At 33.2% G+C, this 122,203-nt stretch overlaps 5 protein-coding genes across 6 annotated transcripts; 2 read left to right on the forward strand and 3 right to left on the reverse strand.

Moving 5' to 3' along the window:
• Nucleotides 1-10,838: 10,838 nt before the first annotated feature.
• On the forward strand, nt 10,839-19,116 carry LOC111702281 (UDP-galactose transporter senju). Its single transcript, XM_023473923.1, has 11 exons — nt 10,839-10,924; nt 12,079-12,611; nt 12,952-13,102; nt 13,527-13,635; nt 14,329-14,515; nt 15,243-15,303; nt 15,554-15,660; nt 17,293-17,341; nt 17,606-17,694; nt 18,303-18,498; nt 18,922-19,116. Exons 3-11 carry the CDS (start codon nt 12,994-12,996, stop codon nt 19,041-19,043), a joined length of 1,029 nt encoding a protein of 342 aa, XP_023329691.1. The 5' UTR covers nt 10,839-10,924; nt 12,079-12,611; nt 12,952-12,993; the 3' UTR covers nt 19,044-19,116.
• A 3,156-nt stretch (nt 19,117-22,272) lies between these two features.
• On the forward strand, nt 22,273-29,234 carry LOC111702283 (histone-lysine N-methyltransferase SETD7). Of its 2 annotated transcripts, none has more exons than XM_023473925.1 (8): nt 22,273-22,379; nt 23,562-24,359; nt 24,680-24,787; nt 25,569-25,737; nt 25,800-25,892; nt 26,913-27,047; nt 27,541-27,659; nt 28,022-29,234. In XM_023473925.1, exons 1-8 carry the CDS (start codon nt 22,288-22,290, stop codon nt 28,137-28,139), a joined length of 1,632 nt encoding a protein of 543 aa, XP_023329693.1. In that variant the 5' UTR covers nt 22,273-22,287; the 3' UTR covers nt 28,140-29,234. The 2 variants fall into 2 exon arrangements, with proteins under 2 accessions (XP_023329693.1, XP_023329694.1); XM_023473926.1 differs by having other exon boundaries at nt 23,565-24,359.
• Nucleotides 29,235-30,976: 1,742 nt separating this feature from the next.
• On the reverse strand, nt 30,977-33,104 carry LOC111702284 (transcription initiation factor TFIID subunit 12). Its single transcript, XM_023473927.1, has 2 exons — nt 32,622-33,104; nt 30,977-31,422 (listed from the first exon to the last, which is right to left on the reverse strand). The coding sequence occupies exons 1-2, from the start codon at nt 33,083-33,085 to the stop codon at nt 31,137-31,139; spliced, it is 750 nt and encodes a 249-aa protein (XP_023329695.1). The 5' UTR covers nt 33,086-33,104; the 3' UTR covers nt 30,977-31,136.
• On the reverse strand, nt 32,243-58,231 carry LOC111702271 (uncharacterized). The gene is made up of 23 exons (XM_023473907.1): nt 58,117-58,231; nt 56,887-56,958; nt 47,502-47,659; nt 46,744-46,832; nt 45,280-45,351; nt 44,693-44,746; nt 44,273-44,311; nt 43,496-43,672; nt 43,007-43,216; nt 42,683-42,784; nt 42,475-42,560; nt 41,327-41,457; nt 39,932-40,117; nt 39,805-39,860; nt 39,329-39,461; nt 37,404-38,661; nt 37,036-37,247; nt 36,774-36,911; nt 36,401-36,446; nt 35,920-36,035; nt 34,875-34,956; nt 33,998-34,157; nt 32,243-33,397 (listed from the first exon to the last, which is right to left on the reverse strand). The coding sequence occupies exons 1-23, from the start codon at nt 58,229-58,231 to the stop codon at nt 33,271-33,273; spliced, it is 3,819 nt and encodes a 1,272-aa protein (XP_023329675.1). The 3' UTR covers nt 32,243-33,270.
• Nucleotides 58,232-72,819: 14,588 nt separating this feature from the next.
• Nucleotides 72,820-101,022, reverse strand: LOC111702272 (lachesin). Its single transcript, XM_023473908.1, has 9 exons — nt 100,650-101,022; nt 99,634-99,883; nt 88,810-88,982; nt 88,299-88,435; nt 85,401-85,474; nt 82,091-82,218; nt 79,176-79,203; nt 78,533-78,595; nt 72,820-73,211 (listed from the first exon to the last, which is right to left on the reverse strand). The coding sequence occupies exons 2-9, from the start codon at nt 99,677-99,679 to the stop codon at nt 73,078-73,080; spliced, it is 783 nt and encodes a 260-aa protein (XP_023329676.1). The 5' UTR covers nt 99,680-99,883; nt 100,650-101,022; the 3' UTR covers nt 72,820-73,077.
• Nucleotides 101,023-122,203: the final 21,181 nt, after the last annotated feature.

Below are 122,203 nucleotides of genomic sequence, written 5' to 3' on the forward strand. Positions count from 1 at the left end.
GTCTAGCATCACCACCTCCTCACAGCCATCCTCCTGCTGAGGCCCGGAGACACTCTCTCCGAACCCACTCCTACCTCTGGATGAAACAGGAGAAGGCTGGGACGGAGAGAGGCCAACCGGCTCCTCAGCGTTAGACTCAGCCACACTCCCCTTTGAACTCCTCATCCTCAACCTCTTCAGCTTCCCCGGCCTAGGATTCTTCTTCCGCTTCACTCCTGACCTCACTTTGGGAGCGGGTAAAGCAGGAACCTCCCCTTTCCACTTGGTTCGCTCCTCGTATTCCCAATCTGCTGAGAGCCTGGTCTCTCCCCAAACCTGGGGAAACTGAGCAGGGATTAACATCCTCATCCTCTCCTTGGATTTTATGCTCCTCTCTGCTAACCATCTCTCCTTCACAGCCCTCCGGAAATCCTCCTTCGTCAGCAGTCTAGATAAATACATTTTCATCATTTTGATAACTTCTATCCAAATATCATCCATCATACCAGTGATTAAAATTATGTGTGCTCTGTTTATTAAGATACTAGCCCCCCCCTTCATGCAGCAAACCTTGGACATCAGTATAATTTTGCAACCGGAGCTATTGCTCCGAGTTTTGGTGACCTTTTGCACAATCATTAAATGATCTGGGGTATTGCTTAAAAATTCTCCTACTGCATAAACTATACTGACGTCCCTCACACTTCTTACCACTGTTTGCTCATTTCCCTTGGCCTTTAGCGAATACTTGAGAGTAACTTTAGAACCACTAACCCCCGTTACCCTCCCAAGTTTCCAATATACAGACTCCTTGGAGCAGCTAGAATCATTAAACACAAAGCACACAATATCATTAATCACTGGGGTTCGACCAGACTTCAACCATTTATCAGGCCTCAAACTCAAAAAATGAATATTATCAATAAAACCCTGGTACCATTGTTGGTAAATGGTCCGGTTTCTTTCAAGGATTTTTGTAAAATTTGAGCTCATTTTCAAATCAATCCCACTTCCCTCCAAAGACCTGTAATTATTCCGTTCTAATTTCAATCTATTGGGGGTAATAATCTCATAACCCAGAGCAGTTTCATTTGAACTATTTCCTAAAGCTAAGGGGAGGTTATCAACTGAGTTGGATATCCTAGAGAATAATGTATCCCACTGTAAACAGGTCATGGGATGAGAACTATTCACTCCCATCTTCTCCATGGTTTCTCGGAGAACCCTGATCCTTCTCTCAACTCTTCCCCTCTCAGAGTGCGCCTTAGCATTGGAAACAATGATCTTCATCCCTAGGTTGTCTTGTACCATCGCATCCAGGTCCCTCACGGAGAACTTCGCGTACTGCAGGGCCTTGAGCTGGGTTCCTTTGTCCACATATACAAAACCAGGCACTCCATACCGGTTTGAATGTCGTTCTAGAGCTGCACATACATCTTGAGTTTCAATCCCTTCCAAAGCCATTATGTTAGTAGCTCCAGTCAGCAGACATACTATCACTAACGCATAGATCTTGATAACTGCTTTGGACCTTTTGTAAGTTTGACCTTTAAATCCGTAACAAATATCCATCATATAAGAGTGAAAACATGGAGCTAGGACCGTCCTTGCTTCTGGATGACTAGCTAGCCTCAATTCCAGGGTTTTCTTCTCTATCAATCTGCACTTTACACAATCTGCAATTACTCTCCTGACCAGCCATCTCAAACCTTTCACCACTCTCATTTTCCTGCGTATCTCCTTAACTGTGGTTTCCAGAGAGGCATGAACACTGGTTTTCATGTGAACATACATCAGATAAGCATACAACACTGGAGAATCCGGAAGCACCACAGGAATTCTTCCCACTATAACATGCTTGTCTAAGAAATCTACTTGATCTAAATCTTAATTCCTGATCTGGTATTCGGGAGAGAGCCTTCTTTCATCATACACTCTACCTTCATCTACTATGAATTTCTGCATTTCTGTAGGTTTCAATGTCCTCTTCACCCTCTCAGATTCCCAGGAGAAGAAATACTGCTCTGCTTTCTCAGTCTCATTCCTAGGATCCCATTTTTGGTCTCCCAGCACACAAATCCTGCACTCTTTGTCTTGAATCAAATGTTTACTGTGGGAATAGCTAGTTTTCCATCCTTGCATATACCCCGTTATCCTTAGAGATTTCATCCAACCATGAAATACAGGATCCACAAGTAGCTCTGCTACACCCCTCCCCGCCCTGGCCACCAGGACAGCAAAATCAAGAGTTGGTTCATCTACATCCTGCAGTTCTTCCTGTACATGTGCCATATTTGCAGAGAATTCTTTCCAAAACGAGTCTGGGAAGCATTCTTGTTGAACATTATCCGATGTCTTCTTATCCAGCTTGACCATAAATCCTTTCTCCACCAGATCCTTGTGTACGTTCCTCACTCCATCCTTGACAATCTCTGATTTCTTACACTGAGTTTTGTAGACTTTCAACGCTTGACTGTAGTTACTCGGGTTGCTGTGGACTGCTGTCAGAAATTCAACCGGATTCTTCAAGAACGGATAATTTACTGTAACTCTCCTGTTGATCACATCTATCTTGACACTCTCCTCAATAAGTTGTTGCTCTCTCGCTTCTCTGAGAGAAATTGCAGTACGCTTACTAGAGGTCTTGCAGTTTAGACATTTTGAACATTCTGCACATCTAAAACCTCCACCGTCTTCAGAGTCTTCATCATCCATTGCATTCCTAAACTTTGCCATTGGAACCTTTGCCTTGAATACTCCGTAATTTTCCTCAGAACTGCTCTTATCCAGGGCTGTGTTGAGAACACGATCCGGAGAATTACACTCCACCGTGTTTACAACCACACTCCCTGGTTGCACATCTTGATCTACCCCATCCTCAACCAGGGCTGTATTGGACTCACGTACTGGAGAACTACACTCCCCCGCGGGTCCACTTACACTCCCTAGGTTTATCTGCTCCTTGATGACCTGCTGAAATGACTTTCAGGTTTCCTGCTCCATATGCACCCTGCACACCTTTCCTTGATGTTCAAGGATTGAGTTCAACCTCTGGTGATCATCTAGGCTGGATTCAAAGTCGTCTTCCACTTCTCCGCTACAATCAACAATATCTTCCTCATTTATAGGATGTGGATTAATTGTCAGACCCAATTTCTCATTTGTTGTTATGGCATAGCAACGCTGCTCTACTTCATCATTCATATCCTCAAGTATCCTCTCTCTTATCAGAAACACCGCATTTGACATCTCCGAATACTTCTCATCATTTCCTTTAGTAAAGGATCTATGTGGTCCTGCAAAAATTAATCTTGAACCGTAGATGTCTTTGAACGGGCTTAGTTATACTGCTACTCCAGATGGTAGTACCTTTACCAGCACAGGATCCAGGTTAGTGTTCTTTATTCCCAGTAGTAGATGAACTTTAGAACCGCCCACCTTCTCTGGAAGAGCTAAAACCTTCTCCTCGTCCTTGGCCTGGTCCAGATACTCTTGGCAAATCTCCGTTAGATCATAGGTTCCAAACCCTCCGGTGACGTCATCCATGCCTACACAGACTACTTCATGGTACTCTCCTCTTTCTCCAGGTCCTAAGTTGAATCTAAACGTACCATGGTTTGATCTAACCTTGCTCCCTCCTACCACAGTGAGATTGGTAGGATTACTTGAAACCTTCTGTAAACCTTCCTTCTCTGCCAGCGACCCATCGATGATATGGATGTTTGCTCCCCTGTCAAAGAACACTAGAGCCTCCGAGCTCCCAATCTTGATGGTTTGCATTAAGTAGCAGGAATGTTCAGGCACTTCATGAATAATTCTCTCCGGAGATATAGTATCCATCCGTCCCGTCTCCGAATCTATCGATGGAGCAGGTATATCTTCATACTTCTTCTGGTCCCATCCCAGTGCATTAGCTCCAGGTCCCATAGAAAACACTTGAAAGGTATAGTTAACCGCGAACTTGATTGATGCATCCACGATCATCGTACCCAGCTTCCCTAAGTACTGCTCCAGGTCCCTTTTCATCTCATTAAATGGAGCTCTCAACGTTGCATGCTCCTTCTTCCGGCAGAAAAATACAGATAAAGGAGCAAGATTTTTAGGCTGAGCCCAAACTGCACAGCCTTGGCATTTTAAAGATTCAGGAACCTTTGCTTCAAAACTGCATCTCCTATTTACACATACATCCTTAGGAGCCATACAAGAGTAGCAAATCCTTCCCTTCTCCATCTTGTTCCATCTGTCCCCTGGGCTCAGTGAAAAAAATTCTGCACACGTACTCATCTCATGTTGATGGTTTGACAGTGGGCATGGGAACTTTAAGTCGGCCCGGTACCATTTGGTAGGATTGAATTTCGTGGCAAAAGCACCTCTGTTCATCTCATCCTCAGACTTTCCATCCTCCGGCTCACTGACCTTGTGGGCTGACTTCGTCTTGATCTTAGGAGACCTGGGTGATCTTGGTCCTCTGAGAGATCTGGTTCCATGCGTACGCTCTGACTCTCTTGAACCTTCACTCTTATTCCTCTCTATGATACACAAGTTCTTGAAAACTCTATACGCAGCCTCTCCTACAGGGTTCTTGTAATCCAAACCAGCCCTGGTCATCTCTGTGATCCAATCAGCATATGCATCATGAGGTAAAACCAGGGAAAGACTGCTCAAAGTTGCNAGATGCATGAATACTGGTTTTCATGTGAACATACATCAGATAAGAGTACAATACTGGAGAAACCGGGAGCACCACAGGAATTCTTCCCACTATAACATGTTTATCCAAGAAACCCACTTGATCCAAGTCTTGATCCCTGATCTGGTACTCAGGAGAGAGTCTTCCTTCATCATACACTCTTCCTTCATCCATTATGAACTTCTGCATCTCTGTAGGTTTCAATGTCCTCTTCACCCTCTCCAATGCACCAGAAATACCAGCATGAAAGGAAAATCTCTGAGTATTATTATTCGGATTAGGCTTCGCTCTCCTGCTAAGATCATTCACAATATCGCTGATAATCCTCGATAATTTGCAATCAACCATCTCTTCATCTCAGGATAGGAGTCCGACATATTTATCAACTTGTTCCTTATCTCCTCCGATAAATGCTTGTTGTACATCCGGTTAGCCTTCTGCGTTGAGTTCCCCCAACCCAGATATGCAATTTCAGCAGCTTCCAGAAATTCATAAATAAGATCCCGACATCCGCTGTGTCACCCTTGGAAGTGTTGATACTATGCACCTCTGCTACATTATACATCTCCTCTACTTTCAGACACCAGTTCTCTGCATAATCCAGAAATTCATTAACCTCATCACAATACTCATAACTTACTCCTGGAAATTTCACATACTTCTGCAAGGACTTCTGTATGTTCCCTACTGCCGAATGTACCGCTGGAACATCAACAGTTTTGTACTTCTTCACCAGGGATATATCCACAGGGCTCATCCCTAGGTCTGCAACTACAATCTGTTGGAGTTGTTTCCTAGCTCGTCTATACTCTTCCTCACAAGATCTCTCTTTCTGGTGTGGGACTCAAAGGACCTGGAGTCCTTCACCTGCACTCGTGGTTCACACACCATATTTTGCATAGAGTTATTCACTATCTGATCGGACAAATCCACTACCAATCCTCTCAATCCCTCTGTCACATGCCTGCTGGAGTCCAACGAATCTCTGATCTCATCAAGCTCCTCTCTCATCCTGTTGACAGCTAGACCTGGAAAACTATCAGCAATCACTTCTTGGATGGAATTAACAAGCTCCGCAGGAACATCCGTGTGCACTTGAGCAGAGATATGTACAAGCCAATCCTGGATCATCTCCACCTTCTCGTCCAACTTAGTATCCAGTTTGTGTACACTAGCTTCTAGCCTGATAAACCTCTGATCCTCCAGATCCAGTCTCTCCCAAATCTTAGAATTACTGCTTTCCAGGATCCCAATCTTGTCTTGTAACTCCAAATACATAGCTTCTGCTCCATGAACTGCTGTAGATAACTTCCTCATCCCACTGACAAGGTTGCTAACCTTCTCCTCAACAATACTCTGGCGTTGCTTCATCAATTTTGCCCATTGATCCTTCTGATTATCAGCATTCAATCCTTCTGCAGACAATCTTGATATTACTTCTTCTAGAGATCCGTTCAGGTCCAAATCTAAAGCTCTCCGGATGGCTACTCCTTCAGGTTGCAAAACTCTGGGAGTGGTTAGGCTAGGCAGGGCAGAGTCTGATTGAACAAACCCTAAACCACCCATTCCTGTACTTCTAAAATGGACACCATCAGGTTGCAAATCAACATCTATCCTTGGGTTGGAGAGAACGATTCCTGGTTGACCGCGATTTGTAGATCCCTCACTCCGATTTGTAGAGTTGCACGACTGTAAATCCTGCGGGGTGTTTGGCCTAGTAGATCCGAGTCCTGATCCTACAGGTCTCGATCCTACCACTGCTCCACTACTCCTGGATTCACCCAGAGTTTCTCCTCCCCTGTAAATAGGTGCAGACACAACACTGTACGGTGATGACCTCTCTATTGGTTCCTTGTTATGGAACACGTAATCCAGATCACAACTTCACATCATTATCTCCTGCTCTCTTTCGCCACCAGACTCCTGAACTGGTGCACGTTCATCCTGCTGGGGATGTACTCCTGAGTAATCCCTGGATATCTGCCGGGCTCTCTTCCGGATTCCACTCAATCTATCCTTGAGATTCCCCAGTTCTCCCACCAACACTAAATCCCCTTTAGTTACTAAAACTTCTGAGATTTTCAGCTCAATATTCCCCAAAAATGTTCTATGATTAGCCTCAATAACATTCATCATCTGTGGAACAGAGCATGCCAATTCCCCCCACTTAATTATCTCATCTCTATGTTGGGACAAATCATCTCTCAGTTTTACATCAATAGCATTTGAAACAGTCCGCGATCTAGTGCGTACCCTTGATTCAAATCGCGTCCCCCTGCTGCTTTCAAGGTTGTCATCAATAAACCCCGTAACATTAATCTTAGGAGTGGACGCATATCTATTGGAATCAATAATCTCAAATCGATTAAATCTTGCGGCTTCAGGTAAATTTAAGGTACTGCTCAGTCTATCCCCCTCCCCCTCTGACATAGACCTACTCCTCCCTGTGCCCCGCATGGCAAACTAGGAAATGAGCTCAAACAAATTTCACCACACTTAAACACGTTCCCCCATAAATTTCCAATCTGGCATTTATAGAATATTAAGTAGGTTAAATTAAGCCCAAATCCAACAATTTATCCCCCTATCACATCAAATCACGAAGACATGTAGGGATTATCAAGTTAATCTCAAAGAATAGAGTTATCCCGCTCAGTCACTTGACATATTTTTCCGAACTGGCAAATAAATCAAGGATGAGAGATAGCTCAATAAATTAGACTCAATCAATTGTCATCCTTAACATGATCAACAACATTCAGGATTTATTAATTGATCTCAAGGCAGAGTTATTCTCCTCATTCACTCAATATATTTCTCCTATCTGGCAAATACACTAACGGTGAGGGAATATCTCAATAAATTAAATCTCTTGGTATAGTCCAGTGTTCGTCCCTTCAAGATATTGACCAAGAAGGTACTGACAGTGGATCATAAATCTCAGGTAAACTGCTTTCATCCAATCATCCAATCATCCAATCACGAACATTCCATTAATATTCAATTTCATAACTTAGACTTTGTTCACTCGGTCCTTCACTATATTTTTCCAATTTGGCCAATATACTGACAACGAGAAACAAATCCAGTTTATTAATTCAACTAGACGTCCCGCCTCAATTTACTAGATATAAATCTAATAAATGATAAGAGTTAGGACTGTTGAAGGATCTCAGTTTAATAAAGCTTCCTTGTAAGCTTGTTCCTACGTCAGTCCGTATATTTTCCAATTCAGGCAATATAGCGGCAACGAGAAACTTTTTGCTCAATCTCAATTAGTTAACCAGTACCCTACAAGGTTGCGATTGAATGTTTCGCTACTTAGCGATTTTTCCTAAATGCACCGTGCGGTATTTCTCGAGATAGGATTGTAAGCCTTCCTCTTCTGATTACTCTCCATAATAAAGGATAATAATATGGTTCCGAACGTTTATTTCTCCGAGACTTCAATCTAAACAAGTTTTTTATAAACCCACAGAAAAAGCATTGAGTGATAAAATCATACAAAATACAGCAATAAATCAACTCAGGCATTAAAAAACTGTGGAATGGAACCAATACATTACATTCATAAGATATCAAACCACAACCGAACATAAATAAACAATATTCATATATATATAAAGCATAATTACCGCAGTGATCCTAGAAATTTAACACGGTTTTAATAATAGACAAATCTTGCATGAAAAACAAATATATACTAAGGTAGAATCTGCCCGCTTCCACACACGAAACTTGCGCATGCGTAGTCGGTCTGTAAACAGCTTCTAAAACTAGTTTTTTACAATACGTTCTGTACAGATCCGTAGGGAGAACTCAGGAATTCACAGGGGCACCACATAGACTTATCAACGCAGCATGGCTCGCGTAACAGTTACAAACAAAGGACAAGGCAATCTATGGATCCCTGACATGTACCTGTATACACTATACATACAGGGTGTCCCACGAAACATGAATAGTTTTGAATGTCTTCTTCAACATAGTGCATTATTTTATAAAGACTTTTTTCAGTTTATTACTTTAAAAAAATGTGATATATATTTTACTGTGTAATCAATTTTACTACAATATAACTGTCATATGAAAAATGTTATTAGTCTCTTTTGTATCAAACAACTTATCAAATAATGGAAGAAGACATTTTAAACCGTACACCAACTGTCATGATTCGTGGGACACCGTGTACATGGTATTTAATGCTTTCTCTTTTGATCAGAAATATCTCCGAGGGTGTCCCACAGGTGTACGTTTCACAGGGTGTCCCACAGGTGTCCCACAGGTGTCCCACAGGGTGTCCCACAGGTGTACGTTCCACAGGGTGTCCCACAGGTGTCCCATAGGTGCTCCACAGGGTGTCCCACATCATATTTTAAGGAGTATTCAGAAATTTTAAAAAGAATGAATCATTTAAAAAAAATGTGTAAGGCTAATAAAAAAAATTTGAAGAAAAAACTAGGTTTTTCGAGTAATATATGTTCATATTTTGGCTTTAAAGGTTGGAGATAATCCAATATGATAGGGGACTCTCTGTATATATAATATGATAGGGGACTCTCTGTATGTAACTGTATATTCTCTGAAAATGTGATGCTGAAGTCAGAATCTCGGAATCAAGTATTGATCTCTGTCTTTTGCAGATCTCCGGATTATTTTAATCCCTCTTCGATGGCCCGTAATAACTACAGGGATAACTTGGATTAAGGGATCCATTTATAAGGACTTAAGTTGGATATCTAGATCAAGTGTTCAAGATTAAGGATATTTCACACAAAAATTCCTCCCTCATGGACATCAGTTACGATTTCTAAATCCTTGCTGCAGTATTTCTATTTAAAAGAAAATTGTGAAGCAGTCTACTGTTTGCTTATTATCACGCCATTTAATTGAAAATAAATATATTAAAAAAAAACACACACACAAAAGAATAGAAATGAATAACGTATTTATGTAGTTTTGTTAATTTTAATATACTATTAATTATGTAAAAATAAACTAATATCTTATAACTTAATATAATTTCCTTCTTTGAATCTTAATTATTTTTTTTTGAAATTCAAGAATTCAAATACTAAACTTAAAAAAGATTGATTAAATTCGTCGAAATATAATAAACTTTTTTTAATAATGCTAGATTTACCTAACACTGGTTCCGTATATGATGGCCAGCCCCACCTGGAGAATACCGGAGCAAACCACAAACCTAACCTGAGCACTAGACTGTACCATGATTGATCCTGGACTGATCTAAGGTCAGGGATCCATCAATAATCAAGGTTCCAGATCATGCGATGCTTCTATTCTGTGGTATTCTTCTCCATGCTTATACATAATACATGAAGGTTACAGGTTCAACTCCGGGAGGTATTAAAATTAAATGGAAGGATGGAAATAAATATTTCCGATATTGATCCAATCCTGGAAATTTAGAATATAGAATGTAAAAGTCATTTTTCCAAGGTTAAGGTACACGTGTTCTCTATTTCTTACCGCAAAGATTACAGAAATAAGATGAATTTTTTAGGTATAGGCGCAATTGTATTTATCTCAGGATTTACTATAGAGCTTGTATTTTTTAGGTATAGGCGCTTGTATTTCTCTCAGGATTTACTAAAGAGCTTGTATTTTTTAGGTATAGGCGCTTGCATTTCTCTCAGGATTTACTATTGAGCTTGTATTTTTTAGGTAAAGGCGCTTGCATTTCTCTCAGGATTTACTATAGAGCTTGTATTTTTTATGAATAGGCGCTTGCATTTCTCTCCAGATTTACTATAGAGCTTGTATTTTTTAGGTAAAGGCGCTTGTATTTCTCTCAGGATTTACTAAAGAGCTTGTATTTTTTAGGTATAGGCGCTTGCATTTCTCTCAGGATTTACTATAGAGCTTGTTTTTTTTTAAGTATAGGCGCTTGTATTTCTCTCAGGATTTACTATAGAGCTTGTATTTTTTAGGTATAGGCGCTTGCATTTCTCTCAGGATTTACTATAGAGTTTATATTTTTTAGGTAAAGGCGCTTGCATTTCTCTCAGGATTTACTATAGAGTTTGTATTTTTTAGGTAAAGGCGCTTGCATTTCTCTCAGGATTTAAAATGTATGTGTGTGTGTGGTATGAATCGTATTCATGTATAAAGTAAACTCTATAATCAATGTCTGACTAGTGGATTAGTTGGACTAGGACCATACAAAGATAAGAGTTTCAGCTTTCCACACTTTTATGTTTAACATTCAGTTCATATAGTAGTGACTGTTAGGTGATAATTGTAATTGTATAGAATACAGTATTTTAGTTGTTAAAGTGGTGTTTCTTAGTTATCATTGCTATTGTATAAATACAGTATTTACACTTCATATAGTGGTGTTTGCTAGTTATCATTGTTATTGTATAAAATACAATATTTACAGTTTATATAGTGGTGTTTGCTAGTTATTATTGTAATTGTATAAAATACAGTATTTACAGTTTATATAGTGGTGTTTGTTAGTTATCATTAGTGGTGTTTGTTAGTTATCATTGTAATTGTATAAAATACAGTATTTACAGTTTATATAGTAGTGTTTGTTAATTATCATTGTAATTGTATGAAATACGGTATTTACAGTTTATATAGTGGTGTTTGTTAGTTATCATTGTAATTGTATAAAATACAGTATTCACAGTTTATATAGTGGTGTTTCTTAGTTATCATTGTTATTGTATAAATACAGTATTTACACTTCATATAAGTGGTGTTTGCTAGTTATCATTGTAATTGTATAAAATACAGTATTCACAGTTTATATAGTGGTGTTTCTTAGTTATCATTGTTATTGTATAAATACAGTATTTACACTTCATATAGTGGTGTTTGCTAGTTATTATTGTAATTGTATAAAATACAGTATTCACAGTTTATATAGTGGTGTTTGTTAGTTATCATTGTTATTGTATAAAATACAGTTTTCACAGTTTATATAGTGGTGTTTGTTAGTTATCATTGTAATTGTATAAAATACAGTATTTACAGTTTATATAGTAGTGTTTGTTAGTGATCATTGTAATTGTATAAAATACAGTATTTACAGTTTAAATAGTGGTGTTTCTTAGTGATCATTGTAATTGTATGAAATACGGTATTAACAGTTTATATAATGGTGTTTGTTAGCTATCATTGTAATTGTATAAAATACAGTATTTACAGTTTAAATAAAGGTGTTTGTTAGTTATCATTGTAATTGTATAAAATACAGTATTTACAGTTTATATAGTGGTGTTTGTTAGTGATCATTGTAATTGTATAAAATACAGTATTTACATGTTTTATAGTGGTGCTAGTTAGTTATCATTGTTATTGTAAAAAATACAGTATTTAAAGTTCATTTTGATCTTTCATTTAAAATCCGTCAAAGATAGCATTTACTTTTTCAGATGAGTATTCCTTGAACCTGGAGAAGAGTATTCCTTTATTCCTTTAACCTGGAGAAGAGTATTCCTTTATTCCTTTAACCTGGAGAAGAGTATTCCTTGAACCTGGAGAAAAGTATTCCTTGAAGCTGGAGAAGAGTATTTATTCTTGAACCTGGAGAAAAGTATTCCTTGAAGCTGGAGAAGAGTATTTATTAAACCTGGAGAAACGTATTCCTTGAACCTGGAGAAGAGTATTCCTTGAACCTGGAGAAACGTATTCCTTGAACCTGGAGAAGAGTATTCCTTGAACCTGAAGAAGAGTATTCCTTGAACCTGAAGAAGAGTATTCCTTGAACCTGGAGAAGAGTTTTCTCTGAACCTGGAGAAGAGCATTCCTTGAATCTGGAGAAGAGTATTCCTTGAACCCGGAGAAGAGTATTCCTTGAACCTGAAAAATTGGATCGTAGTTAAACATTAATCTGAATATTCCACAAGAGACAAAAAGAACATTTAAATTTTGTGTCAGTGGATTTTCAATGAAGAGATCAGTTTAGGAACAGATTAAACAACGATTATGTCGTAATTTGAGTTGTTCAAATAACATTTTAACGTACTTGCTCCTAATTTTAATTCGTGATCTGATTAATTCCTCTTGAGTTTGTTCTCAGAGATTGCATGCTGCTTTAGAATCTTTAACTTGATATTCAGATAAAAGAAATCTTTTGAATAAATATGGATGAAAATTAAATAGAAAGAGAGTTTAAAAATTATTAAGATTAAACTCCTGAAGAGGGAAATAAACAGATTATTGCTTTAAGAAGGGATTAAACCATCAAAATGTCCTGCCTCTGTACTAATATAATTTCATTATCTATTTTCAATCTGTGAGTTTAGGATTAAGAAACTCTATCTGCTAGTTCCAAGATTAGTTGAAGAATGGGTTGGTTACTCAGTAAAGATGATATCAAAGGTTTCTTCCCTACTCCCTCCAGTGGGGTCGTCTTTCTTCTATACATGGCAATGTTCGTTTCACAGGGATTACTAGGTGATCAAATTTAACTTTAAAAATATTACACTTAGAAACCAAAAAAGAATTGTTCTGGTTTAGTTACGAGTTATTGTAAAGGATCAACTGAATATAGTTACAATGTTACAACTGTTTATGTTTTAGTTACGAGTTCTCGTAAAGAATCAACTGAATAAAGTTACAATTTTACAACGGTTTATATTTTAGTTACGAGTTCTCGTAAAGGATCAGCTGAATATAGTTACAATGTTACAACGGTTTATGTTTTAGTTACGAGTTCTCGTAAAGAATCAACTGAATAAAGTTACAATTTTACAACGGTTTATATTTTAGTTACGAGTTCTCGTAAAGGATCAGCTGAATATAGTTACAATGTTACAACGGTTTATGTTTTAGTTACGAGCTGAATATAGTTACAATGTTACAACGGTTTATGTTTTAGTTACGAGTTCTCGTAAAGGATCAACTGAATATAGTTACAATGTTACAACGGTGGTTCTACTCACAGAGATTCTGAAACTCATCCTTTCCGCTTCAGTATATATATCACAGTAAGAATTTTTAAAATAGTTTTTCAATATAAGTCTGAACTATAGCCAGGTACCGAATTTAATAAATTTAAGCTACGTCGCAGAACTACCTACTGTCGGTTCAAATTTAAACAACCGATTAAAAATTAAAGATTAAGGAAGAATTTAAATCTGTGCTTCAAATTTAACCGGCGCGGCGGCGCATGGCAGTTTAGAATTATTAAATTCAATCCTAGGGATATTAATTGATGGTCTTATACACTGTTTTCCCAAAATTCTACCGTTTTCAAATCTGATCTACTTCTTTAATATTTTCAAATCTGATCTACCTCTTTAATATTTTCAAATCTGATCTACCTATTTTCAAATCTGATCTACCTCTTTAATATTTTCTAATCTGATCTACCTCTTTAATATTTTCAAATCTGATCTACCTCTTTAATATTTTCAAATCTGATCTACCTCTTTAATATTTTTCATCGTTTTTTTGGAGCATTTTTTACGCGTATGAAAAATTCGAATAAAAATAAAATGTTGACTCAAGTTATGATTTTGCATAGTCCAACAAACATGAAACGCAGCTAGTGTATTTTAAACAGACCCATTTACTCGGAAGAACGATGGAATGTTTTGATTTATATAGAGAAAGTTTAGTTTTCAGGCAAAGCTGGGTTCCCAATCTAGTATACATATATTTAAGATTTGTATTTCTAGGAACAGTATACACTCCATGGTTCGGGTTATATCGGAGAACTTTTACATCCTCTTCCTTTATCTAGTTCCATCCTCTCTCTACTGTATCTACAACAACCTTGCGTTCTACTCCCTCTCCTACTTCAACCCGACCTCGTACTTCATGTTCATGCAGATCAGACTCATTCTCACAGGCTTCATATATCAGGTATAGAGTAGTACACACCGGACTAAGCAGAGTGAGCAGCATTCGAAATCATATTTGAAATCAAACGTGTTTTTGTTTTTAATTAAATAATCATTTACTTTACGGATTTGTTTATTTTATACATTTTCATTGAAAATGCATATGCCGACATAAAAGTATTTAAGAAAAAAGGCTAACAAATTATGTTTAATGGGTCAAATTGTAATCAAAAGTCACAGATTTCTTGAATATTGACAGAACTGTTATATCCACGTGAGTAGGTCGTCATTATAGTCTCATCCTTTGTGAGTACCCCTGTATACTTACAAGGATTATATACCAGGTATAGAGTATTAGGTCGTCATTATAGTCTCATCCTTTGTGAGTACCCCTGTATAATTACAAGGTTTATATACCAGGTATAGAGTTTTAGGTCGTCATTGAACTCTCATCCTTTGTGAGTACCCCTGTATACTTACAAGGTTTATATACCAGGTATAGAGTTTTAGGTCGTCATTGAACTCTCATCCTTTGTGAGTACCCCTGTATACTTACAAGGTTTATATACCAGGTATAGAGTATTAGGTCATCATTATAGTCTCATCCTTTGTGAGTACCCCTGTATACTTACAAGGTTAATTTACCAGGTATATTAAATGAGTTTTAGGTTTTAGAAGAAAAATCTCACAGGGCACAAACCTGGAAAAATGGGGTTTCTCAAAAAAAATTCTATTTATCTTGTTTTCAGGTTTTGTTCAAGAGAAAATTAAGTGGAATTCAATGGTTTTCTCTTGCTCTTCTTACTCTAGGTGGGATAAAATCACATCCATTATTAAATTATTATTATTATTATTATTATTATTATTATTATTATTATTATTATTATTATTATTATTATTATTATTATTATTATTATTATTATTATTATTATTATTATTATTATTATATTATTATTATTATTATTATTATTATTATTATTATTATTATTATTATTATTATTATTATTATTATTACTATCATTATTACTATTACTATTTTCATTAGATGACATGATATTAGGTTGTATGTTCCATGGTGCTGGTGGCGGAAACAGTGCTCTGGGTTTCGGTTCAGATAAAGATTCAATTTCAGCTCTAGGAGCTGGATTCTTCTTCATTTTTACTCAGGTATATTTAAAAAATGACTATAGGGCGCGTTGCATTATTCTTTTTGGAAACAATTGCTGATCTTTCTCCAAAAATTAACAGTAACCAAGAAATTGAGTCTTTGTCACTAATTCAAATTTTATTACCCCAATATATTTGATATTATTTGAAAATAGCTGAAGGGCCCGGCGTTGCCCGTGAAAAAAAATTTTTTTTTTAAATTTTTGAAAAAAAAATATTTTTAAAAAAATGTTTTGAAAAAAAAATCTTTTTTTTTGCCTGTAACACCCCCGGCCACCCGTAAGTGTCTACAAAAAATTTCAGCCCAATTGGTCCAGCTGTTTAGCCGGCCATAGGCAACATATACACATATACACGAATGTCTTTTTTTATTATATAGATAACAGAATTTATAGTTTAAAATATCTAAGGTCTACAAAATTTGGTTGCAAGGTTATTGTGATAGAAAATCAGAGTTTGTGGTAAAGTTTTAATGTCTTCGCAGATTTTCCTGTTTTCATTGACGGATTTCCACATTTTTTTTAAAGGATTAAAATGATTTTGTGTTTTTTTTTTGTATTCTGACCGGCTATACACCTTCTATGGGGTAATGTGAGTTACAAACAAAAAAAAGAATATTAATTACTTTGATAAGGATTATCTATTATCTTTGATGATGATTATCCATGACAAGACAACCAATAAAAGTAGTAAAGTCATCTCTATTTGTTTGTCTGTTTGCATGTTCAATCATAACTTAAGAACCCCTTGACCAATTTAGACTTGGTATAAAAGGTTTAAGTTGGTTATTAATTTTTCAATGAAAACGGGGGGCTTCAAGCTAGTTGCGAATATTTCAATGAAAACTGGGGTTTTCAAGCTTATTGCGAATATTTCAATGAAAACTGTGGTTTTCAATCTAGTTGCGAATATTTCAATGAAAACTGGGGTTTTCAAGCTAGTTGCGAATATTTCAATGAAAACTGTGGTTTTCAATCTAGTTGCGAATATTTCAATGAAAACTGGGGTTTTCAAGCTAATTGCGAATATTTCAATGAAAACTGTGGTTTTCAAGCTAGTTGCGAATATTTCAATGAAAACCGGGGTTTTCAATCTAGTTGCAAATATTTCAATGAAAACTGGGGTTTTCAAGCTAGTTGCGAAAATTTCAATGAAAACTGGTGTGTTTCAATCTTGTTGCGAATATTTCAATGTTAACTGGGGTTTTCAAGCTAGTTGCGAATATTTCAATGAAAACTGGGGTTTCCAAGCTAGTTACGAATTTTTTAATGAAAACTGGGGTTTTCAATCTAGTTGCGAATATTTCAATGAAAACTGGTGTGTTTCAATCTTGTTGCGAATATTTCAATGTTAACTGGGGTTTCCAAGCTAGTTGCGAATATTTCAATGAAAACTGGGGTTTTCAATCTAGTTGCGAATATTTCAATGAAAACTGGGGTTTTCAATCTAGTTGCGAATATTTCAATGAAAACTGGGGTTTTCAAGCTAGTTACGAATATTTCAATGAAAACTGGTGTGTTTCAATCTAGTTGCGAATATTTCAACGAAAACTGGGGTTTTTAAGCTAGTTGCGAATAGTTCATTGAAAACTGGGATATAAAGCTAGTTGCGAATATTATGCTTATTGTTTAGGTTATGTGCAGTGTGTTTGCTGGAGTCTACAACGAATATATAATAAAAGGTTAGAGTCCAGACATCTTAAATCTATTTATGTGTTATTAAATGATAATTATCTATTTCATAATATCTATTCAAATAATCTAAGTTTGAAATATCAAAGTTCACACCGTCAGGTTGCAAATATATAGGGATGCACAAATTCGAGTTTGTGGCAAAAACTTAATTACTTTATTAAATCAATATTAAATTAAAAAACTTTAATGATAACAAATATTAAAAACAATAGTTTTTTCCCTTCGTTTGCTAACAATAATTAATTTATCAGGAGAAGGTTCTGGAGTTGATATTATGATCCAGAACGTATTTATGTATCTAGATTCCATCCTCTGTAATCTTATCCTACTCGGAGCTAAGGTAAACAATTTATCCTACTCTGAGCTAAGGTCATGAACTTATTCTACGCAGAGCTAAGGTTAGGAACTTATCCCATCTGATAAAGAACCTTCCTACATGGACTTATCCCACCCAAGGAATATATAAGGAACTTATCCCACCTGGAGCGAAGGTACGGAAGTTATCCGAACTGAAGCTAAGGTAAGGAACTTATCCTACCTGGAGCTAAGGTACGGAAGTTATCCCAACTAAAGCTAAGGTAAGGAACTTATCCTACTTGGAGCTAAGGTTTAGAAGTAGTCCCAACTAAAGCAAATATAAGGAACTTATCCTACCTGGAGCTAAAGTTTAGAAGTAGTCCCAACTAAAGCAAATATAAGGAACTTATCCTACCTGGACAACTAAAGCAAATATAAGGAACTTATCCTACCTGGAGCTAAAGTTTAGAAGTAGTCCCAACTAAAGCAAATATAAGGAACTTATCCTACCTGGAACTAAGGTTTAGAAGTAGTCCCAACTAAAACAAATATAAGGAACTTATCCTACCTGGAGCTAAGGTTTAGAAGTAGTCCCAACTAAAGCTAAAGAAAGGATATACAACTAAACCATGATATAAGTATATATTCTAGGGTGAGATAATCTCTGCTTTATCTCCTGATTCTCTGGGTTCAGTACTCCAGGTTCTAGTTCTAGCTCTAGTGATAAACAACGCAGTTCTCGGTATCATCACCAGCTTGTTCCTCAAGAAATTAAACTCTATCGTGAAAGCGTTTGCGTCTGCTCTGGAACTTGTGTTGACCGCTCTACTCAGCGTTCCTATATTAGGTAATAATCTTGTTTTCTTGGTTATCAACATGGAATATTGATTATATATCATTTATTTATATGTATACCATCGAGAACAATGCTTTTAACAGATGATACCATTTTTAGTTGTTTAAGTGTTATCACATTTTAGAGCTCAAAATCACGTTGTCCTTCAAGGGAATATTAATCTTGAAGGATTCACAATAGTACCCATAAAAGCTTTGTCTGTACTACAATGATTTTGTTTTTGAAAACTATTAATTTTCATTGGTGGCTTCTTTGCATTTTTTACTTCAGAAACAATGAAGGAATTAAACATTTTTTAAGTTTGAGAAAAACAACGTTATCTTATCATTGATCGTAAATCATGCATTTTACTCTTTAAAATACGTAACGTGACGTTTAACCCCACATCCCCTGAATTAACGTGTTTTATTTCAGGAATTCCTCTGAGCTTAGAAACAGTTATCGCTATTTTGATAATATCTGCTGCAGTGATAACTTATGTAAAAAATCCTATAAAAGAGCAGACAGCTAAACCTGTAGATGAGAGTAAAGTGTGAATAAAGATATATTAAGAAAAAAAAAAAAATTTTGTTTGCAATTTATATTAATTAAAAATATAAATAAAAAATAAATGTAAAAATAAACACTTTTCATTTTCATCTCACAGTAGCTCTTGAAAAAACCTAATTTTAAAGGGATTGTAAGCGTAATTTCCAATCACCCTGGAAAGATGGCACCTTTGCCTGATCAAGTATGAATTATATCAATGTTTTTGTTTCTTTAAACTGTTTATTTTCATTGCGGTCTCTCGTCAATCAATCGTTAGTTTCTCATTTTATCTGATTTTTATTTACTTTACACATAATTTGTGAAAAATGTGGCAATTGTCAAAATTAAATTGATATTTAATAAAAATGCCTCAAATAAGTGCCCCAAACTTAGTGCCTTACAAGGTTATAATGCAAGAAAATTTATTTCAGAGGTGTACGCATCTTTTGTAGTGCAGTGTATTGTGACACCGCCTGACATGGGATCCATCTTTCACATAAAAAATCAATGAAATATTCTGGACATAGGAAACTATTCTGTGAATTATCAAAATTAAATTATTTTATCCTCCTCTGATACTGAACGAACACTGATGCATCTCTTCTTGTTTACAAATTCCGCCCAGAGAGAACTGGTTTCAATATGTAGGCAGAGTATACGCAACTGCAATAAACTTTCCTTAAATTATAACCTTGGTGAATTGTAAGATTTGCTTTATCCTGCACACTAAACAATTGAACAGTGGATTGTGAAGTATATATGTATTTAAAATAAAAAAATTCTCATTTGATTTTGTGCTTTGATCTCTTGAATGAATGGGGATGGGATGGGGACGCGGGGGGGGAATGTGAATTCTGGGACAACTAGCATAGAAAATCATGGAATTGAAATTACTCATAAAACCTCAATTAAAATTGAAAATTTTAAACCAATGCACATTTTGTAGGCCTTTTTTTTTTATAAAACTAGGTGACCAAGAAACCCACAAAAACGTTGTTTTTCTTAGGGTCACCCTGTAAATAAAATATAAATGTTTCTAGTACTGATGTGTATACTTGAAGATACATTACACATCCATCAAACTTCTCAATTTATCAGCGAACATCTTAATATGGATACTTTTCAATCAACACCAACAACTCATTCTAAATCAATTTAAAGGGACTGTAAACAAATCTGAATATCTAAATAAAGGGACTGTAAACAAATCTGAATATCTGAATAAAGGGACTGTAAACAAATCTGAATATGTAAATAAAGGGACTGTAAACAAATCTGAATATCCGAATAAAGGGACTGTAAACAAATCTGAATATCTGAATAAAGGGACTGTAAAAAAATCTGAATATCGAATAAAGGGACTGTAAACAAATCTGAATATCTGAATAAAGGGACTGTAAACAAATCTGAATATCGAATAAAGGGACTGTAAACAAATCTAAATATGTAAATAAAGGAACTGTAAACAAATCTGAATATCTGAATAAAGGGACTAAACAAATCTGAATATCGAATAAAGGGACTGTAAACAAATCTAAATATGTAAATAAAGGGACTGTGAACAAATCTGAATATCTGAATAAAGGGAATGTAAACAAATCTGAATATCGAATAAAGGGACTGTAAACAAATCTGAATATGTAAATAAAGGGACTGTAAACAAATCTGAATATCTGAATAAAGGGACTGTAAACAAATCTGAATATCAAATAAAGGGACTGTAAACAAATCTGAATATGTAAATAAAGGGACTGTAAACAAATCTGAATATCTGAATAAAGGGACTGTAAACAAATCTGAATATCAAATAAAGGGACTGTAAACAAATCTGAATATCAAATAAAGGGACTGTAAACAAATCTGAACATCAAATAAAGGGACTGTAAACAAATCCGAATATATAAATAAAGGGACTGTAAACAAATCTGAATATCAAAATAAAGGGACTGTAAACAAATCTGAATAAATAAATAAAGGGACTGTAAACAAATCTGAATATCTGAATAAAGGGACTGTAAACAAATCTCAATATCAAATAAAGGGACTGTAAACAAATCTGAATATCTAAATAAAGGGACTATGCATAAACTTCTATAATCGGATAAAGGTTGTGTCATAAGTTTATAAATATTAAATAAAAAAAATGTAAACAATAAAACGTTTGAATTATTTATCTATGCTTTACGGTCATTGAAAACCTTTCAAAGCAAATCGAAACATTTAAATATTTAGATGTTTGCAAAATTATAATATTCAAATATTTAGTTATTTGCAAAACTATAATATTCAAATATTTAGATGTTTGCAAAATTATAATATTCAATATTTAGATGTTTGCAAAATTAAAATATTCAAATATTTAGATGTTTGCAAAATTAAAATATTCAAATATTTAGATGTTTGCAAAATTAAAATATTCAAATATTTAGATATTTGGAAAATTAATTGTTAAGTTAATGTCTAAAGTCCAAGGAATCATCTCAAAAAACCGGATTTAGAATTAAAATATTATTTCAAAATTAATGTTATTACTTAAAGGGTTACCCACAAAGGATGAGATTAAAATGACGACCTTAAACAAGATTACAGCTACTGGAAGCCATTAATTTATAAAAGAAGGTTAAATAAATTCTGTACCGTCCTTTCTGAGAGATCTTTGTTATATCTTACATTTTTTTGTATTGTTTTTGTTTGTAACTGTTATGATTGACATTTCTCTGATTATATTCAGGGCTAATTTTTAGAGTTATAGCAGCTACAAATTAGAAACCCCTGAGCGACGTTACTATTGAACGAAGACGACTTTAGTTCCGTTTTATTTTGGTTATAACTGCAAAATGCGAGATTTGCTGACCCACTTAATTTTCCTAATGAGAAAGTAAACACATGATATCTTTTTTAAATTAAAATTTCATTAATCTCCATCACACGTCTAGTTTTAGTAAATTTATAATCTCAATTCTGATTGACGCACTTCTTTTAGAAAATTTCTTTAAAAATGTTAGATTCAGCGTTTTCTGCCGATCGCTCATTGAGGTCATACTGGGTTTCAGATTTTTAATCTGATTAATACTAAAGTGTACAAAACTCGATCACCTTATGCAAGACATTCATTTGCGTCAATTTATGAGATTCCAGCCTCCTGCGTATGGAAAAGAATCCTCCGAATGGGTCAGCCCGCTACGCCTAGACGCTCTTGCGTTGCAGAAAAAGTGTCTGCGTAGGACGAGGGCTCGGCAGTATTTAAGCAGAATGCCGCGGGATTGGTTCAACTGGGCATCTAAGGTTGACAACAGAACATTGTCTCAAATAGATTTCAACCAACTTGATAAAACCAACTGCAGGGATAAAAGATTACTTTTAGTTAGTATTTTTAACTTTTTTTAATGATATTAAACTCAAGAATATGAAAACAACGTAAACCCTATCTGGCCTAGGGGGGTCAGTTTGGCCCCCCCCCCCCATATTGTTTTTTTTGCGATAACTCAAAAAGTGTTTGAGCTGGGAAGCTCAAATTTTCTGGCTTTTCTAACTAACACATGCCCCCCCACTTAAGGCTAAAAGCTGCGCTTTTATATTTACTACCTAAGTCCTCAGGTATACTGGCTATATGCCTTAGTTTACCTATAGCAGACTATCTATATTTAGACCTACTTCCAGTCATGAGATTTCAGCATTTTATAGCTCTTTAAAGTGAATTTGCACATTTTCAGTTTTTGCATATTTAAATTCGCGGTGTCAAGGACTTTTCAAAAATGTATAATTTGTTGCAATTTGCAAAACTTTTTTGCACATTTTTTGCTTAATAACTAGATTTCGCAAGACATATTTGGATCTTTGCAAATTTGCCATTTTATTTGCAGATTATTGAGGTAGAGCCCAAGGGCTTTCTAAAAACTTAACAAATGTTATAGATTTGTATCACAATAAGAAAATAGATAAGGGGGGGGGGGCAGGCAGCAGGCAGCTAGTCAGTGAACCAGACGTCAGGCTAAATAGGTTTAAATCAATCTTATGTGTATTTGTTGTTGTTATAAACAGGATTGGTTTACACGTAGCTTGAAAACCAACCAGTGATTATTTCAAATTTAAATTTTAATTTCTTACAATACTTTAACCCTATTCTAGTTTAATTAATTAGACTGGATCAGGTTTTTTTGCCTCAAAATCTATTTGCTAGTTACACATCTTTAGTTTGATATAGCAAAGAACTGCAACATCAAACTGAAAAGATATGATGATTAGGTGATATGAGTATGAAGCGAGTAATCAGAATCTTTTCAAGGCAAAATAAAAAACAGTTTTTTTATGAGGGTAAATTTTACAGATAGTTTTCATACTAAAAATAAAAAAAATAAAATTTGTTGGAACTTTTTAGGGTAGAATTTTGGTATACAACAATATTTCAAAACAAAATTCATGATTGTATGGGTAAACTTTTTGACAGTCGTTTTTCTCCTTAACCGCGTTCTGAAAACATTAAATGTAAGAGAAATTTCTAAAACTTTATTTAATCTTTATCAAAGAAGCATCAATTTGGGAATACAGACAAACAACTCAAGAATTCTGAGTCAAGAACAAATATTAAATTCTTTAAAAGCACGAGAGGAATGCGGTAGTACCAGCCTAGATCTCACATTTCAAAAGATAATACGCCTGAACCCTCCCACCTCAGGTTTAGTAATGGGTGTAGATTCTGAAACTAAGGCCGAGGATGAATCTAGAAACGGTTTAAGCTCCTGGTATGACAGGCTACGCTGTGACCCTGCAAGTTTATCTTCCTCCGTCAGATCTTCATTCTCCGGAGCCAGTAGTAGCAGGACGGTTAGTGAGTGTGATCATGGTATTCCGGTAGAGATCCTTGCTGATATATTAGTAGACGAAGATGAGGAGGTGGAGGAGGAAACTGTAGAGGGGGAGGATGCAAGCAGGCTCCTGGAGAACTGGATAAATAACATCAAGGATATAACCCAAGATCCGTTCCAGGATCAACACGGACAGGATCCAAGTGCAGTTAATCCCAGAACTGCTGTTCGGATTGATCCCTACCATGGATTCAGCTGGAGAAATAAGGACGCATTCAACATAACCTGGAACGGTTCGGAGGATACTAGCAAGATGTTCCAGGGCCGAGGGGTTGTTGCATTCGAGGACGGAGGAGAAATCGGAGGCATCTGGAAGGATGGTGTTAGATACGGCAAGTGCAGCACTGTCTGCCCTGGTAAGGGAATCACCCAACTTATTGGAAACTATAAGAACAATAAGCTCTGCGGAGTTGGGAAGGTTTTCCTGGAGAATGGAGACATCATTGAAGCGGAGTTTAGGTACATTTTATCTTTCTCTAAGAGACTTTCGACGTAAGCGACCCCCCCCCCCCCAATTAAGGAGAGTGGCATATCCGACCCTTTAAACCTTTAAGCAAAAGATATCGTGTTTGTCTATCTTAAAAGCTTTGAATTCTGTATTCGCTGTTCCTTAGAAAACACAATTGTAGAAAAGTATCATTTTTTGGATAGAAAAACAAGAATATGCAACATTTCTGTACAAACAAAGGTATACAAGGTTCCCATCGAGGATGCCCATCTTTCCCTTTCATGTAAACTGGAGAGAGATAATGAATAAATGAAAAAATTATTGATTTTAGAGATGGATGTTTCAACGGTTTAGCGAGAATAATGAATGATTATAAGGAGGTTTCCTGGGTTGGACGGTATAAAGGAGGTAGAGAGACCGGACCCTGCTGGAGCTTCAGGTATAAAGGAGGTAGAGAGACAGGACCCTGCTGGAGCTTCAGGTATAAAGGAGGTAGAGAGACCGGACCCTGCTGGAGCTTCAGGTATAGAGGAAGTAGAGAGACAGGACCCTGCTGAAGCTTCAGGTATAAAGGAGGTAAAGAGACCGGACCCTGCTGGAGCTTCAGGTATAGAGGAAGTAGAGAGACCGGACCCTGCTGGAGCTTCAGGTAAAAAGGAGGTAGAGTGACCTGACCCTGCTGGAGCTTCAGGTATACAGGAGGTAGAGAGACAGGACCCTGCTGGAGCTTCAGGTATAAAGGAGGTAGAGAGACAGGACCCTGCTGAAGCTTCAGGTATAAAGAAGGAAGAGAGACAGGACCCTGCTGGAGCTTCAGGTATAAAGGAGGTAAAGAGACCGGACCCTGCTGGAGCTTCAGGTATAAAGGAGGTAGAGAGACAGGACACTGCTGGAACTTCAGGTATAATGGAGGGATCCTGCTGGAGCTTCAGGTATAAAGGAGGTAAAGAGACAGGACCCTGCTGGAGCTCCATGTATAATGGAGGTAGAGAGAAAGGATCCTGCTTCAGGTCTACAGGAGGTAGGAGAAGGTTTAAACTGTGATTTTTATAGATTGAGTTAGTATTTTTTACTTATCTTGTGAATGTAATGACTTGATCTTTAAAACAATTATTTCCATATTCAAGGCTTGCAATGAAAAGATGATGAAAAGATGATGAGTAAATTAGAGTTTCTTTGTCCTTGCTTTTTATACCTCCAATGCATATTGTTATGTCTAGGTTGGGCGGAGGATGTATAACAGGAGAGGTTGATGAGTTAGGCCGGTTAACTGGAGATAACCTAGTTTATATCTACCCAGACTTTAAAACCTGTCTCCAGGGTAGGTTCAAGGACGGACAGTTTATCTCCGGACACCAAACTTCATTGAAAACCGTCTCCATCAGAAAGGTAAAAAGGATTAATCAAAAATCTATTTTTATTATTTTATATGAAATATTTGTGTTGGTTAGGGGTTGGCTGAGATAACTGTAAACCCTAGCTGGGGTCCGGAGCTAGAGTTTTCTCCTTCAACCACTGAGATGATTTGTAAAAACCTTCTCCAGGTACAAAATATAGATCATTTAATGTAATTAACATCATTATTATTGTTAAATTATCGCTATCATGTCATTATTATTATTATTGTTTCGCTACTTAGCGATTTTCCTAAAGACCTAATGAAATCTTTATAAGTACCGAGTGGTAATTCTCTGGACAGGATTGTAAGAGGGGGGGGCAGGCAGCAGGCAGCTAGTCAGTGAACCAGACGTCAGGCTAAATAGGTTTAAATCAATCTTATGTGTATTTGTTGTTGTTATAAACAGGATTGGTTTACACGTAGCTTGAAAACCAACCAGTGATTATTTCAAATTTAAATTTTAATTTCTTACAATACTTTAACCCTATTCTAGTTTAATTAATTAGACTGGATCAGGTTTTTTTGCCTCAAAATCTATTTGCTAGTTACACATCTTTAGTTTGATATAGCAAAGAACTGCAACATCAAACTGAAAAGATATGATGATTAGGTGATATGAGTATGAAGCGAGTAATCAGAATCTTTTCAAGGCAAAATAAAAAACAGTTTTTTTATGAGGGTAAATTTTACAGATAGTTTTCATACTAAAAATAAAAAAAATAAAATTTGTTGGAACTTTTTAGGGTAGAATTTTGGTATACAACAATATTTCAAAACAAAATTCATGATTGTATGGGTAAACTTTTTGACAGTCGTTTTTCTCCTTAACCGCGTTCTGAAAACATTAAATGTAAGAGAAATTTCTAAAACTTTATTTAATCTTTATCAAAGAAGCATCAATTTGGGAATACAGACAAACAACTCAAGAATTCTGAGTCAAGAACAAATATTAAATTCTTTAAAAGCACGAGAGGAATGCGGTAGTACCAGCCTAGATCTCACATTTCAAAAGATAATACGCCTGAACCCTCCCACCTCAGGTTTAGTAATGGGTGTAGATTCTGAAACTAAGGCCGAGGATGNTTTATTATTATGATCTTTAAATTACCTTTATTTTCAGTATTATTATTATTATTTTTATTATTATTCCTATTTTGTTGTTAAGGCTGAACCGTATGAGTTGAACACAGTTGAGATCCGTCCTAGTTTAGCTGGAGCTGGAGATGGATTGTATGCTAGGAGAGACCTCAACCCTAAAACTGTGGTTGCATTCTATAACGGAGTTAGGATACCTAAAGAGGTTGGTTCAGATACCCCCCTCCTTAAAACATAAGTTGCATCCATATTACATAATAACCTTGATTCTTAATGAAGTTGGTTTTTGATTCAGGGTAACCCCCCACCCTCTCCCCGTAAGTTAAAAATTAAAATATATCAAACATAATAGAACTGAACAAAAACCTAATTAAATTGAATCAAACCGAATTAAAATGTTTGAAATATAATTATACTGATTAAAACTGGATAAAACCAGATCTAACAAAATCTAACTAGTTATACTTATAACAAGATCCAACTGGATCAAACTACATTAAACAATATCTAACTCTATCAAACTGAATCTAACTGATTAAAAATTAAGACTGGATAAAACCAGGTCTAACAAAATCTAACTAGATATAACAAGATCCAACTGGATCAAACCAGATTAAACAAGAGATAACCAGATCAAACTGAATCTAACTGATTAAAAATTTAAACTAAATTAAAGGATCTAACTATGATTTGTTTAGAAGACGGATGAGGATGAAACTTGGGAGGATTGTTCCTACAGGATATTCCTGAACCCCGAGGGAGAAGAGGATTCTTCGGAGAGGATGGATATACCTATTCCGTTCAGGGATATAAACAAGTAGGTTTCTCTCAGGGATATAAACCTGTATTTGACTCAAGGATATAATTAGATAGGATTCCTCTTAGAGATATAAAAAAGTATGATTCCTTTCAGGGGTATGAACAAGTAGGGTTCCTCTCAGGGATGTAAACAAGTAGGGTTCTTTTCAGGGATATTTAAACATGTAGGGATATATCAAGAAGGGTTCCCTCAGGAATATAAAAAAAGTAGGTTTCTCTCAGGGATATAAAAAGTAGATTGAGTTTCAGGGACATAAAGAAGTAGGTTTCCTCTCATGAATATAAACATGTAGGGTTTCTCTCATCGATATAAACAAGTAAGGGTTTCTGTCAGGGATTAAAACAATAATATTACTCCAGGTACTGTGCTACACTGGCGCACAAAGTAAACCATTCCTTCCAACCAAACTGTGAGTTTGGAATCTATCAGCATCCTCTCTACGGAACAGTTCCTTGTGTTACTACAAATCATAAGTGAAGGTGGAATGTAAATTACAAGGGGTGTAAATTATCAAAGAAGGTGGAGTGTAAATTACAAGGAGTGTAAATTATGAAAGAAGGTGGAGTGTAGATTACAAGGAGTGTAAATTATGAAAGAAGGTGGAGTGTAGATTACAAGGGGTGTAAATTATGAAAGAAGGTGGAGTGTAGATTACAAGGGGTGTAAATTATGAAAGAAGGTGGAGTGTAGATTACAAGGGGTGTAAATTATGAAAGAAGGTGGAGTGTAGATTACAAGGGGTGTAAATTATGAAAGAAGGTGGAGTGTAGATTACAAGGGGTGTAAATTATGAAAGAAGGTGGAGTGTAGATTACAAGGGGTGTAAATTATGAAAGAAGGTGGAGTGTAGATTACAAGGGGTGTAAATTATGAAAGAAGGTGGAGTGTAGATTACAAGGGGTGTAAATTATGAAAGAAGGTGGANGACAGATTCAGGACTGCAGCTAGAAGCAGTTCTAGGACAGATTCAGGACTGCAGCTAGAAGCAGTTCTAGGACAGATTCAGGACTGAAGCTAGAAGCAGTTCTAGGACAGATAAAGGGATGGCTAGGGGATTAATACTGTTCTAGGACATATAATGGGATGGGTTGCTTTAGGGGCTAAATACAGATCAGATTATGGGCCGGCTAGGGGCTGAAGAAGAACAGATTACGGACCGGCTAGGGGCTAAATAATGTGCAGATCAGATTAAGGGCTGGCTAGGGGCTAAAAACAGATCAGATTAAGGGCCGGCTAGGGGGTAAATACTGATGAGATTAAGGATTATTTTGTTCAGGTGTGTAAAGACGAGGAATTAACCTGTTACTACAAGTATGCTCTCTGTGACTGTCCAGAATGGTATGCGCAGCTTTGGGAGACTTACGGAAGTCTTACGAAAACCTAACCTTTGGGAGACAGACCCAACCAACTTTGAGATACAACAGAAGAAACTGATAATCCAGCTTTTAGAGACATACGGAGAACTTACAGAACCTAACCAGTTTTGAGTAGTACCTGCGGAGCAATTAATTAAACCTTACCAGCTTTTATAGACATACAGAGAACTTAATAAAACTTACCAACTTTGAGAAACAAACGGAGAACTTAATCAAATCTAACCAGCTCGACGGAAAACCTACAGTGAAACCCTTAATAACGAATACATCGAAAGAATTCATCAAATGTCGTATTCTTCACTTTCTGACAATTGGAATGTTGCAGATATTTAGTTTTTTAATTAAATTATTATATGGAGCATTTTAAAACTGTTCCCGCATATTCATGGCTATTTATTTATTTTCGCAAATACTGAAATTTACGTAATATAGTACAAAACTCATTGAAAAATTGTCAAGACGACATTTAATAAATTCTTCCGATGTATTCGTTATTAAGGGTTTCACTGTACGAAAACCTAACCAGCTTTGAAAGACATATGGATAACTTGATAAAACCTAACTGCAGCTGGGTGAGACCTACGGAGAGCATAATCAAACCTAACTGCAGCTGGGGGTGATCTACGGAGAACTCAATCAAACCTAACTGCAGTTTGGGGAGACCTACGGAGAACTAAATCAAACCTAACTGCAGTTTGGGGAGACCTTACGGAGAACTAAATCAAACCTAACTGCAGTAATGGGGAGACCTACGGAGAACTAAATAAAACCTAACTGCAGTTTGGAGAGCCTTTACGGAGAATTTAATCAAATCTATCTGGAGCTTGGGGAGGCCTACGGAGAACTTAATCAAATCTAACTGGAGCTTGGGGAGGCCTACGGAGAACTTAATCAAACCTAAATGGAGCTTGGGGGTTTATTTAGCTCCCAGCAGGGGTTGAAATTTTGTCCAAGAATTCGTCAAGCATGAAATTGAAATAAAAATATTTTATTAATGTTTAAATATGGAATAATGAAAGAAAAGAAACTACAAATAAGAGGTTTAAGTATTTGTTTCTATCGTTGAAACATTATTTTATTGTAATAAAATTATATTTTTTCCCTTGTACATATAAAAAACTTCTTTAGAATGTTTTATTGTACAAGTATTTTAAAAACGCATGTATTAACTTTGTTTCATAATACATAATTTATTTTAAAAATTTTATTTGAAACTGTTTTGCTTTATTAGTGCAGTTGTAAAATGATAACATTATAAAACTTAGTCAGAACATAACAATTCGTTTAATGATTTTTTTAGTTCATCAACCAAAAATTAGTTTTAGAAGAAAACCCTCTTTTATTTTATCACAAAATGGAGACGTGTTTTTAACAAATTATTTCAATTATAATTTGCAAGTTTAAAAAGATAATTGCAAAGAATAACACAAAGAGTGAATGTTGAAAAAGTAATTTTTATGGGGAAAAAAATTATTTTAATGCAGTTTACTATGTACGTTCTTGTTGTAAATATATATAAAACGATATAATGACCGTAGTTTTTTTGGGGGGAACAGCATTTAAACAATCCGAGAAATAGTTTCTTTGTAAACATTCGTACAAAGAAAGCTTTAATCATGACGTATGAAAAACTAAAATCTCGTCCTTAATTCTGGTTACCGACGCTAGGCTTTTTTCACTAAGAAAAATAATCATTAAGTTTGGTTTGGTGTTTCTACACTATAAATATATCCTCATAAAACCGAGACTTTTAAACTACAGTCGTCGTAATATTTATCAATATATTGATGACGACATTCGATTTCAATTTTTGATCTTTACCAAGCTTTCAAACAGTAAACATTAAAACAAACAAAAAAGCTGTCAGTTTACAGCTTCGCTTTGTTTACTTATAAACTTGTGATTTGAAAGACCTCGCTGAAAATCAAAATTTAAACAGAAAATTCGTCTGTATTTTATTGATATAAACGCCAGTAGGTTCAATGTTACAAACAAAAGGTTTCTTAGAACAGTGTAGATTATAGATTTTAGATTACTTAGAATAATATAATTATAGAGAAGTAGAACAAAAAGAATCTATGCTTCTGTCAATTGTGCTCTATGCCGGTTTTCTTTTTAGAAACATCTTCATAAATGGAAAGATGTAAATTAAGGCTGCGGCTAGAAGAGCAACTCCAAGACCTGCCAAGATACCGTATCCAAACTGAGCCCTGAACCAAGTACAGTCACACACTAACTCATACTCTTCATCATTGTCTGTATATGATTCAACATCTTCTTCTGTATATGATACACCACCTTCTTCTTTATATGATACAGCATCTTTTAGAAAAAACTCAGGTTTAGGTTCTTCAACAATTGTTGTAGTTGTAGTTGTAGTTGTTAGAATAAAAATCTGCAACCTCAACATTCTGCTTTGCTAGTAACACTATTTTTATTCTAAAAGTTTAAAACCTAGAGAACTAACATGATAAGGATATTTGCAAATTATTACTCAGGTCATAAAGTTGTTAAAATTCTGTTCAGTTTAATCAGCTCTTATCCCGGAATTTATAAACAGAAAAAGCTAGAATTGTTGAAAATGCATAAACATTTCAATCCAGTGAATGATGGCTTACTCCGAACCACAAAGGACGTCACAAAATCAACTTCTCTGCATAGAGCTGACTATTCTGTGTCTTTTGCATGAACCTCACATTTTTTCTCTTTCGGAACTTTTAACATCTTTTATTTTATGGTCAGAATCAGATTTCTTTATTTTTTTGTGGAGGGGGGGGGGGCGTCATGATTGTTATTGTTAAAATTTGATCATGATCTGCACTTTGTTTGAGAAAAACGTATATTTGGCAAAACTTTGTAAATTGCATATTTTGACCAATTGACACATTTACGAGCTGTTATAATTCTCTGTTCTTTATTTTGAAAATTTGGATATTATTGTGAATTTTGATAAAGGAATTGACTTTTTCCCACAATCTCTGTTTTCTAACCATATATCCTTGCAACCCAATAGATATTCGATTCGAAGATGTGAGTTTGTGGCAAAAACTCAATTCCTTTAGATATGCTCAGAATTCAGAATTACATATCATGAAAGTTCTACACCCTATATGCATATTCCATTTACCGTCTACGGTTCTCATCTATGCCATACTGATTGTAAGGTGACAGAGCTAGATAGTGCCTTGAATAAACAAAAGGGCGATTTTTTTCTTATATAATATTATGATAAAAGATAATACAATAGATTAAAAATCATTTTAACAATTATTACTCTACAACAAAATTATCCATTGCATAGGAGAAATCTTTACTGGCAGACTTCTTCCTGTAACAGACAACTTTGATTAGTGCTGCGAGTAGGATACAAGCTCCAGCAGCAGCAGCACATCCGTAACCAAACTCAGCCCAGGGCCATTCACACTCACACACCCATTCATAAAAAAATACTTCTTCTTTAATAATATTCATACCAAACTCAGGAAATTCATCTGATTCAACTTTGATTTCATTTTTAGGTATTGTTGTTGTTGTTTCTATTTCTTGTGTTACATCTGTTGCTTCGGACGTCGTTGTTGTGGTGGTTGTTGTTGTTGTTGTTGTTGTTGTTGTTGTGGTGGTTGTGGTTGTTGTTGATGTCGTAGTGGTGGTAGTGGTCATAGGTACCCATCGACATTTACATCCGTTGCTTTCAAAAGGAGTTGTTGTTGGAATAGTAGTTGTAGATGTAGTTGAAATGGTAGTTGTTGGCATATTTGTAGTAGTTGTAGTTGTAGGAGTTGTTGCAGTGAAGATAGTTGTTATAGTTGTAGTAGAAGTAGTTGTCGTCGCATTTGTAGTAGTTGAAGTTGTAGGAGTTGTTGCAGTTGTGGTAGTAGTAGTAGTAGTAGTAGTAGTAGAAGGAGGAGGAGAGGGGGTTATTGTAGGAATAGTAGTAATATCGGTTTCAGGATTTTCCTCTTGGAATAATATAAATTGATCATCGTACTGATATCTAGCCTGCACTAAACCAAGTAACAAGAGAAAACAAAGCTTGAACCCAACCATACTTCTCTGTTTAGGAACCCTGACCTATACTGATCAGTTTTAAACCTGCTGAGCTGTTCATGTATAATTTGTAAAACCACAAAAAAACGATAAGGATGAAATCATACGTGTGCCGTTCTGTCATATCTTACATGTTTCATTATTGTATGTGTCAGAGTAAATATATTTCATAATTTAATTCAATTCTAGTTAATTCTGTGGATACTAAGGATTGCTGGATGATCAGAGCTCGCGGAGATCTCATTTCTTACATTCAGAGATCTTCCTTTCCCTGTTCCCATTCCCAGACAGATCTCCTCCTCCTTCTCCAACCTATACAAACAGCAGGGTTAATGATTTATCTCCTCCTGCTTCTCCAACCTACACAAACAGCTGGGTTAATGATGTATCTCCTCCTTCTCCTCCAACCTACACAAGCAGCAGGGTTAATGATTTATCTCCTCCTTCTCCTCCAACCTACACAAACAGCAGGGTTAATGATTTATCTCCTTCTTCTTCTCCAACCTACACAAACAGCAGGGTTAATGATTTATCTCCTTCTTCTTCTCCAACCTACACAAACAGCAGGGTTAATGATTTATCTCCTTCTTCTTCTCCAACCTACACAAACAGCAGGGTTAATGATTTATCTCCTTCTTCTTCTCCAACCTACACAAACAGCAGGGTTAATGATTTATCTCCTTCTTCTCCTCCAACCTACACAAACAGCAGGGTTAATGATTTATCTCCTTCTTCTTCTCCAACCTACACAAACAGCAGGGTTAATGATTTATCTCCTCCTGCTTCATGTTTAAATACCATTGTAGGACAAACCGGATTGTATAAATTGACAAATGCCCATGTTGCAAAGAACGATGTAGAACAAGTAGGACTTTCTTTTAGAAGTTTCTAGAAAAACAAAATCTGTCTCACCTCACGTTAGCTACGATAATATTATTGGTGAGAAACTGGAGGTCGGAGTCCTTGGAAGATCCTATCTTGGTGAACCCAGCAACCATGGTTCGGAGATTCGTTCCGTTCTTACTCAGGATATTGGTGTGAAGTACACTCTCTCCAGATACCTGGTAGGATCCTAGAGACAACAACTTAAAGGGACTGTATGCGTAATTTCAAGTGAACCTCCATGCAAAAAATGACAATTCCTGATTTAAAACGGTATCCTAAAAAACTTTGTCTGATCAAGTAGATAGGCAAGTTTTTTTGTTTTTTTTAACGGGTTATTTTTATTTGTGGTTTCTCTGCAAAAATGACTTGCGCATTTCTTGCTTTTAAGAAACAATAGAGAAATTCAGAGAAACACACTTTTCTAGTTGGACACACGACTCTATCTTTTACAATTTTGATCAGTTTAAGGTTTCAAGGGTGTCATTGTAAATCGGGCATTGCTATTATAATTTCATGAAGAAATCGAGTCACTTAAAAGTGCGCTAACAGTTCTTTTAATCAGTTTTTATTTCCTTCTGATTTCTAGAATATTATCACTTGGTGGATATATTTTGATGCATGCATGGTTTGAAAAACTGATTTTATAAGATCAAAACCATCCAATGTTCTAAACTGTATAAAGGAATTGAGTTTTTGTCACAAACTAAAACTCTTAAATCCCTATATCTTTGGAACCTGATGGAGTAAACCTTTGATATTTCAAACTTAGATTATTTGATCTAATAGTATACTTAGTTTGAAATATATCAGGTCTAAGACATTGGGTTGCAAAGATATAGGGATTGGAATATCAGAGTTTGTGACAAAGGTTCAATTCCTTTGTATAAAGGATAGTAATAGATACCTGAGAACCCAACCATATAGGTTCCATCTGCCGGAGCTGTGAAAACTCCGTTCCTCGTGTTATATCTTTGCTCAGTGTTCAACTAAAAATAACTCCTGCGTTATTTTAACATAAAACATGATGATTTAAAAAGCATTTTAAGACATTTATATGGACATTTTAAGACAATTATATGGACATTTTAAGACAATTATATGGACATTTTAAGACAATTATATGGACATTTTAAGACAATTATATGGACATTCTAGGATTTATTTTAAGACATTTATATGGACATTCTAGGATTTATTTTAAGACAATTATATGGACATTCTAGGATTTGTTTTAAGACAATTATATGGACATTCTAGGATTTGTTTTAAGACAATTATATGGACATTCTAGGATTTGTTTTTATGAACAACTTAAGATTTATTTTTATAGATTTTCTAAGATTATTAATCATGAACATTCTAAGTTTGATATTTATGGATTTTCTAAGAAATATATGGATATATTTTAAGATTAACATTTTTGGATATTCTAAAATTAATATTTATTGAATATTCTAAAATTAATATTTATTGAATATTCTAAAATTAATATTTGTTTTTTGGATATTCTAAGATTAATTTTTATGGATTTATGATCATGAATATTTTGTGATTTATATGAATCATAATGTTTAGATAAAGTTGAAGGTTAAAAAGTGTGCATCACATTTTTGTAAATTTTTCAAAATATTTAAATTTTGATAAAATCTAATTTTTTAACCTTAATTGTTTTTTTTCTTTAGTTTTTAGGCTATAGTTCATATGTTGAAATATGAAAAAACCATAGTGTTATATATTTGTAAGTGTTTGTAAATATCTAAAAAAACTAAAAAAGTTTTCAAACAAAAATGAACCAAAGAATTCATAGTTTGAAATATCCAAGGTCTACAAAATTGAGTTGCAAAGAAATAGTGATAATAAAATCAAAGTTTGTGGCAAAAACTCAATTCAATCGTTCTAACTTTTTAATTATTTTTAGCTATTTACCATTATTTTTGATATATTATTACCGAGCAGTTAGAGAGTGTGACAAGTTTAGTTTTGATGGGTTCGGTCTCGGAGCAGGATATATCGGACCCGGAGCTAGGAATAAGAAGAATTCGTCCCTCAACCTCAACCCCAGAACCTGAGGGTTTTATCATTAGAGAAACTAAAAACTTTTATTTTAAGTACAGTGGTTGTCGTTTATATTAATACAATCAAAACGCCTTTTCTATTTAAGTTTTGATTTCTAACAAGCTTTATTCAAATTACAAGTTTACAAGAAAAAAAAGAGAAGCTTTAAATTGACAGCCTCTCTTTGTTTCCATATTTATTTGTATCAATACTGTTTAAAAGCGCTTGGTAGAAATCAAAATTGAAATGGAAAGTCGTCTTAATTGTATTGATATAAACGACGACGTTTGTATATACATAACACAAGATTATTTTAAGCAACAAAAACAAAACAAAAATTATTTTCAGTTTTTTTAAATAAAAGATTTCTTTAACCTGATCTAAGAGATAACCTTGATCCAGAGCTTAGTTTTCTTATCACCTGAAAATAACTAAGTTAAAGGGAGTGTTCGCGAAATTTCCTATTAACTATTGGATAATAAAATGAAATTATGTCAAATTATATTGAGAATAAAATCTAATTTTCAGTAACAGCCATCCGAATTTTTTCTTTGTTTTCTGTATTTTTCGAAATTTAAATTGAATTGATCAAAACTTTGCATATTTTGATTTACATATTACCGCACACAAGGATCGAGAGAGCCAAAAGATTCCGTATTCGGATCCTAAGGGCTACGAACTGTATACAGTAGTACAGACATTTGTTTGTAAGACGTCATTGGTAGGTTTGATAACAATCTCCACTTACACTATTGCTGAAGGGAAGAGTAAGATTTGTAAGTTCAAGCTCGGAGCTCTGATCCTTGACGAGACCCGTCCTGATGGACAGGATGGATTCGGAGCTAATCTCATCCTTCAGCATTAAATCTTCCATACCAAAACCATCCTGAATATTACATCATATAGATTCTGTTTCAATTTTCGTTTTGTTGTAATAAGTTTTATTATATTTCCTAAAACTTTTTTAATCAAAATGTTTTAAATTTTTTATCGCTTTTCTTTATTCTTACCTTGGTCAAAAATCCAGATAATGATATTTGATAATAATTGGTGGATTTAACAACAATAGTTTTCTCCTGCTCTACACTGACCAGGTCTGATTCCCCGCAGAATATCCTATCCTGAGTAAAGATACACTCAACACCGTCCCTGATTATATCTCCCTCTAGTCGGAGCAGGTTCCAGTCTGAACTCCGGAGATAACTTTTACCAAGTTGAGAATCTGAATTAAAGAAAATCATAAATTTTAAAGATAGAACAAGAGAAAAAGTCTTTGTTATCTACACACCGCGCCGCTCAGGACTCAATAAGTTTTTTTGTCCATTTCTATCTATTTATTCTTTTATTAATATAGAATTTTAGAGATTTGTTTTGTTACCTGTTTCTATTTTAAGAAGATCTCCTAGCATCAAATCCTTCATCATAAGAATAGTAGTTGACACTCCGACCTCTGGAGGATTTGCAACTGCTCCTAAGTGCATCCTTGTCTCTCCAATAATCTCGTCTTTTCTCCTTATCCTCAGTGTGAACGGATCGTTCTTTCCTGACTTGATGAGTGAAGTGAAACTTAGACGATACTTTCCTGATTTCTCAACAGCGACAACATTCTTGATCATTCTCATTAATCCGTTCTCCTCACAGGAGTCAAATATATCTTCTACGTTTAGCTCATTGTTCTCTACAATACCAGACCTGGATCTATAGCAGGAGAAATGAGTCCCAACCTTCCCCCATCCTGGTTCAGGTTCGTTATCAGCTTCTGGTTCGGGTTGAGACTCAGGCTCGGGTTCAGTCTCGGGTTCAGATTCAGGATCATTTTCAGATTCATCTTTTGCGTCTGTTAACTTTTCCGGGTTGCTCCCGAGATCACTTTCAGGTTCCGATTCAGGTTCTGGAACTGATTCAAGGAATGTATCGGAGTCTGTCAACTTTTCTGAATCAGTTTCAGGTTCAGGTTCCGATTCTGGTTCTGGTTCAGTTTCTGGTTCAGGTTCAGAGTCAGATTCTTCTTTGATTTCAGTCAACTTTTCGGAATCTGTTTCTGGTTCAGGTTCAGATTCTGGTTCAGATTCTGGTTCAGGTTCAGATTCAGATTGGTCGTCAGGCTCTTTCTCAGGCTCTGGTTCTGATTCAGGTTCCGATTCTGGTTCAGCTTCAGCTTCAGATTTGTCATCAGTCAACTTTTCTGAGTCCTTTTCGCGCTCTGGTTCCGATTCTGGTTCAGGTTCAGATTCCGATTTTTCATCAGCCAACTTTTCAGAATTCTTTTCAGGCTCCGGCTCAGATTCAGGTTCCGATTCAGGTTCCGATTCAGATTTGTCATTAGGCAACTTTTCAGAATCCTTTTCAGTCCCTGGTTCGGATTCAGGTTCAACCTCTGTTTCGGATTCTGGTTCAGGTTCGGATTCAGGTTCGGATTCTGGCTTTGATCCTGCTCCAAGTTTTCCTTGAGTTGGAATAAGTTCAGTAAATAATTTCTTTCCGTCCGACTCAAAACATTTGTTTAAGTTGATCTTCTCCGATACTGTGGGAGTATCTGAATGGTATCTTATCTCAAGTTTATCTCCGTCCTTTATACTTCCACCAGATACAGGAAACAAGAAGTGGAATCCATCCTCAGATTTTAGATCCACAATCTGGAATGTTTAGATAAAAGTCCTTTTCCTTGTCCTTGTCCTATTTTTATTGTCCTTGTCCTTTTTTTCATTGTCCTTGTCCTTTTTCCTTTTTCTTGTCCTTATCCTTGATTGTATCCTTATAGATATCATTATTTTTGCTCTTTCCCATCATCTTGCTCTTTGTCTTTTATAATTTTTTTTCTTATCTTATTCCTTGTTTTTTGTTTATAGTCCTTGTCCTTTGTTTATCGTCCTCGTCCTTTGTTTATCGTCTTTGTTCTTTATTTATCTTCCTTGTTCATTGTTTATCGTCTTTGTTCTTTGTTTATCTTCCTTGTTCTTTGTTTATCGTCTTTGTTCTTTGTTTACCGTATTTGTTCTTTGTTTATAGTCTTTGCTCTTTGTTTATCGTCCTTGTTCTTTGTTTATCGTCTTTGTTCTTTGTTTATCGTCTTTGTTCTTTGTTTATCTTCCTTGTTCTTTGTTTATCGTCCTTTTTCTTTGTTTATCGTCTTTGTTCTTTGTTTATCTTCCTTGTTATTTGTTTATCGTCTTTGTTCTTTGTTTATCGTCCTTGTCTTTCGTTTATCGTCCTCGTCCTTTGTTTATCGTCTTTGTTCTTTGTTTATCATCCTTGTCCTTTGTTTATCGTCCTTTGTCCTTAAGTTTCCCAAAAATGACTTACATCATTTATATAATCTGAAAGAGGGATAGAAAATTTAGCTGCTTGAACTCCGTCCTCACTTCTCACCCAGGAGGTTTCAGTATCCAATCTCTCCGTGAGTTCAGGAGCTTTGTATCCAGTTAGTCTTCCCTCACTATGAGAAAATATGATTAAAGGGACTGTAATTGTAAGTGACCCTCCATGCAAAGTTGGTAATGACAATTCACAACGGTACCCTTGAAACATTTATCTTATCAATCATGTGGAAGATATTATCGTTTTCTAGGTATAAAGTGTTTAATTGTGGAAATGCGCCAGTGTTTAATTGTAGAAATTTGCTAGTCACTTTTGTAGAGAACTCCCAAATGAAATACTAAGGTTTAAAAATTATAAACATTAATATCTAATTCATTCGTCAATCGGCCATTGCCATCTTTGCATGGAGGGTCACTTTGCTTTGCATTGCTGCATTTACGTTTTTGAAATAGAACTCTTACCCAAGAACTATTTTCTCGCTGTTCACCATCCCTCCAATTACAACAAAGGAGTTAGCCTAAAGCAAATTATTAATTTTAAAATATTTTTATATGAAATTAATTTTTGGTGTTGATTTTTGCTCCGTACCATGCTTCTATCTGGAGAAATACCAGCTCCGAACCAGTTCTCTGCTATCCTGGTGGACACGGATACATACAGGTGGGACTCGTCCTTCCACCAGGAGGCGGAGTAATCGCACCCTGATTCATTAGATCTACAATCCTCAGGGTAGGAGAAGGAACAAGAATTAAGATCGTCTTCGCTCTTCTGAACCTAGACATATTATAAATATTAATCTCCAATTCATATCTTAATCTCCAATTCATATCTTAATCTAAAATTTGTATCTTAATCTCCAATTCATATCTTAATCTCCAAGTCATATCTTAATCTCCAATTCATATCTTAATCTCCAATTCATATCTTAATCTCAAAGTCATATATTATTCTCTAATTCATATCTTGATCTCCAATTCATATCTTAATCTCCAATTCATATCTTAATCTCCAATTCATATCTTAATCTCCAATTCATATCTTAATCTCCAATTCATATCTTAATCTAAAATTTGTTTCTTAATCTCCAATTCATATCTTAATCTAAAATTTATATCTTAACCTAGAACCATTATAAACCGAAATCCCCAATTTAATTCTAAACCTTAAAATACTATAAATCTTAATCTTCACTTTATATCTTAACCTAGAAATACTGTAAATCTTAATCTCCACTTTATATCTTAACTTAGAAATACTATAAATCTTAATCTGCACTTTATATTTTAACCTAAAAATACTATAAATCTTAATATCCACTTTATATCTTAACCTAAAAATACTATAAATCTTAATCTCCACTTTATATCTTAACCTAGAAATACTGTAAATCTTTATCTCCACTTTATATCTTAACCTAGAAATATTATAAATATTGATCTCTAATTTATATCTTAACCTAGAAATATTATAGATATTGATCTCTAATAAATATCTTCACCTACAAATATTCATGATGTTGATTTATCGTTCTAAAAAGTGTTTCTAGCAGGTAGCAGGTACAATGCCTGTAAAAGGGGGTTTGTCGATGAAACATTTTCCTCTAAAATGCCGTTTTAACCGTCATTATTAAGCCTAATATTCCAAAATGTACTAATATTTAGTTCTGTAGTTTTCTCTAGCATGGAAAAGATTTAAAAACATTTCTTCTATGTACCTGGAGAAGGTCTATAATTTCTTTTATCTCCAGTGTATCCTGTACCTGGAGAAGGTCTATAATTTCTTTTATCTCCAGTGTATCCTGTACCTGGAAAAGGTCTATAATTTCTTTTATCTCCAGTGTATCCTGTACCTAGAGAAGGTCTATGATTTCTTTTATCTCCGTAGTGTATCCGTACCTATAGGTCTATGATTTCTTTTATCTCCAGTGTATCCTGTACCTAGAGAAGGTCTATGATTTCTTTTATCTCCGTAGTGTATCCGTACCTGGAGAAGGTTAAGTTTGACCAGCCCTCTGTTGCTCCGACCATGATACTTGAGTTCGTCCTCTTTATAGAAATCTGGTATTGCAGGAGAACCATTCTCTAATCCGGAGAGAGGAGAATGAGAGAAGGAACCTGAACATTTTACAAAATAAGTTTAAATATGTGTTTGCACTGTACAGTATATATATACTTAAATAAAACTGTGGAAAAGGAAGATGATTGTTAGATAAAGTTATATTATCTAAAAAGTCCAATGAAAATGAAACATACAGTGATAACCAGAAAACTCTGAAATAATAAGACAACTTTTAGAATCAAGGTTACTTAGAAAGTCCAATGAGCATGAGAAACAGTAAATATGCAGTGTAAATAGACCCCTTTCACTAAATTAGTGCTTTAATAAGTGTCAAGCAAAACTATTTACTTTGCAACAACATCAACTACAATTAACCTTGCGTTATTGTCGTCTTCCTATTCCATTGTTTTCTGGTTCTCGCTGTAGTATTTGTACAATGTTCAGTGTACACAGACCCATGTCACTCTATAAGTTTGTTTTCAAACTACTGGTAAAACTATTTGCTTTATAACAACATTATATACACATAAGAATGCTTTAATGTGATATCTTGCTTTTCTTTCTAAATATGCCGGAATAAATAAAGTTTATCGATTGATACTTTAAAGTCGTCTTTGACCTTAGAAATAGTTTGCGGCATTCAATATTGGTAACCTACTTTTAGCAATATTTTTTTAAGGAAACAATTTTCACAGATTTCCAAAATGTAGTCTGCCATTTTGTCGCATGAATACCAGAGTTATTAGAATTGTTTAAATTTCAATTATTTAATAAACCAAGAAAATGTCTCAATCTAAACGAAATCTTTAATATCTCCGGTAATTATAAAAGCCCTAAAATAGCAGACCACATTTTGGAAATGGCAGCACTAGGGCTTTTCGGGGATTATTGTGTCATAAAAATATATTGCTAAAAGCAGGTTCCAATGTAGAATGTCGCAAACTATTTCTAAGATCAAAGATGACAATGAACTTTAAATTGATTTACATTATTCCAGCTTATTTTGACTATAGTTCCCAATTTATAGCTTTTAGAGATAATATAAGAATCAGACAAGTTTATATTTCTTACACCTTTTGATTGTCCATGAGACCAAATGATATGCATTACAGCGTCTTCTATACTGTTATCCGTAGGATGGGAGGCTTTAAGAGGTTTTCTGAAAATAATGATAGAGTAAAAGGGAGTGACCGGCAATGTATGGTGGTTGAACTGAGATTGCATTGTTTTCGAGAATTTTTTTAGGAATATGTATACTTTATTCTGAAATAAGAAGTAAACCTGAAGATAAGAACGGTTTCTCCAGTCAACTCGTCCTCGTATGCAAGCGCTGCAGTTAAATCTTCCGTCCCGCCATACTCCTCATCCCGGAGCGGGGTTGATCTGACAAATATATATTTTAGGTAAAAAACTATTTTGAGGACATAATTTGACCCAGGAATGGTTTACGGCTGGTCTAAAATAAATAATGTTCCACTACAAATTTTGATTTAAAAAATCTGCAATCTCGTAAATTGTGGGAAAAAATGGTTGCAGGTCAAAAATATTTGCAACCTAAACATTTATACAAGCTTTGTTTTTATTGTTTGAATTAAAATATCCCACCTGTCTCGAGTGTAGGAATCTACAACCCGACCCAGAGAACCCTTGGCGAACCCTATCACAATATCAGTGCAGTCCATCTCATGGATATCTCCCTTTGGGGCGTAATCGGCAACGTTCTCCAGGTACTCCAGACCAGTGAACTGGGATTTACAGAGCTTGGTTGTATCAAGAGATCTCCACCCAACCGCAACATAATTCTTCGTCTTTCCTCTAAATCATTCAAGTTAAACCAAATTAAAAACAAATTTAATTTAGGAATTTTCGGAAAAATAAGTTTTTCGATTTTTAAAATTTGATTTGAGTCTTTGCCACAAACTCTGATTTTTTTAATCCATAAATCTTTGCAATCCAATGTCGGAGACCGAGATATGAATTCAGTTAAGTGACATAATCTAAGTTTAAAATACTAAAGTTGCCAAGATAAATGGGGATTATACAATTTGAGTTTTTGACAGAGATTGCATTGTTTAAAAAAAATGAATGAAATTCCTGAGAGCAATCTCGATTTCTTGTTTGTCTTCAACCTTTCTCCAGTAAAGGGAAAGGTTATCACTCAGCTCTTGCATACTATATCCATCCTGGCTCTTTATATGCTCCCGAAGCACAGACTCCTTCCCACAATCCTTCCCGTAGTATCCCATCTTACAATAGCAAACCCGAGCCATTCTGAAACCAAACATACTTAATCAACATATTTCTGGGTGCTTAATTAACTTAGTCAAGGTATATATACCAGAAACTTTAATAGTTTTGGTTTTAAACTAATTGTACTGCAGATTCTGGGAGAAATGTAAACAAAGAAAGTGCTACTTATTCAGCTTATAACATATTAATACTAGCTTTGATTCCCAGCATTGCACAGGTTACTCAAAGTTACTCCCGCCGTTTATCCGCACTTAGTCTTAAATTACGATTTTGACTATTTTTCCCCCTATTAAAGTCGACCCACTCAATTTAGAATCTCAAAACCAAACTAAGAACATTTCCGTGGTTATTCCGAGTTCTCAAATGAAAATCTGTCGAGGTGTTCATGAATTATGATCGGATATACAAACAAACTAACAGAGATTACTACTTTATATATTTAGATAACAAAGTATTGCTTATATTCCTCTTAAAAACTGCAGTACACTTAGTTAGTAAACAAATACATGGGACAATGTATAATCCTTAGATTTAGGGAAATTTTTGAAACTAAATATTTTAAAACATTAATCCCAAAACAAAAAATCCGCAAAAATAATAAAGATATGCTAGTTTACTTACCTAGGTAATGTTGTTCCCTCAGGTAGTATACATTCACCTCTGCGGCAAATACAAAATATATAAAATTTAAAAAAAATAATTTTGTGAATTTTTTTTTAGAGATATTTATTCGTATATATTGTTTTGGTCCTTAGTTATAACTTATTAAAAGTTCCAAACATCTGTAAAAGACGATGAGAACTGTAGACAACTTGAAAGTTCAATCAAACGTTTGCTATTTGTTTCTTTCAAATTTTTTTACTTTTTGCTAGAAATATTCAAAGCACATTTCAGTTATAAATTAAATATACTTCTTTGCTAGATTTTATTAAAACAAAAATAAAATATTGTTTTTTTGTGTAATCTGAACATATTTTTCATTATTTTTATTTTCTTGAAAACTCTTATAAAGATCTTATAATTTAAATGTATCTTGGATCCCTGTCTGGTCCTCCACAATCCTCATCTTTTGTGCATTCCTCTGTAAATTCACATCTAGGATAATCAAGACGACATTTAATATTAATCTCTATACTTATACACATACTCCTTCTTATCATCGTATCCATTGTCTTCCCCTATTCTACTCTTCTACTCCTACTCCTACTCTTATTCATTTATTCTAATCTACTCCTACTCTTATTCTCTTACTCTAATACTCCTACTCCTTTCCTACCCTACTCTCCTACTTCTCCACACTCCACTACTCTTTTTATTCACTCCTACTCTTTAATCTTTAATCTTTAACCTTTGACTTCTTGACAAATTGCGTATTAAAAAATATGTTGGATGTTTTTTCTGTTTTATGAAGGCACAGTACAGTATCGAAAGCATCTAAGTAAATCAATTTTTTAATAAAAATGTTGTCATATTTGGTTGAATCACACTGCAAACATTACCACTACATATTCGTCCACTACTATAGAATACATTCTTTCAACCCCTACCAATCCTTATTCTACTTCTACTAATCATTTTTCTTCTACTTTATTCCTCTACTCTCTAACTCTATCTGGATCTCCTCCTACCTGTCTCCGTATGCTCCAGGTTTACAGGAGCAGGATCCATCCTTCTCCTCTCCTTTCTCTCCGCATACAGAACTAAACATAAACATTCATAGATATATCTTTAACAAATATAGATACAAGAAAATAAAATCTATATTTCAAGCTTCCTTTAAAAACATCATAAATTGTAAATTTTTATCTGAAAAACTCTGAACCAGTCGATTTTTTATGGAATTTAGAATAAAATTTAGGATTGAGATATCTCCATTATTGATGAAATTATAAAAATTTAAATTTTAAATTTTAAATTTAAATTTAATTAAATTTAAAAATGATTTGAAGACAGTTCCCATTTGCCAATCTTTTCAAGAAAAACGAATTTTTTACTCAGCCTCTTGATAAAAACTTAACTTCCTGTTAATTAGGAAATAAAATGACAAAAATTATCATGTTTAGAACAGGTTTAATGAGAAGTTGATGAAAACCAGGCCGAGATAATGATCCATATTTAAACCTGAACTGATTAATCTTCAAGGATATTCAGGATTATCTGATAAATCCCGTCCTTCTATTTTTCCAGTTGGGAAGAAATATTACTTCCTCTTCAGGGGGTCAGAAGTTTTAATCAGGGGGTCAGAAAACAGGGTGAAACGTTTGGCCAAGTTTTAGTAAGGGGTTCAGAAAATAGGGTGATACGTTTGGCCAAGTTTAATCAGAGGGTCAGAAAACAGGGTGATTCGTTTGGCCAAGTTTAATCAGAGGGTCAGAATACAAGCTGTCAAGTTTGGCCAAGTTTAATCAGGGGGTCAGAATACAGGATGACAAATTTGGCCAAGTTTTAATCAGAAGGTCAGAATACAGGATGACAAATTTGGCCAAGTTTTAATCAGGGGGTCAGAATACAGGATGACAAAGGAACTGAGTCTTTGCCACAAATTCTGCTTTTCTAAATCCTATATCTTCGGATTCCAATGTCGTAGACCTTAGATATTTCAAACTATGAATTCTGTTAGATCAAATAATATAAGTTGGAAATATCAAAGATTTACGACATTGGAATCCAAAGATATAGGGATTATAAAATCAGAGTTTATGGAAAAGACTCAATTCCTTTGGCCAAGTTTTAACAAGGGGTCAGAACACAGGATGACAAATTTGGCCAAGTTTTATTCAGGGGGTCAGAACACAGGATGAAAAATGAAACGTTTAGCCAATATTGGTGACTTTGTAGATTAAAGTGGTTTAGATTAATTTATTTGTTATGCAGGGGTGGACTTTTACTAAACACGTACTTTTATCCCGCCCCCTTCAACAACGTAAAACTAACTGATGTATTTCTGAAAATTGTCAGTGCATATTTGTTAGAAAAAATTTGTTTACATTTACAAAATATTTACCGAAATTTCACAATTAAAAGAAATAAAGAAGACGACAATCATTCTACTGTTGTCTGGTTACAACTGTATCCACAGTATGAAAACTGACCTCTGTGTGTTCTTTACAATATCTATATCTGAGCAAGACCAGAAGCTGTATCTTCCTCCCCACTCTGCAGCCTGCCGAACCAACCTAATCTAAATATATAGAATAAATAAAAGAATTGAGTCTTTGACACAAACTCTGATCTTCTTATCCTTATATCTTTGCAACTCAATGCCAACAGATGAATTATGTTAGATCAAATAAAATAAATTTGAAATAAAAAATGTTTACACATTAATATTAAATGTCGTTGCAACAAACTCAAATTTTCTTATCCCTATATCTTTGTTACCTTATGGTGTAAACTATTGCTATTTCAAAATTAGATTATTTAATCTAACACCATTCATAGTTTGAAAAATTCATGGTCTACGACAATGCGTTGCGAAGATATAGGAATGAGAATCAATTTATTTATTTGATCAAAATTGAGAGATTGTTTATAAATGTGTACATAAATTGGGGCAAAGTTCGGTTTCAAACTAATCTAAGCATGCCCTGGAGCCGAATTTAAAGAATTTGAGCCGCGGCTTAAATTTGAGACGCGGCTCAAATATGGTTGGTTCCACTTAAAATTGTTTTTAACCATTAAGATAATATAATTGCAAATTAAATACTAATTAAAGAATTCAAAACTTGTCATTTTTGTCACCGCAAAATCTTTATTTGCAAGGGTTTTGTTATGGTTATGACGCCATAATTCATCAATGGAATTTTCCTCTTCTTCTTTATCTCAGTTTGTCACGCGTCGTTAAACCTACCGAGCAGTTTAAACATTCTTTTGTTGGCAGAGTTACGGAGAAGGATTGCTGAGTTGAATCCTCATCATCAAATCCGTCCTTCTTATTTCCAGCCCCCTCCGGAGTCAAGGGATTCAGCAACTTGTCGTTTGCATCCAGGAGCTCAAGTTTAAACCCACCTAAACACAACGTTAAATTATTATTGTATTATTGTTCCAATAATCATGAGGATTCAGGGACGACTTGAATCGTCTTTGATTTCCTATAATTAATTAAGGAAAAACATTTTTTTAAAGTTTTTACGTCCACTGAACTTTCCAAAATGGAGTCTTACCTCATTGTAACTTTAAGATTGACGAAGAAATTATACAGTCGAACAATTCTGCTTATTTTAATACATTGAATAATGATTGGATCGGAGTTTTTGCCACTAGTATATTTTCTAAACCCTTATATCTTTGCAACCTGATTGTGTAAACAATTTTAATATTTCAAACTTAAATCATTTGAACTAGCAAAATTCATAGTTTGACATTGAGTTGCAAAACTACGGATTATAAAATCAGAGTTCTTGGCAAAGACTCAATTCCTTTCTCGTCAATTTTTAAAGTAAAGAAATGATAGACCACGTTTTAGAAATCCATAGACTAATAGTTTTAGAAATCCATAGACTAATAGTTTTAGAAATCCATAGACTAATAGTTTTAGAAATCCATAGACTAATAGTTTTAGGTTCTATTTCTTAATGTTTAACTGGGAACGACTACAATTGTGTTTACGAAATGTTTTTTTGCCAATATTATATAGATAAAGATTATAAAAAATAATTCTTGTCCTCTCTGTAGAAACCTACAATACTTCAATTCTCTTTAATTGATGTCTTGAATAAGACGACATTTTATATCTGTTTAATCTAGTGAACATTAAGCTATACGGCCGTATAGACGGTTTATTTGAAAAGATATATTTTTGATCATGAGAGCTGAGAGACGATTTAGAGGTCGTCTTGCATAGATAATTGAGGACAAAGTGTGTCTCACTCCTCTGCTGGTTTAGTAATTGTAAATTGGCGGTATACAGTCCAAACTAGGAGCTAAAAGGTTGGCCCAGCTCGGATATTCAAATGTACACCGGTGGAGCGTGGTGTATGAAAAAACGGTTGCATGTGACTTTTCAGTCGTTTGAATGGATCAGTAGAAGGCGATAAAAGACTATTTTTAAGTCTAGACAATCTCAACTGTCACGTTTTTTTTCGGGCACCCTGTATAATCATTTTAAATGCATATTTAAATTGAAAAAAAATCTAATCTTTAATACTTGATTTAAGTTTGTTTTCTAGGCTTTTAGTTTAAAAATAACTACAGTAAAATGAATGCACTTCATAAACTTGAGGTTATAATTGTAATGGTTAAAGTTTAACTTGTATTTAAATGTTATAATGCAAAACAATTTCTTTTAATTGCTCAATAGGTAAATAGTAGAAAATATGTCAAGTAGAAAGCATATTATAAAAAAAGATTTGCTTAAAATTATTTTTAGTGAGCTTTTAAATTGCAGTTTAAAATTTTTAAGCAAAATAGTGTTTTTCGATACTTATCATTCCCAACTTGTTAAAATTTGAACTAAAATATATTCAAAATTGAAATTAGCGATTTCAACAAAATGTAGTGGTTAACCTTTGGGAAATAGACGTAATAAGGTTTAGAAAACATTTTACATTCTTAGAATTTTAATTGGTTGTATTGAGGTGAACGTGGGGAAAAAGAGATATTATTTTTTTTGTATGTGCTATATGCACCACACTACACACAATAGTCAAATGTAGGGTTTTCAGATAAATTCATTTGTTCAAAACATCTAATTTCTCAGGGTTCTCTCAGGTACCTTAGATAAAATATTTACGGAGAGAACGAAATATTTGGTGTACAGCCTAAAAGATAATTGAGTATCTTAGTTTTGCCCCTGTATTACTGTTTAAATTCTCATATAATAATTCCGTATTGCCATTTTTCTAACAATTGCTCTTAAAAACACCATTGAAAGGTCTAAACTGAACAAATAAAACATAAGGTCGGATTGTATGTCATTGGCAAACATAAAGTGTTATTATTCAAAGCTCAAAAAATGGTAGATATCACGAGATGTACGCTTTGCCAATTATTGAGTAAAATATACAAGCTAGACAATATTGCAAGAAGTGCAAACATACCAGCCTTACTGCAGAATCCGACCCTAATAATTCGTTCTCAACATGAATCTGTTACCTAAGGTACTTGGGAGAACCCTGAAAGGTTAGATTGTACAATTATATTTATCTTATAAACCTACATTTGAATAGTTCACACTAAACACCATTGATAGAATGTAAATGGTGAAAAACAATTTAAGCTTATATCTCTTGATGACAAATCCAGTAGTAAATCTAACTATTCAGTATAAACCCTAGTTCCCATTAATTCTGTATTTTATTGAAATGTTTGATGAGTATATGTATTGTATGTATTGTAAAGGTATAGAAGTATAATTGCCTGCAGGATCTATTAAATAATTCTGGTTGTCATTCTAAATAAAAACTTGTTCTATGTTGTCTCTCAAACATTACAAACATATACAGGGTCCCCCACAAAGGATTAAACTTTAATGACGACCTAAATATAATGATCTGAAGGGTAAATTTGGTATAATTTGGTGAAATATAGTATTAAACTAATCTAATGAAGGATTCCAAGTTTCCAGTTGCAGGGATCCAAGACTGTAAGAAAAACGTCTTAATAATTTCCGTACAGTCGTCTCTGAAGTTTCATTCTTTGTGGGTAACCCTGTACTTTAATGAATCCTACATTGTTGGTTTAACTAGCCTGCAGCTGCCTAATAGACCTTTTCGCCTTTTCAAATATATTATTTGAAAACTCCGAGTTCCCCAATCAAATTTGAGGCAAATTATTCAAGGGGTCCATGATCGGACATACAAATAGACAGACAAACAGAGATTACTACTTTATAAATGTAAATAAAGAGCAAAAAGGTTCATATGTGGTCTATAACCTACTTTAACCGGAAAGTAATAAAAATAGTGGAAAGAAATTGAGTCTTTGCCACATACTCTGATTTGCTAATCCCCATATCTTTGCAATCTAATGCCGGAGACCTTAGATATTTTAAACTTTGAATTCTGATAAAATAACCTATGTTTTCAATATCAAAGGTTTATACCATGAGGTTGCAAAGAAATATGGGTCAGAAAATATGAGTTTGTGGCAACGACTCAATTCCTTAAAACATTTTGGGTTTAACTTGATAAACTGAATAATAAAGCCCCAATGATGTACAAAAAAGACAGACAACATTTAATAAATCCCATTTTGGTGTTTTTGATTTGAAATGTTTTCAGTGTAAAGAGAAAATGTTGTTAGAAAAAATGCCTCGCGTGTATCAAAGACGATTACAATATTTGTGAATAAATTTATAATTTCTTGATGTTTTATTTCTCTGATTTACATATTAAACCAATTTGATTAATGTGTAAGGCGAGTCTAGGTTGGAGAGGCAAAAAATATATTTGTATTTTCTGCTTTATATATCTTTATGTATAAATATATAATGCATTCATTACCCAATCATCAGGGTTTGATGGAGCAGTGGTTAGCGTGTTTGATCCATAATCCAAGGATTCATGGTTCAATTGCCCCCCGCCAACTGCAAAATCAAAAACTGACGAATTGAGCCATTCTGATAAGTCCTAATAGGACTAAAACATTGTGTGTCCCAAAAACATGGGAATTAGGAGACGAATTGAAAATCATTTTCGATTTCCGGTAGTTGATAAATGACAAAATTTTTTAAAATAAAGACCAAACGTCTTATGAGCTTTTGAAAATGTTTAAGTTTTGAAAAGCAGAGGAAGTGTTAAATTCTATATTTCAACTCGGCTTTGATGCATAATCTTATTCTCCTGGTTCGAGAGAGATGAAAACCTGAGAAGTTTAATCTAAAAACTTTTCAACAATAAACATTTTTCAAACGTTTTCATTCGCTTTGAGGCCTAATTCATTGCCGTATATCTTCTAAATGGGTGATAAGTGTACAGTTTAAACGGTACAGCTTACAGCAAGTGTATACAGTTCAAACTGTACAACTTACAGTTTGTGAACAGTTTACACGGTTCACTCCCAGTAAGTGAACAGTTTACACAGAACAGACAAAATTAGTGTACAGTTTACACAGTGCACACACAGTTAGTGAACAGTTTACACAGAATACACAAAGTTAGTGAACAGTTTACACAGAATACACAAATTTATTTTACAGTTTACACAGAATACACAAAGTTAGTCAACAGTTTACACAGAATACACAAATTTATTTTACAGTTTACACATTTCACATACAGTAAGTGTACAGTTTACACAGATATACCGTTTACAGTTAGTGTACATTTTACAGTTAGTGTACAGTTTACAGTTAATGTACAGTTTACAGTTAGTGTACAGTTTACAGTGAATGTACAGTTACACTAAGTGTACAGTATTTAGTAAGTCTCCCCTTATTAAATGCAAATGATTTTTGTAATTCCTGCCATATCTTGACGGAATTTTATTCCGTAGCATTAGTTACTCGTGAGGCTTTTAAAAATCTGCAGTATTGTATAGAACTAAAGTCATTTCATAAAAAGGGGGCAAAGTTCCCGAAATCATTTTAATCAAAGGATCTTAGCATTTATAATGTTACACCTAGCTTGTACAGTCCTAAAGAGGTTTAATGTTGACAACACTAAAAGTTTAAGAATTGTTGTGCAACCTTTATTTATTTAACAATGATGGTATTCTAACAAAGAAATCTGGTTTTCATCTTATTAAAGCAACGAAATGCAATTCTTTCACCTTATCTTTAAATCATTATATTTACGGCGTCATTTAAAGAAAAATTGTGTGCAAAAACCATAACAACTTTTTTGCAAAGCATTATTTGAAAACTTTTTAGCTAGTTTTTCAAGTTTTGTTTTCATATTTGAACAATAAAAAAAATATTCAAAAACTATTTTTATTTGTGCCTATTTTTTGCATAAAATTATTGTAAGCAATAATAAAATGCAAGAACAAACAAAATCATGTTGTTCTATTATGTGAACAATCATTTAGAAATGTGAAAATAGGCTTGGAAAGAATAAAGGGAATCCCAAATGTTGGTTTCTCAACTAAACCTAGGGCCTCTGATAAGGAGAATTACTTTATTGGGGAAGGATGTGCGAAAAACTAAAATTTGAAGGATAATTATTTTGCAATCACATGTGTTAACCATAAACTTTAAGATCGCCGTGTAATGTCGTCTTTAACTTAAAATCCCCTCTCGGAGACACCAAACCAAATAATTTCAGCCCCATTTTCTTTGTTCTCCGGGGACGGAGTCTAAACACTCTCGTTTATTGTGAATCCATTTCAAAAGTTAAACAAAGAATATTTTCATATGAAGAATTAGTGACTTTCGTTAATATTCAACTGTCATTTATTTCAGAAGTTTAAAAACGTCTTTTAATATTGATCAACAATAAGTTAACCCCTTTATCATCCGCTAATAAATTGTAAGATTTTTTCTATTATTAATATTTATTATAACATTTGTACAAGTAACCAACCTATAATTTATGTTATTTTTTAGGAAATAAAGCTTTTGTTATCGATTTTCTTGAGACGGGGGTTACTCTGTTGTGTGTGTTTGCGGCCAACCTGGAAATATTTGTCTGGGGAAAATATATATCCCCCACTAGTGTTCCAACGGGCCTATTGTTCAATTTATCTGGTGTGTTTGCTCATGTTATCCGTTAACAACATGTTATAAATGATCACTGTTTTTGATTTGGCAATTACAACTAGGCTTTTTATTAAAAAACACATGAACAAAAAGATTTATCAACTCACAGTTTTAATTTTTCGCTCTGACCGTATGTATTATGTCGGAGTACAAAGAAATTGAGGCGTTGTCACAAACTCTGATTTTCTAATTCCTATATCTTTACAACCCAATGTCGTAGACCTTTCAAAACATGAAATCTGTGGGATCAAATAATCTAGGTTTGAAGGTGTACACCATTAGGTTAAAAAGATATAAGATTTAGACAATTTGGACTGTGGCAAAGACCTATTTCATTTCAAATTCAGTGATGGACCAAACCTCTGTAGAGTAAAAAAGTAGATGTTAGTTCCACTTTAGCACAAAGTAAAAGCACCAAACTCAAAGAGCATACATTTTGAAATAAGATTAAAAATATTTTGAAGCTTCTTAAAGATAAAAAAGCCGTCTATAAACTTATCAAGAGACAATGCACATATCTTATTACTTGTGAACATAGTCTTTGATTAGAAGGAGAAATACTGTATTTGTAAAACCAAGATGAACAAGGGGAACCACATTAAACCACGGGATTAGTTTTAAAACCGTTGATATTCTTCATAAATTCTGCAGATATAAAAATGTGTTTTACACTACACAGCTGGTTTTAAAGATAAGTTTCCCTTTCATTCAATTCAATTGAATTTAATCAAGATTGATTTAGATTACGTTAATCAAATTAACTATTTAATTCAACAAAATTACTTCGGAAATAATCAACTTATCCTAACAGAGAACCAATATGTTTTCACTTATACTATCATTAATTCATTTCTTAAATTTAATATTTTTAGATTTTTCACAATTATTCTTACTACCCTGTACTCGCTTTGGAACCCAGTTTTGCCTGGAAGCTATAAGTTTTCCCGTTTAAAGTCAACTCACAAAACTAAGAGTTTTTAAACCAAGCTAAGAAGATTATTGCTGACAAGATAAAAATTGAGACTTAAACCGGTCAAGGGGTTTCTGAGATATGAACAGACACACAGAGATTATATGTATATATATAGATACTAGCTTGGGACACAGCTTCGTCCGGAAAGTAATATATTTTTTTTAATTCATTCCACTAAACTAAAAATATTCAAACCAAGCTAAGAACATTTCATGGTTTTAATAAGGTCCCCGATTTAAATTTGGGTCTTTAATACATTACGGCGCCATAGTTTCAGTAGAAGCAAATATTTCCATTTACTGATAGGGCCGATTGAAGGATACATAACTCTGATTGGATAATGAGATAGATAGGAAGATAGATGTTACCGCCATACTATATTTCTATTNATGAATTATGTTGGATTGAATAATCTAAGCTTGAAATATCAAAGGTTTACACTATTAGATTGCAAAGATATAGGGATTGGAAAATTTGAGTTTTCGGCAAAGACTCAATTCCTTTTCGCATAACTATAGGAAAGTAATCGAGTATCCAAAAAAAAAATAAAATGAAAATGGCAATTTTTCAATTTATCATAAATGTCAATAAAGAATTAATCTTTGAAATGTAAAATTTCCTTTTGGCATTCCACATGGTGCCTTGGTTCTTATATTATCCAAGAAATCCAAACTGAGGCCTCGGGCTGGAGGATAGGTCAGGGAGACATGTCCACTACATTTTATCAAATTAGTCAACAACACAAACTGCACAATAAAAATGAAGTATAAAAAATCCTGGGGATGTACGGGGTGTCCCACATCAAATTAGACCGCGTCAATGGGTCTAAATTAAGATTTGGGGGACAAATCAGAAAATTTAAGAAGAATGAATCATTTTAAGAAATTGAATAAGGCTAATAATAAAAAATTTTTGGTATAAAATGCTAGATTTTTCGAGTATTATTTTGGCGTTAAAGATTGGAGATTATCTAATATGATATGGGACGCTCTGTACAGTAAACAGTACAAAGTGTAGTAAATTTTGCAGTAAATACTCCAGAAAGCGTGAAAAAAATTTACAAAGTTAAAACAAATGTTTCCCCTGGAGCTCTCATATAGGTTCTTCAAGTCATAATTATTACATGATTAAGATAACAAAGATTTATTTTTGGCAATCTGAATAATATAACTCAGTTCTTAGATATTTTAGTATTTATTGAACCTTGAATATACAAAGAAGAAATGGATCCAATTCTAAAATTCAAAGATATTTTGTCAAGCTAATTAACAGAGCGGAAAAAAAACAAAAAAAATAAGGATTTATTAATATTCAAATGACGGAAACGTTTTCCATTTCCATCCCGGTGAAATCCTGCTTTTTAAAATAATGTATCACTAATTCAGTTCCTAACAGTATCTGTTGCCCAAATAAGGCTTAGTCCTAGAATCCAGGACTGCAACATCCTAACAATTCAGCTGCCAGAGAGCAACTGAGAACTGAGTAGTCGCGTGCGTAGGCTTTCTTTCAATATCGGCAGTAGCAGGAACTATACTGCAACACAAACCAGAACCATGAACCTGAACTGGATCCAGAACTAGGGTCTGGACCAGGAAAATAGATAACTCTTCATTCTTTGGACCTGATGCAAGAAAATGCGGGAAAAAACCATGTTTTGTAAAGAGAACTTAATGTTTTCTTCTTACCAGAAGAAACTTATCTTATCTGAAAAATCTCAGTCTCGGCTAAGCTGATATGGGATATCCTTAATCCCGATCGGTTAATTAATCTGGAGATTAATAACAACAAGAGGAGAACAAGCATTATTTAATCTGGAGATTAAGAAAAAAGGGGATCAAGCATTAATCCCGATTCAACATTCAACATTTTATAGCTCTTTGGAAAGCCTCTAAAAAAAAGCAACCAGATTGTACAATTTGCAAAGAAATTTTGCACAGATTTTTACACAAACGCCTTTAAAAGGAATTTTCAGTTTTTCTTGAATACACATTTAGGTTTTAAAAATTTTGAAATATTTTTGCAGATTTAATTCTGCTGGGTCAAGGGCTTTCCAAATACGTATCAAATGTTATAAATTTGTATCACAATAAGAAAATAGAGGGGATTTTTTTTAATTCATTCCACTAAACTAAAAATATTCAAACCAAGCTAAAAACATTTCATGGTTTTAATGAGGTCTCCGATTTAAATTTGTGTCTTAAAGAGATTAAGGGGTTCCTGAGTTATGTCAAACATAGATTACTACTTTATATATATGTATAGAACACAGCTTTGACTGAAAAATAATCTTACACTTTAAAGTCAGCCCGCACAACTTATTTTCCGAAATCAAAGTTTAAGACAAAGATCGGTCAAGGGGTTCATAAATTATGATCGTAAATACAAACCAACATTAGAGATAATTACTTTATAAATATAGAATAGCTTGTAAACCCAGCTTTGCCTGATAACTAACTATACTTCAATAAAAGTCAACCCACTCAATTAAAAATTTGTAAACTGCAAGCTAAGAACTAATAAGAAAGTTCCACCGAGTTCTTCAATCAAAATTTGAGGCAAATTTGTCCAGAGGTTACTGAGTTATGATCGGACAAACAGAGATTTCTACTTTATATATATTATTACCTCTGTGAGGATACCCAAGATGCCATGTTACGTTGAAACTATCTCCGACTTTAAACGTTGTAGTTTGCCCATCTAGCGTTCAGGTTTACATTCAAGAAAACAAAGTACTTCTAAGTTTAAAAACATGGTTAAAAATTCAAAAAGCTTACTGAGGTCAGATTTGATAAATAAGAGGAAGTAGTTAAACTCAGCATGGATGGTTGAACTCTTCAAAAGTATAAGAGAGCATTGTAACAGTAGTTCAACTATTTCCACAAATATTTCTGATCTTTTGAATATTTGAAACATCTTGCCCATCTCTAATTTAAAAATGGGTTTTCGGACAAGTAATTTATAATTAATTAAAAATCAAATTATAACTTACTTCAAATTGAAAAATTCGCGGCACTTTGTTAAACTTAAAAAATGCGGTTTTGATTTTAAAATTATTAACAGTTTTTTATTAAATTTTTATTGTTCTAGTACTCAGGAACATCTTTGGGCGGTGAAATAAATTGATTTGTGTGGCCAAATCTCAAAAATGGGGGTATCAAGAGTATTTTGAAATAGACATTCTGTTATGCTAGTTCACCATTTTAACAATTAATTAAGGAAAATGATAGTATAAAATAATTAGTCTTTGCCGCAAACTCTGATTTTCTAATCTCTATATCTTTCCAACCAATGTCGTAGACATTAGATGTTTCAAACTACAGTGATAACATAAAAACTTTTAGCGACTTTTAGCCTATAAAGTTATAACTTTAAAAGTCCAATGAGCATGAGACACAGCTTCTGTGCAGTTTAAACAGACCAAGTTCACTAAAATAGTGATTTAATAAGCGCCTAATAAAACTATTTGCTTTGTAACAATATCAAATACACTTAGTTATCGCTATAATGTCGTCTTCCTATTCCATTGTTATCTGGTTTTCATTGTATGAATTATGTTGGATTGAATAATCTAAGCTTGAAATATCAAAGGTTTACACTATTAGATTGCAAAGATATAGGGATTGGAAAATTTGAGTTTTTGTCATGACTTTATCTTTATTGTATGCTATTCTTAGCTATTAAAGGGACTGTAGGCGTATTTTAAAGTGACCCTCCATTTGCAGAGTGGCGCCAGTCCAATTCACAACAGTACCCTTTACTGATCCTTATTAATCTACAGAAACGTTTGTATTTATTTATATTTCTTCTTCCTAAAAGTCGGAGTAAACAAATATTCACAATCAAAATTTAGAAAACCTCTTTGAACATAGAATATTCGGTATTTTCGAGATATAAGTCCAGCGTCAGCTGAGTTGAGTTCACAGTGTACGCCAGCGTACACTCCCGCTATACGACAATTTAGATACACCATTTTGAAAATCTCAAGACCAAGCGTTTTCGATATAAGTTGTTTAATCTAGAATACTGCAATAATCGTGTTCATAAAAAAATGACGCATGGTCGAAGACGATATCACAGTTGTCACTGAATTTTTGGACACCAGCTGTAGAATATTCGGTATTTTCGAAATATAAGTCCAGCGTCAGCTGAGTTGACTTCACAGTGTATGCTAGCGTACATGTTACGGCAGTTAAAATAATTTTTAAGAGATATACACACTGAGTTCTTTGACCTCAAATATGATTACCGGATCCAAAAGTTAATCGGGAATTACAAAAAGTTGAAATTCTAAAATATTTTGAATTGTCTTTCAACATATCTAACTATCGAACGTATATCCTTTAAACATGGTACAATTTGGCATTTTCCCCTCGGGTTTATTTCTAAGGTTTTTGATAAATAAATGACTGACACTCAAGCGTAATGGAGTTTGTTAATGGTAGAATCAACACGGCTCGTTTCTTGTTAACGCAACATTTTTTCTAATATTATTTATACGTCTTTCTAACCTTAATGAAATGTAGAATATAACGTTATGAATCTATCTAAAAGTTTTGAATTTTAACAACTTTTACAATGGCATTTGAAAACAGTCAATTTTAAGAAAGAAAACGTGGAATAACTCAATTTTTGTTAAAAGGAGTCCTTAGTAATTCGACATGTCACATAAAGGAACTTTAAGGGAAATTTCAAGTGTCCCACCCCATGCATATAATGTCAATGCCCGATTCACATAAATTTCACTAGAAGGTGACTATAATTTATTTGGATTACTGTCCCGTCTAGTCAAGCTTGCAATACATATCAAAAAAAAGTTGTATATTTTATACTGCAGAAAAACATATGGAAATTATCTGAATTAAACTCTGTTAAATCTAAAAAAGGCAATATCTCTTCCACATTATTGATTAGTTTGAGGTTTCAAGGGTACCGTTGTAAATCCTGCCATGACATTTTTGTGCGGAAAGAGGGGCAAATTACGCTTACATACGTCCCTTTACTAACTGTAGAGTCACTTCAAGTTACGTCTTTATAGTCCCTTTACTAACTGTAGAGTCACTTCAAGTTACGTCTACAGTTCCTTTACTAACTGTAGAGTCACTTCAAGTTACGTATACGGTCCCTTTACTAACTGTAGAGTACCTTCAAGTGTCGTCTACCATCCCTTTACTAACTGTAGAGTCACTTCAAGTTACATCTACAGTTCCTTTACTAACTGTAGAGTCACTTCAAGTTACGTCTACGGTCACTTTACTAACTGTAGAGTCACTTTAAGTTACGCCTACAGTCCCATTAAGGTTAAATAATTTGTTTTATTTTGTACATTGAACAATAACATGATAATGTTAAGATATATGAACGAAAAACAAGTAGTTTATCTTGGGCAAAACTAATTTACTTCAGATTATTTTTATTGTTAAAGGGAGTGTTTGGAAAGGAGTTTAAAGTACTAGCCTTTTAGGGCGCTTCGCGCCCATCTTCTATTTTAATTGTGAACATGTTCTCTTTTTGTACATTGTAAAACAAAACAAAAAAAAATTCGCGGATTTTAACAAACAATTTCGTGGATTTTCAAAATTTTCAAAAATTCAATGAAAATCCAATTTTGATGGAGGCAAATATTTGAAATTTTGATCATACATAAACCTTTCCTGGGGCCACGTGAGGTCCAAAACAAAATTTGGGCCCGATCGGTTCAGCCGTTTTGACGTTTATTGGATACAAACAAACAGACACCCACCCAGACAAGCTAAATTTATGTATAGAAGAATAAAAAATAGGATTCATTACATCTAAGCTCGGTGCTTATCATTTATTCTATAAACTTTGATTGATTTAAACACAAACAAGATTTTTGAAAGTATGAATATTCTTTTAGACGCAAAGTTTAAGTTTTTTTTTCCAATTTGTAAGGTTAACAAAATGTTCTATCGTGCTGTGAACTTCGTTTAAAAAGGAAAATTGGAATTTGTACAGGGAGATACAAAAAAGTCTTGCTTTTGTTCAGTGCGCACCGTGTAAGATGTATAAGTTTTATGTATTTATACATATGTTAATGTATTTATTTATTTATGTATTTATGTATGAATGAATTTATGTATTTATGTATTTATGTATTTATGTATTTATGCTGTTTAGCTTTATTTAGTATTTGAAGCTTAAATTGTTTGACCAATGGTTTTCTGCTAGGTTTAAACAGGCTGTCCCAGAAGGAGAAGAATTTTGTACAGTGTAGTACTGTACACTGTACAGTATTTAGAGTGTGTACAGTACGGTACTTGTAATACAAGTAAGAGTTGGTACAGTACGGTAAAATCAGAAGAAGTAAGAGTTGGTAAGTAAAGTTTGTAGAGTGCAGTAAATGGACAAACAAATACCAAACAACAAAATAAATGGTTCTTAACGACTGAATTGTACAAAGACGACATGTCAGACCTAGCTTTCTAATACACTGCGTCTTTCTGTTTTTGTATACAAGAAAATTCATGTAAATATGTCCTATTTCTTCTTTGTATTTGTTGTATATATATAAATATTATATTTATTGTATATTTACATATTTTCATATTTTCATATTTTCGATAGAAGGATACAAGATACAAGGATATATATAGGATAGAGGATACATGAACATAAAATATATTCCTGCAGTGAAGCAGATCACTGGGCGCAGTAACATACCTTTCATAAAACCTAGTCAGCCATAGACAACATTAGAGATAGATACATATAGACAACATTAGAGATAGATACATATAGACAAAATTAGAGATAGATACATATAGACAACATTAGAGATAGATACAAAGGCAATATTAGATATAGATACAAAGACAATATTAGATATAGATACATAGACAATATTAGAGATGGATACATAGACAACATTAGAGATAAATACAAAGGCAATATTAGATATAGATACAAAGACAATATTAGAGATAGATACATATAGACAACATTAGAGATAGATACAAAGGCAATATTAGATATAAATACAAAGACAATATTAGATATAGATACATAAACAATATTAGAGATAGATACATAGACAACATTAGAGATAGATATGTACCAAATGCATTACTCCAACAATACTTTAAGTCTGTCTCAATCCAGATACGACTATCCCTGTATTCTTAAGTATGTATCAATCTTGATACAACTCTCTCTCTAACTATATATGTTCTCCAATAATACTTTAGTGTGTATCAATCCGCGTGATTGTTAGAAAGAGCTGAATTAAATATTTAAATATCTAAATAATTACCGATTAAATCCTTAGAAGAGGATTTTAATATCCGTTGAATTTTTCACTGCTAGTCCAGTTAACACCAGGGGGTTTGAGGATTGAAATTAAAAAGTATGTGCATAGGATAATTTGACGGAAATAAATATCCCAGATAAACATTTCATAAATGTTCACTTCATAGAAGAACATTTCATAAATAAACATTTTATAAATAAAACTTAGAAAAATGAAATTTTAAGTATCCCTTTATATAAATTTCTTTCTAGTAATGTTTATCTCTATAAAAATTATACCTATAAAATATTTATTTATGAAATTTATGAATTGATGTTCATTCTAGAAATAACAATGATCATCTATAAAATATTTATTCATGAAATTTATGAATTGATGTTCATTCTAGAAATAACAATGATCATCTATAAAATATTTATTCATGAAATTTATGAATTGATGTTCATTCTAGAAATAACAATGATCATCTATAAAATGTCAGTTTATTTATAAAATTTCTTTTGACAAATTTTATGTTATGAAATATCTTTTCATGAAATGTTCATTTATAAAATGTTTATTCATGAAATGTTTATTTATGAAACGTTCAATCATGAAATGTATATTAATGAAATGTTTATTCATAAAATGTTTATTCATGAAATGTTTTTTTAATAAATCTATATTCATGAAATGTTTATTTATGAAATGTCATTATCGAAATGTTTATTCATGCAATGTTTATTCATGAAATGTTAATTCATGAAATGTAAATATTATGAAATGTTAATTCATGAAATGTTCATTCACGAAATGTTAATTCATGATCAATGATAATTGATGAAACGTAAATTCATGAAATGTTAATTTATGAAATGTTCATTTGCCGTTAAGAAAGATATGGAGGCTTCTAACGTCCTATAATATGAATGAAAAGGTAACATTTCTAGAATCCTAATTATACGTTTAAAGGGGACTGAATAAGTTTTATTTCTAGAATCCTAATTATACGTTTAAAGGAGACTGAATAAGTTTTATTTTTAGAATCCTAATTATACGTTTAAAGGGGACTGAATAAGTTTTATTTCTTGGTGACTCATTTTCTTCAACCATTTTTATGAAAAGTATTTAAACAATTTAACTCCTTAACCCCGTGTTAGAACTACGTTTAAGCCCTAATAAAACCCATCTAACCAAATGGATTATCAAGTACAATAGGTGGCAACAGAGAAATGTACCAATTATATACAACGTCACAAGTGTCAAATTTAAAAAGGAAAACGAAATTTTCTCCTGTTAGTTGACATGATTTCACTATTCCTAGATTAAATAAAAAAGTGTAAAAACAGATAATAAAGAACACAAAATTGCACTTATTTTACTGTAAGAGAAGCACTTTATTCTAAAATTATCACTATTTTTAATAATTTTATCTGGTACATAAAACTGTTGACACCATAGATAAATAAATAAACATAGATAGCTTATGTACGCAAAATCACCAAGAATTGTATAGTCCACGAACTCATACTTCTAGGGGTCAAAGTGTACTTTAATGATAAGCGGGGTGGTTTGGTGTTTTGATGGATTTCATAATAGAGTGTAAAATAACTCCGGGAATGGAATTATTTGAACAACAATATTTCACTGAGCAATATATCATATTGACGAGAACTGAAGAAGGACATGAGAAGGAATAAACTAACTTAAATTTCTCTCTAAAGAACTCATGAACACCACAAGTACTCAATGACATAAGAACAGCCAGTGTTCACAACCGACCTAGTTAAATATATATATATATATAAATAGGAATATCTTTAAAACATCTCTGTACATTTATATCTTTCAAGATAAAAAATGTCGCCTTATTCGCAATCTATCTTTATCTATGGTTGACACTTGTGACGTAAGAATACAGCTGTACTGAGAGTGTACAAATTCTACGTTGCCATCTATTGTACTTATATCTATTTGCATCTAACCATCTTAATTAACCCAAGGTTGTATAATAAGGTTGGATGCGCTCCAGTGTAGGTAAATACGAAAATGAAAACTCTAAATCCTCATTTAAAGTCTTCATTGCAATAAAAGACAACCTTCGAGTGCATCCAGAGGCCGAATTTTAAGAATTTGAGTGGCGGCTTAAATTTAAACCACGGCTCAAATATGGTTAGTTACACTTAAAATTGTATTAAGTTTTTTTCAAGATTCAAGCCAACGCTCAATTGAAACCGGTTTTTGGGTGATTTGAGACGCGGCTTAAATTCGTAAAATTCGGACACAGCGTATCTAATCTTATATAAAACCTTGAATTAACCTAACCTAATTCTACAATACAATTTTTACTCAGAAAACTCTAGGTCGAAAAACATTGTGGTTAGTTTCCTGTAGATCGGATGGGTTTCAACTAATTAAATCACTCGTAAATATGCAAATAACAATAAGTTAGCGCAAATAACAATAAGTTAGCGCAAATAACAATAAGTTAGCGCAAATAACAATAAGTCAGCGCAAATAACAATAAGTTAGCGCAAATGACAATAAGTCAGCGCAAATAACAATAAGTTAGCGTAAATAACAATAAATTTGCGCAAATAACAATAAAACATAAGCTTATCACACTTATGACGTTTTTTCATAAATTCTGTATCTTTCTTCAATTACAGATTTATCCATTCATATTTCTTTTTCTTAGGTTGGGAAGCTTTTTTGTAAATTGACAACCATTGAAGATAAAAGAGATGAATTCTGTAAAGATGTACAATTTATTTTGTCTCGGGGCATTTTATATTCTCTACCTGCATTTAAACTTCAAATATATTACCTCTCTCGAGGGAAAAAACTTTTTACTTCAAAAATTGAGTTTTTTTTCAAGATTTCTTTCAAGGAAATATAAGCTCTTTCTGCACAATAGCAAAAAACTTTTGAATAAATGGATTTGTTTAAAAATAAATTTACATTGACCAATTAAATGATCACTTATTGATGAAATGTTGGAGGCAAGTATTATTAGCATAAAAATGATGAATAATAAATCATATTAATTGCAGAACCCAAGAATGTAGTTAACACTGTTTCTAACAATTAACCTACCAGTGGCCGAATTTAAAGAATTTGAGCGGCGGTTTAAATTTACGCCGCGGTTTAAATATGGTTGGTTCCACTTAAAATTGTATCAAATGTTTCAAGATTTAAGCCGGCGCTTAATTTAAACCGGGATTTGGCAGATTTAAACCGCGGGTCAAATTCTTAAATTCCGTCTCAGCTTGATTACGGATAGAGGATTTATTAAGTAGACAAGTGGTAACAAGTAACAAGTAACAAGTAACAAGTAACAAATAACAAGTAACAAGTAACAAGTAACAAGTATCAAGTAACAAGTAACAAGTAACAAGTAACAAGTAACAAGAACATGCAAACCACCATCAGTTTGTTTAATGTTTAACAATCAGAAGAAAAATGCTCGACCTTGTTTGATTTATAAAATGTAAGAATATAAGAATGTAATTTTTTCTTATAGAAATTTATATTTACTAGCCTTAGAGGGCGGAAGCGCCCCTCTTCTAAACTAATTGTGAACATGTTCTCTTTGTGTACATCGTAAAACAAAACAAAAATAATTCGCGGATTTTCACAAAAAATTTCGTGGATTTTCAAAATTTTCAAAAATTTAATGAAGATCGAATTTTGATGGAGACAAATATTTGAAATTTTGATCATTCATAAACCTTCCCTGTGGTCCATAGATGTCCCACAAAAAAATTGGGCCCGATCGGTTCAGCCGTTTTGACGTTTATTGGATACAAACAGACAAACAAACAAACAAACACCAAGACAAGCCAAATTTATAAATAGAAGATCGACTGAAGAAGTAATTTCAATTGACCTTCCATTGGTGGATTGGTATGCCCAACTTACAACCTTTTAATGAAGGAATTATGCACTTTTTTTCTAGATTAAAATGGATAATTTCCATTCCTGGTTTCTGTTTAAAAGTGACTCTAGGATTCATGCAAAGAATGAAAATGCCAAAAACAACGATATCTCCTGATAATTGCAGAGATAAAGGATTACAAGGTACCCTGGGGAATCGGATATGCCAATCCAAAATAAAGGTAAAATTACTTCTACACAACCTTTTATAAAGGTTGTGTACTTTTAAACTGAATATTATATATCTTTATGATTTAGAAACTAAAAAAGAAAAATATCTGTTATCGAGTGGCTCGGGGTCTAAAAAAAGATTTATTTTAGAGCTTCTTCTCTTTTTTGTCTAATTATTGTGCTATGAGAAAAAATATAGGATTTGCTTTAATTTTCCGAAAAAAAAAAACATCTGAAAATTTTACATTTTTTGCTTTAGAGACATTTACAGATTTCGGGGTTTAAAACTTGGATTTTGCAGCCAGGAGGTTCAGGTAAAAAATATGAAATTAAAGGGAATATCATCTAAACCAAAAAATGTAAAATAATATACCAGGCTGAGGGGGAGAGAGGGCAGTGTCTGAAATTAAATAATGTAATATAGTTTATATGGTTTTATTTTGGAGTAAGATAGATTCTTTTTGAAAATTTAGTTTTTTTTTGGTGTCTTGCTTTTATTGGGCGTTTTGTATCCACTACATTGAAGGACAATTAAACCAGTCAAACTAGTTTGTATCCACTCCATTGAAGGACAATTAAACCAGTCAAACTAGTTTGTATCCACTACATTGAAGGACAATTAAACCAGTCAAACTAGTTTTGTATCCACTCCATTGAAGGAGAATTAAACCAATCAAACTAGTTTTGTATCCACTCCATTGAAGGACAATTAAACCAGTCAAACTAGTTTTGTATCCACTCCATTGAATAACGATTAAACCAATGAAACTAGTTTTACTAAAAAACTATTTTAATGGGGGAAGTTGAAGTGGAACGTGTCGAAAATGTTTAAAGATTGGGATAAAATGTTTAACTGGTTCAAGCCCAAGGGGGAATTTGAAATATAAGAATTGTGTTGAAGGATTAATATTTTCTCTGTATATCTCATATTTCTGCATGAACTGTAGTCAATGAAATATAACTAATATGGAATCACTGAAACGGTTAAAATGACAAGAAAGGAGTGCTACAGTTGCTTGGCGGGATTAGAAAGATTTAACAGAAATATATGTTGCTTTAAACTTTATTTTAAAATTATATTCGACATTTATATACAGGGTGACCAAAAAAACTGCGTTTTTTAGCCTCAAGTATCTTGTTATATGACTAGAAAAAGTGCTCTAAAGTGTTTAGTTTTTAATTTAAGACGGAAGGTTTTTAAGCTTTATCGTTTGCTGCTTTCGTTTGGCGTAAAACTATGAATGTTCGAAAACTGCACTCTGTTAAATTTTTATCATTCTATTAAAATCTATAATTCAGATAGAAATTAAATTACTTGTATGTTTATATTTCAAATCATTTCATAAAGAAACCCCATGATTTGACGCCATGGCAAAATGGCATATTTCCGCTGTTCGCAACCGTGGGGCCAGAAATGCTGCAACCTCGCTACAACACGGGCAGCCGTAGTACATTTGAATTTCAGAGCCAAATCAACCTTTCCGTTCCCAGTTTGTTCTGTACCTAACTCTATGGACAGGACTAGCAACAAGGTTGACGCGGTTAGACTTTATGCTTCATACAGGATGAATTTACTTTTACTAAGATTTCAGAAAGCCTGGAAGAAAAATCTAAGGGGGGTTCAGATATATGTAAATAATTTTTGTTTGTTTCTTAAACAGTTTTGGTTGGCAGAAGTTAACGGAGAGATTTTCGAATATTCATCATAGTTTTACACCAACACTCCTGTATGCCGAATTCATTAGGGCCTGATCCAATCAATAGAAATAGTTTGGCGGTTAACATCTATCTGTCTATCCATCTCATTATCCAATCAGAGTTATGAATCCTTCAATCGGCGCTATCAGTAAATGGAAAACTTACTTAGCCGACCCCTTCTAAAATTTAAAACTATGTCGAGTCATTTAAGAATATTAAAAGGGCAGAAAAACGCTAATCCCTGTGTTTTTAGGGTCACCCTGTACAATTTACAATACATACGTTATCATTTTGTCCAATTTCTTTCTTCTTTTTGTTGCTCTTTCCAAAACGACGACGCGACGTCTTACACAATTTAAAGTTTCTATATTAATGAAATATTAAGGTGTCATTAGAATTAGTTTAAAGGATTGTCTTTTTTAATTTCAATTAAACCATCATTCAAAGAAGAGCATAACTGTTTCACATTTGTAGCCTTCACACTTTTATCTGATTTATAATAATGTGGAATACATCGTTGTTTTTCTTACTAAAAAACATTAATTGTGAATCTTTTACGACTTTAGAAAAAAAAGAATAATTTATTTATCCCGAAAATGTATTCAGCTCAATTACAAGTTTAGGACAAAGCTTTTTCTTGAAGAAAATAACTCTGCAAAGATAGATTTATAATGTTCGGGTCACCAGATTCCTTCCCTGGCATTGTAACTAGATAAGAAGAATGTACTTTTATAATAAATTATTGTTTACTTCAGCAAATCAACATGTTTTTGCAATTTGGTATAATAACTATTAGATAAGATATCTAGACAACTCCACAAGTAAACTATTAGATAAGATATCTAGCCAACTACACAAGTAGACTGTTAAAAAAGATATCTAGACAAACATGAGAGTTATAAAACAGATTTTTTTAAAAGTCACAATGTCCTATAGCTTTGATTTTACCTCACCAACTCACTTTTTGTAGCCTTGGACATAATCATTTTAAAACTGTAGTTGCTTATTTCTCTAACTTCATATATCATGAGTAAAAGATAGAAAAATCCTCCATTTTTGCGCAAAAGCTTGTATATTATTTTTTACATTGATATTTGCAACCCAATGTCAAACCCTTTCAATCTCTGAATTCTGTTAGATCAGATAATTTACGTTTGAAATATCAAAGGTTTGCAAAGGTATAAGGTATTAGAAAATTTGAGTTTGTGGCAAAGACTCAATTCCTTTCTCATCTCTGATTGGTTAAAATTGGCTTTAAACTATTTACCCCAAGGGCTTTGCAAGAATTTGTTTACAATGAACTTGAAGTGTCAAGATCTACCCATCTTTGTTTAAAGTCAAGATCTACCCGCGGCCATCTTGTAAAATATGTTAAATTTATTCAATACTTGTTTGTATTGCTGGGTGATTAAAGAGGGAGGGGTGGGGGGGGCATGCAGCCTAGAGCCCAGCAACTTCCTGTTCGAACCCAGGTAGTTAGCAGAACCATGCCCAGGAAAGGTTCTGCTAATTACCTGGGCTCGAACAGGATATTGATGGGCTCAAATGGCCGGATGATCCTCCCTCCCTCGTTTAAGCGGTTGTATGAAGTTAATCTCTTGTTTCTATCCGAGCTCTTACACCCTAAACACTCAAACCATTTCATCTGCATATGCCTGGGTATGATTGCACCAATTCAACTCAGAAAACTTTGAACACCAAAATATTCAGATTCTGGTGTTTTAGTTTTATGGCATAAGCCAAAACAAAATTGTGCCAATCCTTAAAAGCTTCTGATTTTTCAAACAAATATTAAAAACCGTGTTTTCTTAGAGGGAGTGCTCGCAAAAAATTAAAGGGGGTGTAGGCTGATGTTTAATTGAATTCAATACAGGGTGTCCCAAAAAACATGGGAATTCAGTGACGAATTGGATATCGTCTTTGTAATAAATTAGCATTGTAATACCTAATTTCAAAAGCCATAATATTATTATGTCTTCTAAAGTTTATTTGATGAAAACGGTAAAAGACTGTAAAGATGTGTTTATAATGTCTCCGCAAGATGAACAGTGAAGACGGACAAGTTTACTCTGTTTGTATACTGCAATTTTCTTGTTTTACTAAGTACAACCGTATGCAGTCAAAACATAAACAAGCAAAATGTGAACATAGCAGACGAAACTCATAGAGATAACAGCTTTCTCAGTAGGTATCACTATACTAAATCAAAGAATTATTTATAAAGACGATATCGAATTCGTCATTGAATTCCCATGTTTATTGGGACACCCTGTATCAAGAGCAGAGACACCTAGTGGCCAAATAATGTTTTAAATTTCGGGATAAATGTCCGATTAGAATTTTTACGTCGTTTTCACCATTCTTGCATCGGAGATGGATATTTAAATTGTTATGATATTTCTGAAATGAAGAATAAGGAAAACTTATATTTCCCCCAGATGAAAGATTCTAAAGAAATGACGCTAACAGCCCTTGAAAGTAAACATTTTCCAAACCATTGATCAATAAATACAGTTAGAATTTGGATTTAGATGGATGTATGTATAACATAAATATACAAGAATATACAGGGTGTCCCACATCAAACCGCGTCAATGGGTCTAAATTACGATTTGGGGGAGAAATCAGAAAATTAAAAATAATGTTTAAAACAAGCGTTTGACGTTTTACAACTTTTCAAATACAAGGCTACTTCAAAGTCAGCCTGGGACTAGTTGTAATGAGTATAGCGAGACATGGCTGAACGCCGCACAAGACAGTTGGTTGAACTATATCTGCACGGTTCAGCTACTTCTTGCTATTCATAAAATCTGATCCTCGGTTAAGGAATAGTTTTTCTAACTGTGAATATTGGAAAGTACTTTGATATCGCATGTTAATAACTAGTGGTTTATCCTTCTCTTGGCATCCTTTGTATGTTAATGATTCTCCCAGCAGACAATAGTAAATATCTATACAATAACAATATTATAGAAAATGCTTCCAATACCGCATGTGAACTAAAAGTGCAAGTTTTAACGCAAAAATGGCAAAATTTTGCCAATAACTCTTTTTAAGCTGAGACTAGAAAAAAAACTTTTAACAGTTCTAACTTTAATAAAGTTTACAATATCGAAGAATCGAATGCATTTCACAATGAGAACCTTCATTTAGAATTTGAGAAGAGAACCAAAGAACTGAGTTATTGCTACAAACTCTGTTTTTTAATCTTTACATCTGTGCGCGCAATCCCGATGTTGTAGATCTTTGTTAGTTTAAACTATTATAGATTATATATAATCTAACTTTCTAAAGTAACTAAACCTTGCAAAAATATAGGAATTAGCTAATTAAAGCTTGCCAAAAAAAGTTCCCTAAAATTGGACATATTTCAGTGTTAAGAAAAACTGTTCTTAAAATACATATAAAAAAATATATATAACCCAATAATGTTGTTATAGAAAGACACTATTACTCATTGCCCTTTATAAAAAGTACAAATAAAAGTGTTAGATCTAAAAATGTAAAAGATTACTTTAAAAAGTGCGAAACTCTTTAAAAAAGTAAAGTGACTACGACCTTAAAAATCTAGCTATGTCTATTACCCGAAACAACTAAAATTGATTGATTCAAACACTTCACGGTTCGCGGATAATAAAAGAAAAGGTATTTTGTTTAAACATTTACTTGAATAATATTGTTGAATTTACAATGTTTCAACTTGTAATGAAAGCACTTTAACGATCTCACATCAGAACATTATCTAATTCTACAAGTTAGGTTAGATTGAATTCAAGTATCTGGGGGATTTACTCAGATGTGTAGTTCAAGGGTTGAACTACTGATCCGGGTACTGTCTTGTACTGGTAGATCCGGGTTCTTGTACTGGTAGATCCGGGTACTGTCTTGTACTGGTAGATCCGAGTACTGGTAGATCCGAGTACTGTCTTGTACTGGTAATCCGGGTACTGTCTTGTACTGGTAGATCCGGGTACTGTATTGTACTGTAGATCCGGGTACTGTCTTGTACTGGTAGATCCGGGTACTGTCTTGTACTGTTGATCCGGGTACTGTCAGCTAGCTTGTACTGGTATAAGATCGAAAAAATAATAGACAATGGGTAATATTTATATACATTTATATAATAGCAATATAAAAATATACAATTAATCATGTATAGGACTAGGATGAAGATTATAATAATAGTGTTCTCTGCAGTGGAAATTATAAGGGTAGGGGGAGTACAGAGTCGAGGGTAGGGAGGAAACAGAAAAAAATATTAATATGACAAAAAAATAATTTTACTAGTGATAAATGATATTGGAGAAATAGAAGGATAAAAGAGAAGGTTCATTATGAAAATGAAGAAATGAGAAGGAAGGATAGGTATGCTGACGAGAGGATGAGAAAGATCTATGAAGGAATTAGGATGAAGGATGAGAAGGAAGGATAGATATACTGACGGGAGGATGAGAAGGAAGGATGATGGATCTACCAATGGAAGGATGAGAAGGAAGGATAAATAAAGATAATAGAGAAAGTATTAAAGGGAACTGATGGAAAGGACGGATGGAGACAATGGAGAAAAGAAACATTGATGAAAAGATGGATGGGGATAATAAATGGAAAAAAATAAAGAATAATATGGATAGAAGGGTTAAAGAAAATTAGTTTAAATTTAATTAAAGGGACTGTCCTTGTAATTTTAAATGTCCTTTCATTTGACATGTACAATTCACAACGGTACCCTTGGCACCTTAATTTGATCAAAAATGTGGCTAAAAAGTGTTATTTTAGTTTCTCCGTTGTTTTTCAGTAATTCGCCTGCAGTCACTTTTGTAGAGAAAATACAAATGAAAGTAAACAATTTACAGAAAAATTTAATTTATACTCGACACAAAGCTTGAAATTATGTTTACAGTCCCTTTATTACAACAGAAATTACGTTTACAGTACCTTTCATACAATGGAAATTACGTTTCCTGTCTCTTTAATACAACAGAAAGTATGTTTACAGTCCCTGTGATACAACGGAATTTGCGTTTACAGTCCCTTTAATACAACGGAAATTATGTTTACAATCCCTTTAATACAATGGAAATTATGTTTACAGTCCCTTTAATACAACGGAAATTATGTTTACAATCCCTTTAATACAACGGAATTTACGTTTACGGTCCCTTTAATACAACGGAAAGTACGTTTACAATCCCTTTAATACAACGGAAATTATGTTTACAATCCCTTTAATACAACGGAAAGTACGTTTACAATCCCTTTAATACAACGGAAATTATGTTTACAATCCCTTTAATACAACGGAAATTACGTTTACAATCCCTTTAATACAACGGAAATTATGTTTACAATCCCTTTAATACAACGGAAATTACGTTTACAGTCCCTTTAATACAACGGAAAGTACGTTTACAATCCCTTTAATACAACGGAAATTACGTTTACAATCCCTTTAATACAACGGAAAGTACGTTTACAATCCCTTTAATACAACGGAAATTATGTTTACAATCCCTTTAATACAACGGAAATTACGTTTACAATCCCTTTAATACAACGGAAATTATGTTTACAATCCCTTTAATACAACGGAAATTACGTTTACGGTCTCTTTAATACAACGGAAAGTACGTTTACAATCCCTTTAATACAACGGAAATTACGTTTACGGTCCCTTTAATACAACTGAAAGTACGTTTACAGCCCCTTTAATACAACGGAAAAAGAGGAGACAGGAACGGAAGCCCGAACAAATGAAAGAGTACAAATTATGTTGGGATATAGAACTGGAACGGATAAAAATGAAGACTCTGAATGGTAGACAGAATGATAACGATGATATGGAGAAGGATGGAAGGATGGTTAGAGACCGGAGAACCCTGGATGGCTGCCGGATGTTTTCCTAAAATAAAAACAATTAAACCCCATGTTGATTGTTGACACATATTAACCAATAAGAAAACAAAGACAGTACAATAAAAACAAATTGGCGGTTTTTTTTTCGCGAAAACAATAAAACAATAAACTTTAGTTTTACAAAACATTTTCGTATTTTCTGTAAAGGTAGATAATAAAGGGATTGTTCAAGAATACTGAATACTGTTGAGGTTGATAATAAAGGGATTGTTCAAGAATACTGAATACTGTTGAGGTTGATAATAAAGGGATTGTTCAAGAATACTGAATACTGTTGAGGTTGATAATAAAGGGATTGTTCAAGAATACTGAATACTGTTGAGGTTGATAATAAAGGGATTGTTCAAGAATACTGAATACTGTTGAGGTTGATAATAAAGGGATTGTTCAAGAATACTGAATACTGTTGAGGTTGATAATAAAGGGATTGTTCAAGAATACTGAATACTGTTGAGGTTGATAATAAAGGGATTGTTCAAGAATACTGAGAAGGAAGAAAACTAGTCACAATTCATTATTCGAGCTTTGTTTACTATTTATGCTAATGTAGTTTCATAAAATTAAACCAAGGTAAGATAAATAGAAAGACAGAGTTGTGTAATGTGTTTGTGTATATATTTTGTACAGTAGTATACTACTCCACTAAACTCCACTATTTCTACGGTCAAATTACTGCAAATCACAGAAGTAAAACCTGAAAGATTAGTAAAGTGTTTACTAAGACAGAGAGAGCCTGTTCTACGCCGACTACGTGTAACTCCTTTGGGCTTAAGCTTCAGGGTTATTGTGAACGAAACACACATAAATCTTGAAAAGACGACATCTAGTGTCCTATCTGTTATTTTAATTAATCTATAGAAAATAAGAATAAATATAGAGAGAGCGTTGTGGCAAGAAGAATAGAAAAGGATCTCAACTCAAACACTCTGCAGCCACGTAGACAAAGATGACAAAGATAGATAGATAGTATACATAGATAGATATTCATATGGATAGATAGTTAGATCTATCGATCGATCGATAGATAGATAGATAGATAGATCGATCAATGGACCCTGGCATTCTGAGAACAATTTAAAACTTTAGTTTTTAAATTCAAATTGTTAAAGCATATTTTCTCCGTAATCCTGAACTAAACATGTTAAAAACTTTTAGTTTTTTTTACAAAGAGATGAATAATTTGAAATGAATGGAAAACATAATTAGAGTTTTCAGAACTTTTTTCATTTTCCTTAAACTTGTTTATTAACCTAAAAACTGAGTCTGAATTAAATGTCTAACTTATTCGTTTGCACTGATAAAATTGTACAGCTATCTAACTCGAGTTTTCACTATCCTTTACTGGTGTATAAAAGTCTATATACATAAAAGTCGCCCAGTTACTTGAAATGAACTGGATTTTCTAGTGGTAAGCGACAAACTTTTCAAACAATTGTCTTCATTACAAAGCTTCATTAGATAGATAAACATTGGTAGCTATCGATTTCGAATTCAATTTTGAATCAACCAATTTCCCCTGTCATTTTGCTACAGCGAAACCCTTAATAACGAATACATCGAAAGAATTCATCAAATGTCGTATTCTTCACTTTTTGAAAATGGAATGTTACAGATATTTAGTTTTTAATTAAATGATGGAACTCTTTAAAACTGTTCCCGAATATTTATGGCTATTTATCTATTTTCGCATATACTGAAATTTACGTAATATAGTATAAAACTCATTGAAAATTTGTTAAGACGACATTTGATAAATTCTTCCGATGTATTCGTTATTAAGGGTTTCACTGTAGAATATACTTTCTTTAAAAAGGGGAAACTTTTTGGATACCCTTTGTGTTAAATTGGCCAACTACTTGTCATGAGAAGCATCCCAGTTTTCATCACAAACTTCTTAAAACTCAAATTTAACTAAATACAACGAATTAAGCAAAACAAAACTGGTGGAAGAATGACGTTTTTAAAGAATTTTAGCGTCATATGTTCTACCTCGATTCTTTTTCGCTGTTTCTCTACAGGGTGTTTAATTCAAATAAAGTTTTTAAACGACTTTTTTAGACTTTAATCAATTTAAAAACCTATTTGGTTGAAAATATTTATCTTATTCAACAACCATGCCTTGAACATAAAAACCTTTGCGTAAATTAAATGTAACATCTCAGTATTAGCCATAGTTCCAGCAATAAATTCAAAATGGCGTCCAGGAAAACATTGTGAGGTAGTTTCTACAATCTGTCTCCTTGTTTATGTTTCCTCAGATATATGGTTTATGAGTCAAGTAAAGTGCTAATTTAATCTAGAATCAGTTGATTTATATATATACAGCTAAAGAGAGAGTCTGATCCGTACTGTAAACAGAATAGAGAGATAAGTAGATTCAATCCGGAGAGACGAATAGTTTCAATCCCTCCTGGAGAATAGAAGATGAGTAAGCATAATCCATCCTGTATAAGAGGATAGGAGATGAGTAGTTTCAATCCGTCTTGCTGAACATGATAGGAAATGAACAGTTTCAATCCGTCCTGTAGGCAGGATAGGAGATGAGTAGTTTCAATTCGTCCTGTAGAACAGGATAGGAAATGAGTAGCCTCAATCCGTCCTGTAGACAGGATAGGAGATGAGTAGTCTCAATCCTTCCTGTAGGCAGGATAGAAGATGAGTAGTCTCAATCCGTCCTGTAGGCAGGATAGGAGATGAGTAGGTTCAATCCGTCCTGTAGACAGGATAGGAGATGAGTAGTTTCAATCTGCATCCTGTAGACAGGATAGGAGATGAGTAGTTTCAATCCGTCCTGTAGACAGGATAGGAGATGAGTAGTTTCAATCCGTCCTGTAGACAGGATAGGATATGAGTAGTTTCAATCTGCATCCTGTAGAACAGGATAGGAGATGAGTATTTTAATCCGTCCTGTAGAATAAAATATGAAATGAGTAGTTTCAATCTGTCCTGTAGAAGAGGATAGGAGATGAGTAAACATAATCCGTTCTATAGAATAGGATAGGAGATGAGTAGTTTTAATCTGTCCTGTAGAAGAGGATAGGAGATGAGTAGTTTCAACCTGTCCTGTAGAAGAGGATAGGAGATGAGTAGTTTTAATCTGTCCTGTAGAAGAGGATAGGAGATGAGTAGTTTCAATCTGTCCTGTAGAAGAGGATAGGAGATGAGTAGTTTTAATCTGTCCTGTAGAAGAGGATAGGAGATGAGTAGTTTTAATCTGTCCTGTAGAATAGAATTGGGAATGAGTTAACATAATCCTTCCTGTGGAATAGGATAGGGAATGAGTAAACATAATCCGTCCTGTAAAACACGATAGGAGATGAGTAGTTTCAAGCCGTCCTGTAGAAGATTATAGGGGATATATCCATCCTGTATACAAATAGGAGATGAGTAAACATAATCCGTCCTGCAACCAAGATCCCTAATGCAGAATCTACTTCTCTTCTCAATGATGGATATAAACACTTTCTTTGTAGTATAAAAGTTTACATATGTTCTATATTTCTTTGGAATTTTCTTTTTGCATATTTCTTTAAGAATGTTAATATATTTTATAGATTGTATAAAAGCCTCGGATGCAAGGTGAAGGTACTAAATAAACCCTCTATATAATCTTGAATATATTATTTGCCCAAAAAAATTGAAATTGTTTAGAATATATCTTTTAAAATGACAATAAATAATTTAATTCTGTTTTAAATGATTAAAAGCCATTCTGGAATCTCGTTGGTGAAAAGTTACAAGATTTGACCAGAGAAATATTAGCCTTTTGAAACGTTTTAATACGTTACGTTCTATCCTTCTATCCTTCTATCCTTCTATCCTTCTATCCTTTTATTCTTTTAATCCTTTTATCCTTTTATCCTTCTATACTCTATCCTTCTATCCTTCTATCCTTTTGTCCTTTTATCCTTCTATCCTTTTTTCCTTCTATTTTTTTATCCTTTTATCCTTTTATCCTTTTATCCTTCTATCCTTTTATTCTTTTAATCCTTTTATCCTTTATCCTTCTATCCTTTTACTCTTTTAATCCTTTCATCCTTTTATCCTTCTATTCTTCTATCCTCCTATCCTTTTATCCTTTTATCCTTCCATCCTTCTATCCTCCTATCCTTTTATCCTTTTATCCTTCCATCCTTCTATCCTTTTATCCTTCTATCCTTTTATCCTTTTATCTTTCTATCCTTCTATCCTGCTATCCTTCCATCCTTCTATCCTTCTATCCTTCTATCCTTCTATCATTCTATCCTTTTTCCTTCTATCCTTCTATCCTTCTATCCTTCTATCCTTCTATCCTGCTATCCTTCTATCCTTCTATCCTTCAATCCTTCTATCTTTATATCCTCCATGTCCAGTTTTTTAATTGAATAGATTAAGTTTTGTAGCTTGAAAGTGAATTAGTTTAAAATGTGAGCATAATCCTTTATTTTGCAGATATTTTGCCCAGTTTATGCGTTGCTAATGCTATTAAAATAGTAAAATAATAGTTCTGGAAACGTTTGTGGCAGAAAACCCCAGAAAAAAATAAACCATACAAAATGTACACTGTACATTGCATTACAAAGATTACTTAGTTATTTCTTTAGATTACTACTTTATCTACGAAAGAGTCACTGTATACACTCCAGTTCATTTCATGTAGCAAGCTGTACAGTACGAATACAGATTATAAGGCAAAACGAAACAGTACGCCAATTGAATAATCCACTTCTAGTGAAATGTTTTTACAGTCCCTGTAAATACTCTATATGACCATTTTCATAAATTTTTTCTTTTATCATTTTCATTAAACATAAATTAAACCAATTCCTTCAATTTTTCTGCAACTGAATTTGCCAACATGACTTTTAACCGAGTCTTTCTAAATAGCTACTGCAGCTGACAGGGTTAAAATTCTAGTATTTACAAACTGATGCGGATTACTTCTGATACAGCATTCAATATGGTTTATTTTGACCTTTAAGGATATTGAATAATTTGTCTGTTTCCGCTATACCATAAAATGTGCATGATGATCATATATAGAATGTTGTTAGGCCTATGTGAATAATTACAGTACACGTGTTAGAAATGTCAGTACGTGTTAAAAAGCATTTTATGTACATCTTAACGTATATGATAGTAGATACTAACTATTGACTATGAAATACGGGTTATTTCCAATATTGTGCAATAATGTTTATCGGACAAGTACATAACTATTACCTTGCAGTACATAGATATTACCTTGCAGTACACATATATTATTGTTCAGTGCACTAATATTACCATTTAGTACATAAATATTACCATTTAGTACATAAATATTACCTTGCAGTACATGTAAATGTACAGAAGCTGTCCTAGAATTTTGCGGAGCACAAGTATAGTTTCCTATATATATATATTTCAATCAAACAAATAATAGAAAAATATGCAAAGATAAAAGTTTAAAAAATACTAAAGAAATACATGATTTTAAACGCACCAATAGTATGATCCAAGCAGAATTAAATACATTTTCTTCCTTTTTTATGCTGCATTAATCCGCAAGTTATTATTATATCAATCATCCATGAAAATCATCAAATTTCCGATAGAAAATCAAAAATATAGATCCATCAGCTTTGATCAGACAAGGGTTTAGAGCTATCGTTGTAAATTTGGCATGTACTCGTAACTCTGTAGACAAATGTAAATTTGGCATGTACTCGTAACTCTGTAGACAAATGTAAATTTGGCATGTACTCGTAACTCTGTAGACAAATGTAAATTGGGCATGTNCAGGATATCTCCTAAACATAACCAGGAAATAAACCAGGATATATCCTATACATAACCAGGAAATAAACCTGGATATACCCTAAACATAATCAGGATATCTCCTAAACATAACCTGGATATAAACCCATCCAGGATATCTCCAAAACATAACCTGGATATAAACCCATTCAGGATATCTCCTAAACATAACCTGGATATAAACCCATCCAGGATATCTCCTAAACATGACCTGGATATAAACCTATCCAAAATATCTCCTAAACATAACCTGAATATAAACCAGGATATATCCTAAATAACCAGGATATAAACCAGGATTTATCCTAAGCATAACCAGGATATCTCCTAAACATAACCAGGAAATAAACCTGGATATATCCTAAACATAACCAGGATATCTCCTAAACATAACCAGGAAATAAACCAGGATATATCCTATACATAACCAGGAAATAAACCTGGATATACCCTAAACATAACCAGGATATCTCCTAAACATAACCTGGATATAAACCAGGATATCTCTAAACATAACCTTGATATAAACCAGGATATCTCCTAAACATAACCAGGATATAAACCAGGATATCTCCTAAACATAACCAGGATATAAACCAGGATATATCCTAAACATAACCAGTATATAAACCAGGATATCTCCTAAACATAATCAAGTCTTCATCTCATGAAAGGCACTTTAATTAGGGGTCCGGCATTTAACCTCAATCTAAAAGGGCTCGTATTGAAAATTAAAATCGAGCTTTCAAGATTAACGATATTTCACTTAAAAGACCTCTGGTAAAAGTATAAAATAGAACAAAACATTTAGCTGCTCCGACTGTTCCAAGGGATTTCCTGATTCTAGAGATTTAGTTTGAAAGGTTGAGAAGGATTAATCTATTAACATCAATCAGGAGAATGCATAAATGTATAAAACACGTTCAAACAAGTTTTTTCATTTTTCAAATCCAGAAAGTTTTATTAAAAAATACAGGGTGTAAAACATTTAGTAAGTAATCCATTTATAAAATGCCTAAAATGAACACAAATATTTACGTAAATATACTGGTAAACCTAAAAATCTAGACGTCCTAGAATCTGGACGATTGTCCTAGAATTTGTGAGTCTTTTCCACAAACCAGATTTGTTGCAACCAAATGTCGAACAACTTATTTTGAAATATCCAAGGTTACACCATTAGGTTGCAAGCATAAAAGGACTAACAAATTTGAGTTTGAGGCACAAATTTAAATTTTTTTGTCAAGATTTTAATTTTTTATTTAATTTTAAGCCCCTTATTTTCATTTAATCAAAGGTTAAAGATTTAAAATCAATAAAGGTAGAAAAAAACTGTGGAAACACTAATATTTTTTAGATTCACGTAAAGGAATTATAGTCGCGAACTCAAAACTTCTAATCCTTTTATCTGTCCCACCTGATAGTGCAAAACTTCTAATCCTTTTATCTGTCCCACCTGATAGTGCAAAACTTTTAATCCTTTTATCTGTCCCACCTGATAGTGCAAAATTTCTAATCCTTTTATCTGTCCCACCTGATAGTGCAAAACTTAAACTTAGATGATTTAATCTAACAAAATTCAAAGATTAGAAAATCCCAGTTTGTGACAAAATCTCCAGAAAAATCTGATCTAAAACCATAGATAAAGATAGATTGCGCATAAGACGACATTTTTCATCTTGAAAGATATAAATGTACAGAGATGTTTTAAAGATATTTCTGTTATATAGATTAACTAGGTCGGTTGTGAACATTGGCTGTTCTTATGTCATTGAGTACTTGTGGTGTATATGGTTTTGTAAAAAGAAATTTAAGTTAGTTTAGTCCTTCTCATGTCCTTCTTCAGTTCTTGTCAATATGATATATATTGCTCATTGAAAATTCACTCCTGAGTGGTATAATAATTATGAAATCCATTAAAACACCAAATCACCCCGCTTATCATTGAAGTACACTTTGACCCCTAGAAGTAAGAGTTTGCAGACTGTACAATTCTTGGTGATTTTGCGTTCATAAGCTATCTATGTTTATTTATTTATCTATGTCTAAAACCTAAAATGAGGAGTTTTAACTTATTTGCATTTTCAATGTTTTGAAGTACTTAGTACATGTACATATATGTACAGGGTGAGTAACAAAACAGGGTTTATCGATGTTTTGGACAAAATTTTCAACATTTTTGCTTGTTTAGGATTTTAGGTATAAAAATAAAAAATGTGATAAAAAATTGAAAAATATTTGTGGAACATCAAAAAATGAATGAGATATAACAAACAAATTAGAAGGTGAAATCTGCAGTACATGTTGTCTAATAATACCTCAGAACGGTATGACTACGTTAATTATCTCTTTCAATTTTTGATGAATTTTTTTGAGGTTTTAATGAACATTTTCATAGTATAGAAAAAGTTCAATAATTTTAGCTTTTTACAAAATATATGAATTTTTTTCACATTTGAATTTTTTTTTGCCTAAATTCAAAACAAACAAAAAATTGACATTTATAATCCAATTTTTTTTACTCCCCCAGCCTGTAGATAATATTGCAGATTTACTCGCTTATGGAGAATTTTAACCTGATCAAAGATAATTTAATGCATTGGAATTCAATCCATGGTTTAACAAGATTATGCACTTTCATCTTCAAATGTAACTTGCATGGAAATCATGAAATTAAGAGGTTGCAGTTGAAGGAGTAGGAGTAGGAGAAGGAGTTGGTGGAGTAGGAGGAGATCCAGAAGAAGTTTACAAAAGAACCACTTGACGTATTGAGGAGTACCCAGAGTACAAGGATGGAATGTATCTAGGTACCTGAGTAAAATCTAACTACTTGACGTATTGAGGAGGACCCGGAGTACAAGGATGGAATGTATCTAGGTACCTGAGTAAAGTGTAACCACTTGACGTATAGGAGTACCAAGTGTACAAGGATGGAATGTATCTAGGTACCTTAGTAAAGTGTAACCGCCTGACATATTGAAGTACCTGGAGTACAAGGATGTAATGTATCTTGGTACCTGAGTAAAATGTAACCACCTGACGTATTGAGGAGTACCCGGAGTACAAGGATGGAATGGATCTAGGTACCTGAGTAAAGTGCAACCACTTAACGTATTGAGGAGGACCCGGAGTAAATGAAGCAACACATGTCAAGTTGATAGTACTCCCAGCATCCACAAATATATCTGGTCCACCCAATATTTCCGTTACAGGGTCTACAAATAAATTAATATTAATAAATAATTCTAATTTATAAAAATGCTCGACCTAATTGACAACCTCCCAGAGATTACTCGTCGGATTATTGTTTAATTAGAAAAGAAATGTATGTATATGGAACATGTATAAAGTAAGTAAACCTCCTAGTTTTTTTTGTACGGGGCAGGGGCGGAGGGTCTTAAAATGTTAATCATGTTCGGGTGGCGTTCGCTGTAATTTAGCATCATTCTAGTAAATACGTCTCTAGACATTTCTAGCATTCATATCAGCATTAACAATATAACTAAAGATTGAAACATCAAATTCAGTATATCGCGTTTCTGATTAAATGCTCCGAGTTAAACTTACGATTAATGTTCTACAAAGGAATTGAGTCTTTGCCACAAACTCTGCTTTTCTAAATCCTATATCTTCGTATTCCAATGTCGTAGACCTTAGATATTTCAAACTATGAATTCTGTTAGATTAAATAATATAAGTTTGAAATATCAAAGATTTACGACATTGGATTCCAAAGATATAGTAGGGATTATAAGATCAGAGTTTGTGGAAAAGACTCAACTCCTTTTAGTTTAGAATTATCTTTAAAACCTGAAATAACATGTTTAATTATAGTTCTTTGTTCAGGCACTGGGAAATCTACAATTTACTCAAATATCTGAGCAATCCATTGGGGTTGAGACAAGTTTAATATTTATGAAAATTGACACAAAAATCGCTGTCCTTGTTAATTTTAAGATAGAATGAATAGTGTCCATTTTTAACTAAAGATTTCTTATTTTTATAGTTTCTCCGTAGTCAGGGTTGCAAGAAATGTGCAAGTCACTTTTGTAGAGAAACCACAAATGAAATTGATCAATTCTGAAAGAGAAAAACATGGATATCCATTTCATACACGAAACTTGTCAGGGTACCTCTCCGAATCGGATATGCCACACCATCAATGGAGGGGCACAATCCCTTGAAAACGGAGCGTTTGTTTTCAGTTTAATGTTTATTACTTGATCAGTTTCTATAGTAATGCATCATGTCCTTTCTCTTGAAATAAAGGAGATATCGAGGACTAAAAACACAGGAGATTCTCTTCAAACCAGGGATGTCTGCATGAGACAAAAGAATTGAGTATTTGCCACAAACTTTGATTATCTAATCCTTTCTTTTTCTAATTTTCTAATTTTCTAATCTTTCTAACCAGATTTCGAAGACATTTAATATTTCAAACTATAAATTCTGTTGGATCAAATAATCAAAGTTTAAAATATCAAAGGTTTACACGGATATATGGATTAAAAAATATGACTTTGCTACAAAGACTCAATTCCTAATCATGAAAAGATAGAAAGTGTATCTCAAAAATAAATACCTATAAAAATTTAAAACTGAAACCTTCAGAGTAAAATATTCATTAATTCATTAACTCCCTGATTCGAATCAGTACAAAATATAATTATTTAATAATATAAAATCTAAGTGAAAAAGCAAAATGATATTAAGGAATATGAAAATATTCAATTTTCCTCCAATTGTAAACAAAGTTGTTTTTGCACAAATAGAAATATGGGAATTGAGATAAGCCAACAAAAGCCAATCTTGGACCTAGGGCCTTAAACCTTACTCTGCACTCTGCACTCATAAACCTTTAAAATTACTCTGCACTCATGCACCTTGGAACTCCTTCTGCACTCTCCACTCATAACTTTGAACCTCACTCTGCACTTGCACTCATAAACCATGGATCTCACTCTACACTTGCACTCATAAACCTCGGACCTTACTCTGCACTCTGCACTCATACGCCTTGAATATTACTCTGCACTCTCCACTAATACGTTTTGAACCTTAATCTGCACTCTCCTCTCATAAACATTGAACCGTCCTCTGCACTCTCCACTCATAAACCTTGGAACTCACTCTGCACTTGCACTCATAAACCATGGATCTCACTCTACACTTGCACTCACAAACCTCGGTCCTTACTCTGAACTCCGCACTCATAAACTTTGAACCTTACTCTGCTCTCTCCACTCATAAACCTTGAATCTTCCTCTGCACTCGTCACTTATAAACCTTGGATCTTACTCTTCTCACTCTGCACTTGCACTCATAAACCATGGATCTCACTCTACACTTGCACTCACAAACCTCGGTCCTTACTCTGAACTCCGCACTCATAAACCTTGAACTTTACTCTGCTCTCTCCACTCATTAACCTTGGACCTTACTATGCACTCTCCACTCATAAACATTGAATCTTCCTCTGCACCCCGCACTCATAAACCTTGAGCCTCATTCTGCACTCTGCACTCATTGACCTTGAATCTCACTCTGCACTCACCACTCATAAGCCTTAGATCTCAGTCTGCACTCTCCTTAGTTCTATATCTTCTTGAATGTATATTTACCCTGCCTCTCCTTAATTCTATATCTCCTTTAATGTATGTTTACCCTGCATCTCCTTATAGTTCTATATCTCCTTTGATGTATGTATGCCTTACATTTCCTTAGTTCTATATCTCCTTGAATGTATGTTTATCCTGCCTCTCCTTAGTTCAATATCTCCTTGAATGTATGTTTACCCTAACTCTCCTTCCTGCCTCTCTTTAGTTTTATATCTCCTTTAATGTATGTATACCCTGCCTCTCTTTAGTTCTATATCTCCTTGAATGTATGTATACCCTGCCTCTCCTTAGTTTTATATCTCCTTGAATGTATGTATACCCTGCGGCATAAGCTAGAAATCCCGAAGGCGCCTCAAGATGGACTTTTTGTGCATTTCCATTAGTTTGAAGTTTTTACAAATATTTCTTTTCGCAGCAAACTTAGTGAAATAAATGACTGCTTTGTACAATTATCGTTGTCTTATTCTTGTTAAAAGTTTTGTGAGAAAAAAACTGTGCAAACTTTGCAGCTCTCAGCAGTTTAAAATGTCATATTCATTGATAAATTATTTCTAAAATGCATTTTTTGTGATAGAAAGGAATGTCAGATAAGGGTGGAGGGGGGTGAAAAATGAAAGAAAAAATCAATTGTTAAGATTAACGGTTATTTAGATTGGTTTAAAATAATATAAAATTTCTAAAGTTGAGAAAAATTTGACGGGTAAATTGTGAATTAGACATGTCACTATACAACCAAATTTGAAAAAAGTTTAGATATTTTAATTATTTGATTTACTCACCTACAATAGATAGTTTAACAAAATGTCCAATAGGTGGCGTTGTCGAGATTTGGCATTCGTATATACCTTCATCACTGAAATAAAAGAATTCAATTTAAAGGATAAATACAATAACATATAATAATTTGTAACTGTAAGGTGGTAATATGTCAATAGGGTGAAAAGAATATTTTTTTTTTGATTATGATTCGTAAATTCTGTTTTAAATATAATTTTGAGCTAAATTTGTGTACCGAACTATTTTATTGTGGATGTGATCAGATTATTTATTTATTTATTCATTATTTTATGTTCATAATTATTTATTATTTTATGTTCATATTTATTTATTATTTTATGTTCATATTTATTTATTATTTTATGTTCATATTTATTTATTATTTTATGCTCATATTTATTTAAGCTTAATTTAGTTCTTTAAAACGTATTTTGATTTTTCTTTTTATTATCATTATTGAGTACAATTATTATTTACATTATTATGTACAATTGTGTACAACAATGTCAGGAAATGAAACTAAGTTGAAATAAATCAAAAATGACGAAAAGTTGAAGATTTGTGTTACTAGATTGGAGAACTAACACGGGAAATATCTTATTTCCTTGAAAATATATATATTTGTATTTAAATACAAAAATGCATTAAATATGGTTTGTTCAGCCTGCAAAACCTGTTTCAAGATAAAGAAACATATAAACAATATTTTCAGAAAGCAGCACAATTCTAGAATTATTTTTTAAAGAAACTGCTCAGAAATCCAAACTTGGAGATACTCTTTCCACTTAAATCTCAACATTTTCTGCAGAATTACTAATACGACGTTGCAACCTTGTAACTCCTCCAGTTTGGTATTATACAGGGTGTCCCACATCATATTAGATCGTCAATGGGTTTAAATTACGATTTTCGGGACTGATCAGAAAATCTAAGAAGTTTGAAAAATTGAATAGGGCTCACACAAAAGTTTTCTTGCTAAAAATGCTAGGTTTTTCGAGTATTATGTGTTTATTTTGGCGTTAAAGCTTGGAGATGATATGGGACGCTCTGTATATACGAAACGATTTGTTTAAATTTTGGCAATATCTATAGCATGATTGTTTTCATGAAAAACAGAAAATTATATAATAATTTTTAAGTCGCCTGGTACACAGTAAAGTAAACTTTTGTGGGGTAGGTAAAATAGGCCGATCATAAGCCAGGTACTTTAAAAAGTCTGGCCGCGCCATCAATGTTAAAACCGGGCCGACATAGGATAAGGGCGGGGCGCGTCACTGAGGCCGGTACAAGGGGTTCGGTCCGGTTCGAATATAAATTGATCATAGTCCACGGTGTGTAAAAATACGGTTGAAAAGGATAATTTTAATAACCGAATAATACTATTTTTATTTCTATCCGATGTTTCTCAAAAAATGTTTCACGGATCTGAAATTGCATTTAGCTATAAATTATACATGATATGTGCAGTCACAATTGGTTACTTTCTGACACATAGATAATATAAAAGTATAAATAGTTGCAACTCACTTCATACTTTCCCCTTTTTATGGATAAATGGGAAATTACATGTTTTGTCTATGCAAGATTAAAAATTAACCTAACAAGCGACATATAACACATATTCACTTAAAAATCTCTTGACAAAATAGATCATTTTCGTAATGGAAGTGAAGTAATACTTGCAAGATAGTTGGCAAGTTTTCATAAAGTTTTAAAAAAGGTTTTTATGTCATGACTGTCATAATGTGCATAGAAAATTGAATATTGACGTCAAAAGCTCTAAACAAAATACATTTTTTATGATTTAAATTTAACTTTCTGAATTTTAATAATTTGGTTTAAAAAGTTGAATTCTCCAGCCGTTAGCGCTATGAATGGTGACAACTGGAAGAAATATGAAATGAAAATATTTAATTTCAGATTTTAAAGAAACTGTTGGCAAAAAACGAATTGGGTAATCCATTTTAAAATTATGACAAAAATGCTTGTGGTTTTTTTTTAATTCTTCAATGCTCGGCGAAAACTACCTCTTGTGTCTAAACAGCCCATCTTAGGATAAAGACACATATCTTGTGTCGTTCAAACATGACATTTTTTACTTCCAATGATACCATTTCTTTATATTTTGCTACTTCTATGTAAAAAAGTAGTAATCTCTGTTAGAATGTCTGTCTGTCAAAACTCAGGGACTCCTTGACCGATTTGCCTCAAAATTTGGATTGGAGAACTTTGTCGAAGCACTTAACATGTTCTTCGCTTGGTTAAATAATTCTAAAGTGGAAAAATGAAAGCAAAGCTGGAGGTATTTGTATAAGATATATTAAACATAAAATCTAACAGTGAGTTTTAACAGCGGGCAATAATCGGATTTTGCTGAATTTGGGGTTGGGTTTAACTTTGGTTTTAGTTAAATTAAATCTATATTGTTTACTGTTTATAGTGCACACTGTTTTCATTAGGAGAGAACAGAGAGAAGGATGAGAAGGTAGTGTTAATTAAAAAGGTTAGGTAAGGGAGGAAGAAGGATGAGGATGAGGATGAGAAGGAGGAGGAAGAGGAGAAGAAGGAGGAAGAAGAGGAAGGAGAGGAGGAAGAAAACAAAGAGAACGAAGAAAAAGGAGGGAGAGAAGGAGGAAAAGGAGGAGGAAGAGGAAGACGAGGAGTAGGAAGAGAGAGGAGAAAGAGGAAGAAGAGGAGGAAGAGAGAGGAGAAAGAGGAGGAAGAGAAAAGAGGGAAAGGCAAGTGGAGGGAAGGGTAAAGAGAAAGTTTAAGAAGCTTATCACTGCAGAAACTAATCTAAATAACAAACTCGGGAAACATGAATAGAGCATACTTATAGGAGAGTAATATTTTCAAAATAATTATAATATTTATAACAATAACAATCATGATAATGATACCTCTTGTGTACTCCTGCTATCCTGAGCTGATACAAGGGTTGAAGAACAGGATGGATTGCAGAGAACCTTGTATCCGGAGTATAGGTGTATAATCCGACCGTGAGCAGATCTGTGTCAGAGTGTCGGATCCAGGAAACCTGAAGTACAGAGCATGCAGGAGGACCCACAGAGAATGAACATGCAAAGACGATCTTGAAACCATATTTTTGGGTTTTTTGTTTCAGACTATTATTGTAAATGCTAGTATTTTATACTACAAAGAAATTAAATAATTAGGCTTTTGCAGCGAACCATGAATTTAAGAAAAATCTGATCTGTTGTGGTTAACCCTGTATTCTGCATATTACAAGAATTAATAATTGAGTCTGCGATGTTGGCGATACAGTGTTACCCAAAAAGTATGAGACTTCAGAGACCACTCTACGAAATATATTGAACGATCAGACGACAATCATCGAAAAATTGAACGAAGACGACTTTTTTAAAATAAAAGTAAATCTTGAATTATTACCGTGTAATTATTAATATTTTGAACATGGCAGACAAGCCTGATATCACTGCCGGTCATCGCGATCACGTCAGGAGATAAATCAGGAACTATTCTAGTCTTCTCTAGGGTTGGAACTGATCCGTGAGTACTACTTTGCTCCGGACCCGGAGTATCCTGGATTTCAACAACTGAACCTGCAAAAAAATTAAATTTAATTATTTGTTTAAAAATATTTCTGCGTAGAAGATATCTTCAAGCATGTCGGAACGAACGAACGGAAATTATTATAATTATTTTGAATCAGTGTACATCTAGCTTTCAGAGCAGCAACAACTGGCTCTGGCTCAGCGCTTAGAAAGTATTCAGAGGAATAACATAGCAGTATACCCTACTTAGAAAAAAAGAAAATAATAGTGCAGAGAAGGAGGGTTTCTCGTTCTCTCTCATCCCCTTTCCTCTTGCCAGAAACAATGATAACACTGGGGAACAAAAGAAATTTTTTTTTATGGTGCCTAGAATATTTCAACTGATTATATTACCTCTTTGGTCACTGATAACTAAAATAATCGCCGTTTTGCTCAATCAGGTCAGATTTTTTTGCAATTTTGATTTTAGCTTTATATATTTTGTCGTTCGGAGAGCTATTTATCAACATTAGAAATTGTCCATAACTCAGCCTGTGTACAAAATATAAAAAAATAAGGGTACTTTTATTTCTTCAACTTTAAAAGTTGAAGAAATAAAAGGGGTCTTATTTTTTTCTTTTTTGCCCACAGGCACAGATATAATGTTTTTTTTTGCTTTTAAATATAGACGTAGGTGGCTGACAAGTCTGTATCGTTGTAGCATCGCCAATACCTGCATTTTCATAGTTTGTAATATGCTAAAGAAATAAATGAACATGTACTTTAAATTTTTATTGAAAAAATGAAACATCAGCTGAAAATCTAAACATTAGNCTTCTTTTGTCATAAATATCCACTCCTAGCCTAACCATTCTTGTCCCATTTGTCATTATTAAGGCGGAATTCTGACAATGGAAATCCTCAGAATTTTCAAACCCCGTTTGTGACTTTTCTTTTTCCAACCTGTAAGAATATTGAAGAAACTGTGTTTAAATCTAACCTCCAACAGTTGTTGAATCAGACATTACTGAAAATTGCAAATACATCTGATATCTACTTACAAACAGTAACTTTCTATTATACTTAATTTGATATTTCTGGCGCCAAGATTTCAAATTAAATAAAAGTATGAATCAGAAATATGTGTCAAAATGCATTTTTCTCTTGTCTACAAGAGATTAGAATGCGTAGATCTAAAAGAGAAGAACAGAAAACAGATGTATGATCAGATAAAAAGAACAGAAAACATTCGGAGAAAAAAAATCACTGCTCTTTTTAAATTTTGTTTTAAAAAATTTTAATTTAAAAGAAAAATTGGTAAAAAAATTATCAATATTTTGAATACAACACGCAAACCCAATTATTTCTTCAGGGTTCCCCCTCCTCTTTCCTCTTAACCATGTGTACAATGACCAAATGACATGTTATAATTTTTAGAATTTGAAAAAATTGCAAAAATAATATATGTTTCTCGCATAAAAAAATCTAATTTCTAAAAACTTAGAATTTTGATATTTCCAACAATGAATTCGGCTAGCTCAAGATCAAAGTTTTAAACTATCAGATTTTAAAAGTATAGGCGCGATTTTCTTAGCAAAAATACAATTTTTTTTTAAAAATTCAAATCCAAATAATTTTGAAAAATCCAATTCAAAGTTATGACAGTTTAAAACTTGATCTTTTTACATTGCTTTAATTCAGACAATTACAACTCTGTATTTTTCTCACACTGTTTGCATTGTCAAAGCTTTATATGACAATTTATATGAAAACTAATACAGGATACATTTCACGGATTTACGCATACAAGGAATTGTAATAGACAATTGTCTTAAACAAGTTATAGATATTAGAAAACTACGAAATCAAGGTGAGTTATTTTTAAATGTAGAATATCTTTTTCAAAACGCGCCTGACCTCTTTTGACAGGATACAGTTTGACAGGATACAGTTTGACAGGATACAGTTTGACAGGATACAGTTTGACAGGATACAGTTTGACAGGATACAGTTTGACAAGATACAGTTTGACAAGATGCAGTTTGATAAGATGCAGTTTGACACTATGCAGTTTGACAGTATGCAGTTTGGCAGGATTCAGTTTGGCAAGATGCAGTTTGATAGGATGCAGTTTGACAGTATGCAGTTTGACAGGATGCAGTTTGACAGGATACAGTTTGACAGGATGCAGTTTGACAGAATGCAGTTTGACAGGATGCAGTTTGACAGGATACAGTTTGACAGGATGCAGTTTGACAGGATACAGTTTGACAAGATGCAGTTTGATAGGATGCAGTTTGACAGTATGCAGTTTGATAGGATGCAGTTTGACAGGATGCAGTTTGACACCATACAGTTTGATAGGATGCAGTCTGAAAGAATGCAGTTTGACAGGATACAGTTTGACAAGATGCAGTTTGACAGGATGCAGTCCGAAAGGATGCAGTTTGACAGTATGCAGTTTGACAACATACAGTCTGACAGTATGGAGTTTGACAGAATATAGTTTGACAGGATGCAGTCTGAAAGGATTCAGGTTGACAGGATGCAGTTTGACAAGATGCAGTTTGACAGGATGCAGTTTGACAGGATACAGTTAGACTGTATGTACTTTGACAGGATACAATTTGACTGGATACAGTTTGACAGGATACAGTTTGACAGGATGCAGTTTGACAGGATGCAGTTTGACAGACTGCAGATTGACAGGATGGAGTTTGACAGGATGCAGTTTGACAGTATGCAGTTTGACAGGATGCAGTCTATAAGGATCCAGTTTGACAGGATGCAATTTGGCAGGATGCGCTTTTTAAAAGTTTAATAATTTTTTTATCCCTCCCTTTAAGAATTTTTTAACTTTTGAATTTAATTTTGCTGCATTGTTCAAATCTTTTCGTGTTTGAGAGGAAAGTTCTCTGCTGAACATTGGAATAGAGTAAATTTGCGCACAGAACTATCAAACCTTTCAATATTCATCATAATCTACTGTCATACTTGATTTTCAGATTATACAAGAATGATTATCTAGTTAATTATGGATAATAATAGATTTCGGAACTGATGTCATTACTCCCCCTAGTTATCCCTCTTCGTTATTTAGAAAGAGTACATTGTTAGATGCATATCTATTTTCGGATTCATTAATAGTAGTAGCTGTAGTTGAACTGAGAGAGCAGTTTTATAGAGGATATTTTTAGGATTCATTTGATAATTATCACACGTTTTTACAGTGCAAAGTTTCTGAGTAAGCGCGAGGATGGTCCATTTTGGAGGCTTTTTCTCAAGATTCGAAACGTTATAACAAAAATTATTCATTAAACAAATTTGTTGTTTAGGAACCTATATAGGTTACATATATAGTTTATGTATATAGGTTACATATATAGGTGACATATATAGGTGACATATATAGGTTACAAATATAGGTTATATATGTAGATTACATATATAGGTTACATATATAGGTTACATATATAGGTTACATATATAGGTTACATATATAGGTTACATATATAGGTTACAAATATAGGTTACATATGTAGATTACATATATAAGTTACATATATAGGAATATAGGTTACATACGTAGATTACATATATTGGTTACATATATAGGTTACATATATAGGTTACATATATAGGTTACATATATCGGTTAAAAATAAAGGTTACATATGTAGATTACATAAAAAGGTTACATATAAAGGTTACATATATAGGTTACATATATATATAGGTTACATATATAGGTTACATATATAGATTACATATATATAGGTTACATATATAGATTACATATATAGGTTACATATATAGGTTACATATATATAGGTTATATATACTACAGACAAAAGTAATATTTATAATGTTATTGTGAAGCATATTTTTCAATCATAAATGATACTAAGTTGCATACCTCTAGCTTCATAATGTAATTAGATTATCGGGAAGCATTTTTTTGAAGATAAAACTATATTTGTTTTTTTTTAAGGTTTGGAGGGAGGGGGGGGGGGGGGGGCAACACCAAGGCGCACATAAAATTAGGGCCGGTTTTTATTGGAGAAAAAACATTAGAAGAGACATTATCATTGCATGAGAGACTCCCAAGAAAAATGAGTTTTCAGATTTGGCTTGGTTTGGAGAATATTGCTTCGTACAAGTTGGAATTGCTTCCAGTCCTTATACGACAGGGTGATCAAAGAAACATTAACTAAACAAGTTCTGAAAGGTGTTTTTTTATGGTTTTTTAAAAAATGTGAACTTTTCTTTTTGCCAAAATTTGTCTCGCCTAAAAGAGAGTTTCATGGCCTTTAGATATATTTTTTAAAACATTTTTTATTTTGTAAATTTTGTTGCGAAAATTTCTATTTTTGAGACACAGTGTATAAAGGCTTGGTAGTGCATTGTGTAGACCTGAATAAATGAACAGAATATGTAAATATTCCTTTCACTTGATTTCTCTTCCATGTAGTCGGCTAAACGCTTAATTTCAAGGATATAAGAAGAAACATGTCAGAGTTGAAAATCAATATATTCTGCTTTATTACATTCATATTTCTCATTTGGATATAACATATAAGAATGACTTGGAACTAGACGTTAGAGTAACTAAAGTACAACTCAGTGGTTTAAACTTTAGAAGATAAGGAAATTACACCAGGAACCCTCACCTGTTTGTTTACAAGCGAAGTGTACTGCAGATTCTGGGAGGAATGTATACAAACTCAGTGCTGCCTAGGCTGTTGTTTGTTCTTCCAAAAGCTACAGTACACTCTGTTTGTAAACAAAGATATTTAGGTTCCTGGTTCCTTTTCTACTTTCCTTGGTAAGAGCAAGCATTATCTCGTCCTAAATATACAGTTTTCAAGTTTCACCAAGTATAAATGTTTTATATTATAAGAGTTTATAACTCTAAAGTATATTTATCAAAGATTTTCAATCTCTGATATGGGATCTAGAATCTCAAATATTGGAAATATTTTTAAACAAATATAAATTTGAAATATTTAACGAATTATTATGATAATTAAACTAAATTACACAATTACTCTTTCAAGAGCTCTTCAATTATTTGAGTGGCATGTCCAAAACAATATTTTCTAGTGCAAACAATATATCTTCCTTAGGATTGCAAGCATAAAATTTCCAATGGTACCTTTGTAAATCGGGTGTACATTTTTTGTGTTGTCTTGAAAACTTGTGTAATAATTAGAATGTAACTAAATACGAAAGTGTATCTACTATCTAACATCTGATAGAAATTTTTCGTTCAAGATTAAAAACTTAGAAACTTTTGTTTAAAAATTTGTTGATATAAAAAATGGATAAACCAAAAGCTAAATTAACATCATTCAGCAGTCATCACTAAATTGCTTAGAACAGCCAAAATCAGCAAGGTCTTAAATAAAAAGTTATTTTTCAAACTTCTTCATATACAAAAAGGCTTTGAAAACTTCACTCAATGTAAATCATTTTTATGTTTGTAAAAACGGTTTCATAGATTTCTTAAACAATATACGTTTGCAGCATATGTGATAACAATAATTGACTGAGTTTTATGATTAATTCTGAGAAAAAGTTTGAAGTTAAATTAAATAAATCATATTAATATTTCATACATTAATTAACTCAAATTGATTAAACGGTCTGAAGACTAAATTCAGGATGGAAAAAAAACTTAAAATCTTAATTTTTATTTCAAAATAAGACAATAACACAAACGTTTCATAAAATTATCTATAACACTATTATTTTGGCACGACGTGCTATACAGTTTTTGGACTTTAATTTTCTCTATATCTCAAAGGCTCTCATCTTTTTAGATTATATTTTGTCTAAAAATCTAAAAAGGCTTGAACCTTCTCGATAACGAGAAAATTTCTGTCCAAAAACTTTATAACACTGCGAACCAAAATAACAGTGTTATAAATAGTTCCAAAGTTAGCCTACCTAACCCTATACAGGGTTTACGACAAATGATACTATTTTAATGACGACCCAAAACTCTTTAAACATCATGATCTAAGTTTAAATTTGATCTCCTGTCTTGGAAATAGTAATTTGCTAGCTCTTAAATGATTTAACAAAGAAAGAAACTATAGTTTTGTTCCCTTGAGGAACCAATAAACGACTACATGAATTCCTTACAGTCGTCGCTGAAGTCTCATTCTTTGTATTTAACCCTGTGTTTAACAAAAACGTTCAATAAGAAAGGGAAAAAAAGAACCTTAGTATAAGCCTATTAGCCAACTACAATAGATTAAGAAAAATATATATGTATTGTATATCCAGCACTCCTGCAGACCGAAATATAAACTTTTATCATTAACTCAACTTAAGTCTGAAAATCAAACTTAATTTCTGCTTGATTATTAAACTCTGAACTCCGAGTAGAAAGTTTTTCAATAGATATATGTGCTTAATGGAGCTTGACAGCGTAACCCCTCCCATAAGTCTTTCAAGAAAATTTTGTATTAAAAAAATATTGTTTTTTTCTCCATGACGCCACAAATCATGGTCATGTCGAAACAAACTTTTAAACTGAAGTGAACCCTCGCCTCAAATCAAAGATAAGCTACACAGGATATAATGTTGACGCGGACCTCCCGCCGATGTAGCCTGGTAGATGAATTCTGTTAGATCAAATATCTAAGGTTGAAATATCAAAGGTTTACACCATCAGGTTGCAAAGATATAGGAATTTTGAGGTTGTGGCAAGAACTCAATTCTTAAATCACTTTTGCCTCTAAATTCCACAAATTGGATTGAGTGGGATAATTTTCTTGGCATCTGCATATTCGAACCGTGATACTGTAAAATTATTTCTATAAGTTTAAAGATGAATAATAAAGTTTGTTGGATATGAAAACAGAGCCGGCTCCAAAACCAATTTAGATTATACGTTACTAAAGGATAATCTTTCATAACTTTCTTTTCTAATCATTTACCTTTTTATCCATTCAACTTTCTCATTAGGTTGCAGCACAAGGTTTATAAACAGGGCTTTTATTATATTATAATTTTGATGGAGAATGCAATAAATAGATATATTAAAGGGACTGTTTCTTCAGACCCGATAAACCATTTCGAAATTTTTTTTTTGTTTTTTTTTAGATTTAAAATCTAACTGTTTGTGACTACAGATTTTGGAGGCGTGACTGGTGGATTTCTACAGCAATGTTTATTGAAAAACGACAAGCTTTACACAACCAGTGTTTTAAAGGAAACCTAGTAAATCGTAATAAGTACAGTTTAAAGTTCAATTAAAAAGAAAGAAGAATTGAGTAGCTGAACAAGCAACCCAGATGAACTTCGTCCTATGGAACAGCCTTCCAAAGCAACTTATTTCCAATGACTTTTCAAATCATATCAGTCTCAACCTCCAATGGATCTAGAGACTTGAAGGGGACTTATGTAGCAGCAATAATTCGAGTCTTAGTGAAAGTTAAGAATGCTCGAGAATTATAAAAAAAAAAATCCGGGAACAGGAAAACTGGAATTTAGGAACCAGTCAGTCTCCTTCCTCAAACACGAGAACATGTACTCTTGGATATTAATATATATTTATTTACCTATTTAGAATAAACCACATATGTATACTTGTTCTTCCTCTACAGTGGTGACCCCGAAGTAATAAAGATGGCTGAAACAAATGCTGTATCCATGAAATTGCAAAGTGCAATCAGGAATATTATTGCAGAGATCACTAAATATCATCACCTTCTAGCAGCTCTTCAGAATGATGTAGCTATTACTCTGACAGATTTCTTTGAACATGTCCCTGATAAAAACCCATACACTGCTCTGAAACTCCGTCTTTTGAAGAAATATACCCATACTGATCTTGAGAAAGCTGAAATGATACGCTCTATGCCTGATATTGGAGATCGTAAACCATCTGATCTTATGGATTCAATGTTGGCTCTGTTTCCTACTGAACATACAATGTCTCCTCTGTTTTTAAACGAATTTTTAAGAAGAATGCCAGCAAATGTTCGTGGATATCTCCACACCTATGAGGATCCTCGAGCTTTAGCACAACAAGCTGACCTAGTTTTGTCATCACATCATTCACAAACTATTCATCAGATATCCAAGGACGACATCAACCTTTCTACTGAAAAATTAGCATGTAACACTGTAAATCCTCCATCAAAGAAAAAAGAATACTCTGAGAGATCCCGTTACGAAAATTGTAATTCATCCTCAACTTCTAGATGGTGTTTTTATCACCAAAAATACGGAAAGAAAGCTAGGAATTGCACAGATCCTTGTTCTTATTCATCAAGTTCGGGAGACGGTCGAACCGGTGGGAGAAGATAAACTTAAACTCTTTTTCTGCCGGTGTAAAAACAAGAACATCTCCGTTAATCTATCTAACAGATACTATCAAGAAACCGCCGTTTCTTGATAGATAAATCAAACAACAAACCATCCTCTCTTCAGTTAACTGCTGCAAACGGCCAATCAATCTCATCTTGGGGGGACAGATGGATTTCTCTACAATTTGGTAATCGCCGTTTTGAATGGAGTTTCCATTTAGCTGATGTAGATCAACCTTTACTTGGAGCAGATTTTTTGAAAGCTTTCAATCTACTTCTCCCTGCCCCCCTTCCTCCCTGCTAGTTGTTATTTCCATGTTTTGCTTCTATTATCACAAGATCCAATATTTACCATTAGGCTTTTCTTCAGAACTTTTAAACCCACTTAAGTTCCCTTTACAGGATGTGTTCGGATATTTTGAGGTTGAGACAAATCATAATAATAAAATGAGGATTATATCGGGTTAATTTTTTATGTCAGAGTTTTCAAGAAACCCTTCATAACCGAAATATCAAACATTCTCTTCTGCACTATCCAGAAAACGTAAAACAGTGATCAACCAGAAAGTGTGAGAGTACCAGGTCAATCCACCAGAAACCGTGAGAGTGCCAGGTCAATCCACCAGAAACCGCGAGAGTGCCAGGTCAATCCACCAACAGTGTGAGAGTACCAGGTCATTCACCAGAAACCGTGAGAGTGCCAGGTCAATCCACCAACAGTGTGAGAGTACCAGGTCAATTCACCAGAAACCGTGAGAGTACCAGGCAATTCCACCAGAAACCGTAATAGTGTCAGATAAATCCACCAGAAAGTGTGTAAGTACCCGGCCAATTTACCAGAAACAGTAAACCAGACAGATCCAATTCATACAATTTTGAATTTTTATAAAAACTAGAGTTGGCCATTTCAAGCTTATTTTGAACATCTATTGTAAAAATTTATACTAGATATTGGTTATAAATATGTGGAAATAAATCTAATTTTTTTCCGATTCATGTGTTGTATTTTTGTTCAAGCGGAAACATCAAGAAGTTTTATATATTTTATGACTGCTGCAATTTTTTGTTTGTATCGGCAATCGATAACCTATAAATAGTGAGAACTTTATTTTTAAATGTGATCTCTTGTAAGAAAATAAATATAGAGTGGGGCGCGGATCGCCCGGAATTTGAAATGTAAAATCAATGCCATGATATTTACTGTTCCTGGTGTTCTAAAAGTAGGTTTAAACCCACGAAGATATCAAAAGTTTGTCCATTAGCGGTATTGCCAAAGGTAGCGATTAGAAACTTTTCACATTATAAGCGCTCTTCAATAAAGTTGTTGCAGGAAAATTAATTTAATGTTGATTTTATGCAATTCTATCCTATAAACGAAATATGGGGGAGTTAAAAGGAATACCTCCATTCTCCATGGAACATAGGAAAATGGAAAGGAAGTAGAAGAGAATACCTTTAAGGAAAGTGCAAGAAAATATAGTCAAGGAAAGTGGGCAAGTGGAAGGAAAGAACTCCAAGGAAAGTGGGAAAGTGGAAAAAAATTATCTCCAAGAATATAAGAAAGTGGAAAGGAATACTTCCAAGGAAAGTTGGAAAGTGGAAGGGAATACTTCCAAGGAAAGTGGGAAAGTGGAAGGGAATACTTCCAAGGAAAGTGGGAAAGTGGAAGGGAATACTTCCAAGGAAAGTGGGAAAGTGGAAGGGAATACTTCTAAGGAAAGTGGGAAAGTGGAAGGGAATACTTCCAAGGAAAGTGGGAATGTGAAAGGGAATAAATCTAAGGAAAGCGAGAAAGTGGAAGGGGATACTTCCAAAGAAAGTTGGAAAGTGAAAGGGGAATGGGTATACATCCAAAGAAAGTGGTAAAGTTAAAGAGAATATCTCCCAGACAAGCGGGAAAGTGGAAAAGAATATCTCCAAGAAAGTAAGAAAGTGGAAGAGAATACCTTCAAAGAAAGCGGGATTAAACTGGGGTAATATTAACATGTGATTCCATCATTCATATTTTTGTCCCTTTTTTGCTCTTTCTAACTCTACAATTGTCCCCTTGCTAATTCTAACATAACTTTTTCTTTCTAAAACTAAAGATATCCCCTGTCAAAAGTTTGAGCTGAGAAGCAAAATTTATTCGCGATAGACAGGATAGACAGGATAGACAGGATAGACAGGATAGACAGGATAGACAGGATAGACAGGATAGACAGGATAGACAGGATAGGATAGTCAGGATAGACAGTAAAGACAGGATGAAGTCTGGATAGTCAGGATAGACAGGATAGTCAGGATAGACAGGATAGACAGGATAGACAGGATAGACAGGATAGACAGGATGAAGTCAGGATAGACGGGATATTGGTTTTCTTTTCTTTTAAATGTTATGACAATGGTTTCTGTCCTACCTGCAACAGAGAAAAAAACCAGAAATATTCTTGTTTTTGAAAACATTTCTGCTGTTCCTTGTTCCTCAAGTTTTGTTTCTTGTTCTTTGTTCTCTGTTCCCTGTTCCTTGTTCACTGTTCTTTGTTCCTTGTTCACTGTTCCCTGTTCCTTGTTCACTGTTCCTTGTTTCACGGTTTCCGAATGGTTGATTGCATTATCAGTTTTCAATTCGCTAAAAACTTCCCAGCTTCAGACACATCGATCCAGTTTCTGCAACAATTAACATCGATTAGTTCAAAAGGTATACATTTGCCTGGGGGGGATGATTTTGAAGATTTTTTTTTGTTAAGATGAGAAAGATAGAATAAAAATAGACGAGAGATAAAGGAGAACAAATATTAACGATGGAAGAAAGTAAAGATGGGATTGGAGAAAGGGAAAGCAATTAAGAATAAAGAAATAAAAAAGTAAAAGTAAGGAAGAAAAAGAGAAAAAATGTGGAAAGGAAGAAAGAAGAGGAGAGAGAATAAGGATAGAAAGGACGAAGATGAGAAAGAATGAAGAAAGTAAGAAAGAAGAGGAGAGAGAATAAGGATAGAAAGGACGAAGAGGAGAAAGAATGAAGAAAGGAAGGAAGAAAAGGAGAAAAAATGTGAAAAAGAGGAGAGAGAATAAGGATAGAAAGGACGAAGATGAGAAAGAATGAAGAAAGTAAGAAAGAAGAGGAGAGAGAATAAGGATAGAAAGGACGAAGAGGAGAAAGAATGAAGAAAGGAAGGAAGAAAATGAGAAAAAATGTGAAAAAGGTAGAAAGAAGAGGAGAGAGAATAAGGATAGAAAGGACGAAGAGGAGAAAGAATGAAGAAAGGAAGGAAAAAAAGGAGAAAAAATGTGAAAAAGGTAGAAAGAAGAGGAGAGAGAATAAGGATAGAAAGGACGAAGAGGAGAAAGAATGAGGATAGACACGAAAAAAAAACAAAGAAAATATGAGGATAGGAGGAAAAGTTTAAATTACTGAAAACATTTTTTCTCTTACCTTTAGTTTAATGGTTCACTGTTCAGGGCTTTTCAGTTTTTTTTTTGTTTTTAATTATTTAATTTTAGATGAATTATAACTTCATTCACTTTTTTTTCTACGAAAGCAGGATTCTTTTTTTTTAATGTTTTAAAAGTTAAATGTTAAATGTTTTTCTTCTGCTTGAATTTGTATCTATTTAGGTTTCTGAAACTTGTTTCTCTTAAGTATCTCTGAAACTTGTTCCTTTATGTGTCTTTGAAACAAAGTTTCTTTCAGAGTCTCTGAAACTAGGTTTCTTTAAGCGTCTCTGAAACTAGGTTTCTTTAAGTGTCTCTGAAACGTGATTCTTTAACTTCGGAAACCAGGGTTTTCTCGCTGAAGAACCGAGGATCTACGGACAAATATTTCACAATCTTACTCATTGATCTTTCATCTGAAAAATTAAAAATTAAACTGCAATGAGTGAAAAAAAAATTTCTATATTTTGCAAACATTTTTTAAGTCGTTTAAAATTTTATCACAGATTTCGCAGATAGGACAAAAGACAAAACATCACAGGCTGGGGGGGGGAGACCTTTATCTTTTTCTATGGTTCCATGCAACTTTCTTCTTTATTTTTATCTTTATTAAATAGATCATTTCAAGGCTATATTAATGAAAAAATGACATCATATCAAGATACGTTATTTTTCATAAGTTTTAGGTCGTCATTAAACTTTCATTTTTCATAAGTTTTAGGTCGTCATTAAACTTTCATTTTTCATAAGTTTTAGGTCGTCATTAAACTTTCATTTTTCATAAGTTTTAGGTCGTCATTAAACTCCCATTTTTCGTGGGTAATCCTAAAGTTGAGCTATTCTTGTGCACCGCTCAGAATTGAATTAACTATATTCATTGTGTTTTCTATGAATTTATGACACAATTCTTTCTTAAATGATTAAAAAAAATATAGTATATGATTAATTATAGATATTATCTTGGATAATATAAATTAGTTTTGAGAATTATTTTGGTGGCAAAAATATCAATATTGATAGATCCATAAATGCTTGAATACAAAGGATTATTTAAATAATTTACGAGAATTTTCCATCATTTGCCTGTATCTATAATATGGAGTGTTTATACAATCTACATAAAACCCGCATGATTCTAACTTATTATAAGTTCAATCAAATAAAGTTTTAATTCATTGTGGAAAGTATTTTTATTTGCTTATAGGTTAACGTCACAAAGTATATTTTTTTTTAGAAATTTGAAATGTTACCAGGGGTGGATACAGGATTTAAGTGAGGGGGGGGGGGCAAGATTTTTTAGGAACAAAAAATTCATAATTAGGAACAAAAAATCGCGCCGCAGGTGAAATTTATTTTGACTTAAAAGACTCAAAAAGAGTCAAAATTAATGACTAAAGACTAAAAAACTAGATTTTTAACTTTCCACACATTATAGTTTATTAAGACAGATATTTTTCCTGTTTTGCACTAGGGTTTCTTTCCCTTAAGCATGCTATTGAGAAGCTATTCTGAAAATAGGAACAAAAAATTCCAAATTCAGGGGGGGGGGGCGAATGCCCCCCGCCCCCCCCTGTATCCGCCCCTGAATGTTACTTCTTTTAAATTAAACTAAACTTAGTACAGTAATAATAATAAAGTTTCTAGGTCTACAAAAAAGTTAGTGAGTTAGTAAGGTTAAAGCAAAGGCTGTAGACGTTATAACACTTTTAATTCGACCTTACAAATTTATGAAACGTTTTATAACAGTCTGGATCCAATCCATTTGAACTAAAGAGAGATTGATAGAGTGTGTTTACTCTCATACTGTGATGTATCCTACATACTATAGGTACTCTTTTGACGTTCCTCGGATCGATTTCTTTCTTTTTTAATTAATGTTAGCTTGCAATTCTAGAGCTAGCTGTCCCCTTCCATTGGTTCAAGATTCAGTTTTAAGAACAATTTTGTTTTTAAAAAAATGAGTATTTGCAATTAAATTAAAATGAACGGTATTTTTTATACAGGGTTACCAACAAAGTCTCGACTGTTGGTAATCCTGAGGCCGAATTTAAAGAATTTGAGCCGCGGTTTAAATTTAAGCCGCGGCTTAATTATGGTTGGTTTCACTTAAAATTGTATCAAATGTTTCAAGATTTAAGCCGGCGCTCAATTTAAACCGAGTTTTGGTGGATTTAAGCCGCGACTTAAATTCTATAAATTCGGACTCTGTATATATAACAATACACTAAAGACCACCTTCCAGACAGAAGTCTTAATTCAAACTTAAAGGATTGTTATATTTAGTTGTCTTTACAGTCTTATCCGTTGGGGTACACCCGGTAGTTGTAAAAATTCGTTTATTGAACCAGCAAAACCCATTTACAATTTCAAGATTGCATTCATTACAAAGAAATCAATGAAATGCTATTGAGATGAACAAAAATATTTTGATTTTCTAATCATGGAACCGGATAAGTTCATTGTTTGTGAATCGTTTAGCAACTGCATAATTACATTTGTTTCTGAACAACAAGCCAGAGAATCATATTTTTTCTCTAAAACCCTTGATTGAAAATTTTCGAACAACATAAAATCACACTCCATACTTTTACTCCTCCTTTACCGTAAACCTTCAAGAAATCCCCGATTAGTGGTCATCAATCAATCCTAACCTACTACAGTCAGCAATAGAAAAAATATCATCATACATTTATTGAGTTTAAAAAGATTTATTTATATTTTGTATTTTCGACAAGCTATCGATGTGGTTTATCTTTATTTTTACCAATAAGAAACAAAAATGTGTGATCTTTAAAAAGTTTTTTTTTCTCTCAAACACAATTAAATCTACACAACAAATAATTAGTCAATCCCCCCACCCCTCCCGTACAGTGGGGTTTATTTTCAGAAAAATATAGTGGAAGAAAAACAAACAAAAAATGAGCACTTAATATAAATTGGGACATAAATTATTTAAAGAACCTAATTTTAACAAAAAATCTGAATATTTGCGAAAATTTTTATTTCATGGCACTTCATTTAAAATGTCCAATTTACAACCGTACACTTTCCTGATCAATAATTTGGAAGATATAGTCCTTTTTCTTGCTTGTTCCTACAGCAGAAATGTGCTACCTGCTCTCAAAGAGGAGATGATATATAACTTGATCATATAAGCTTGTAAGGGTATCGTTTTGAATCGGACTCCCCCTCTATAAATACACGTCACGTGAAGTTACCCCTGCACTGCACTCCTTTTAAGACAGGACAGAGTCAGATCAATTCAATTTCTTAAAAAAATGTGTGAAAGAATAGGTTTCAAACCAAAACTAATGGCTTAAAGGGACAACGTAGACGTAATTTAACAAACATTTTACATTTGAGATTTAAGATTTGGGAAGCTTTGGGGTTTACAAGTTTGAGAACAGTTTGGGAGATTTTGGAATGTGAAATTTTGAGAAAGTTTAAGAGAAAAACTTTTGCAACATTTGGGATTTAAAGTTTGAAAACATATATGGGATTGAAAAGTAAAGGAAAATTTGGGATTGAAAAGTTAGGAGTAAACTTTTGGGATTAAACTATTTGTGAATATTTAGTATTTAACAGGTTTGGGAAATTTGGAGTTAAAAAGTATGTAAACATGTGGGATCAAAAGATTAGGATTAAATATTGGGATTAAAAAGTTAGAATAATCCAGATTTAAAGGATTGTGTGTTCAAGGTTCCAACAGTTTAATTATTTATAAAAAATGATGAATATTTGATCTGTATTGAATGGTTTAACTACGTTCAATGTAATATTCTTCCAAAATAAAGAAAGAATTATTAATTAAAGATTAAATTGTCGTATTTTCTTTCATCTCCTGATGGTTTGTTAAAAGTGACTGTTGTAGTTTTATGTAACCCTCCATTTAAAAAGTAAATAAAAGGGGAGCTTGTTCAATTCACAATGATACCATTAGAACCTTATTTTGGAAGAGCGCGTCGTTATTTTAGCTTGAAATGTGTTTAATTTGGATAATTTCTCCATTGTTTCAGAAGCACTGGTACACTACTTACAGTGTACCAGTGCTTCCGAATATATAAATTAATCATTAATTGAGATTTCAGAAAGTACCGAACCCTATAGGGATAAAAATAGACTATTCTAGTTACAATGGTAAATAACAAAGATATGAACCATACTTCAATGTCCTTTTTACGCCACAATTGAGACCGGAGGTTGGATTTAATGAATACGGAGGAGTAATTGAACTAAGTACGGATAGTTGAACTACTTATATATTGCTCTCTCGACCCCACAATGGAAATTGTTCAACTGCTTCTTCCCTTTCGTTTAATACGGCCTCTAAGGCCTTACAAATTTTAATCTGTTTTTTCTTCTGCATGTTTTTTTATGAAAACGTCAAAATACGTCATGAATGAACAAATGGTTAATACTCTAGTATGCAGAGTCCATTGGCGCCTGATCCAATCAGGGTTCAGCCAAGTGTTTGGTGCGTATTCTGAACCAAAAGAAATTGTATGGCGGTAACATCTATCTTTCTATCTAGCTATTGTCCAATTAGAGATATCGTCGCTATAACAGTAAATGGAAATATTTACTTCTACTGAAACTATAGTGGTTATAAGACATTGCAGCTAGCTGTTTGTATTTCAGTATAATTATAGTTACTCAGTTTTCCCTCATTCAATTTGATTTATCCGTCAAAGTTAATGTTGGTTTGACATTGCCGACACGACAGCTTTTTTAAGATGAGATAACAAAGACGATTAGGCGAAATTTATTCAGTATTTTTTCTAAAATTTATATATTTTCTTGCAGTTGTTTATCAATTTTATATTTTTGCTAAATTTATTAACGACAAATGACTAAATTCTATGTATTTTTAAAATCTTCAGGTCGTCATTAAAATCTCATATTTTGTGGTTTGCCCTGTACTTTTACTAGAATAAAAACGTTCTAATGAAATCCCGATTTCTTTAAATCACTGTGTGGGTTCAACACATTACTTTTTAATTAAGTGGATTTAAGAAAATTTTAGAAAAGAAAAAAAATTTTAAATCATAACTTTTAATTTTCATTTTCTTTTAAGATCTCTCCGCCCCGCGTGTCATAAAGATAAATTTGTCGTTATATTTTCTATTCAATTTTGAAAATGTCGCGTTATTAATTCTGATTAAATTAGAATTAAAGTTTTGACAGAATAAATAGTTTCGCTGTCTAACATATCATGTTTAACTTGTTTAGTTCTAAAAATTAGCCATTTTACAACTCCTTTAAATTTCAGCGAAACTTTCGATTAAACCCCTCTAGTCTCAACTCTTCCAGTCTCAACTCTTCTAGTCTCAACCCTTTCCAGTCTCAACTCTTCTAGTCTCAACTCTTCCAGTCTCAACTCTTCTAGTCTCAACCCTTTCCAGTCTCAACCCTTCTAGTCTCAACTCTTCCAGTCTCAACCCTTCCAGTCTCAACCCCTTCTAATCTCAACTCCTTCTAGTCTCAACCCTTCTAATCTCAACTCTTCCAGTCCCAACCCTTCCAGTCTCAACACTTCCAGTCTCAATACCTTCCAGTCTTAACACCTTCCAGTCTCAATCCTTCCACTCTCAACACATTCCAGTCTTAACCCTTCCAGTCCCAACCCTTCCAGTCTCAACACCTTTGCAGTCTCAACACCTTCCAGTCTCAACCCTTCCAGTCTCAACACCTTCTAGTCTCAACCATTCCAGTCTCAACCCTTTCAGTCTCAACCCTTCCAGTCTCAACCCTTCTAATCTCAACTCTTCAAGTCTCAACCCTTCCAGTCTCAACCCTTCCAGTCTCAACCCTTCCAGTCTCAACCCTTTCAGTCTCAACCCCTTCCAGTCTCAACCCTTCCAGTTTCAATCCTTTCAGTCTAAACCCTTCCAGTCTCATCCCATCCAGTCTCACTTTCAACTCTTTACACCTAGCTAGCTCCCCTCTTAAGCCAAATTGTTGCTTCTAAAATGCCATTCGTTTCTCCTTCCTCATGCTGACTTCCTCATCTTTGCAGTATATCTGAGTGTTTCTAAACATTCACTTGATTCTCACTGATCAAGGCATACATCAGCAAATTACTATTATAGAGAAATCACAATTTGAAAAATTAAATTAAGAAATTAAGGATATGTCATTCATTCTAAATCAGAGAAAGATAAAAATTGTTAAACTGGAAATCAGAGATCCCAATTGCAGGGTTTCACTAGAAATTATGTCCCTTTAAGCTAGATTATTATTTTTAAATTTATTAATTGGATTTTCTGAAGGTGCCAAGCTAAGATTTATTGGCTCAAGTTAAAAAAAATTTGCACAGGATCAGGAGTATACAATATTGATATTCTAGGGAGAGCAATGTTTACAAAATTTAAAAATGGACACAGTAAATAGTAAACACAGGCAAACAGTAGCGTTTTTGCAGTTTAAACTAAAAAGTGTAAAAGTCGAGAGGTTTGTCGAGCCAAAAAAAAAAAATTTCTGTTTAGTTTAAAATTTTTGAGGTTTTCATTTATCCAATAAAATGCGTGAAGGTTACGTTTCTCTTTTCCTCTTTGCTTTCCATTTTTAAAAGTCTTCTTTGTTCAGTAAAGAATTTATGGATACAAAGAAAGGTGGAAAGCCTTGTAGTATATATATAGCTGTTAATTGAAGTTTAAGAAACCCTTAGATTGTATAGATGATTAATTGATTTATGAGAGAAAGCAATTGATTCTTGAATATTTATAAATATTCGATTTACCATTTATTCGGAAAGTGGAAAGACGATATATACAATTCCTTTCCGCAGATATTCAGGCATACCGTCTGTACGCTGTTTAATGTACAGTGGTTACTGTACAGTGTGCACTGTACAATGTACACTATATATTGTAAAAATCTATCCTAATAATATATTATAATAATCTAAGAGTTTATTAATATCTAAGCGGAAGTTATATAATTTTGCATGCAAGGTACATTGCGCATTTACAGCTTTTAAATACAAAATGGCGGGAATATTATTTACCAGGATTAATTGATATTTCGTAAATCATTAAATAAATCATTTCTGACAAATGCTATGCTCTCATGAAATACGAACTGATGTTGTTTAACCAGATCTCCGATCAATTCTTGTTTTCAATGTTATTTTTAATGTCTGATTGTAAAAAAAGTTTAACCCTTATCGATGGAATTAAAAGATGTACGACACTTTATGGATAAAAGATTGTTTAAAGTAAGGAAGAAAATGAAAAGAAAAAATAAATAATTTTTTTTGTTGCCCTATATAGTACATTTAATGTAGTTTTTTTATGAGGAGAGACGTCTGTAAAGAGTAAAAAGCTCGACATTATAAAAAATGCTGAAAACCTTTTATGCAAATCCACAGTAAAATCCATTAATTTTAAATTTTTCATGAAAATACTTTATATTTAAATGTCACGATACAAAAAAAATGGTGGATTTAGTGTAGTTTAGGTTTCCGTAGAACCACAGAGCAAGTGCACTATCAACAGAACTAGTGCACTATCTACAGAACTAGTGCACTATCTACAGAACTAGTGCACTATCTACAGAACTAGTGCACTACATCTACATCTACATCTACATGAATGACCCACAAGGATGAGTCTTTTTTTATATTTTCATTTTTCGCGAACACTCCCTTTAACTTGAACTTAAACGTTAACCTGAAAGTGAGCCTAAACCTAAACCTGAACCTGAACCTGCACCTGAACCTGAACCTGAACCTGAATCCGAACCTGAGCTTGAATCTGAAACTGAACCTGCACCTTGACAATAATCTGAACCCGGAACCTGAAACTTAACCTGAACTTAGACGCCAACCTAGAACTGAATCTGAACCTGAACCTGAACCTGAACCTAAGCCTGAACCTGAACCTGAACCTGAACCTGAACCTGAATGCAAATCTAAATGTTGAATCTGACCCTGAACCTGAACCTGAGCTCTAACCTAAACCTGAACCTGAACCTGAGCCCTTACCTGAACCTGAACCTGAACCTGAACCCAGAACCTGAACCTGAACCTTTATCAATGAGTGAAAATGAAGATTGATGATGAAAGATATTGAAATTTTCCCCTTCCTGTAAAATATAAAAAAATTGAATTTTGACCAAAGATTCAATATTGTTTAATATTGACCTAAAATTGTCGAACAGTTGGCTTCATGTCTTATATATTGGGTTTATCTATTTTATTTCTAATAAACTCCTGTCCAAATATTACCTTCTTTATATGTTTAACAGACTTTAAAGACTATGTAGTATGTATCCCCTCCCCCTTCCCTTATACCTTTTTTCATCTTCTACCCTATCTTCTGTTCCTCTTATAGTATTCTTACTTTTTTATATTTAATTTTTCAAAAATTCTTAATTTTTTTCCATTTTTCTTTTTTTTACTTTTCCTTCTCTAACTTCCTTATATTTTCCCATTGAATATTTCTTGTATTTTCCATTTCCCAATGCTTATTTTTCCTTCTCCCAATCCTCATCTTTTCCTTCTCCCAATCCTTATCTTTTCCTTCTCCAAATCTTTATCTTTCCTTCTCCCAATCCTCATCTTTTCTTTCTCCCAATCCTTATCTTATCTATCTCCCAATCCGTATATTTTCCTTCTCCCAATCCTCATCTTTTCTTTCTCCCAATCCTTATCTTTTCCTTTTCCCAATCCTTATATTTTCTATCTCAAAATCCTGATCTTTTCTTTCTTCCAATCCTTATCTTATCTTTCTCCAAATCCTAACCTTTCCTTCTCCCAATCCTTATCTTATTTTTTTCCCAATCCTAATCTTTCCTTCTCCAAATCCTTTTCTTTTCTTTCTCCCAATCCTTATCTTATCTTTCTCCCAATCCTAATCCTTCCTTTTCCCAATCCTTATCTTTTCCTTCTCCCAATCCTAATCTTTCCTTCTCCCAATCCTTATCTGATTCCTATGAATCGAATGATAGGATAAAAGACCTTGATTTATATGGATTGCAGGATTAAAGATTTTGATTCATGTGAAAATGAAAAAAAACTCTTACTGCCATGGAATGAGCAGAAAATGATGAAAAAGGACAAATTTTAAAGTTCAAAACAAATAAAGATATTTAGAGAACTTTCCAGGTTGCACTAGTTCGTAGAAAACAGATTAATATTTAAATATTTTCCATAACTTAAAACACACGCAAACGCGTCTGACATATTGCTGTAAAATAAGAAAACTTGAGAGAGTTTAAAAATGAAGATTTCCTTGAAAACCAACCCAGTAAATAAAGAAACAGGGTCTGCTGATGAAAAAGTAGGATGATTATATCACATTATGCAACAAAAAGAACTATTTCTCTTGAGGAGATAGATTTAAGTAACGGAATAATCCAACTTATTAGAGTAAATGTTGTAGCACGAAAAGAATACTGAAGTGGCTGATGTCTGCTGGATGGTAAAATCAGTGGGATGGATTCTCAGAATGATGTGGCGCATGGCAGCAACGATCGTTTTCTCACTGAACTATCGTTCAATAAAATAGTTCGTTCAGTAAAATCGGTCTTTCAGTAAAAATAACGATAGTATTTCCGAAAATTTGTTCGAAAAAAAATCGTTTGTTCAGTAAAAACTATCGGCGGTTTTTTTAAAAGTTTTCTCCAAAAAATCGTTAGTTCAGTAAAATGACTATCGTTTTTCCAAATCGTTTTGGAAAATTTGAGTGTTCATTAAAAAAAGATCGTTTTTTCAAGTTCGTTCTAACGATTAAAAATGGTTCGTTTTTCCCGTGCATTTTTTAAGAAAAGATAATTTTTTTGACCTCGTAACTCATTTAGTTTTCTTTTTGCAACAAAGAGAATAAGTCAAATTTATTTTTGACTTCTTTTAGGGAAGAGTTTGTAAAAATGAATAAGAAGTCGAAAATTTATCTTTTGTGAAATGGTTTTAGAATTTTTGCCTTACTAAACATCAGATTTAAAAAAGATTAATCCAAATCAAAGTCGAATTCAATTCAGGTTTGCCTGTAAGCGTAATTTCAAATGACCCCTTCATGCAAAGATATCAACGGGGTACCAGTAGTATAGCTGATTAAGTATGAATTATATATCAATGTGTTGTCAGTTTTAAAGAATAAATATATTTTCATTGGTCGTTTATGTGAAAAAATGACATGCGCATTTCTCCTACAGGAAAACATAAAGGAATCATCAGAATGAAACACTTTTAAACGTAGAATAACAATCAAATAAAGCTGGTTCAAGTGTACCGTTGTGAATCGGGCATTTTCTTCTTTGCATGGAGGGTCACTTAATATTACTTTTACAATTCCTTTCATGAACTTTAGCTGTATCTCCCCCCCCCTCCCCCTCTAAAACGAGAGAAGAAAGCCAAATTCCAAATTTCATCGAATTCTCACTTTATCTCAATATACCGATCTGACACATCACATACCATAAAACAATAAGATTGGTTCAACTCCATACATTGGCACTCAATTCGGAAAATTTCATTTTAAAAGGTAAAGTAAATTATTTTTAACCCATAGCTCAGTGTGACCAGCAATTTTGTGGAAAAGACAATGGTGAATGACCATGGACCATCAAACGTGGCGATTGTGCAGTGTACTCATGTAGGTCCATTGCTGTTTGCTTTAAAACAACATCAATGCGCATAAAATTTCTCAAATGTCGTCTTCCACAGTTTTATAGGTGCTTCTATATATATTTAGAATGTAAGGTTTTGCCGCCTATTTTGTCGTCTTCCATCAACAAATACCGCAACAGTACAAAGTAGAGAACTAACGCAGGATCATTGCGCGAGTCATTTTCATCGTGGTTCATCAAAATATGAAAAAGAAATGTTTTATGACTTTTAGATTCCTGATTTATCGAAGATGAAAGACAAATTTATAATTTGAAATATATCAAGGTTTCACCATTTTCCTGGTTTCTTGGGTCAAAGGTGAGAGAAAACTAAAACCTGAAACTATCCAAAACTATTTAAAAAACTATCAACTATATTTTAACTAAATATAACGGTCATAAATTGTCACAAACAGTTATTTTTAAATTTCTCTTTCCATAAGATTAAAAGCAAAGGATTTGAGTTCGCCACAGACTCAAATTTTCTAATCCCTTTATCTTTGCAACCTGATGGTGTAAACCTTTGATTATTTGATCGTGCAGAATTCATAGTTTGAAATATGATCTAAAGTCTACGACATTGTGTTGCAAAGAATAAGGGATTAGAAAACCGGAGTTTGTAGCAAAAACTCAATTCCTCAAAATTTTAATTAACTGAAAGCAATTTTTGAGCTGTAACTTTTTCATTTATTTGCTTGCCTAAGGCAGAAGGGTTCAACTGATTATTATTTTGGGGTAGGTTTCAAATTTATTGAAGGAATTCTCTTTTTTTAAATTAGGCTTTTTGAGCTGGGAACTATAAATTATCGAGATCAATGCTTGATCCTCTCTTTTTGTATGATCTCATGACTAATTTAGTCTCTAGATTAGTTTTCAGAGATTATAAATGCTCTCTTTAACTTTTGAAAAACCGGTTTTTAATTTTCCCGCATTGTGGTGTCATATCAATTAAACTAATGATCGATTGAACGAACGTAAGTTTTGGATTAATGTTTATTAAGACTAACGTTCAAAACGACTATAGTCCTAAAATATGATAAAATATGTTCTTTTAATAAGTTCATATTAACATGATTAAATTTATATTTGTTATAATGCTCTAAAAGTCGGCTTGTTAATAGCTGACTTCAATTGGACATTAGTCCAATCGATATAGCTTCGTATGATCGTATCTGTATTTGTAATCAAACGCATCTTTTTTAACATGTGATATCCAAGAAGAGCGGATTAAGAAGAAAATTAAAAGTTTCCACAAAGGATATTCAGATTAAGCGATCAGGATTAAGGGTATCCAATTTTAAAGTTTTCAGCTCTCACACTTCTCTTTAGTATTTTTATATTAGCTTTGCGTTATTAAATGCAAGCAAATTGTTCCCGTACATATTTTGCAGATTTTCTGAAGGCCAAAACTTTTTAATTGTTAATTCCTAGATCAACCATTGTCGTCCAAAGAATTAAAATGTTATACCCCGTGGTCTGAACCTAGCTGGGATGAGTAAAAACAGGGATCAAACACTTTTGCACATTTAAAAGTTCCTGTAGAATGTACTCGTATATCGAGATCAAGCCTACGAAATATCACTATGTCAAACAACATTTTCGACCTAATTTTTAATTTTTGCACTTCAAAATCCAATAAAAATGTGTCTAAAGTCACCCCAAAATAAGAAAACATCTGTAAAGAAATTGTATAAAAAACTGTAAGAAAAGCAACTTATTTTGCTGGTTCATGAAGTATATCCTCAATTGTAAAGCCAAGAAAGCTGAAGTCAGGGACCCGTAAATTCTAGTTGAGTGGATGGTTTCCTAATATTATGATTTACTATACTACCTTGTTCTTGGTTTTACCCCCCAACAAGTTTGTATTAAAGGGACTGGCGTTGAAATTTCAATTTTTAAATGTGTCCTTAAACTTTGATCTGATCTCGTCTTGCTTAAAAAGTGTTTAATTCTATCATTTTCCTACTTTTGCTCTGACAGAAATACTCAAGTATTTCTTTTAAACGAGAAATTACATTTGAAAATGATCCATTTTAAGAGTTAAAAACATAAATATTTCATCATTCTTTATCTTACAGTGCTTTAAAGATAAATATGTTGGGTCACGTGAAATGCAATTTGATAAAATGTGTTGGGTCGACTGTACACTGGGTAGCCAGACTGGATAGTACAACTGATTGCTTGTTGTACCGACACGGATCAACTTTTAGACCTGGGTGAATGACGTGTACAGTCCTTTTAAGTAAAATATGATAGTACGCCACGTTAACCTTGTCACGGCGTGTAAACACTAATCTTAGCAGGAAAATATTAAAAAAAGAAAATGTTTTCCACAAAAAGGTAAAACATAAATCCATTGCAAATTTTTGCATTTATAAAATCCTAACCCTGAGCTGTAGATCCTGGCAGAGAATTCTTTTCTGCTTTCAACTTTTAGGTTTAAAAATATAATATTTAATTTTCTCCTGAAATGGGATTGCAAAACAGTGGTTGAACTAGCTACGACTTTTTTTAGGGAAAAATTATTTATAAAAGTTTTAAAAAAATGATAAAATTGAAGATATCTTTAGTCTGATGTATACTTTTCAAAGTGGAAATGAAGCCCCTTCAATATATCTTAAGTATATTTAAAGTGAAGTGCTCCCGCAGAAATAACATTAGGTTTAAGAAAAACCATTCGCTAGGACAGACTTTCTTCATTGTAGAAAAAAAATGTTGAAGAAATGATTACAAAGGAACTGAGTTTTAGCCACAAATTCTGATTTTCAAATCGCTATATCTTTGCAACCTAATGGTGTTAACCCTTGATATTTCAAACTATTACTATTTGATCAAAAATAATTCATAGTTTGAAATATCAAAGGCCTCTGACTTTGAAATGCTAAGATATAGGGATAAGAAAATTTGAATTTGTGAGAAAAACTCAATTTCTTTGTAATTATTTTCAAGTAGTAAAATATGGCCCAACTAAAAATAATGCTTTTTTAAAATTCAAACACAAAATATTCCGCTTCCCTCTTTTCATTACTTTTATAAATATAAAAAAAATTAATGTTTCTAATTTTTAATATATTTGATTTGTTTTTATGAATAAATAATTAGAACTAAAGGATTAACAGGTTTAGAGACAACAGTGTTCAGTATCACGACCCGCTAATAGATTTGATTCTATCTATCTATTAGAACCAAAGGATTAACAGGTTTAAATACAACAGTGTTCAGTATCACGACCCGCTAATAGATTTGATTCTATCTATCTATTAGAACTAAAGGATTAACAGGTTTAGAGACAACAGTCGTCAGTATCACGACCAGATTTGATTCTATCTATCTATTAGAACTAAAGGATTAACAGGTTTAAATACAACAGTGTTCAGTATCACGACCTGCTAATAGATTTGATTCTATCTATCTATTAGAACCAAAGGATTAACAGGTTAAAACACAACAGTGTTCAGTATCACGACCCGCTAATAGATTTGATTCTATCTACCTATTACACTGTTCTGTGGCTATTCGTTGCGTACTTGTTGAATATGATCTGTTTAATATTACAAATTTTATACAAAATTGCATATATATGAATTTTCGTATAAATTTGACACAGTTTTATATCAATTTCTCGAGACAGGAACATCAGATAGATGTCTTTATAGGTATCGTTCAATTCTCAGGTTTCAGCCCATACCTCCTTTCATTTTTCCTTTAAATCTTTAGTATCTCTAATAGTTTTTAGGAAACACAGAAGGTGGCTAAATTTTACCAAATTTTAAAGAATAATGATGTTTTTTTCTTTACTCCCTAGAAGACTATTAATTTTACAAAAAAAATGTAAGTCCATGGTCCAGTTTAATGTACTGCACGACACTTCGCCCAGAAAATTACATCAAAACTTATCTATAATACAAATATATCCATGGTCAATACACTCTTAAAAAGGAAATAAACGATATGGGTAGGGTACACTTTCCCTTTAATTCTTATGTATTTAGGGATATGGGACATGGCCGATTCACAACAGTACCATTGATACCTTAATCTGATCAAAAATGTGGAAAATATCTTCGTTTTTCTGACTCGTAAAGTAAGATTAATGTGTTTTTGTGATAAAATTTATTAAACCTCGTTCTTTAGTACACAAAAGTCATATTCAGTCTAATGACTACAGTTTGAACACTATAGTTTCAGTAAAAGTAAATATTTTCATTTACTGATTGCGCCGATTGAAGGATTAATATCTCTAATTGGATAATGAGAGAGATAGAAATATAGATGTTACCGCCATACTATTTCTATTGGCTCAGAATAGACAACAAACACATGACTGAACCCTGATTGGATCAGGCACTAATGGACTTGGCATACAGGAGTGTGAATGTATAAAACCATAAAAATGATCAATGACATAAAAACCTTCTTTTTAACAATTTCGGAAATCGAAAACAATCCCTTTAATATCAAGTTTAGCTTACCCGTAGTGCACCTCAAACATGTTAATGGGGAGAAAATATTTTATTTGAAAAATATTAAAGTTTTTATGTTTTTAATAAAAGTCAAGCACACAGGTTCATGATGCATTTCAAACCAAAAAAATTATAATTTCGTTCCCGTTGTTTTTCCGGGTTCTATCCCAGTCATCCCAGTCTCCATTCTATATTAACAGAACTTGAAATTGTCCCTACAAAAGGTCTTTTAACTTTGGCTATTTGAAATAGCAGTATTGAATATCAATATTCTACAACATCTGGTTGTAAATACATAAGGACTATAATATTATAGTATGTGGAAATTAATCAATTTCTTTGAAATTGATTTTTTTTCAGCTATGACAATCAATCTTTCACTAAAATCATATGCTGCAGATAGGAATGTACGTACGCACCACGCAGAGCCATTGTCACCTTTTCGCCAATAAAACACGTTTTTTCTGCATTTTTGAAAAGCATTTTTTTGTTGATCTTTCCCTTTTTAATTTAAATCATCGTCCTTAGCTTGAAGATTGATGACTTGACTCCAAGAATGTATTCAAATGTATAAATTTGTAAACATAAATTTAGCGGGATATCTGAGGGCAGAACCTTGCATCTTAATCCTATGACTTTAGAGCTCGGGCGGTTTATTTCCCCTCCCAAGTGGATTTAACAGTTTGGACCTTATTCCAGCCAGATGTGACTTACGATCACAATTTGAGATTTTTGCCTTTTCTTTTCTATCCTTTTTTCGGTATTTGCGGTTTAATTGAAAAAGTACAATTGAAGACAACTCCGTAAGTTTAGAAATTGTTGAGTTAAAGTCTAATTTAAGAAAGTTTAATAGTTACAAATAGATATTCCATAACTTATATGTTTGGTTAGTCTGATTGTAAAACCTTTAATATTTTAAAGGGATTGTAAAACCTTTAATATTTTAAAGGGATTGTAAAACCTTTAATAATTTAAAGGGATTGTAAAACCTTTAATATTTTAAAGGGATTGTAAAACCTTTAATATTTTAAAGGGATTGTAGAGTGAAAACGTAACTTTAGTTGTAGAGTGGCATGTCAGATTCACAATAAACCTTTGGCAAGGACGAATAAGATATCCTTGTTTATCTTGTTGAAAATTCAATGTTTTGGATCGTGGGGATTCTATAAAACGATAAAGAATGAAATGATGAGAGTTCAATACCCATTATCTTAAAAAATTCGGCCATTTTTTAACGTGTCAAATTAGATAAAAATGATAAGATATCTCAACATTGACGTGTTGATATAAGGTTTGAAGGGCATAGTGAGAATATTTGTAGCCGTGCATTTAGAGTTTAGCAAATATTCCCTTTAACACCTTCTGGTAAAGTTTTACATGAAGTGAGTTCAAACATTGTGAGAATTCAACAGTATATTGTAAAATTTTAAATTGCATTCTATAGTCTAGGCATGAATTTTCTATTTTCTAGTATCTATCAACATCCCTTCCCCCCTTTTCTTTTAAATAGCATACGGAAAAAATGGAATTATACGAAAGGATTTTTTAAGTAAAAATATTTGAAAAAAGGTGAAGATTAAAAATGCTACTCCATTTCAGGAGTTCCATCAATGACTCACACCGAAAGCAAACGATATTCGCGACTTTTTTGCAACACGTGGTTAGCAGATATCTTAAGAAACAAATGAAAAATTATTTAGCTTTTCAGGAAACAAAAGAATGATTATGAACATTTTTTGTTAAACAATATTTTAGTAAGTTTTTTTTTCTTCCTTTTAGGTGTTTTGCAAAAAATATTTATGTCCAAAAACTTTTTTCTGATCGAAAGCATTTTTTGAAACGATTTAACATTTTCTGTGATATTCAAATACGTATTTATATTGTTAATGTACAATTTATAAAGCCTCAAAAAATCATTTTTTTTGTGTGAAGTATTCCTTTGCTATTTTTTGAAGGATGAATGTTTCCGAGCTTGAGTTTCTCTGACTCCGGGTGTAGATATGATCACTGCTGGGAATGGGTTCTAACCAACTGGAGTAAAACCCGCGATACGCGGAGCCAGGATCTTTTCCCGCAAATTCTCCGGACCCGGAGTCAATTTCATCCGTCCCGTAGTTATGAACTTTCAAAGAGATTTAACTGTTTTATTTTTTAATCTTTTTTGAGCAAGATTAGAGACACCTATTTTAAACAAAATTTTATCTAATGGGACTATAAATGTAATTTCAAGTGGTTTTTCATAAATACAATGCCATGTCCTATTCACAATGGTACTCTTAAAAGCTTTGTCAAATAAAGGTTCAAAGGGTATCTTTGTGAATTGGGCATGCCCTTCAATTTTTTTAATGGAGTGTCGCTTGAAATTTTGACACCAGTCCCTTTAAACTTAGTTAAAGTTTTAAGTTTATATAAACTGCTGACAGTTTAGGTTTCGTTTATTTAAACCATTCTAAAGTTTAAAGTTTAAAACCACTAAAAGTTTCGTTTCCTAAAAACTGAAAAGGTTTCGTTAACTCAAATCCCTTCATATAGTTCAGGTTTTGTTTATTAAACTGCTAAAAGTTTAGGTTTTGGTAATTTCAAGAACATATAGTTTAGGTTTTGTCAATTTAATCTGCTATAAGTTTAAGTTTCGGTAATTTAAAGAACATATAGTTTAAGTTTTGTTAATTTAAACTTCTAAAAGTTTAAGTTTCGGTAATTTAAAGAACATATAGTTTAGGTTTTGTTAATTTAAACTGCTAAAAGTTTAAGTTTCGGTGATTTAAAGAACATGACTAAAAGTTCAGATTTCGTTATTCTATAGCACATATAGTTTGGGGTTTGTTAATTTAAACTGCTAAAATTTCAGGTTTCGTTAATTTATAGCACATATAGTTCAGGTTTTGTTACTTTAAACTGCTAAAAGTTTAGGTTTCGGTAATTTAAAGCACATATAGTTTAGTTTTTGTTAATTTAAACTTCTAAAAGTTCAGATTTCGGTAATTTAAAGCAAATATAGTTCAGGTTTTGTTATTTAAACTGCTAAAAGTTTAGGTTTCGTTAATTTAAAGCAAACATAGTTTAAGTTTTGTTAATTTAAATTGCTAAAATTTCAGGTTTCGTTAATTTAAAGCACATATAGTTTAGGTTTTGTTAATTTAAACTGCTAAATTTCAGATTTCGTTAATTTAAAGCACATATAGTTTAGTTTTTGTTAATTTAAAGTGCTAAAAGTTCAGTTTTCGGTAATTTAAAGCAAATATAGTTCAGGTTTTGTTATTTAAACTGCTAAAAGTTTAGGTTTCGTTAATTTAAAGCACATATAGTTTAGGTTTTGTTAATTTAAACTGCTAAAATTTCAGGTTTCGTTAATTTAAAGCACATATAGTTCAGGTTTTGTTAATTTAAACTGCTAAAATTTCAGGTTTCGTTAATTTATAGCTAATATAGTTTGGGTTTTTATAATTTAAAATGCTAAATTTCAGTTTTCGTTAATTAAAAGCACTCATAGTTTTTTTATTTAAGCGGCCTACAGTTTAGGTTTGTTGATTTAAATCACATACATATTTAGTTTAGGTTTTGTTAATTTTATCATCTAAAGTTTAGGTTTTGTTAATTTTAACACCTAAAGTTTAGGTTAATCTAAACTGTCGTCGTCGGGGTCGTTAATTCACACTAAAAAGTCAAAACTACAATATTTGTACAATATTTAGATTATATGCTTTACATTCTCTTCTTTGATATTTGCAGTGCCCATACTCTCAATATTGATCCTTGTTATTTTTATTATATTTTTAACTCCCAGGTTTGGGGTGAGATTATTGTGTGAAGTATAATACAAGCTATTATCTACATTTATCACCCATATAACCCATTGTTTAGGGAAAGATGCAAGCTTTTTATATTTTATTTATATTTATTAAATAACGGCAACAAAAAATGTAATCAAAATTCTACAGTAAAGTAATTAGTTGTTTAGAAACATGTCGAGAAAATAAAAAAATAACTCTTATCATCTAAAATAAGTAATCTTATTCAATTCTTAGTTTCTATAATCTCTCTTTAATCACAAAGATTATCTTCAGATTTTCTGGAATTTTTATTAAAAAGACGACATTTGAAGAATTTGAAGAAATCTGCGAACAAATTCATAGAAAATAAGAAATTCAATATAATGATGAAAAAGGAAATAATTAATTCTAACTTCGATTTATTGGCAAATTTCTTTTGAGAAATATGTTCAGCTAAACATCTAATTAGTTTACTATAAAATTTTTACTATATTTTTCCTCGTCGTTATTTAATAATTTTAAAAAACCGATTCTGATTTGTACCCACCCAAATTCATGATTTTAAAAGTCGACTTTGCGCTCAAACTCATTAATTATAGTAATTACTTATCGTGGAAACGTTTTATATGTCTCAAATGAATCCTAGAGAATTTGTCCACAACACTGCGTACTCTGTTTAACTACCTTACATAGCCGTTCTGTCCCTTTAAGTAGACCGTGTGGTTATTACATAGCTATAAAAATATGAAGAAGGTTAAAGTTTGATTAATCAACTAGTTTAATGAGATAAAAGAAGTAGTTTTGACAATAATAAGAGTTTAATTACTCCGAACCTAACCAAACTAAACTTCAGTATTGTAATCAGCAATCCTTTCCCGCAAAATTATTCTAAAGGTTTAGAAAACTGAAACCTCTTCCAAGCAACGAGCTAGTGTCTATTTAATCAGTTTATTTTTTTCGCCTAGAATGGAACAAATCCTAGTCAATTTTCAAGTAGTTTTTTTTTTAAAAACCTGACGGAAAACAGAGATATCTTTACAGTACATGTAAATTTATTTAAATCGTTGTAAATCTTCATTTAAAATTGTGTAACTTAATTTTTCGTTTTCATCTTCGTCTCTTATATTTTTTATTTGACGTCGCACGTTAAATCTTTCAGATTCTGAACAAATAACTTTTGAATGTTGCGAGCGTTTTGAGATCTGAAACAAGTTTTTTAAATAATTAAGCCTAATCTGTAAAATGTTTTTAATAAAAAGTGCTTGAAATTTAAAGGGACCGTTCACTTATTTGGGTAATTTCAGGGTAAACTAAACAGCCTATTCGCTCTTGATTGGTAATAGTCTCACTTTTTAAAGAGAAAAAGCCGATTTTTCGTCTAGAATTTGAGCGGAAAGGGACGGTCCCTCTCTATAGACACTATTTGATGTTTTTTTTGCCACAGTTGTTTTTGAAAAGTAAGACTATTACTAATCAACAGCGAATAGGCTGTTTAGTTTACCCTGAAATTACCCAAATAAGTGAACGGTCCCTTTAAATAACATAAAAACGTATATCCTGTCGACAATCTCAAAAAAATGGCAAAAACTATTGACTTACTATTTATGGTTCTCATTATTCTGTTGAACAAATGCTTCAAACTCTAATTTTCTAATCACTATAATCTTTGGAACCAAATGTTGCAGACCTTAGATATTTTAAACTATGAATTTTGTTAGATCAAATAATCTTAGTTTGAAATATCAAAGGTTTACAACATCTAGTTCTGAAGATATTGAGGTTTAAATATTTGATTTAGTTCCAAAGACTCAATTCCTTTAATTCCTGTTTTCAGTTTCAGAAGGTTCGAGTGTTGAAACAAGTTTCCTTTAGTTAGTTTCTCTGTTTGTTTGCTATCAATTCAAGTCAACGTGCTTTTCTGGATTATTTAACAGACGCCAACCCTAGAGGTTTAGGACGCAATCAAGTTATAAACAACACAATCTAAAGATCGGAATTTTTATTAGAAATTTAACACACCCTAAAATCCAACCCTATTTTTCTATACTCAAGGATGTATTCTTACCTCCAGGATAACTCTAACCTATCCTACTCCAGGATAACTCTAACCTATCCTACTCCAGGATAACTCTAACCTATCCTACTCCAGGATAACTTTAACCTATCGTACTCAAGGATAACTCTAACCTATCCTACTCCAGGATAAATCTAACCTATCCTACTCCATGATAACTTTAACCTATCCTACTCCAGGATAACTCTAAACTATCCTACTCCAGGATAAATCTAACCTATCCTACTCCAGGATAACTCTAACCTATCCTACTCAAGGATAAATCTAACCTATCCTACTCCAGGATAACTCTAACCTATCCTACTCCAGGATAATTCTAACCTATCCTACTCCAGGATAATTCTAACCTATTCTACTCCAGGATAACTTTAACCTATCTTACTCCAGTATAACTCTAAACTATCCTACTCCAGGATAAATCAAACCTATCCTACTCCAGGATAACTTTAACCTATCCTACTCCAGGATAACTCTAACCTATCCTACCCCAGGATAACTCTAAACTATCCTACTCCAGGATAAATCTAACCTATCCTACTCCAGGATAACTCTAACCTATCCTACTCAAGGATAACTCTAACCTATCCTACTCCAGGATAATTCTAACCTATCCTACTCCAGGATAATTCTAACCTAT

Source organism: Eurytemora carolleeae, unplaced genomic scaffold (genome assembly GCF_000591075.1).
Source record: "Eurytemora carolleeae unplaced genomic scaffold, Eaff_2.0 scaffold499, whole genome shotgun sequence".
NCBI lineage: Eukaryota > Metazoa > Arthropoda > Copepoda > Calanoida > Temoridae > Eurytemora > Eurytemora carolleeae.

Bases quoted from the DNA above. Each gene is read 5' to 3' on its own strand.
- LOC111702283 (XM_023473925.1), top strand. From the start codon at position 22,288: ATGCCGCGGGATTGGTTCAACTGGGCATCTAAGGTTGACAACAGAACA. The intron at 22,380-23,561 runs GGATAAAAGATT...TCTTTATCAAAG, and splicing joins CTTGATAAAACCAACTGCAG to AAGCATCAATTTGGGAATAC. The intron at 27,048-27,540 runs GTTGGTTCAGAT...TGATTTGTTTAG, and splicing joins GAGTTAGGATACCTAAAGAG to AAGACGGATGAGGATGAAAC.
- LOC111702284 (XM_023473927.1), bottom strand. From the start codon at position 33,085: ATGGTTGGGTTCAAGCTTTGTTTTCTCTTGTTACTTGGTTTAGTGCAG. The intron at 31,423-32,621 runs CACCACAACAAC...GATTTTTATTCT, and splicing joins ACAACAACAACAACAACAAC to AACAACTACAACTACAACTA.
- LOC111702271 (XM_023473907.1), bottom strand. From the start codon at position 58,231: ATGGTGTATCTAAATTGTCGTATAGCGGGAGTGTACGCTGGCGTACAC. The intron at 43,673-44,272 runs GTAAGTAAACTA...GTTTGGTTTCAG, and splicing joins GAGGGAACAACATTACCTAG to AATGGCTCGGGTTTGCTATT. The intron at 39,861-39,931 runs GTACGGAGCAAA...AATTTGCTTTAG, and splicing joins TTTCTCCAGATAGAAGCATG to GCTAACTCCTTTGTTGTAAT.
- LOC111702272 (XM_023473908.1), bottom strand. From the start codon at position 99,679: ATGTTTTCAAAAACAAGAATATTTCTGGTTTTTTTCTCTGTTGCAG. The intron at 85,475-88,298 runs GTATCATTATCA...CTTTTATTTCAG, and splicing joins ATAGCAGGAGTACACAAGAG to TGATGAAGGTATATACGAAT. The intron at 82,219-85,400 runs GTGAGTAAATCA...ATTTATTTGTAG, and splicing joins TGTTAAACTATCTATTGTAG to ACCCTGTAACGGAAATATTG.
- LOC111702281 (XM_023473923.1), top strand. From the start codon at position 12,994: ATGGGTTGGTTACTCAGTAAAGATGATATCAAAGGTTTCTTCCCTACT. The intron at 13,103-13,526 runs GTGATCAAATTT...TTTATGTTTTAG, and splicing joins CGTTTCACAGGGATTACTAG to TTACGAGTTCTCGTAAAGGA. The intron at 18,499-18,921 runs GTAATAATCTTG...GTTTTATTTCAG, and splicing joins ACTCAGCGTTCCTATATTAG to GAATTCCTCTGAGCTTAGAA.